Here is a 137,775-nt window from a genome sequence, read left to right as displayed (position 1 = left end):
ACCAATCGCTCTCCTGGGGCTCAGACTGGCTACGGGTGAAACAGGGTAGGAGAGAGGCAAATACTGGCAAATAGTCATTCAACAAACACTCACAATGCCTATTGCATGTTCAGGCTCAGTGCTGGGCCCCAGGGAGCCGGATCAGGATTTCCACGCACAGTTCTTCAGGTTATGTGCTGCATAAAGGTTCATCCCCGGGAGAGTGGGGCTCCATTTGTCAAACTGAGACCCCTAGTGGCAGAAGAAGATTTTTCTTTCTTTTTTTTTTTTTGCACAGTGGGCCATTAGCTTGACAAGCTATGTTCAGGGGATCATGCTTGCTTTTTTCTAATCCATACAGAATGGGCTAGTGACAGCTCTATAGAGATGAATATAATTCAGTTCCTGATCCAAGGGCTCTTGGGATAGCCGGGGAGAAAAATATACATATGGTGAGTCATTTAAAATTTACTGAGAAAAAACCCATTTATTAAGCACCTAACGTTTGCCAAGCACTGTGCTAAGTGCTGGGGGAGAGATGCACATTTCCTGCCCTCCAGGAGTCCAGTCTATTTGGAAGAGATAGATACACAAACCTGGGTCTGCCCTTCCTGATTTCTTTTCCTTCCTTCATTCCAAATAATCCTTAAGAATACCTGGGAGATGAGTCATAGCTCTGGACTCACACAGCCTGCATTCAAATCTTGGCTCTCCCTTGTCCTGGCTGTGTGACTTTGGGCAAGTTGCCTCAACTCTCTGTGCCTCAGGTTTCCTCTCTGTAAGCTGGAGATAATAATGGTAGCAGCATCTTGGGGTTATTATAGTGATTAAATGAGTTAATGCATGTAACTCATGCCTGACACACAGTAAGTGCAATAAAGGTTAGCTATGGTTATTATTTTTTGAGTCCTATTGTGTGTCCCTCGGGAACACAGAGCTGTACCAGTCCAGTTTCCTCTCCCCTTAGAACTCACAGTGTGGCACACACACAGAGAAACCCATTAACATACACAAGCTCACATACACTTGGGCTGTGCTGAAAGGAAGTTGTGATGGCAGGGTGTGGTTTTAGAATGAATGAGTCTTAGCTTAGAAGTCAGATGAGTTGAGGTTGCCTTACACCCAGGCTGGGGAAAATGGAATGATTGCCTGGTAAGGTCATGAGCTCTCCATCACTGGAGGAATGCCAATGTGTGAGGTTGCCACAGAGAAGATCCCAGCTGTGGGAGAAAGGCAGGTCAATTCCATCAGGCAGACACTGGTTCTGGGGTGTGACAGCCCCCTCCTGGGACAGTGGGATAAATTTTCCAGGACCAGGGAATTCCCTGGCGGTCCTGGACTCAGCTCTTTCACTGCTGGGGCCTGGGTTTGATCCCTGGTTGGGGAACTAAGATCCTGCCAGCTGTGTGGCATGGCCAAGTTTAAAAAAAAAAAAGAAAGAAAGAAAGAAAAGAAATACTAAAGTTTTTCAGGACCAGCTGGGCAAGCCTGGAAGCCCGACACTGGGCAATGCCCTGGGAGCCCATTCCACTAACAAAGGGATGGCCAAGCTTCCCTCCATGAATGTCCGTCCATTTCCTGGGGCAAGGCCCTGAAAGGTGGGGGGAACCACAGACAGAGGCAGAAAAGTGGCAACATTCAGCTCCTTAGGCGGCCCAAGTTGGGGTGGAAGAGAGTTGGGATGGCTCAGTCCTGAAGAGGTGACTTGGGAACCCACTCTGCTGTGTGACCACCGTCTACTTACTCCCCGTCTCAGTTTCCCCACCTATAAAATGGGAAGAGAATGGACCAGATAAATGTCAGCATCCAGCCCTTGTTTCCCTTCTCCCATTCCCAAATTACAGACAACACATGTCAAGTGCTCGCCAGCCATGCGCTGGGCTAAGCCTATTTCATGCAGCATCTCATTTAAATTGCACAACAACCCAGGAGGCAGGCACTATTATCGTTATGCCCACTTCACAGATGAAGAAACTGAGAGGTAAAGGAAGTTGTCCAGGTTCTCCCAGCATGGAAATGACAGAGTCAGTTCTCAAATTCAGGCCTGGCTGACATTGGGACCTGGGACATCAGTAACCTTGTCCTCCTGCCTGCCAGTTCTGCTAGGCTCCCCGGCATGGCCACCACCCTGTGCCACATCCTAGGAACACTCCTCCCCTCCCCGTCCCCCTGCTGGGCTCATACCATGAAAGCCCCATGCGGAGCCTTCTACTCTAGAGGGATATATGTTATCTAAATTTGATAAGACAACTTCATTTCACTCCGTGCCTGTTACCAGCGATAAAACCAGGGGACTTTTATGACCCAGCGTCCTCGGCAAGATTGTCAGGAACTTATTCTACAAGGTCTAACTGGATTTCTCTCTGCAGATGGCTGGGAGCCATAGGCTGGAACACAATTTGGCATCACATTTGGGGGAATAAATGCAAAACGCTTGTTCCAGAGGCTTAGATAAGGAAGCAGGGCTCTGAGCTCCCCAAGAATCGGATCTGCCTTTCCCAGGCCCTGAAGGGTGATTTGGGGAGGATTTACCCTGTTGGCGGAAGAGATGATGATGGGTTTTCTCTCCCCCTCATCCCTTGATCCTCTTCACCCAGGGAAGGAATGTGGAGGCGTCTGAGTCTTGGGCTTCAGAACAGAGGTTTCTGGAGAGTGAGAAGTTCAGGGCAGAGATGGGGGTAAGGGAGGGGATATGAATGGGTGATGGTGAGGTTTGTGTGTGCTGATAGAGGGTAAAGGATGAGCAACAGGACGGGGAACTGGGTGGGGCTTCACCTGCTGCCCGGGGAGCCCCCCAAGGCTCATTCCTTCCTCATGCCCTGGGATGCCTGTCTCCTTCCTCAACACACCTCGAGAGCTGGTGTGTGGACCCTCACACACAGGGCCCCTAAACAGACCGCATCCGTCAGATATGAAGTGCACATACTTGGGCTCGAAGATAGCCCAATAGTTTAAGGTTCACTCTCAGCATATCCCACATTCAGAGCTCACTTCAAAGTCTGAGATCTCCTAGGCTTGGGCTCACAGACAGACTTGGGATTCAGCTCAGTGTCAACACCAAGTGCTGAGTACAGCCTCCTAAACCTGGAACTTCACAACCAGGGCCAGCCCCAAGTTCAGAGTTAACTCCCTATACCGACCTCCCCCAAATGTGGGTTCAGCACAACCCCGGATTTAGACGTCTCCTTGAACTAGACTCTAACCCTTAGCTTGGGCATCCCCAGCCTTGGGCTGCCACCAGAATCCAAGGAATCACCCTCAGATTCATGCCTCACCCCTAAACAAGCTCACATCAAACCTTGAGGTCACCTTAGGCTCTGGCTCTCCCAGTGCCCACCAGGGGCAGAGATACTGTTTCACTGGCAATGACTTAGGAAGCAATGACCTAGGAAGTTTCAGGTCTGCCCTGGCCCTTACTACTGGCCAGGGAGGCAGCCGAGCTATTTTCGTCTGTCACCCAGCCCCTGATGCCTCATTCATCTCCCTTTCAGTGGACTCGGGACGCCATTAAAGGAAGTCTTGTCTCATCTTTCCAGCCCTCTCCTGCCTCCTCTTCCATCTAGAATCCCCATCCCAGCTGGGCCTTTCACCTCCCAGTTTTTGGAGGGAAGAGGGTAACATTTATTAAGCATCTTCTGTGTACCAGGGCCTGGCATGACTGTGGTCTCATGGAACACTCACCATAACCTTCTGAGCTAGATTTTTTTTTTTTTTAACTTTGGCTGCGTTGGGTCTTCGTTGCTGCGCACGGGCTTTCTCTAGTTGCGGCGAGTGGGGGCTACTCTCCCTTGTGGTGCGTGGGCTTCTCATTGTGGTGGCTTCTCTTGTTGCGGAGCACGGGCTCTAGGCGCGTGGGCTTCAGTAGTTGTGGCTCGCAGGCTCTTGAGCGCAGTGAACTAGATTTTTATTATGCCCATTCTGCTGATGAAGATACAGAGGCACAGAGAAGTTAAGTCACTTGTCCAAAGATACACAGCCCTGAAGGGTGGGAACTTTGTCTCTGCCAAGGTCCTGCCCCAGAACTTGTAAGAGAGCTTGGGAGTGCCCTCAGGCTTCGGGGAATTGGGGTGGGGTGCTGTTGCCTATGTAGAAGACACGGTGGGGGGGTTGCTCTTGCTGCTGAGCCTAAGTTTGTATTGTTTCCACATCGGCAAAACAAATTATTTCCAGTAGACAGGAGGATGGGGGGAACACGGAGTGGAGGACACTGCAGTGAGATCAAGGGCACCGGTTGCCAGGGCCAGTCACTGTGGGGTGGTGGTGGCAGGAGCTGGCCTTTGCCAGGAGACAGTGATGAATGGGTTGGGTACCCGCTGCGAGGTGCTGAAGGGCAGAGACCTAGTTCCTGTGTGTGTGTGTGTGTGTGTGTGTGTGTGTGTGTGTTGGGGTCCAGAAATCACTGCCCCCCTCCTGGGACTACCCCACCTTGAGTGAAGGTCAGGAAGTTCATGGCGCCTCTGGAATACTAATGACCTCTGGCAGGCCCTGCAGGATGCAGAGGACAGGCTGGAGCCCACCTGTGTCCCCTCCTCAAATCTGCTGGTTCCTAAAGCAGGATCCAGAGTGGGTCTGAGGCTTGGACCAGGATCTGGGGCTAAACAAGAGCCTGGCTGCAGTGGGGAGCACATGGCTGTTGGAACCAGGCTGTACCACTTCCCAGCTGGGTGACCTGGAGCAAATCATTTCACCTCTCTGAGCCTCAGTTAAACAGGTGCAATGATGCTGATCTGTGGGGTGGTGAGGGTTGGAATGTACACGTGCTAAGTGCTCATTCAGGAAATGGTGTTTTATATTATAAAGGGGTTACCATGCCAGCACTCTAAGAGGCTGGCCCTGAAAATTGCCTCCGATGGGGATAGAGATGGAACCCAAATCCCTCAGCTGAGAATGGCTTTTTTTAAAACAGAAACAAGTAATAAAATCCTCAAAGGATTTTCCCTCTTGGCTCTTAAAAAAAAAACAAACTAATATCTTCATTTCCATCCCCCCCTTTTAAGCTAATTTGTGGTAAATTAAAACAGGGAACTCATGGTGGCCGGCATTTTAATTAAATCTTGTCTGGCGTCCTCGCTAGGATTCCCTGATTAGCCCCCTCCATTAAATCCTCTGTACTCCTTTTAGCTGAGTTTCTGCCCTGGGCAGGGCCTGGGACAGGCAGGGCCACCCAGGGCCCAGGTGACTTCCCATGCCACGAAGAAGGCTTCGAGCTGGTGCCCTGGATGCCCCAGAGGCTTTGGGGTCAGAGTGACCCAGGTTCCAATTTTGGCTCCGCCCCCCGATGGGTGACCTGTGCAAAGGACTTGCAGGCTGCACCTGTGTCCTCATCTGGGAATGAGACTCACCTGAATGACTTTACCCCACACACAGAGACCTTTAACACATGGTGTTTCCTTCTTCAGCCCACCCCCAAGATGGGCGGCCATGGGGTGGGGGCTTTCACAGGGCCGGAAGACGGGCCACCCCACCCTGCCTCTAAGCCCCAAGGGCAGAGCTTTCTCCTGCCTCCATCAGCCCTGCAGCCGCTGGTTAAAAAGACAGTTCAGGACTTCCCTGGTGGCGCAGTGGTTAAGAATCTGCCTGCCAATGCAGGGGACACGGGTTCGAGCCCTGGCCTGGGAAGATCCCACACGCCACGGAGCAACTAAGCCCACGAGCCACAACTACTGAGCCCGCATGCCACAACTACTGAAGCCCACGTGCCTAGCGCCCGTGCTCCACAAGAGAAGCCACCACAATGAGAAGCCCAGGCACCACAACAAAGAATGGCCTCTGCTCGCCGCAACTAGAGAAAGCTGCGCACAGCAACGAAGACCCAACACAGCCAAAAATAAATTAAAAAAAAAAAAAGATCACTGCTTTTCCCACTTTCAGGGATTCGGGAAATAATAATAATAATAACGGTATGTTTCCTGAGTGCTTACTTCCTTTCAGATCTTCTTTTGTCCTTATGAAACTCAAGGAGGAAGGGACTATTATTATCTTCCCATTTTGTGGATGAAGAAACCAAGGCTCAGAGAGATTAACTTGCCACACAACTAGTTTAAGTGGCAGAGGCAGAATTAGAATTCAGGCATTTTGGGCCCCCCCGTAACTTCCTCAACCAGCCTCAGCTCCCCAGTTTGGGAGTAAAGTGTGTTTCCCCAGCCCTGGGTTTCAGGGGGCATCCCTCCAGGGCTCAGATCATAGCCCCCTGGCCTGGCGAGCGGGCGACCAGATTCCAGAGAGGAATCTCTAGCACCTCGGCGCCCTTACTCTCCCACCCCCCCGGCCCCGCCCCGGGTGGGGCCCCCTCCTCTTCCCCGCGGCCCCCCCCTCGCCCCCCGCAATCAGTGCTAATCAGACCCAGATAATGACTCAGCCCATGGGGAGGTGAGCACAGTGGTGCTAGGAGGGTTCCAGCCCTGGCTCGCTCCGTGGGTTGCTGGTACAATGCTCTCTCTTCCTTCCTGGGTCCGGGTTTCCCTGGCTACACTCAGGTGCAGGTGAAGGCAGTAGGTCTTTAACTCTGAAATACAAGACCCGCCCAGTTCAAAGATAGCTATGGTGGTTTCCTAGCTCCTGACCAGAGGTGTGGGCTCTGCCCAGCTGCCTGGTTTAAAACCTGGCCCTGCCCTGATCTGCTGGGATAACTCATTTAACCTGCTCAACTCTCACTTTTCCCATCGTTAAATGGCGATAAACTTCAAGTACTGACATATGATTTAAATGATTGTTATGAGAGAGGCCAAGTCCTAACCACCAGACCACCGGGGAAAAATGATTGTTGAGAGGATTCAATATGGTACCTGGAACAGTTCCTGAAATATTATAAGCACTCAATAAATGGCAGCTATGGTTAGAGAGCATTTTGCGTGCATTATCTCGTTGAATTCTCAGAACAACTTGGTGAGGGAGGCGTTATTACAGATGGGGAAACTGAGGCTCAGAATAAGAAACCCCTTTGCTTGGGGGAGCTGGCATCCACTCACTCTGAGCATTCGCTGGGCACTTACCATGCTCCACGCCCATGGCTGAAACAGACAGACGCTCCCACCCTCCTGGGGCTCATGTTCCAGCAATTTGAATCCCCCCACCCCGGCTTTCCCTGGGAGGGACACCTCCCCACCATCTTGCAGTAGCTGGGGAGGAAATCAGGGAGGGGGTCCCAACTAATGGATATCCTTGGGGTTTGGGTGCTTAACGATCCCCCTCCTTCTCATAACCATCTCATGTAAATTTCTTTTGTAATTACACTGAAAGCTATCAAACTATCTAATTTAATTTCTTTGCAGAAATAAATAGATAAAGTGGCCCTAGGTACTGGCATAAATATTTCAGGCAGAACAGTCTGGGGCTGCTGCTTGTGCAAGCCTGACGGGCCGCAATACACACTTCATAAGTACATATTTATTGGGCCTGGCTTCCCCGCTCCCCACAAGCAGAGGCAAAGATTCTGCTGACTCAGCCAGAAGGAGAGGAAAGTGATTGGGGCCATGGTGGTAATGTGGAGGAGGGGCGGGGGAACAGAGGGAAAATATGCTGGGTAATTAATTATCCATCTTTGTACATCCATAACTTTTTATTAAACAAATATGCAAATACTGCCTATCTGCTGCCTTTGCCTGGGTCTGCCGTGGGGATGACTGTTAATTTGCAGCTGGACCCGTGGGGAGGAGGCCCGTTTGGAAAGTGGGCCAGGGCTAGGCCAGCCTCTCTTCTCTCCCTCATTTGCCATGGCTTCCCTGGTCCACTGGACCCAGCATCATTCCTCCGATTTGCTTGCACAAGGCCAGTGGATTGCGCCTTCTTCATATCACCCCTCGGCATTTCCTCCTTTCTTCCCTGCTACCAGGGCTGGGAGTCAGGTGCAGGCTCTCTTGTTTTGGCTTCTGTCTACTTCTTCAGCCTCATTTCTTGTCCTTTTCCCTCTTGGCTAGTATGCTTCAGCCGTACTGGCCTCCAACCAAAGCCACTCCACCTCAGGACCTTTGCACTAGCTGTTTCTCTGCCTGGAATGCTGTGTTCCCATGGCCAGCTCTTTCTCGTCATTCAGGTTTAAGGTCAATGTGGCTTATGTGGTCACTTTTGCTTTTATGCTACTTTGCTTTATGATTATGATTTTTCGTAGCACCTATCACCTTAGTAATTTTCATTTTTATTTATTAGTTTTGTAAGTTATATTCTCCCAGTAGAATGTGACTTCCAAGAGAGAATAGCCTTGTGTTATTGATGGCTGTATCTCCAGTGCCTAGAACCGTATATATACTTGGCCCTTGCTAAATATTCATGACCTGAATGAATGAATAAAACAAGGAAGAACCTCCTCACTCCTCTCCTTGCCCCCAGCCACCCTCTTCCATTCTCCACACCACTCAAGATAGTCTTTTTTTTTTTTTTTTTTTGGTACACGGGCCTCTCACTGTTGTGGCCTCTCCCATTGCAGAGCACAGGCTCCGGACGCTCAGGCTTAGCGGCCATGGCTCACGGGCCCAGCTGCTCCGTGGCATGTGGGATCTTCCCGGGCCGGGGCACGAACCCGCGCCCCCTGCATCGTCAGGCGGACTCTCAACCACTGCACCACCAGGGAAGCCCCAAGGTAGTCTTTTTAAAACAAAAATCTTAGGGCTGCCCTGGTGGTGCTGTGGTTAAGAATCCGCCTGCCAGTGCAGGGGACACGGGTTCGAGCCCTGGTTCGGGAAGATCCCGCATGCTGCAGAGCAAGTAAGCCCGTGCGCCACAACTACTGAGCCCGTGTGCCATACTACTGAAGCCCATGCACCTAGAGCCTGTGCTCCACAACAAGAAGCCCGCGCACCGCAGCGAAGAGTAGCCCCCGTTCGCCGCAACTAGAGAAAAGCCCTCGCGCAGCAATGAAGACCCAACGCAGCCAAAAATAAATTAAAAAAAAAAATCAATAGTCCTGAAAAAATTAAAAAAAAAAAATCTTACCGTGGACAGCCTTCCACGACTCCCTAGTTCTTTAGAATAATATCCAAGCTCCGTTACCTGCCCCTTTACACCCTGGTCTCTGTTTACCTCTCCAGCTCCTGCTTTCCCAGCCCAGCCCTCCCCTCTTCTCCCCATACACGCATTGGCCTTCACGCAAAGCACCAGTCTTCCACGTGAGCCTTGGCGCAAATTGTTCCAGCTGCCAGATTCTTTTCCATACCCCTCTTTGCTTACCAACTCCATCTTGTCTTTTTAAAAATATTAATCAATTAATTTATGGCTGCGTTGGGTCTTCGTTGCTGCGCGTGGGCTTTCTCTAGTTGCGGTGAGCGGGGGCTGCTCTTCTTTGTGGTGCGCGGGCTTCTCATTGCGGTGGCTTCTCTTGTTGCGGAGCATGGGCTCTAAGCGTGCGGGCTTCAGTAGTTGCGGCACACAGGCTCAGTAGTTGTGGCTCGCGGTCTCTAGAGAGCAGGCTCAGTAGTCGTGGCGCGTGGGCTCAGTTGCTCCATGGCATGTGGGATCTTCCCGGACCGGGGCTCAAACCCGTGTCCCCTGCATTGGCAGGCGGATTCTTAACCACCGTGCCACCAGGGAAGCCCTCCATCTTGTCTTTTGCTTCTCAGATCAGGCACCTCCCTCAGGAAGGCTTCCTGCTTCATCTGCTCCACCCTCCTCTGCTGCTGTACCTTTCATCTCACCCTCTTACTTTTCTGCTTCTCTCTCTAGATGGAGAGCTTCAGGAGGGCAGGGATGGTGTCTCACTTCTCATCTTTCAGGCAACAATTGTGGAGCTGGGATATTAACCAGATTCTGGATTTAGAACAAGGATTCTGGACCCAGCCTTCCTAGATTCATGTCCCAGCTCCTCGCTTTACTGGCTGCACTGGATACCCACTAAGATGGCCTCCGATGGGGTGGTGGCATCTGGTATTTATGCCTTTGTGGAGTACCTTCCTCTTGAGTGTCGGCTGGACCTAGTGACTTGCTTCTAATAGATACAATATAGCAGAAGTGATGGAATGTCACCTCTGAGAGTAGGTTATGGATGATGGCTTCCATCTTGGGCACCCTATCTTGCTCATTCTCTATGAGGGAAGACAGCTACCATGTTATGAATTGCCCTATGGTCTATGGAGAGACCCACGTGGCAAGGAACTAATATCTCCCGTCAGTAGCAGTGAGGACCTGGGGCACCCGGGTAAACTGTGCCTGTGGAGTCCCGACCTACAGAAACTGTGAGATAATAAATATTTATTGTTTTAAGCTGTTGAGTTTTGGGCTAATTTGTTACACAGCGATAGATAACTAAATACTGACTAGGTGGTCATGGGCAAGACCTTTCTGTGTCTCAGTTTCTATATCTGTAAAATGGGGATAATAATCACCCTTATCTTGTAGGGTTGTTGTGGGGATTAAACGAGTGACTTAGAACAGTGACTGGCATATAGTGAGTGCTGTGTAAGTGTAGCTATTATCATATTCTCAGCACTCTGGCGGTGCTTAATAAGCACTGAACAGAGATCGACATGATAAGAATAATAGTTCTTGTTTATTGCTCCCTAGGCATGAAGTTCTAGCTTCTCAAGATGGTGTTCAAGGCCTTTTATGATCCCTTAGACTCCTGCCAGCCTCGTGGCCGTGGTGCTGTTCACTGTGTTCAGCTTCCTTCATCTAATCTCATCCTTACAACACATCTGTGAAGTAGGGACTGTCTTACCAATGTGGAGCTTGGGTTCAGAGAGGTTAAGTAACTTGCCCAAGGTCACACAGCCAGAACAAGCTTAAACTAAGTTTTGAATTCAGGAATGTCTGGCTTCGGGTTCAGCTTATCTGTATGGCCTCAGTGCCTCCCACGGGCCTGGCATAAAGTAGGAAGTGGGTACATGGTCACTGAACTGCCTGCCTGACTGCCTGCCTGGATGAATATTGCCCCTTCCTCCACCTCCCATTTGTCAGGTAAAAAAGCAACAGAAAAGCTCACCCTGGCCAAGAGACTTTGGAAGCAGTGTTTAACCCAGAGGACTGACTCACCCATGGGGCCCTGGGGCATCAGCCCAGCGACCCTGCTCAGTGGCTCCCTTTAATAAAGGAGGAGAAGGCAGCGGGAACCAGCAGGGAGAGCTGCCCATTAGCCCTAATTAGCAGTCCGTCTGGAGAAGAGCTTGGGCTGAAATTAAGATGCTGTCAGTGGGTCCCAGCTGGGTCGTAGCAGAGTGGCAGCTGCAACATTTCCAAAGGCTGAGCTTGAAACACTCAGCTGGGAAGGCCTCTCTGACTCCACCTGTACCCAGTGGCCCCTGTGAGGCAGCCAGACCCTCTCCCAGCGAGACGATGATCACTGAGAACCCCTCATGACTCAGAGCACTCGCAAAGCCCCCACTGCCTTGGTTATCTCCATGGGTCCTTCCACGGTTCGGGGAGATTGCACTTCTATACCCATTTTGCAGGAAGAAACAGAGATCTTGAGAGTTTTAATGGTGTGCCCGAGGCCACAGAGCTGGAAGCGGCAGAGTTTAGGGGGCTCCTGGGACAGTGCCCTGAGCCCAAGGCTGGGGGTAGGAAGGGGAGATCCTGACTAGGGCTTGGGTGGGGGGAATCACCAGGAGGACAGGGGACAGTGCCTGGGCTCCAAGTCATTATCTTTCACTCCATCCCCTCCTCCCATCTCAGGGCAGGGCAGAGGTCCCCGTTCCACTCCCTTTGGGGGAAGAGACAAGTTATGTAAAAGAGGTGGGCTGGGTTTGGGGGTGAAGTAGGGTGAAAAAGCAGGAAAACCAAGTGGCAGGAAGGAGCCAGCCTGCCTTCAAATCTCCACTTCCTCTTTTAAGGTGCTGAGAATAAACCAGGATTTAAAATCAAACTTAAAAAAAAAAAAATCACAAAATCCCTAAAGCTGCTTTCCAAGAAATCAATGGCAGTGATTTGTGTAGCAGATGTGCTGTGGGAAACCCTGCCCGACAGTGGGCGGGGCTGCATGATGGGAGGTGGGCCAGGAGGTACCCGGAACCGAGAGGGCCCCAACCTGGGTTGCCGACGTTGTTATTCATAATAATAACAGGCAGCATGTTGAGGGCTGGGAATGAATGCGTGTGGAGTATATGGCAGGCAGACGGAGCATTCCCCATCCTGGAATGGCCCTCTGGGCGGCCAGCTCTGCCAGAGGTCATGGCTGTTTCTACACAAAACTGGCATCTCCAGAGAGGCTGAGCTGCTCCCACAGCCTGCACACCTCGGCCTCCCTGCCCACCCGCTGCCAGGCGGGGCTGAGAGTAACTGGCTCCCCAGCCAGCAGGCAGCTACTGATGTTTTTATGGGCAGATTGCAGGTAATGAGCTCTCCCTCCAGGACGTGGGGACATTCTAGAAAATTGTATTCAGGTTGGAGAGTGGGAGGGAGAGAGGAAGGCCAGGAGGTGAGAGGTTCTTCTGCCCAGCCGCCCACCTGCATCCCTGACCCCAGCCCCATAGCAAAGGAGGGAATCAGGTGAAGCCACCACGGGGGGCCCAGAACCACTAGGGGTGGGGCAGCAGGCAGGCTTGTCTTCTCGCTCGGGATTACTTTGTGCTGAACTCTGGTCTTGGAGGCTGATTGCCTGGAATTACAGATGGCACTGACAGTGCTGCCAAGGTCATCCTTTCTTTCTTCCATGCATGCAGCCACCATCCATCCGCAACCCACCCACCCGTCCATCCATCCATCCATGCGTCCACCCACTCATCTATCCTTTCATCTACCCACCTAGCCATCCATGCAACAGATAGTTATGGAGCACTTTCCTTGGCTAGGCAGTGGGGTAAGGTCCTGAGGATAGGGTGGTAGGGGGGTGAACAGGATAAAGAAGTTCCTGTCCTTCCTAAGAACATTCACCCACTTATTCATCTCTTCAAAAGATGTTTATTGAGTTGCTACTATGTGCCAGGCACTGTGGCTAGTGGAGATATGATGATGACCAAAAAGGATACAATCCCTGTGCATCAATGAGGATGCCAACCAAAGGCTTTGGGGATGGATACGGATGGGGACTCCTGAGAATATAGGTGATGGACCTGCAAGGGCCCTGGTGATGAACATCGACGGTGCCCCAGAGTCATCACTGGTGAGCACTGATGGTATCCTCTGGGTGTTGGTGCTAAGCATTGATGTACTCCCAAGGTTACTGGTAATGGGCATTGATGGTACTCCTTTGGCATCCGGGGTGGGCACTGTTGCTGAGCACTAGTCATTCTCTCAGTGACATCAGTGATGGCATGGGGAGGAGCCAGTCTTTGCTTCTCCTGGAGATCTCATTCAGTCTCCTTTTCCCCAATCAATTAAAATTCCTGCAGGCAGACAGAGCCCAGGATGACCCTGCAGCTTGCGGTGTGATGTGATGGTGGCCCGCTCGTGGCCTCCCCCCAGCTGCGGAGCCAGCCTCCCAGCTAGTGGCCTATTGATCCCCCTGCCAGGGATCCTCTCTGTGGTGAGAATGTCATTTTCCACCAAAAACCCCTCTTTCTTGCAATTACTGAGAATTACTTATGAAGAGAGAGAGAGTGTGTGTATTGATTACCACCCCTGAGAAGCTCAGGGGTCATTTAGAGTAGATTAACTTAACTTTCCTTTGCCTTTTGGGAAGTTGGACTGCAAGTTATTTAAGGAGATTAATCAGCTCATCAGAGAAGCAGACAGTCTTCCTACTTCTTCTATCTCTTCTTGGACTAGCTGGGACCATGTCATTTTTACCGTGCCTTCAAAATACGTGTTGTCCACGACCCCGCCTGTATTTTTACCACAACTGCCCAGGTCACTTAAGCAGGGGCCTCTGCCAGCTCCCCTTTAGGGGACAGGTAGGCACATCGCTGGCTGCCATTAGTTTACTCGGATGGCCTTGTTGCCCCGATTCCAGACTGAGCAAAACCTCAGAGAGGGCTGGACCACCCCAGGCCAGTCTCCCCCATCCAACCATCCAAGTCCTGGCTCAATGTAGGAAGGACTCAAACATTCCATCCACCCAAAGGCAGTGGCTTCCAGAGGCTTTTCTGCGAGGCTTGCTCATTGATTCTGCAGATGTCAATCCCACCCATCCAGTCCTCTGAGTCTCTAGGTGCAGCTCAGACCTGCTCCTCCCTTCCAGGAAGCTGTCTCAGACTGTGCCATCATTCTGGGAACACTCATTCTGCTTAGAGAGGCAGAGAGGGGATGCAAGAGGAGAGAAAGAAAGCAGAGAGAGGAAGGGGAGGAGAAGGGAAAGAAGAGACAGAGAAAAGCAGTGGGAGGGACTGGGGAGGATTCAGCATCTGCCTGACTCCACGACACATAAGTTCACCACACGCAGGTGGGAAAAGGGCAAGTTCTGGAGCCAGACAGACCGGGGTTCAAATCTCAGCTCCAGCCTTTTCTGGCTGTGTGACCTTGGGCAAGTCACTTCACCTCTCTGAGCTTTGGGTCCATCACCATTCAAATGGGATGATGACAGTTCCTGCCTCACAAGGTTGTTACAGTTGCAAATGAGGTCACGTATGTAATGTGCTTAGAACACAGCCTGGTGCTTGGTAGGTGCTCTACTGATGACAGGGAGCGATCGCCAGGTCACACTTGATGGAGGGATTCCCGGCAGACCCTCTGTGAAGACGTGCTGATGGGCTGGAACCTCGTCTCTTCCTTGGGAACCTCCATTCCTCTTCCCCATCCCCCTGTCCCCAGGTAGATGCAGATGGGGCAGCCAGTGACCCGGGGTCTCTGGGAGGAGGGGCCGGGAGTCAGCTCCTGGGGTCTGGGCTGGAAAGCAGCTCCTTGGCGGAATACGGTAGGCCCTCGCTGCCCCGTCTCTGCCATTTCTCTCCTCTTCCAGGAAAAAAAGTTTGAAGTTGAATGGGTCCCGAGGTGGAATATTTTCCAAATGTCAGTGCAATCTGTACTACGTTACAGCTAGACGCGATCATCGCAGTGCCGGGCTTTGAATGTCAGCACACCGGTCATGATGGAGTGACAAACAGCGGGTTGACAGGTGGGGTCTTCACCCCCCCTTTCATGGGAAATCGCCCTGACAGAGGAGGGAACCGGCCATCTCTGGGTTCAGCAAACGTGGACCATGGGCCTCGGAGGGACACGCCATGGGCCAGTGAGGGTTTCGTGTGTTTTGTGTGTGTGTGCACGCATGTGTACACCTACTCCTGTGTTTCTGTGCTGTGTACCTTTTTTTTTTTTTTTGGCCTCACCGTGTGGCATGTGGGATCTTAGTTCCCCCATCAGGGACCGAACCCGTGTCCCCTGCAATGGAAGTGTGGACTCTTAACTACTGGACTGCCAGGGAAGTCCCTGTGCTGTGTACCTTCTTACTGTCACTGTGTTTCGGTGTGCATATGCTCAGACCCCAGGAGGGTGTTCACTGAGCACCCATGGAGATCTGTGCATGGCTGTGTATACATGTCCTCCAGCTCAAGGTATCACCCTATGTCTATGTGTTCACACGCATTAGTAGAACTTTTGCAACGATGTACACACATTCACACCACCGATCAAGAGACCGTGTGTCTTTGTAGATACAGACACCCTCTATCTCACCGTGGCTTAATATCTGTTGTGTAATCTATCTTCCTATGCTTCTATGTGTGGTTGTGTGTGTGTATGCAATTGTGTGTTTCTGTGTATACATGATTGTGTGTGTGGTGTATACAGTCTCAAGACTTCAGCACGCGCGTGTGTGTGTGTGTGTGTGTGCGCGCACGCCCACGCGCGTCTAGGTTAGTAAATCCCATCTCAACTACAAAGGTGGATGGGGAAACCAGAGTGGGGAGGGGACTCTCTGCCTCGCTGCCTCCATGGTGGGGCACTTTGATTGCTGCCTGCTCTGTGGAGACTGCAATTGGCTGGGCAGGTGGGGGATTAAATTGCTTCCAATTACCAGGGAGTGGATGGTGAGCTGTGAGGCCAGAGGGATGGTGTGTGCATGCCAGGCTCTGCCAACCACAGTAGGATTAAACAATCCTGTGTGTGCAGACAGCCCCTGTGTGGGTGTGTGTGCATGGGAAAGCCTTTGTCTATATGTTCTGTGTCTGTGTGTGGCTATAAGGGCCTGTGAGAATGCACAAGCAGGTCTGCATCGTGTAGGATTGGGAGGCCATAGATATGTCCCTGTGCGTCCATCGATGTGGCGGTCACTGTCCCTGTGTGGGTCTGCTAGCACGCATCTGGAAGATGTGTGTGAGTTGTGGTTTCTGTGTGTCCCCGTGGCTGTGAGCACGAGTATATACACATGTGATTCTTTGTGTGTGAGGGTTCTGCCTGAGTGTCTTTGTGTATGTGCCTTCATGTATATGGGAGGGTCTCAGGGGTTTTCTCTGAGTAGACAGTCTGTGAGGATGTGTATATATGTGTATGTTTGTGTGTGTGTGTGGTTAAATGTTAAGTTCTGAGAGAATCGACCAGTAAGAAAGAAGAAGAAGGGAGAAAACTATGCCCCATTCCAGCTTGTGGTCAGGGTCCCAAGGCCTCCTCCCTCAGACTGTACAAGCTTCCACCAAAGGACGGAAGTCCCACATGGTCCCGGTTAAACAGTCTGTGAGCCCGGTGTCTCTGGTGCTGTCTGGTGCTGAGGCTGGCATGGCGGATGCTTCATATGTTGAAGTCCTAAACCGCAGTACTTCAGAATGTGTCCTTATTTGGAAATAGGGTCATTGCAGATGTGATTAGCTAAGAGGAGGTCATCCTGGAGTCGGGTGGACCCCTAATCCAGTATGATTAGTATCCTTATAAAAAGGGGAAATTTGGACAGGGAGACAGACATGCACAGAGGGGAGAAGACAGCCATCTACCAGCCAAGGAGAGAGGCCTCTCTCTCACGGATCCTTCCCTCACATAGCCTCACATACCTGGGCCTCACCTAGGCCCACATACCCACACGCTAGGAACCAACGCTATTGGCACCTGCATTTCTGACACCCATCCTCCAGCACTGTGAGATAATACATTTCCGTTGTTTAAACCACCCAGCTTCTAGTGCTTTGGTACAGCGGTCCTAGCAAACAGATCTGGGGATATGAAGCGTTAAAAGCGCTTCTCCTGGGACTTCCCTGGTGGTCCAGTGGCTAAGACTCTGTGCTCCCAATGCAGGGGGGCCCCCGGTTCGATCCCTGGTCAGGGGACTAGATCCCACATACCACAACTAAGAGATCACATGCCACAGCTAAAGATCCCACATGCTGCAAGGAAGATCCCACACGCGGCACCAAAGATCCCGCGTGCCACAACTAAGACTCGGCGCCACCAAAGAAATAAATAAATACACCTTTTAAAAAAGCGCTTCTCCTTTAGCTCTTCTGTTTCCTGCAGACCCATTTCACAGGCGCCCGAGCTGTAATCAGCAGGCTAGCCCACATCTTCGCTCTGCCCGGTGGAATCCACTAAGCTCCCTCTAGTGCTAAGCACACTGCCCTCAAGGCCTCAGGGCATCAGTCCCTCCTCTGGGCTAGATGACCTCACCTCTGTCCCTTTCCCAATCCCTCCCTTGTTCCCAGATCTCAGCTTCATCTAAACTCTCCTGGCAAGGCTGGGCTTCATCACCTTTCCGAGAGCAAGCGTATCTTTTTCTCCCCATTTTCCCCCTCTCCCCACGTGGCTCTGTGTTCTGCATACAGCAGGTGCCACTAAAGGTCTCAGTGAGGGGTCCCAGGGTTTCAGCCTCTTTCTCGGTTTGGAGTGGGAAAGAGGACTCATCCCCACCACTCCTTCACCCAAGCCAAGCCCCCAAGGTGGCTGCTTGAGTGCTCGCCATCTCAGCTGTGTTCAGCCAGCAGAAAGGAGAAAGGAGCAGGAAAAAGAGGCTAAAAGCATGGGTCGACAGTCTTTTAAGGAGGTGTTCCCAGAAGCTGCCACTTAACAATTCTGCTTAGACTGTGTTGACTATGACTCAGTCCATGCAGTACATAGTTGTGACGGAGACGGGGAAATGCGGTCCTTGTGATAGAGGGCCATGTGCCCGGCTGAAAATTGGGGGTTTTCTGATTAAAGAAGAAGGTGAGAATGTGAGCTCCTCATCTCTTCACTGGTCTCGTTCTCTTCTCTCACCCTCTACTCTACCCTGGACAGAGCAAGCTAGGGCGATTCCTCTAAAATGCAAATCCATATACAGTGTTGACAGATTTGGCAAATAAAAAGACAGGATTCCCAGTTAAATGTGAATTTCAGATAAACAATGACACATGTTTTATTATAAGTATGGCCTGTGTAATATTTAGGACATACTGATACAAGGACAACTATTTGTTATTTATCTGAAATTCAAATACCACTGGGCACCCTGTAGTTTATCTGTCAACCCTTTCCATACACCTTTCATGGTTCTCCATTGTTCTTGGGAAAAGGCCCAAGCTCTTTGGAAGGGTTTACTGGGCCCTTTACAATCTGTCCTCCAACTGACCTGTCCAGGCCCAGTGATTCCTGGACAAGCCTGGCACTACTACCGTGTCTCCCAGCCTTCAAGTCTTTGCTTAAGTTGTTTCATCAGCCTGGAATGCCCTGCTCTATCTGAGAAGCCTCATGCAGCCAGGAGGGACCATGGCCTCTGTATCTCTGCATTCCTGGGACGTGGTAGGGGGGAGAAATTATTTGATAAATGAAACGACAAGACCAAGCCTACCTAGCAAATGAGGGGCACGTTTGCAGCAGCTGCCTGGACTCATGATTCCCTCCCAGTGCTCTCTGCACCCAGCTGGCTCATGTGGGCCCAACGCTGGGATCTCTGTCTCCGGGGCCTTCATTTTCCACAAGCCCACGTCGGAGCGCAATGTCCCCAGCATTCAGGGGGTTAAGCCAGCCTTGGAGACGGGAGCTGTAGCCCAGGGAGTCCTTTCTGACAATAAAGCTAATGAATCCCTCCTTGCCGTTTTCTCTCGCACAATAACATTTAATCATCGTTTGCACAGCAGATGAGAAGTTTGCGGCAGATGCAGTTCTGCGTGAGTGGTGATTTCTGTGAGTGGGCACCATTCCTGCTGTCCCCAGCACACCTGACAATCTGGGGCTGGGATATGCTGCTTCCCAGAGTGGGTGTGTGTGCTCCCACGTGCCAGGGCTCTGACCCCACACACGTGTGGGAGACGGGCTTCGGAGGCACGTGTCTGTCTGTGTGCATGATTGGGTGTGGAGTTAGACACACGTGGCATGGCTGTGGGTGAGCCATGGTGAGCCAGCCTGAAGGCGCATGTGAACAGAGGTGGTTAGGTACCCGAGGACAGGTGGTGTGAAAGTGGAGGTACACACACGTAGGCAGGCAGATGTGCGGGGGTATATACCATTGCATGTGTGTGTGTGTCCTTGGTGCAGATCCAAGCGCTTACTGGAGGATGCCTGTGTGTTTAGATGCTTGTGAGTGATCGTGTATATTATGTACACACAGACCTATGTGCTCACACGTGCAGACACATCTCTGGGCATCATGCAGTTAGATTGTAACCAACAGTTCCCGAGGCTATGTACACATGCTTTCCCATGCACACATACAAATGTGCATTTGCATTATGAATGCACGTGTGGAGCTATGAGCTCATGTGACCAGGCACATAGGAGGGGATATGCATATGTGTACCACGTACCTGCCTGGGAGTGTCTGGAGATACACATATGTTCATGAATGTGTATATGTGCATGCGTGAATGAGGAAATGTGTTGGCTCCTGGAAGGGTAACAGTGGACACACACGTACATGCATGTAAGAGAACACAGCTATGGAAGGCTGTGTACAAATTTTGTGTACAAGTGTCAGTGCACATGTGAGAGTGCCTCTAGTACGTGCATAGAGTGCGGGCACATGACCACATCTGCAGACCTGCAGGGGTGTGCTCTACGTGCATGGCTGCAAGCATGTGCGTGTCTGCAACGCGCACCCAGCTAGCAACATGTCTGAAGGTAGACACGTGCCTGTGTTGTGTGCTGGCGTGAGTACGTGGGCGCACTCGTACCGCCTGTGCACGCACTGAAGCGTGAACCCTCTTGCCTCCGATTGAGGGCTGACAGGGTTACATTTTCCAAAGGCTCAGCGGCCAGTGACAGAGCTGGCCTGAGAGCGCTGGCTGGCAGGAGGTAAGTGGAGCTGCTGATTCGTGACCCGGGGGTGGGCAGTCATGACGGCTGGCTGACAGATGCAGCACTTAGCCGCCCCGTGACAGCAGCCAGCTCTCTGAGCCGCCTGAAGCAGGAGGTGGGAGGTTAGTTCTTGACCTGTGTGCTCTGCGCTGCCTTCTCACTTCTCCGTGCGTGCCCACATCCACGTGCAGACACACACATGTTGGGACATACCAGAGACACAGACCCGGGCTTGGACTCCACCTTGCTGCCCAGCTCTGCCATCTGTCTCAAGTGCCTCCCCTTCTCACCACCTGCTTCTCTCCCCTCCCCACACTCTCCCAGAAACTCCACTCAGAATCCGAGCTGCCCTGGTTCCGCTCAGAATTGTGGTGGGGTGCGTGTGAAATGGTCCCAGCCCTTATACGCTCTGTATCCCAGAGCTAGTCCCTCCCCTGTTGTGAGCCCTGGGTTCCTCATCTATAAACCCAGGAGCCCTGGGTTCCTCATCTATAAATCATCTATAAAATGGGACTAATGATGTATCTGTTTAAAATTAAACAAGGTCACTTAAATAAAGCGCTAAACACAGTAAACAAAGAGTCCACCTTGCATGGGTTTTACCTGTATTAGTACTAATTACATACAGGGCTTAGAACAGTGCCTGGCACGCAGCAAGCGCCATGTATGGGCGCTGTCACCATCCTTATTACCATCATTGTCACTGTCATTAACACCCCTGCTTCTAAAACTCTTGGCCAATTATATATCGATTCTTGCTCATGACCCTGACTGCTCTTCTATCCCGTGCTGACGACAGTGATGGAGATGATGACAATAAAAGGGAAATTTTTTTCTTTTCATTTTCTCAGATGCCTTGAAAGGGGGGCAGACACGGGAAAGGGAAGGCTCTTTGTTTTCTGAGCTCCGTGATAGAGTCGGGTGTGCCCAATTAGAGCTTGGAGCTGGGGTGGCTGTGCTCTGCGTAACACAGGGAGAGGAAACGGAGCTCGTGGGGGAAAGTGGTGGCAACCAACGAGGGCGATGGTTAAAGTCTGTGTACGCCACAACCAGGCCCCTGTCTGTGACCCCAAACCATCAGAAAAGTGTACAAAGCTCACGAAATGTTTGGCATTAGTGGACACCTTGTGGAACCCAGAGAAGGGGCCGGACTCACGTATTTCACTCCTGGGTTGGCTCAGGGCCCAGTGGAGAAGGCAAATGCAGGTGCAGGAGCTGGAAGCAGAGGGGATTAAGGGAACGTGATCTATCCCTCCATCCCCACCCCAGTATTAGCAGAAATCACGGGGAGGCTTGAGGACTCCCACAGGCTGTAGACTGTGGCGGTGAGTGAAGTTCTCCCAGGGCACAGGCGGGGACATCAGATACTCCCAGGCCACATGTCCAATGCTTCCTTTGTGCCAGGCACTGTGAGTGCTGCAGACGGTGTAGGTTCTGGGGGCCAGAGCGCTCCCATTAAATCTTGGCATCTCCACTTATTAGCTGTTTGATCTTGGCAAGTTACTTAACCTCTCTGTGCCTCACTTTCTGACCTATAAAATGAGGGCTACCTCACTGGGCTGGTGAGGGATTAAAAGAGTTAATTCACGTGAAGTGCTTAGAGCAGTGCCTGGCGTGTGGGAAATGCTCGGTAAGTGTCAGTGGTTATTTCTGCATTTTATCCTCGCTGCAACCCTATGGAGTAGGTGTTCTAGTGGGTGCACTTTTTGGATAAGAAAACAGAGGCACAGAGAGGGTAAAACACTTGTCTGAAGTCACACAGCTGGAAAACGGAAGAGCCAGAGGCTCAGAAGGTGACTCTGGATGAATAATGTTTTTTTTATTTCTGTAAGCTCTTTAACCCTGTGTGACCTTGAGAAAGTCACTCCCCATGTATGGGGTTTGGACAAGATGTTCAGGGGTTTTTGTGACTCTGTACTTGTTCGTCCCTCTGGACACATAACCTGCCTGTAATCGCCTTCTCGGCAGGGTCAGAGTCTGTCAAGGCAACGGGCATATGTGGAAGGAACAGAGACTTGGAATCAGAGGTCCTGTGTTATCCCAGCTCTGTCCCCTACCAGCTGGGTGACCTTGAGCCCGTCACTTTACTCCTCTGGGTCTGGGTCTCAGTTTCCCTGTCTACAATGGAGATGGCAATAACCAACCTGAGAATAGTTGGGATTCTGTACGTGAGAGCTGGGCACACATGGGTGAGAGAGGGGATCACACATCACCCCAGTGGTCCTCGAATTACAATACCCATTCATATCATGAGCTACAGGAACCATGGGTTAAGGCTCCTATATGGATGAGGGTCCTGATGTGTCCCCACTTGGGCTAACCACACTAACCCCCTATCCCTCAGGGGACTTTAGGAGACATGGTCAAGTTGAACAAAGCAAACTTTCTTAGCCTGGCCTTAAAGGTCTTTTCACAACCCACCTCCAAGCAGCCTTCCCTGCTCACATCTCACTATTCCTCCTCCCAGTGGTCCAGCTCTGGGGACCACACACTACTCCTGAAGCTGCCACACGCTTCCTGCTGCCCCCCTGTCCCCAGCCTTTGAGGATGCTCTACTTTCTGCCTGGAATGTCTTCTTGCTTGGCCATCTCGTACATCTCATACTCATTCTTCAAGATCCAGTTAGAGTCACCTCCTCTGGAAATTATTCAATCTTTCTTTGGTGTTTCCAGGATCTTTTTCTGTTAATTCTGCTACAACTCTTACCCAATGCATTGTTATTGGCTGCTTCTGGCCCCCTGCCTCCTGCCCCAACCCAGGTTGGAAGTTACTGGAAGGCAGGAACTACTCACGCTCTGTGTAACCTTGCACGGGTTACTACTCTCTGAACCTCAGTTTCCTCACCTGTGAACTGGGGCTGACAGTATCTTAGGTGAGATAATACAGGCAAGGCACTCAGGACATAATGACTATCTCCGGATCTGTCACACTGGACCTTGGCAAATGTGGAGGGAATGAATGAATGCTCCCTGGGAGGGTAAAAGAATAAGGCAAATGAGCATTTATTTACTGAGCACTTTCAATGTGGCAGGAAGGCACTGGGATCGGAGCTTAACATTCTTTATCTCCTTTAAGCCTCTTAACATCCTTTAAGGTAGGGGCTATCATTAGCCCCATTTTACAGTTGAGGAAACTGAGGCTTCAGCAGTTGAGAACCTTGATGAAGGATGCTCACCTAGCAGGAGCTGGAATTCACAGCCAATCAATGTAGAATGAATTAATCACTTGGGTGTGGGGCAGGAGGACAAATAACCTATATTTTATAATCAGATGGTTTCAGAGCTGGAGGCTCTTAGTGGTGACTTAGCCCTGGGGTTCTTAACTTGGGTCCATGGATGGGGAAACTGCTGGGTTCCCAGAACAAACAGATAAGGTCCCCATCACACTCAGTGGCTTCTGACCCTTCCATCTCCCATCAACCCTCCCACTTCATCCAAGTCCTGGAGCTGCCCACCTTGTCATCTCTTGGCACGCCTGCCAGGTGTCCTATTCCACTGTCGCCTGAGACACCGGAAGGCTCTCCAATTTCTGGGAACGTCCCTATCCCCGACTCAGAGCAGAAGCAACACCAATAGTCAGGTTTTCTATATCCTTGGAGATGTTGGGAAAAGGGGGAGAGAGCTCAGATCCGGGAGGCAGACATGCTGGGCTTCTAATAACAACAAAGATAATAACAGTATCAAAGGCTAACATTTATTGAGCACCTACTATGTGCCAGGCACTGTCCTAACCACTTGACACATACGAAGCCTTTTTATCCTCAAGACTCTTCGAGGTAGGTTCTGCTATTTGCCTCGTTTGACACAGGAGGAAACTGAGGCCCAGAGAAGAGAGGTAACTTGCCCAAGGCCAGGTAGCCGGTAAGTGCTGTGGCTCCACGGTACACAGGCAAGGTGTCCTTGGACAGGTCCCAGCCACTTCTCTGGGTGGCTTTCTCCAACTGTTACCTGCAGGGCCCCACCTCAAGGTTTGTGTGATGACTAAGATGGTCTTTGTACAGGCCCAGCACACAGTAGGCGCTTAGTAAATGAACGGCCCTTCTTTCCTCTTAATGCTGATGGGGCATTCCTGGGCTGGCACTTCTGCAGCATCCTCCCCCCAGCTTCTCCCCTAAGCCAGGAGGGCTCCACACCACCCTCTCTCCCTGTCTAACCCCAGAGCCACGCAGTGCCCGTTCTCGCTGCAGTTTTAATGATGTTGGTCATAATTCCCGCACTTCTGGGCAAAAGCTGCCCAACCCCCCCCCCGCCCCCCCAGGGGAGGGATGCCGTCGGGGAGTCCGCTGCCCGAACAAGGTCCCCCTCCTGTCCCACCGCCCTGGGAGGGTTGGGGGAAGGGGGTGAGCAGGGGACGTGCTTTGTCATGGGGTCCAGTTGGGTCCTGGGCTGCAGGGAGGGCGGGCTAGGAGGCCGGGGCCTCGCCTTCTGGGCGGTGGCCGGCGTAGAGGGCGGCCAGGGGCCGGAAGCGGGGACCCCAGCTGCTGAGATAGGCAAAGTCCTGCTCGGAGCCCGAGGAGCCGCTGTGCAGCGAGCTGAGCGAGGCGGCTGGCGAGTCCGCGCCCTCGAAGGCGTAGGTCTGGAAGGCGTCGTAGGGCGGCACCGACAGGTCCCCGTCCGCCAGCGCCACCTTGCGGCTGATGAAGTCCCTGAACACCGAGAAGTCCGGCTCGGGGCTCGGCGGCCCCTGCGGCAGCGAGTGGTGCTCCGAAGGCAGACGGGCCTGCGGGGGGCTCCCCGGGCCCCCGCCCGGGCCCACGCCGCCGCCACCGCCGCCGCCGCCGCCGTCGCCGCCGCCCTTGAGCTCGCCGAAGTCGTAGAGGCTTCGCAGTGCCGACATGTCGTAGGCTTCGGTGTCCTGCTCGCCGCCCCCCTCGTCGTTGTATTTGATGACGTTGTCCCGCATGTCCTCGTCCTCGTCCGAGCTCAGGTGGCTCTTGTGGTGGCGCCTGAGGGTGAGTATCAGCAGCACCAGCACTGTGCGGGAGACAGAAGGGGGCGCGTGAGGGCAGCGCCCCCCCAGGGCAGTCCGGGGACCACCCTTCCCCTCCTCCCCAGAAGAGCTGGCTCAGCCTAAATGCTCATGCAAATTTCCTAGATTTCTGTGCAACAATACCTTTCTCACAGTCAGACCGTAGCTGGCTATCTGGATAGGTAGTGAGCTGCCCATCTTGGGAGGTGTGCAAATCAAGCCTATGCCACCACTGGGGGTGGGGTGGGGACAGAGAGCAGTGTTAAGAGATTTCATGGGTGTTGAGGGCTGGACCCAAACTCTGAGGTCTCCATCCTTAACTCTATGAAGAGATACATCCCCTTGAGGTCTCTGGGTGCTGGGGGGTGGCGATGGGAATGGGGCAGCTGAGGTCTGGGGGGAGTGAAATGTCCTTGACCCTGACCTCTCTTTCACCCTTGCCCTCCTCTGTCCACTCCAGAAGCCCTGAACACCCTATTCGCCCTCTGGGTCTCTGGTCCAGATATCTCCTGCAGGAGCCCTTCCCTGAGAGCTCAAGGCCGGGTTCAGGATATCACCTCCAAGCTCCCCTGATGAGGGGTTCCTCTCTATCCCCTGGTTCGGACCCTGGACCAGCATCAGCATCTCCTGGGAACTTATTAGAAATGCAAATTCTCAGGTCCTGTCCTAGATCTACTGGGTGGGGCCCAGCAGTCTGTTTCAATAAGGCCTGCAGGTAATGCCCAGGCAGCTCAGGTTTGAAAGTCACTGCTCATTCATAGCACAGACCTGCCATGTTAAGATGTCAGTCTCACTCCGCCTCAAAATACACACTGTGAACTGCCCTCGGGGACCTGGGGAACGTTCCCCGAGAGTGGTGCCTGGCATGCAGTAAGCAAGAGAACCATGCTTGTTGAATGATTGACTGAATGAAGAATTGGATGGAGACCTGGGTGATGCAAGGATGAGCAGATCTTTTTGGCTTTCTTCACTTGCCTTCCAGGACTCTGCATACTCTTCTTCCTCCCACCTCACTGATAACTCGTTCTCAACCTTATAAGCAAGCTTCTCTTCTCCTCTCCTCTCTGACTTCTTAACATCAGATGTCCCAGGACTCAGTCCTTGGTCTTTTTTCCACGCCCCCTCTCTTGTCGCTTTCCTTGCCTCGCGGCTTTAAATTCCATTTAGAGGCTGACAACTCCCATATTGCAGCCTCCAGCCTGGACTTCTCCCCTGAAATCTAGATTGTACATCCAGTTTCCTCTCTAGCAAGTCCCCGGGGTTGACCAGGAGAATCTCAAACTTAATGTGTCCAAATTTGAAAGGATAATCTTTCCCCCTTCCCACCCTCAGTCTCCCAGTCTCAGCGATGGCAACCCCAACTTTCCAGTTACTCAGGGCTTTTTGTATCTTTCTTTCACTGATGAATCCCAGTGCCTAGAATAATTTAGCACATGGGTGGGGGTACTCACTGGACGGATAAATTAGGAACCGATGAGCAAATGAGAGAATTAAATGGATAGGTGGGTGGATGGATGGACAGACATGTGTTGGGTATCCTCTCAGGCACTGGATTCTTCTTGCAGCTCCAAACAGCTCAGGCCAGGCCAGTGGGCAGAACCAGCTGCGAGGGCCATGGGGCAGGGTGCTGGCTCACGACCTAACAAGGTGGATCATGACCGGGAAGGAGGTGGGATCCAGGGGCAGGTTGGGAGGGAGGAAAGGTGTCAGGAGAGAAGTGGGAAAGATGGATGGTCGGCTTCTGAAGCTGGAGGCCGGGAGCTGCGGAGGGGGGTGCCCGTGAGAGCAGATGGTGGGAAGCGCGGGCGGCAGGAGACAGATGTGCCAGGCCTGATCAGTGATTCTGCCCGTCACCTTTAGAGCACTGATGTGCACTTTCTTCGTTTGTGGGCAATTAGGCAGAAATTTGTTTGCACTGCCTCGGAAAATGAAACCGCTGTAAAGTGCATCCTCTGGAGAAAGGGTTTCTGAGCCACGGGCTGGGGAGTGGAGAGGAGGGGGGGGCCTCCCAGCTAGGAGGGGCCTGCCCAGGACCTCCGCAGGTCCCAGGGGTGGGTGGTGAGGCGTGGGAGGCAGCTGAATCTCCCAGGGAACTGAGCAAACCTGGGACCTGCCATCTGGCCCTCCCTGGAGTTCCTCCAGCTCTGACTGTTGTCCAGTAGTCAGGACTGAGGTGAGGCCTTTCTGCTTTAACAGTGAGAAGCGGCATTGCGGCCACCTGAATCCAGTTTAGCTCCTGAAAAAATTGACCTCTTCCCTGGGGACACTCTGGGGGGTTCAGCTGGCTGCTGGTGGAACTGATACCCGAGTAGATTTTTGCCCCCTCCCCAAGTGCCTTAAGGTTTTACTCCAGCTGCCTCAAAATCTTGCCCCCAGTTTAGATTCCCAGCAGGTGGAGTAGTTAAAGGAGCAGGGAACACAGGGTGAAAAGACCTGATTTCAAGTCAGAAGATGAACTGGGTCCCCTTTTGCAAGCCACTTAACGACTCTGAGCCTCAGTTTTGTCATCTAAAAAATGGGGATGATACATCTGGCTGAGGGGTTGTGAGGTTCCCAAGACCCCTTTTTTTACTAAAAGTACTACATAAAGACTAAAATAGGACAATAGACATGAGAGAATGTTAAAAAATAGGCTTGGTTTTTCAAAATTAGAGAGACTTTGGGCCATGTAGAGGGTTGGCCAGCATGAACTTAGTCTCAGCTGGGGGCTGACACCTTCTGGAGTTGGTGGTAGGGCTGCTCCGTACTTAGGAGACTTCTCGTAGGAGCTGCAGGTTAGAACCTGGACATCAATCGAGCCAGCCCTTCCTAGGATGGGGAGGGAAAGTGAGACCCCCATGGAGGCACCTCAGGAAGGACATCCAGGGCCCAAGGATGGGGGCCAGTCGGGCGGGGGGGGGCTGGCTCTTGGTGGACTTACCGACCAGGATGAGGACACAGACCAAGAGGGCGATGAGGGCTCCAGGGCTGAGGGAGGTGGCCACGACAAAGGCCGTGGTGTTGCAGGACTGGATGGCGCCGGAGCTGTCGCAGCCACAGATGCGGATGGTGAGCGTCCCCGTGCTGCTCAGCGTGGGCGGCCCACTGTCCACCACCAGGATGGGCAGGAAGAACACGTCCTGCTCCTGCCGGTTGAAGCCCATGTGCTGCGTGTGCACCGCGGCTGTATTGTCTGCTTCGAAGAAACGGAGTGGTGTGTGACTTGGGTTCGGCCTCCCCCGTCCCAGTCACCTCCCAATTCCACCTCGGGATTTCCCTCACTCTGCCCCCAGCTACTGTCTCCCAGCTGACCCATGGGTCTATTCCCTGATCTCCTAAAATTCTGTGACCAACTCTCCCCAAATTCTGCCCCCAGCTGCCTGAAGGTCCTGTCCCCAGCCATAGAGCCCTCAGTTCTGTCCTTAGCTGTCCTAAGCTTCTATTCCCAGCTGTCTCAAAATTCTGTTTTCAGCTATTCCAAGATTTTGTCCCCAGTGGTGCCAAGGTCCTGTCCCCGGCTATATCAAGAAAATTGTTTTTGCCTTTTGTCTCAACAGCCTTTTTTTCTCTCAGATTCCACCCCAGCTGTCCAATGCATCCTGATCCTGGGGTCCTGTGGTCCTTGGGTTGTGGCTTCCTGGGCACTGACAAGCTCTGGGTCATCAGAGAAGACGGGGAACACGGGCTGGCACCTGCCTTTGGCCGAGGCATGGTTCTGTCAGGAGTCTCTTTAAGAGCTGAGCCTGGAGGGCCGGGGGCATGCCCCTTGGGGCCTGATGGGGACGCCCCAGGGTACCAAGGTCACCTCACCAGTCTCTTTCCTTTTGATGCATAATGGCCAGAGGGAACAGTGAACTCACATGAGTCATACTCATCGCACTGCTTCGGCCTCGTGCTGGGAGTGCCAGTCAGGACTCGGGGGGTGGGTGTAGAGCACGGGCTCCCCCGCCCCGGTGACTCCCCCACACCTCTCCTGCATGGGCCAGGCCATCACTGACCCTCTGTCATTCTGGTGGCTGCCAATGCGGTAGTCGAGAAGTACTCAGAGCCCAGCTCCCTGCTGCTCCCATCCTTGACAGCCAGCTCCACAAAAGGGGTCCCGCTTCCCGCTGGGGGCCCAGACCTCCCTCCTGAGTCCTTCTCTCTGCCCTCGCAGGCTTCAGGCTGGTCTCCCTGACCTCAGACTTTGACAGCCTGGGTCCCTTCCCCAGCTTTGCGGTCCCAGTTAACTCAGCCTCTTCCCCGCAGCCCCCAATTCAGTGCGCCTGCCTGGCCTTCCCCATCATGAACACAATGCAGGAAGAAGAGCCCTTGGAAGGGCCGACTCGTGACCTTGGGCACACCTGTGAAGTGGACTGGAGGTCCAGCTGAAACAAGACTGGTCATGGGTTAAAGCTCATGTGATGGGCACATAGGAGTTCATTGTGTTATTTTATCTACTTGTATACATCTTTGAAAGTTTCCATTAAAATGTTAATAACTAATGCTGAGTTGGTCATTTACCAGCTTGGGAAACTCATTTAGCTTCCCTGGATCTCAGTTTCCTCATCCGAAATGGAGGAAAATAGCATCACGTAGGTGTGAGGATTAAACAGTGTAATTAGCACATAACCCTTAGAACAGTTCCTAACACGTAGAAATGCTGCGTGAATGCTGGTTGTTAATTTTTTCATGCCCCACCCCCACGTGCTACACCCCACGCCCGCGCTCTGTCTAGGCTGCCCTGCCTTTTTTCACTAAGTTCCTGCTAGCTGGAACACCCTCTCCACTTTCTTGCCTGGGCGAATTCCTCATCCGTCATGCTCCAGCTAAATGTCACCTCTTTTCTGTGGCCTCCTTTCTACGCTTCCCTGGGAAGGAAGGATTTATGGCTTCCCCCTCCCTGCTCTGACTGTGCAGGCGCCACGCACACTTCTGTTACAGCACTTGTCATGCTGTGTTAAGGTAGCGTGTGCCTGTCTCTTCCCTGGCACTGAGCCAGCCTTGAAGAATGATGCTTGAATGAACCACATCTTTTAGGGTAACTGGTGGTCCTGGGTCAGCTCCTCAAGCTCCGGCTTGAACTCTAGCCCTCCTGCCAAAGGGTGAGTCAACCGAGCTGTGACAACATCTGCCTTCCCCTGGGAAAGAAAGGCTCAAGGGCAAGATGAGGAAAAGAAGGAACGGCGTGGGGCTCCTTTGCACTGGCCGCATACTTCTTATGTATCGAGGACTGGGTAGATACTTTAAATACCTAGAAATGTTTAATCCTCACAACCACCAAGAGTTGTAACATTATTCCCATTTTACATACATGGACGTTGAGGCTCAGAGAGAAGGGACTTGTCTGAATTTATCCCGTGAATTGGTGGCATAGCTACCGTTTCCAGCCACCCATCGAATCCTCCGTCCATCCATCCATCCATCCAATAAATCTTTATTGAGTAACTACTCCGTGCTTGGCACCATGCTAGTCATGGGGGGTGGGGAATAATGGGGAGCTAAATCAACCATAGTCCTGGATCTGGCCTTGTATTCTGATGCGAGGGACAAAGGTTAATCAAATAAGCTCACAATTTAGTGTACAATTGCAAACCATGGTGAGTGCTAAGAAGGAAAAGTATAGGAAGAGCATCTAACAGAGGATCTGACCAGTCTGGGGGATCAGGGAGAACTTTTTGGAAGAAATGATATTATTGTGAGCCCTGAACAATGAATTCTAGGGGAGGGAATAGTCCATGCAAAGGTCCTGAGGTTAGAAGAGGCATAGGAACTCAGGGAACTGAGAGCAGTCCTTTGCGGCTGGAGGGATAAGGATGATGACTAGAGCGAGTCAAGGAGAGGCTGGAGGGGGAGGCAGGGGCTCATAATAGCAAGTCTTAGAGGCCATGGTAAGGAATTGGGTGATTTTCTTAAAGGCAACAGGAGGCCATCGATTGATGGGCAAAGAAGCAACCTAGTGGCATATCATCCCTCTATTCAATAGCGAATACGAATTAAACACCCTCTACAGGTCAGGATTATTCTAGCCCCTGAGGATACAGCAGTGAACAAGACAGACATGGTCCCTGCCTTTGCTAAGCCTACCTTCTAAGCAAGGGAGCCTCTAATCTAAAATACAACAGTGGATGTGGAAGACCAGTTAGGAAGCTACTGTGTGTTCTAGATGTGAAATAAGAGTGGTAGTGGAGGCACAGAGAAGTGGACAGATTTGAAAAATGAGTGGATGGCTCTGACTCAGCCTCTAATTCCCAAGCAAGAACAGAGGAGAGGAGAGGAGAGGACATATTTGTTTCTCAGGGTTGCTGTCTTTGGTCGTGGAACCATATGTCTGGAGAGCTCTGGTTCCTGCTACTCTTTCACCCCATAAGAGGAAATCCCTGAGCACCATGTCTTTCCCTCTCAGCTGCCCTCCTGGGCAGCAGCTGGCTTCATTTGGGGAAGCCAGTGGCCACCCCAGGCCCCTACCCCACCCTTCTAGGCAGGATCTGCGCCCAGCACTGCATTCATCCATCTGGCCTGACATACATCAGTGTCAATCCTGGCTGCAAAAGCAATATTTATAAATCACGTTTCCAAACTGGCTACAAATTTGTACAAAGAAACAGATGGGTTGGGGTAGCCGTTTGTCAACTGGGATATTTATATGGTGAGGAGGAGGGGGCTTGGCGCACCGTGGGAGGGGCCGGGGGACTGGAGGAGGAGCCCTTTCCTGGCAGTGCCGGCCTCAGCACGCTGCTGCCGGCCTTGCTCCCAGGGCTTGTACGCAGCTGGTCACGCCGGATGGGAGCCCTGGTGGCCAACCCAGCCCCCAGCCCCCACCCCCCGTCAAAGAGAGGCAGCTGGGGCAGAACCTCAGGCCCCTCGGGTTGGAAAGATTGTGAACTTGGTGAGGTCAGTCCAGGGCTATTTGTGTCTCTGGCGCTCAGCTTGGGGTACCACTGCCATAGTGAGCAATCAGGGCAGCACTAGTCGTTAAAAGTTCTTAAAATACTGAACTACTTCCAAAGAGGTTTAAATAGCCATGACTCTGAGTCCTCCGAGTCCTTCCCTGCTGCCTCAGCCTCTCCCTCAAGCACACCCCCAACTTTAACACGATCAAGTCACTAAGGGGCTCAAGCCTGGCTCAGCAGAGGCTCCATGGTCCTACTCCAGATTATTCATGACCAGGGTCCTTTCTGATTGATTATCTGAGCTGCACTGGTTGTTAAATATTTTTAATATTACTCCTGGAAATACAGATGGGTCTGGCTTCAGAAGCAACTGAGGGAAGGGGTGTCAAGGTCTTGGGGGTGATACCAGACCTGGAACAGGATCAGAAGGAACCCACGTGATCTGGCCCCTAGTACCTCTCTGACTGCATCTCCTCCAGTCCTGTCACTCACTCACCCCAACTATGCAGGTCTTGAACGTCCCAAGCCTGTTCCCACCTCAGGGTCTTTGCATTTGCTGTTTCTTGCACTTGGATCATTCAGCCCCGCACTTCCTTTAGATCCCTACTCACTATTGATTCCTTCAGAGAGGCCTTCCTAGATCACCTTATTTAAAACAGCTTCTACTCTTGCCTTGCTTTATTTCCTCCTGTTTCGTCTAACACGCTTTTGTTTATATGTTTCTCTCTGGCCACGCCGCGTGGCTTGCGGGATCTTAGTTCCCCGATCAGGGATCAAACCCGTGCCCCCTGCAGTGGAAGCTTGGAGTCCTAACCAGTGGACTGCCAGGGAATTCCCTAACACATATTTTTGAATACCTACTATGTGCCAGGCACCCAGGGTCCAGCACTGAATAGAACAAAGTCCAGACTCGTGAAGATTGCATTATTCCTCCCTGCCAGCCACTTACCAACCCCATCATAATATTCATTTGTTTAATTTCTGTTTCCCCTCTCTAGAATATAAACTCCATGAAGGCAGGGATTTTGTCTTGCATGCCGCTGCATTTTCGGGACCTAGAACAGTGCCTGACATGTAGGGACTGTATTTCAATAAATGGGCAACAAATAATTGCCGAATGAAGGAAAGGCCATGTTCTAGGTACTGACAATATACCTCTGTAACCCACATCTCACTGGGACCACCTAGCTGCCTGGCCAGCATCTTCAGCCCCATTTTACAGATGATGAAACTGAGGCAGGCATTAGGGTTGCATAGAAAGCCTTCAACTGAGCCTGGGCTGGGACCCAGGTCCCTCGCTCCCAGTCCATTGACCACCCCGTCCCCCAGTCTACTCCTCAAAGGTTCAGACCTCAACTTCTCACTGAAGGGGAACTTGCAGGGGTGGGTCTCACAATGGGATCAGCTCAGGATGGGAGGGGCAGTTTGCTTTCAAGGTAGCAAGCAGGAAGTACATTGGAACTGAGATAGGTGTGGGTTTGAGTCCCAGCCTCACCACTGACTCCCTATATGACCCTGGGTAGGTCCCTTATCCTCTTAGAGTCTCATCACCTGCACAATGGGGGGAGGGGTAAGAAAACCACCTCCCAAGGTGACCGTGAGGTTGTAAAGAGAAACGCAAGTGGGATAAAGCACTTTGTAAACGGAGGGGTGGGAGTGTGTGCGTGTGGCTGATTCCAATCTTCACTTAGATCAGGGGCTCTTTCCACCCTGGATGCTGGGTCACTGCCCCACTCCTCATGGATTCCCTCTCTGTATCTTTCCATCTACCATTCTCTATCCTTGGGAAGCCCTCCTCCACTCAGCCAACCCACCTCCTGCTTGTTCTTCAGGGTCTGGCTCGCAGGCTGGGTAACATCTCCAGCTTGGCTCAGACTTTCTGTGTGATCTTGGACCCACCGCTGGCCCTCTGGGCGCCGCTGTAATATGGGAAGGGGTTGGGGAGGCTAAGCCCCTCCCCCCATGGATCCTAGGATTTGCCTGTTCTGAGATAACTCACCTTGGATGTTGAGCAGAGAGAAATGAGGGCTGCTGGGAGCTTCGGGCACCAGGCGGAAGTAGAAGCGGTGCCCGCCCTGGGGCTCGTCTCTGTCTACCACACTGATGGTCTGGATGAGCTGAAGGGTGAGGAGGGGGCAGGGAGCGGAGGTGAGGCCAAACCCACTCTGGGCTTGAGTAGAGGGTGTCCTGGCCAGTCCTGACAGCGACCCCCAGTCCCCAGCCCCTCAGTGCTACCTGGCCTGGCTCGGCATCCTCACACACGTCTGCCTCGTAGGGTGTGGCCAGCTCTGGGGGATTGTCGTTCACATCCAGGATTCGGATCCTTAGGGATGCCCGGGATAGCTGGGCATGATTGTCTGTAACAAGAGCACAGCCGTAGGGTGGGAGGCATCAAGTGTGAGATTTAGACAACCCCCCCCTCCATCTACTGCTAGGACAAGAGTAGGCAGTGAGGTCACACTGAGAGATCTGTGGGTTGATCAAGCTCATATTAGGACCAGGACCAAGGATGTCTGGCTAACTGGGTCATCACCACCACCACCATTGCTATCATCATCACCACCATTAGATCACCACTGTAACCATCGCCATTACTGTCACTATTGCCACCACCACCACTGCCATTAGCACTGGTACCACTGGCGTCATCACCACAACCTCCATCACCATAATCACCAGTACCACCCCATCACCATCACCAACACCGTCACCATCTCCACCATTACTACCTTCACCATCACCATCACCATTACTAGTACCACTACTACCATTAAACCATCACCACCATTAGCATTATTATTGCCACCTCTACCAACATAACTATCAGTACCACCATCACCATCCTCACCACTATCACCATCACCAATGCCATCACCACTCCTTTGTTACCATCACCATTAGATTATCAATACCATCACCATTAGAATTATCGCTGCCGCCACCACCACTGCATTGACTAATACCACCTTCCTCATCTCTACCATCATCACAAACACTAAGGCCATCACTCTCACCACCCTTACCACCACCATCAACCCCCTGTGGCCACCATCATCAATATTACCACCATCATCACCAATCATTCACTATCTCCACCATCTCCACCACAACTTCCATTACCAGCCCCACCAATACACCATGACCTCCGCCATCATCACCCACATCACTATCACATCACCACCCCCCACTCCCACCTCCAACAACACTACAATCAACATTGCCATCTCCATTCCATCACCGTGGAGTGCACAGATTTCTCCTGGAGTATCCGTATCCATTATTTCAGGTATCCTTGCAGAAATCCTATGGTTTGGTACAATTTCTATCCCCATACTGCATAAGGGAAACTAAAAAACATGCTAAAGTTTAAAGAATTGATCAGCTGACAACTAAAGCTGTCTCTGCTCTTTTAAGACCTGATCATGAGAGGGCAAGACAAGTCCACTGGAGGTGGGTGTTTGTCAAGGTCCTCAGCAAAGCCACAAAGTCCCCACTCCTCCAACTGCAATGTCTTTGAGGTCAAGGCCTCTGTTGTATTAACCCCTGGGTCCCCAGCATTGTGGGATGTGGCATAGAGCTGGTTCTAATAGATTTGTTGAATGAATGAATGAAGCCTGGAAACATTTAGACAGAAAGAGTCTTGAATTTCAGGCATGGCTCTGTCTCTGACACAGTGTTTGACCCGCTCTGGTATCAGTTTCCACACCTGGAAAATGAACAGCGCATAGAGATTAAGAGCAAGGACTTGGGAGCCAAGTGGTTCCAATCTCAACTCTGTCACTTAGTAGCTGTGTGATCCATGCCAGGTCACTTGAGCTCTCTGTGCCTCAGTTTTCTTACCTACAAAATGGAGCTACTAGTAACAGGTTGGTTAAGAGGACAAATTGAGTTAATAGGTGCAAAGCACTTAAAACTGTGTACATAGCACATAAGTGTTACATAAGGATTTGTTAAATCAACAGATATCCTTGAATGACACTCAGTGACCCTAGGCTGTTGGGATACCTCATCCGAGAAGCACCCTGAATGTTGGCCCTTTATAGCCCCCCACCCAGACCCCTGAGTGTTCACTGGTGCCCTGTCCTTGGCTATCTTAGCCATGAGTTCATTACTGACATGTTCTACCCGCCAGTGAAATCAAGGACATCCCCTGGGAGAGGAAACTACCCGCTTCCAAGCGGTGACCTGAAGGCTGGGTCTCTGACCCGGCTGACAGGGAGCTATTTTGGGGGCAGCCTGGAAGCTTCCAGGCAGCCAGGAATCCCATGAGTTTTGGGGGCAAGTCGGGGCTGGGCGGCTGCTTCCTTCTCTGAACTCAGGGCCCCACTGGATGCCGACTGCAGCTGCTCCTGTGCTGATAAAAAGAGAAATGGAGATTGGGAGGCAGGTGCAGCCACCTCCTGCGGGGGTCAGGGAAAGGAAGCAGGGGGAGGGGGGGAGTCCTTAATTAACTCAGACCCCGACTCCCCTCTGGAGCTCCCCTTAGGCAGGGGCGCCTTATCTTCTCAGCTCACCCAGATCTGCTGCTTCAGCGATTAGTGGGGGATTTTCTGGGGGTGGGAGATGGCAGTCGTGACTGGGAATGTCGGGTGAGCTGTTATTTTTAAGAGTGTTTTGCCAGAGAACTTAAACAGCCAGCCGGGGGGTGCTTCGGAGGGGAGGTTGAGGTCCGCTGTCAGGATCAGGCACCTCTCTCCCCACTGAGGCAGAAGGAGGGTAGGGGGTGGCCAGGGCCCCTCCCCTGCAGCGGGTGGGGTGTGCAGGGCTGGAGGGAGAGACAGGGTCCTATGGGGCCATGCAGAAGGGGGACCTCAGAGTAGGATAAGATCCTCAGTGGGCAGACACTCTGCTGGAGGGTTGGGTCCACTGCTGGTGAGACCCCCATTATTGTAGCATTCCTCTGGGTTCTGCTGGGCCTCTCCTACCTCTTTTTTCCCCCAGCTTTATTGAGATGTAATTGATATGTAACACTGTGTAAGTTTAAGGTGTAAAATAAATGTAGATATTGCAATGTTTGTCACAATAAGATTAGTTAGAACATCCTTACCTTACCGTCTTGCTGTTGTCCTATCTCCTCCTTTCAAATGTCATGGATCACCTCTTGGGAAGGCCCTGAATCCTTTTTGGCGTGAGGATTTGGCAGATCTGAGAGGCAGGGCAGCCGAGAGGTGTGCCTCTACGTCGCCAAAGTTGCCACCTACAGAGCTTATCCCACAGACCCCTGAATTGGGGGCTGGTCTGGACCCCCCAGAGCTTGTGGTCCAGCCCTAAGTCAGCATCCTGTGCTCTTGACATCGCGGCAGTCTTCAACTTGGCTATTAGAATCACCTGGGAAGCCTTTAAAATGTTCGAAGCCCAAGGCTTGGTCATTGATGCTTTTTTTTAGCGGTTCGCGGGCCTCTCACTGTTGTGGCCCCTCCCGTTGCGGAGCACAGGCTCCGGACGCGCAGAGAACCCGTGTCCCCTGCATTGGCAGGCGGACTCTCAACCACTGCGCCACCAGGGAAGCCCGTTGACGGTTTGTTTAACAGCTCCAGGTGAATCTAATACGTATCAATAGCAAGTGTTGCAAACTACTGCCTAGGGGTGATTGGCAGGTGCTGGGGGAGGTCCAACCGGGTATCTCGCCTCTGATTGGCTTCCTCCAAACCCCTCCCGATCACAGTTAGCATCATTTGTAATAATTGATAATAATGCGTAATTTTTACCAACTTAAATGTTTCTAGTATAAAATAAGAACATTCCTCTTTGTGCAGGATTTTCCAATTTATAACAAACTTTCTTATCTATGACATCATTGGACCCTCAAAACAACCCATAAAGGAGGTCTTGTTAAAACCATTTTTTTTTAAATTTAATTTTTGGCCGCGCCACACAGCTTGCAGGATCTTAATTCCCCGACCAGGGATCGAACCGGGGCCCCGGCAGTGAAAGCACAGAGTCCTAACCACTGCACTGCCAGGGAATTCCCTAAACCCATTTTGTAGATGGAGAAACTGAGGCCCAGAAAGGGGCAAGACTTTGTCTAAAGCCACAGGCAAGTCAGTGGCAGAACTGAGGTTGGGTCCTAGGTCTCCCGACTCTTAAGTCCAGTGCGTGGTCTAGATGCAATGCCAGTGGGCCCTCCTGCTGCCTTAATATTTGTCCATCCAGACGCAGCTACTGCTCGGACCGAGGCCCAGGCTGACCTCACCCAATGCCCAGTGGCAGGTGCTGTGTCCAGAGGCTGGATCCCCCATGGGTCCCACGCCCCTCCCTTGGCATTTCAGTTCAGCTGACTGACATGCAAATTAGTTTAATTATTTCTTCTTCTAAAATAAATTATATTTTGCAGTAGCTGCAATATGTTGTGTCAGGCAAAATTACATTCAATATTTTTAAACTAATTGATGCAGCCTTGAGGAAGGCTGATTGACAACCCAGAGCTGAGCAGGCCCGCAGTCTTAACCGATTCCTAAATTAAAATTAAACGTGCTTCAGCCCGGTGCTTCCTCTCTGAGCTGGCTCACCGTTAACCCGGGGAGGTGGCAGGTATAGCCCTGGGGGGCCGAGGGGCAGAGGAGGGTGGGCAATTCCTTGGGTGCCTTGGGAAGAGAGCAGGCTTGGGTGGGAGAGCTGCTGTGCTGTGTGGGCAGGCCCCTTAACCTTCTTTGGGCCTCAGCATCCCTTACGTATAACAGACGGGGGACTGAACCAGGCAATTTGAAACTGAGACTTCTGGTATTTCCTGACTATTACAGTTTGAGCGCCTCCTTTGTACAAAGAACACAACATTGAACAAGACCGACACGGCCTCTTGGTCTAGCGGCAGGGACAGATATCACTCTAGACTGTGATAAAAGTAGAGAGAAAAAAGTCCAGGACTGTGAGAGTATGAGGCAGGGGTGCCTACCCTGGTGGGGTGCAGGGATATTTGCCCTGGCGTAGGTGACCTTTAGGCTGAGATCCAACTAGGAAGTAATCAGATGAAGGGGATGGGAAGGAAAGTGTGCCCCAGGCAGTAGGAACAGCATGTGCAAAGGTCCTGGGGTGGGAGGGGAGGCTGTAGATAGTAAGATTCTGGATTCCTTCTAAGGAAGACCCCCACCTCCTAGCAGTTCCTAACCTGGGTGTCTGGACCAAACTGGACTTGGAGGGCTAGAGGCCAGTAGGAAGTGTAGGGGGGATGGGGCCTGGCCTGGTGACCCTGTTAGGGAACTCCTAGGGATATGCTCCTGCCAGGACACCAGCAAACACATATTGAGCACCTGCCATGGGCCAGGGTCTGTGCTGCCTCATTTCATCCTGTCCACCGTCGTGGGAGGTAGGGATTTGAATTATTGCCGTTTTGCTGATGAGGAAACTGGCTCAGAGAGGCTAAAGAACTTGCCCGAAGTCTCACAGGGAACCATCAATGGAACCTGGGTCTGGGTCCAAAAGGGGAGTTTTAACCATCCAATGGTACTGCCTTTCTGACCATCTTCAGCTGCCAGAATCCGACTTGCCTCAAGGCCCCAAACAAGTGTCTCTGCCTGCTCCAGGAAGCTTTCCTTGACTGCCCTAGTCCTGGGAAATCAGACTATAAGCCCAAGACCTACATGCCCGTAAGGCCCTTGTGATCTTCCTCCCTGGCCTCGTCCCTCACCTGGCTCTCCCCTTCCCTCTGCTCCAGGTTTCCTCCTTTCCCTCCTTCAGATCTTTGCCCAGATGTCTTCCCAGAGAGACCTCCCCTGATGACCTTATTTAAATTTGTTCCTTGTCATCCCACCAGCTACCCACTTCCCTGCTCTACTTTTCTCCACAGCACTTATCCAACACCCGCTATATTTTTACTCACTTAACTTGCCCATCATCTATCTCCCTCACCAGAAAGTAAGCAGAATTTTGGTCTCTTGTGTTTGCTGCTGTATCCACAGCCCCTCTGTGCATGGCACACAGTAGGTACTTAAAGATTTAGCGAATGAATGGATTTCACTGTCTGTGGCACCCCTGACTATGCTGGGATGCTGTGGAGGTGACGACAGGGAGAGACTGAGACCTCTGGATGGACTAATTCTGTGAGGGTTTCACGCTCCCCCCGCCCAGATCCCACCATCTAGGGAGCAGTCAAGCTGTGTGACCCTCTTCCTGCCTCTCTCTCTGGACCAAGCTTTTCTCATTTGTGAAACAAATGGAGCTGGACTCTGAAGTTCTCCTTGGCTGTCACAGAGAGAGAGAGAAGTGGGGTCACAAGAGCAGGAGTGGGAAGGAGAGTGAGAAGTGGGGAGAGGGGGGAGGAAGGGGGGCAGAGAGGTGGGGGGCAGCTGGAAGGTACCTCCTTGCAGTGGTGCAAGGGTGGGAGGACCAGAGCCTGGACCCTCTTCTCCACCGTCCCCTCAGCGCCTCCCTCCTCTCGAGGGAATTAAATTGCATCCAAACACCAGGCTCTGATTAGCGCTGGCCAGCTGGGCAGGAAGATTTATCATCCCAATTACGAGCTGGCCAAGACAGGCAGGACGTCGAGGGGGGCTGGGTGAGCAGGTGGGAGTGTGCCCGGCGGAGGGGGGTGTCAGGGCTGCCAGAGGCGGTCGCCTTGCACTCCCTGCCCCGTGCCCACTCACCTCCATTGGGAGCATGAGGTTAGGGTGCCCTTCTCTGTTTCTTTGATTATCTGTTTGGCGTCCAAGTGGAGATTGGAGGTTTGACCTTATTGGGGTGGGGATGTTTGGTCCTCCGTAGGGTGCTGGAGGACTTCTGGGTAAAACAGGGGCCCTGGCATTGGGGGGTGGGGTGAGAGAAAGTTTTCCTCCCTAGGGCTAGGCTGGTCCTGATACTCTGGGCTGTCTTATGAGACTCCATGGACATCACAAAAATCTTTGTTCCTGGTGGCATCTGTTAAGTACACAGGTGGCACAGGATCCCGGGAGTTACCCAATCCAAGAGGAACCCAGGCCTCATTTCCACACTTCTGGTGACGGGGAGCTCACTGCCTTACGAAGCAAGCCCTTCCGTGCAGGGCTGTGCCAGGCCTCTTCCCCAGATGGCACCACAGTCAGCCTCCCTGGTACTTCCTTCTGCCCGTCCCCACCCTGCCCTGTACCCTCAGCACATGTCCAAGCCCGAGTCTTCCCGACAGCCTCCCGTCTGTTGCCTGCTCCAGGCTGCCCCCATCCCGTCCACCCTCCCCCAGCAGCCCGAGTGACTGCTGCGGACTGCACAGCTGACCATCTTCCTCTTCTGCTCTAAAACCTGCACTGGCTCCCTGTCGTCTCCAGGAGATGCCCGGCTGCTCACAGAACATCCGGGGTCCTTCCTGTAGAGGCCCAGTGAGCTTCCGCACACTCACCTCACCCCACCTACTCCAGCCATTCTCTGGCTCCAGCCTCTGGCCACGCCCAGTCTCTCCATTCTCAGAATGGACAGGGGTCTTTCTGCCAGCCTAGCCTCCAGGCCTGAGCATGTGGGGCTCTTTCTGCTGGGAGCTCCCAAACCCCCTTTCCTTAGCCTTTGAGACCCAACTCAAATGTCCCCTCCTCTGGGGAAGTCTCTTGCCTTCTCCTGTAGGGAGGCAAGTCCCTGGCTATACCTCCTGAATGCCCACCTCCCCCTTCCTTGCACTCTGCGTTGCCACTGACAGTTGATGTGTCTCTCTGCCCACCTGTGAACTCCTGAGGTCAGTGGCCAAGACTTTTTATCACCAGATCCCAGTGCCCAGAGCAGGTGGGTGACAAGAGGCCCTCAGCAGACACTTTATATAAAGCATTCAGCACAATATCTGGTATATTGTGAGCTTCAAATAAATAGAAGCCACTGTTATTAATAGTTAACAATACAGTTATTATCCTTATAGCTATCCAATACGGTACCATTTAATAGATGAGAAAACTAAGGCAAGAAGAGGGGAAACAACTGCCCAAACTCACAGCCGGGAGCCATGCCACTAGAACCAGTTTTTCTCCATCATGTCGCCCTGCCTTCCTAACTGGGTGGGCAAGCCCATCTATCTATCCATTCGGGAAATGTTTATACACAGCTTCTAAGTGCCAGGCCCGGTGTGAATGCTACAGATACACATGGGACCCTGCCCTCATGGAAGGTACCGTTTCCTGGGGAAGAGAGATGAACAAAGCACGCACACAAATGCATATATAAATCATAAAGTGTGCTTTGCGGTATAAGGAAAAAATCAGGGGGCTGTAAAACCGTGACTTGGCCTGGGGTGACCCAGATGGGGAAGCTCTAGCTAATCTGCTTAACTCTTTGCGGTCCGGGGCGGCTAGAGACCACCCCTCCGGACCAGCTTAGGGCCTGGAAGAGGGGGCCGGATGCAGCCCCCCGGCACCGGCCACTCCAGCACTGGTTTTCCAAGTCTCCCCCTCCACCCCGCCATCTCTTTGAAGACTGTCCCTTTACAACTGCCCTTTCCACTGAAGGATTCAGACACAAATTGTACTTTAAATTCAATAACGGTCATTAATATTTCATGATTACAAAACGTTAAAGATAATGTCAGTGGAAGGAGCGTCTGCATGGGCAGAATGGATGACTCAGAAGTTTGGGGCGGGGGGAGCGGGCATACTAAGTGGTTCGGGAGTCTTTGAGGTAATCCGGTGTGACAGGTGGCGGCTCCCGGCTGAGCGCTGCATCCTCCGAGGTGCTGGCAAAGCTCAGCGGCTGTGTATAAATATTTTCCCTCTGATTCTTGTCACCTCGTGTTTGTTACACCCAGAGCAGGCGGGGCACCGTGACCCCACCACCATCCCCCGTTTCTGAGGAAGCCAAAGGGATGCTTCAGCAGGAAGACACGGGTGTTGCACTTGGGGGACCGGCTGGCTGCTGGGAGCCCTGGCCCTGCGTGGACTCGCTCTGTGACTCCGGGCCATCGCTGTTCCTTCCCGAGCCTCTATTTCCTTGGCTGTAAAGTGGGGATAATAATTTGTCCTTGTCTCACAGAGATGGCAAGAAGCCGGAGTGGGTGGATTCTTTGCAACACTCCTGGCTTCATGCCTGGTACCAAAGACATATGACTTGAGGGGCATCTGGGTGACAGCGGGCTGTGCAGTCTGACAGGCTTGCGCTGGGAATTTGGACAAATGACTTCACCTCTCTTAGTTTCCTCATCCACGCACTGGGGATAACGGCAGAATCAACACCTGATAGGTGGCAAGATTCAACGAGCACAGCATTGTAAAGTGCCTGGCACAGAGCTGGTGCTGAAGCCGAGTGCACAGAGTCGAGATCGATAGATACCATGAACTGAGAGCTAAGTACTAGGCTAAGTCCTTTCCATGTATTATCCTAGTTAATCCTCCCACCAGCACTGTGAAGTGGGAATCATTCATTTTCCCATTGATTAATATCCTCGGTGAGGGTTGGGCAGGGGTTGTGAATTGCAGCTCAGAGGGGAGTGATCTCTAGCCCAGCGACCAGTCCCTTCCTTGCAGAGACTCATCTCCTTCCCCAGCTCAGTTGCTGGGGAGGGTTGGGGGTTGGGGTGGGGTCCCGAGAGCAGAGTACCAGGGAAAGGGAGGCCACGTAGCAAAGCTGCAGAGGAAACCAGGAACACTTGGTGCAAATCCCAGTTCTGCCACCGCACGTCCTTGGACAAATCTCCTAATGATCTGAGCCTCGATTTTCCCATCGGTAAAATGGGTGCGGCTCTGTAACAGATCATGATCAATAAAGTACGTGCTAGGAAGCATGGAGCTCAGTAGCTATTAGGTAAACATTGTAAAATGTTTGTGGGGGAGAGTCCCCCGGACACGCTCTCTCCTGTGAAACGGCAGCACTGCAGACTTCGTATGTGGCTCTAGCTGCTTTCTGAAAGAGACTCATTGGGTAGAAGCACAATGCTTAACCCCAGAACGGGCTTGCTAGTGGTGGGCCTTTGGGCGGTGTGACAGCTGGTAGAGGAGATGTATCTGTGGGTAGGGAGAGGAGGCATCTCTGCCCAGCAGCTGGGCCAGTCCCCATGGTTGCCCAAGGGGCAGGTTCGGGGAGGTAAGGAGGGCGAGCTGTCTTCCTTCCAGTCCAGCCACCACTTCCTCTCCAGCCACCTTTGTTATCTCCCTTTCATGCGGTGGAGAAGTGGATTAAAAGGCTCGGGAGCAGCAGGCACTGAGGTTTGAGCCAGCATTGTATTTTCTTTTAAACCGAAGTTGAAAGAGACAAGGGAACTTCAGCCTAGGGACTTCCTTGTCTGGAATGGGCTAGTGGCGCCTGGGAAGTGGGAGGCACCAGCAGGCGGAGGAGGAGGGAGGCCACCAGGAGGCCTCGAAGTGGCAGGAGGGGCCTGGGGCTGAGGGGAGTTTGAACGGCGCCCACCCCACCCAAGGCTCAGAGACTCTGAGTATTCCTGTTGTCACCACTGCTTCCTGGAGGCTTTGCTGGCTCCTGAGACCTGGCGAGCTGACAGGGTGGGGGAGCTTGCAGAGCAGGTCCAGGCAGGGGCAGTGGCAGTGTTGCTGTGGTTGTGGAGGAGGCCTAGAACTGCCCTGTCCCCACTCCTGGGTGGCGTGACCCTCCATGCTCTTAGCTCCTCCTCCACGGCCTGACTTGTCTGGCCCCCATGTCCCAGGGCCCCCTCTTTCTCTCTCAGCTCACACTCCTCCCCAGCTGTGCCAAATTGCATGTCTCTCTCTCTCTCTCTCTCTCTCACACACACACACACACACACACACACACTTCCAGAAACTCAGGCCAAGCACCTTGGAGTCATCCTTTGACCCCTCTCTATCTCTCCTCTGTACCATCCCATCAGCAGGTCCTGCGGGCTCTGTCTTCAGTCTGTTTCCCAAAGCTGACCACGTCTCACCATTAACATGGCTAATCATCCTGGGCCAGGCCACTGTCTCATCTTCTGGGCACTGTCGCATGTAACTTCTGGCTGAGCCCCTGTTCCCCCTCCACGCCCCCGCCCCCGCCTCGGAGCTCCTGGTCTATTCGCAATGCAGCAGCCAGAGGTATCATGTCAGGCAACCTCCCTCCTCTACTCAACACCCCCCCAGTGACTCCCACCTCATTTGGAGTCAAGTCCAAAAACCTTGCAATGGCTGACCACTTTGCCCCTCACCAACCACACTGTCCTTGCTGTTCCTCCAACGCTAGGCAAACTACTACCTCAGGCCCTTTGCACTGGCTGTTCCCTTTCCTTGGAACACTCTTCCCTCTGACGGCGGCAGAGCTCAGAGGGAGCTTACTGAGCTCTCTGTTGAAATGTCTCCTTTTCAGAGAGCCCTTCCCCTAAGAGAAACAATCCCCTCCCGATCCCCTTCCTCTACTTCCTTCTTTCTCAGTTTCTTGTTAGCACTTAGCACTTAGCATCAGCTGACATGCGTACGCCCTCTCAGTTTGTTGATGGTCTAACTCTACCCCATGGAGAAAGGAGTTCTTCTATCTTGTTCAGGGCTGTATCCCCAGCCTCTAAAAAAGGGATTGGTGTGTAGTAGGTGCTCAATAAATGCTGAGGTAAGAAAGCCAGACCCAAGACTGGCCCTCATTTTTTGGCTTGGGAGCCTTCCCAGATCTTTGTTCCTGCGGGTCAGCTTTTGCTGACCACTCCCCCACCCTAGCTTTGCCCAGTTTCTTACTCTTTGCCCCGCCCCCAGCCGTTGGCCCCTCCTCCCTGGGCTTTGCCCCGCCCCAGCTCCAGCCCTCAGCCATCGCCCCTCCCTCCCATATTCGCCACGCCCCCTGGCTCACCCGCCTCCATGGCCAGCACAGTGATGTTGTGCCAGCCGGCAGTCTCTCGGTCCAGCCCCTTGCCGGTTACGATGGCGCCCGTGTCCGCATCGATATCAAAAATCTGGTCCAAATCTGAGTCACGGTCAATGGCGTACCTGAGGGAGGCAGGGCGGGGCTGATTGAAGGTGGCCTGGCGCCAGCGGAGCCTGTGCCCATGTCCCTCCACCCTACCCGCAAAGAGGAACCACCTGCCTGGGAGACACAAGAAGCAGAGGAGTGGAAATGGATCTGAGTTTGCATCTCAGCTGCACTGGGTACCTGCCATGTGTCCATGGGCAACCCTCAAGCTTTCTGAGCCTCAGTTTCCTCAGCTGGGTAATGGGGCTAATGATTTGCGTCCCACGGTCGTTGTGAGGGCTGGAAGAAGGCAAAGGGCCCAGCATAGAGTTAGCACCCGCGGGATATTTGATTCTTATCTTTCCGTAAGAGGTGACCCTAGAGTTGGGCTTGAGAAAGGGACAGGACGGCATTCCAGGCAGGGGGAACAGAAGCTGCAAAGGGCGGTGAGAATTACTTAGGGAATGGCTTATGGTGCAAAAACGGCCAGAACTGGGAAGTGGGGAGGAGGAGGCATCAGAACAGGCAGAGTGCAGAATTCAGGGGGCTGAGCGTCCTGGGGCGCCAAGGGGGGTTTTGAGCAGGAGAGAGTGGGTTGACTCTGTCGCTCTGAGGCTCTCCGGAGGCCCCAGACAGGGCACACGGGCTGAGCGGAGGCGGCGGGAAGGGATCTGGGGGGATGGCCGCCGGCCCCTCCCCGCCAGCTTAGCATGCCTGTGCTAATCTGCGGCTTTTTCGTTTCCGCGTGAAAAAGCCCTTTGTTCCGCCTTCTTCCCCGGCCTTTGTGCGGCTACTCCAGGCCTGAAAGGCCCGTGTCCAACACATGTCTCGGAAGGCGGCGGCCCAGAGAGGCCCCGCCAGCTCTCTCCGCCGCTTCCCGGCGCTGATAACGCGGGAGGGGGCGCCGCCAGGCTGCACGGCCGACGAAGGCCCCTAATGCCTAGCAAGGGCTCTTTGTGAAGCGGGGACAAAGGAGCGTGGTGGGGTGGGGCTCCGCCCCAGCGGGGCGCCCCTCCCACTTCCACCGGCAGAAGGAAAGGGGCCCTTCCCCCATCTTCCAGAGCGGGGAAACTGAGGATACCAGAAACACCCTCTGTGGGAACCCAAAGCCCTGAGATGACCCTTCAGTGGGGCCTTGGCTGCATTACCAAACCTCTCTGGGCCTCAGTTTCCTCATCTGTTGAATGGGGATAATGATGTCCAGTGGGACTGCACAGATCTGGGAGCAGCTGGAGCTGGCTTTGAATCCTCTGCTTCTTATTCCACCTGTGTGACCTTGGACAAGTCACTGGACCTCTTTGGCCTCTGTTTGGTTGTCTGGAAAATAGGGTGATTCATACTCACCTCACACTGGTGTGGGTTAGAGGAGGTAATTCATGGAACTGGGCAGAGGTGACAGCCCTTATTTTCATATTCACTGTTGTAGTGGAAGTGGAGGCTCGTGTCAAACTGAAAAGGCCTGGGCACGTGGGTGTAGTGGGCATCTCCTGAGTCCCTAGTTTATTGCCCCTTCCTGTCCCTAAGCTGCTAAGCCTATATTCTCCTTGGCCCTGATCAGCCTGGGTCCTCCTGACCTGGGTGAAAGTGTGTGGGGAGGTTCAGATCCAAGATGACAATTCCTCTCACCGGTATAGCTCCTAGCTGTTTGTAGCTTACTTTTCCTCCAGCCATCCCTCCCTTCGTTCCTTTACGCCTAAACATTAACTGAGTGCCTTCTCTGTGCTGCTATGTGCTAAGCCCTGGGGATAAAATGGCAAACAAGACAGACAATGTCCATCCCTGCCTGGCATCTTGTGAGGCTGATGTGATCTCACCCCATTTTGCAGATGGAGACACTGAGGCTCAGAGAGGAAACTTGCCAAGCTTAGGGCTGCCAAGTACGGTTGTGCAGGTTGTGCCCTGCACAGAGTTAACAGGCGGAAGAGGGGGGTGGGGGTGAAGTCCAGCCAGTGTTCTGCTTGCCCAGCCATGTGTCCTAGCCCAGGGAGCATCTTCTCAAAAGGCGACGTTTTTCTTATTTACGAAAGGTGCCATATGGGCTAGTGATAACCCCGCCCAAGGTTGCACAGGGACTGTCACAGAATTGGAATCTGTACCCCAATATGGGCCTCTACACCCAGAGTTCTTTCTAGCGCACTGAACCATCCAAAGTGGCAATGCATGGAGTCTCAGGTTGCCTTTGCCCCGAGCCTGGCCTGTCGGATGTTTGGGTCCAAAGGAGGTAGAACCAGACTCTGAGTAGCGTCAGCTCAGCTGGAAGGAACGTGGAGACCTCCTCCTGATTTTACAGGTGGGAGAAGTGAGTCCAGGAGAGAGCCAGGGGCATGACCTTGCCTTGGGCTCCTGATCACCTGGTCAGGGCTGGGCGTGAGGCCGGGCTGGTGGGAGGATGCCCACCGCCTTCTTGTTTCTCCTCCCCTCTCGGCTCAGACCTGTTTACTCTCTTCTCCCTCCTCCTCCCAGTTCTTTTTTGTTCCCTCCTGGAGGGGAAGGGGGGCTGGAATCTAAGTGGAGGCAGCTGTTCCCAAGGCCATGGGGCAGGAGCCGCGGGGAGCCTCCGTTAACCAGCTAAAGACTTGGGGCTGCAGGTCAGTGTGGCCGCTGAGCCCAGGTGGCTTTGTTCCAGCTCAGGGAGCCAGCGAGTGAATGGGAGGGAGGGGCGGAGGGCGTGGTGTGTGGCAAGGAGTGTGGCCTGGCAGATGTGGGGGGCAGCAGGGGACGCTCGTGTACCCCTCACGTGTAGGTGCAAGAGTTGTGTGTCTGTGTTGTGGGTGGAAACTGGTGTGTGACGCTGTGTTGCAGTTGGAAGGTACAAGAGGCAGCCGCTCAGCCCTGGGTCTGGATCCACGATGTCCCCGGACAAGTCACTGCATCTTTGAGCCTTAATTTTCAGCAAAATGGAACCGATTTTACTCCCACCTTGCAACTGGTTGGGAGGATTAAGTGCCTAGCTAGGGGACAGGTGCCTAGTTGGGTTCCAGGAAAATGACTCCCGGAGTGAGAACTACTGTTATTCTAATGAGCATTCCGAAATGTCTGGTAAGGGGGACACAGATGACCCTTCAACCCAGTGTGTGGTCTGTGTGCCTGGGGGTGGGAGGCACCATGTATGGACATGGCAGCATTGCCAGCGGTCTGAGAAGGACAGGAGGCATCTGTGGTCTAGGTTCTGCTCAGTTCTCACTGCCCTACTTCTCATTTGGTCAGCCAGGATCTGAAGGGCAGGAAGGGGAACAGCAGCTGGTGTGGGTGGAAGAGTACAGCGACAGAGTGTGGGTATGTGTCTGCTAGTGTGTGTGTGCGTGTGCACACATGCAAAGAAAGCCTGGGAATGACGGTCAAGAGTGCGGATCTGGTGGCCATCTGGCTAGGTTTGAAACCTAACTGTGTGACCCTAAGCAAGTCACTTAACCTCTCTGGTCTTTGGTTCCCTCTTAGAAATGGCGCTAATAATAACACCTACCTCACAGGGTGGTTGTGAGGATTAGACAAGTACTACCAATAATACACTTTTAACAGCGCTGGGCACCTAGCACATAACGTATGGATTAGCTCTTATTTTTATTTGCTCAGCAAGACTTTGTGACAGGCCTGTATAAGGGCTTCACATGCACGAGCTCCTCCAGTCCTTGCAGATAACAGTCATCACTGCCGCTGCCGTTTTACACATGAGGAAGCTGAGGCTCAGAGAAGCCAGGTGCCTCGCCCTGGGTCAAACGGGCTGGTTAGTGGCAGAGCCAAGTTCCCAAGCCACGTCTGTCTGTCCAGATTCCCAGATCTAACTAAGGGCACCCTCCTGAGGACCAGCCAGGTATACCTGCGGGTGCTCCCACACCCTGGGCACAGCACAAAACGCTGCTGCTGTCAAGGTCAGGGTGAGAGAAGTGGGGAGGGTATTCTTCCTGCCTTGAGTGCATGTGGGTTTTCTCCACATAAATATGTGTATAGATAGCTCACACAGGCACGATAGATATGAAAGTCTGCAGATTCATGTGTGTCCAGGCTGCCCGGTGCTCCTGTGTCCAGGCTCGTGTACATGCAGCAGGCTGAATGATGCGGCCCCCACCTGAGCTACTAGTGGGGGAAACTCTTCAGATGCAAAAGGGGCTGCTCCCCTGACCCAGGGATTCTTCTCTGCTCACCCCATTCTGTCTTCGACTCTTTCCCCTCCCCCTAACCCTTTTAAAGCACACACTCAAAGCCTGCACATGACACCTAGAAATTTGTGTGTGGTTAGTTCTGGTTGCAGAATGAAGGGGAGAAACAGTTGTCCAGAGCACCGAGAAAAATGGTAATGTTCATTTCCTGAGGACCTATTATGTACCAAACACTTAATCCTCCCTCTAATCCCGGTACCACCGAGCGTAGAACCTGGTCCATGATAGACATTTAGTACCTATTTTTTTGAATAAATGAATGAGGCAAGAACTACCATGACACCCATTTTAGAGATGGGAAAACTGAGGCTTGGAGTGGGTGCAGTGATTTTCCCACAATTCTACAACTGAGCTAGGATTCATGATTCTAAAGTGCATGTACTTTCTGCTGCACCCCACTGTGGACTGCTGGGAGGAAATGAAGTGTTTACTCTCTCTCTGGTCCAGTGTGGGCTTTCCTGTTTTTGGCATTCAAGCAAGACTCACGAGGGGGCTGGGGCTGGTAGGGCTGGGGCTGGGCTGATAAACAGCCGGTCTATCTGCAAGGCTGCCTAATCCAGGCATGGGCCCATCTGAGCCCTCTCCTCCTCCTCTCAAAAGCCTTCCAAGACTTCCCACTGCCTAGGGATAAAGTCCCACACCTTCATCTGACATTCAAGGCCCTTCACAGCTTGTCCCCAAGTGCCCCCCATGACCTCATCTCCAGCCCACCCCCCTCACGTGAGCTCATCCAGCTGACCTCCCTGCCCCTGAACTTAACCTCCTGGCTCCATGATTCTGTTCCTGCCATCAGGCCCTCACTATCACTCCACCCTGGAGTGCTGTCCTCCCATTCCAACCTCGTCCTCTTCATCCTTGCTCGGGGGCCATCCCTCCTTGATGCCCAGAGTCCTTGCCCCTGCTTGGAGCTCCTTAGTCCTTAGCCCCTGCCTCAGCCCACTCAGGCTTACATCTGTCACTAGATTCACTCACACGGGGCCCCAGCCTTCCCATCGCCCCCATCTGACTCTCTGGGCCTCACGCACAGGGAAGGGCACAGTGTAAGGTTGGAAATAGTTCTAACTAAAAAGAGAGTCAGAAGCAGGAGTGAAATGGCAGGAGGCTGGACTCAAGAAGCGGACAATCATGGGTTAAATCTCATTCCTTCCCCTTTCAGGCCGAGTGACACTGGGAGACTCCCTTCTCCTCTCAGACCCTCAGTTCCTTCATCTGTAGAATGAGTTAACTACATCCTGAGGGCCAAACGCCACAGTATGAGGCATCTTCCACTCTCTCCAGTGCAGCGACTCAGAAAAACCACTCTGTACATCTGTATTTCTGTATTTCCAAGGTGCCTACTATGCTAGGCAAAATCTCCCAGGATACCACTTCATTTCCAGGAATGCACTAAGCTTGTTCCTGCCTCTGGACCTTTGCACTTGCTGTTCCTTCTACCTGGACAGCGCTTCCACACATCTTTGTTTGGGTGGCTCTCTCTTGATCATTCTGATGTGAACACATTTGCCAGCTCCTTGACAACTTAAGCCAAAGTAGCCCCCTGTGGCCCCAATCCTCCTTATCCCATTACATAGTAGTTTATTTTCTTCATAGCTCTTATCAGCAATGATCCCTTTTAACCATTTGTTGATGTGTCTCAACAGCTACTTGTTGACTGTCTGCCCCCCCCAACGGCCCGCAAACTCCATGAGGGGAGGGACTGGGTCTTATCACCGTTTCCCCATTTCCTGGGTCAGTGGCTGACATGACATGACTCAATGCGTAGGTGCTGAGTCTAGGGCCTTTGGAACTGGGGGAGCTGGAATATAAGCTGGGCTCTGGGCCGCACACGCGGCCTGTGAGGACCGCTTCTCTGGCCTCCCATTTCCACGCCTGTCCCCTATGGACTGGGCGCTCCTCTCCAGCTCTGCCCGTGGCTGAGTCATCTCAGGCCTGGCTCAGGGCTGGGCATGGAGGAGGAGTTGGGTAAATGTTTGTCGTATGAAATTGGACCTGTCTCAAGCTCCTCACCGCCTCCATATCTGAGGGGCCCCAGGGAAGAGGCAGCAAAGAGAGATGAAAAGAGGTGAGAGCAGGTTTCCAAGTTGGCCCTTTCAGTGCAGATAAAAGCGGGGGGTGGGGGGAGGGAAGTCAACGGAGAGTGGGAGGGAGAGGACTGAGAGGGGGTGTGGAGAGCTGTACTGGAGAGGGGGGGGCCAGGCAGACTGAAGCAGGGACCTGGGAGGCAAGGATGAGGCTCCTACTGCAGGTTCTTAACTCCTCCCCTCCCTGGGCCTGAGTTTCCTGCCAAACATGGGTGATAATGCCCTCCTGGGAGAGGTCTGGGCTGAGCCCAAGGCTGATGGGGATGTTTAAAGACTGTACCTACCAGTAGCAGGGATGGAAGGGCGGTGGAGGAGTTCAGAGGCAGTGGAGGGCAGTTTTGGCCTTGAGAAGGGTGGAGGCAGCCCAGGAGGCATTCTGGACCTCTGGACCAGTCTGAGCCCCTTGGCCTACCTTTGAGGCCCGTCAGACCTCTCTCACTAGCTCATCTCCCTCCGCCTCCTGTAGCTATCACAGTCTACTCTTTTCCAGGCACACCTACCACTCCCCTGCCTCCATACGCCTGCACCCGGGAATGGCCTTCTCTTCATAGTTGTACCTGACCAGGCTCAGGTATCCAGCTTAGTTCAATTCCTCCCTCCTTCAAGAAGTCTTTCTAGACCCCTGAGGGTAGCTCCTAGTCTGGAAGTGCATGAGTAATTAAGCAGGATGGCATCTTTGTGTCCTCACCTCGGGTTGCCATGTAAGGTTGCACAGCCTGCACACTGTACAAATCTGAGCCGTTCACACGGATGATGGTGGGAATGTCACGCATCTGGAGTTATGTGATGCAGAGATCCTCAAAGTAACTTCCCTTCCCTCTTTCTCCAATGCTCAGCACAGAGCTAGGCACACAGTTGCCTGAGGGATCATTCACTGACTATATAACAGGGGTTTTAGGGAAAAAGCAGGAAGCTACAGGCTCTTTTTCCCATCCATCCAACAATGGCCATCCGCCCCACCCCGACCTTCTCCTCTGGATCACTTTCTATCTGACATTCTTCCAACCTGGGCCACAGTCAGGGACTCCCTAACCGCTGCAGCTCTCAAACCCTTCCTGGGACACTGATAGTGCCGCAGCATCCCCTCCCCTCCACCCACCTGCCCCGCTCACTGCTCTGCCTCTCTCTCTGTGTTTGATTCTATTTCTTCCCCTTTCTGGCTTTCTCTCCAAGTCTCCTCTCTCTGTTCCTACAGTGCCAGGTAGGTCCCTCTGTCCTTTAGTTACTCCTGCCCTCTTTCCACCGGCTCTCCTCCTTCTCTGGTCACTTCCTCTCATTGTTGGTCTCGCTACCCCTCCATGAGTCTCTCTCTTTTCTCAGTCTTTCTCTGATTTTACATGTCATTCATTCACCATGCGTCAGGGAGTGTCCACCGAGCACTAGGCAGTGGGTGAGGCGCTGAGGATACAGCCGTGAACACAGACATGCATCCCTACCCTCCTGGTGTTTATCTTTTGGGGGGGTACAAACGAAGTCATCAGGAAAAGGGATACGAAGTGTGGGGACAGGTTGGGGTGGGGTTGACATTTTAGAAAGAGTGGTTGGGGAAGGTTGCACTGAGAAGCTGATGCTTGAGGAAAGTCCTGGAGGAAGTGAAAGGACCAACCATGGGGATATTAAGGGGGAGAACATTCCAAGCAAAGCGATCAGGAGCTGCAAAGGCCCCGGGGTAGAGGCGGGCTGGGTGTATCTGCGGAGCTGGGCGGAGGCCAGTGTGGCTGAGCAGAGTGAACCAGGGAAGGAGGGTCGTGGGAGGTGATGTCTGAGAGGTTACAGTGAGGCCACACCGCATAGGGTCTGGGGGGCACTGTGAGGGTCTGGGCTTTTATCCTGAGCCCAAGAGGTGCCTTTGGAGGGCTTTGAGCAGAGGAGGGCCACGCTCTGATTTACATTTGGGTGGGATCAGTCTAGCTCCTGTGCCCATTCTAGACTGAAGAGGTGTGAGGACACAGGCAGGGAGTCCAGCGAGGAGGCGGTAATCCAGGCAGGAGAAAGAGGTGGCTTGGACCAGGGTGGCAGCAGCGGAGGAGGTGAGAAAGGGTCTGATTCTGCTGATGATTTTAAAGCAGGGATGACAGGGGCTGCTGATGGACTGGAGGGAGGTGTGAGAGAAAAACAGAGCTCGAGGATGGTTTTCAACATTTTTGACCTGAAAAGCTGAAAGGATGAAATTATCTTTTTTTTTTTTGTGGAGGACTGAGGTTGAGCCCAGGTCACTGTGTTGTGTCTGTCACACCTGGTTCTCTCCTTATCCTGGGTCCCTTGTCTCTCTGCGACTGTTCTCTAACCTGTTTCCTTTGTCTCCTTGGCTCCCGGCCTGTTTCTCTCCATCTCTGTGTCCATCTCTCTCTCTCCCCTCCCCCCACACCATCTTTTCCCCCTCCCCTCCCCGCCCTGCCCCCTCCCCCTCTGCCCGCCGTCTGTCCGAGGGCGCTGACGGGGTAGCAGGCAGCAGGCGTCGGCCCCGGGCGGGGGTCTCACCGGACGGGCCGGTTGGCGGCGTCGGGGTCCCGCGCCGTCACCACGACGACCAGGGAGCCCACCTGCGCGTCCTCCTGTACCTCCAGGAGGCCGAAGGGCTGCTGGAACTCGGGGGGCTCGTCCACGTCGGTCACGGCCACACGCACGATCGCCTGGTCGCGGAACGTGCCCAGGTCAGCGAAGCGGGGGTCCACGAACTTGTTGAGCGCCTCCAGGACCACGGTGTGCACGGGCTGGGACTCGAAGTCCAGGCGCTGGTGGGGAGGAAGCAGAGGGCCGGTGAGTGGGTTGGGGTCTGCTCAACACCTCCGGGCGGACAGATCCTAAGTCAGGGGGGATGGGCCCCGAGAGGGCGGAGCTGGCCCAAGGTGACAGCTGACTCAGCAGGGCCTCCGGAGTATCAGGCTACACCACGGAACCGGCTGTCCAAGACCCAGACCAACCCTCTCTGGTTACAAGTGGAGAAAGTAAGGCCCTGCTGGGGACAGTCTTGTCCAGGGACACAGGGTCAAGTACTGATACCCAGACTTCCCGCTACAGAGCACAGTAGGTTGGGGCATTAATTTATTAACTTACAAAGCGCTATGTGCCTGTGTTCTAAACATAGTGGCTCATCTATTTTACAACATCCCAAAGAGGCTTGTATTATTATTATCACATTTTACACACAAGGAAATCGAGGCCCAGAAGGCTCTGTAACTTGCCCAAGGTCGGATCCCAAGCCCCAGGCCCATGAGAGGAAAGGTACTGGATCCGCGGCTGACTGGCTCTGTGTCTGCCGGCAGTCTGTTTGGCCTTCTGGGCCTCAGGTGGGAGGGTTAAATGACACGTTCCTGGTATATACTGGTGGCAGCTGCTAACGTGAGTCGAGCCTGATAAGCCTGGCTGCCTTAGAGCTTTCCTCCGAGATCTGGCTAAAGCCATGCTGAGCCCTGCTTCTCATCAGAGAGTGCTGGTGGGTGACCCTCTGATGGACAAGCTCCATGGCTGTATGGGTGCTGGCCTCCTAAGGACAATGCCTTAGAGCAAAGAGAAATGGCACTGGTGGAACCACAGGCACCTCCGTTACACGGTGGGGGAGCTATCTGAGCAGCAGGGGCCACCTTCCTGGAGATCTGCCCTGTGTGTAGGGACCGTCCTTTCCTCTCAGAACCTCCCATCCCCCGCCCCCTTCTCCAGCAGCGAAAAAAAAAAAAAAAAAAAAAAAGAAGGGCTACCTCCTGCCTCCTTCCTCCATCCTGTTGCCTGGGAAATCAGGATGCAGGGAGGCAGGCGCGGGCCTGGTCTGGGAGTGAGCGATGGGCTCTGGAGCTAGGTCATCCATCAGGCGGGGGCTCTGCTCCCTGAGCCAGCACTGACTCCACAGAGGCACCTCGGGCGCCACTGCTGGAGCAGGCGGGAGGGGAGCCCAAGAGCCAGGGAGGACAGGGGGGCAGGATAGAGGCAGCACTGTGGATGAGAGCAAATGCTGTGCTGGGGTCCCCAGGCTGGGCTTGGGGCCTGATTCTGTTGCTGTGTGATGCTGGGCTTCTCTGGGCCTCCAGTTCCCCATCTGTGAAATGGGCTCATCTTACAGTGAGGACAAATGGAGGTCAGAAGACTGAAAACCACTTAATGCTTAAAAGGGTGGATCCTGGAGCCAGACTGCCTGGACCCATAGCCCTACAACTGCTCTGTAAGATGCATGACCTTGGATGCAAATGTCTGAAGTTCTCAGGGCCTCAGTTTCTCATCTATAAAATGGGCAATAATAGTACTTCAGAGGGTCATTGTAGGGATCAATTGAGTTAATACATGGAAAGCAGTGGAAGGATTCCTGGCACAATGTAAACACTCATTATAAGTATTAGTATTATATTATTATCCTTGTTGAAGAAACTGGGAGTTTTCTCTATCCTCAAGCCCTCAAGCCCAGGTAGAGAGTTTGCTTATTGAGTGAATGAAGGGCCGTCGGGGGGCAGATGTTTCTGTGGGTCCCAGAGGGCAGAACCTGGGCTGATAGGAGCAGATTGAAGGAGACGGATTCTGGCTGAATGGGAGGAGGAAGAGCTGGACGATGGTAGGGAGTGAGCATCCCATCCCCGGGCACGTACAAAGGCCTATGACCATTTGTGGGCCAGGGCAGGGGATTTAGACCTCCCATGGGACAGCAGGGTTGGAGCGGACAGGCTCAAAGGCCTGCGCGGCCCTGAGTTGCCAAGCCTGTGACCAAGTCCTGGAAGATGGATTTTTGCTTTTTTATTTGACCTCCGTCCGCTTTCCATAGGGGTTGCTGACTTTGCTGTTTTAGCTTCTGGTTCCGAGGCTGGCCAGTGGGTGAGGAGGCTGTTAGACTCAGGAAGGAGAGGTGTGCTCTTGGGCGAGCCCTCTTACCTCTCTGAGCCTCTGTTTACTCACTTGTAAAAATGGGCATAATATATTTCCTTCAGAGGGGAACATGAGGATTAAAGGAAACAATGAGTGTGAAGGGCCTGGTATGAACTTGAAGTAGCTCAGCATAGTGTTGAAGAGCACAGATTCAAATCTGGATTGAATCCTGGCTCTTGACAACTAGCTGTGCAACCTTGGACAAGTCACTTAACCTCTCTGTGCTTCATTTTCCCATTTGTAAAATGGGAATGACACCAGGTTGGTCCAGAGTTTCCGGAGAGACTTAATCCCTGGAGTGGAGTGGGGTGGGGATATTTGGCCACTCAACAGACCCCCTGACCCTGCTGCCCTGGGGCCTGCCTCCCCCACCCCTCCTGGGGCAGCCCCGCACCTTCTGCACTACGATGATGGCCTCCTGAGTGTCGCTGTCTGTGGTGACCTTGAACACATGGCCGCCGCTGCCGCTCTCCTCCCTGAGGTGGTAAGTCATGTCTGTGTTTTCGCCCACGTCTGAGTCCTCGGCCTTCACGCGTCCCACAGCTGTGCCGATGGGGGCCGACTCCTGAATGCTGAACTGGTACATCTCTGTAGGGAATACAGCTGTGAGCAGGGATGGAGTGACAGCCCCTCCCCCAGCTCCCACCAGCGCTAGGGGAGAGGAGGGGGGTGTCTCAGATGGGCTCCTTGGGGGGCAGTGTCTTAAAGGCGCTCCCTGCTTGGCCAGGACTGATGCTGGGAGAGGTGCGTCCCCTGCAGAAATGTGGGATGCAGTGCAAAGAGGAGGGTTTTAATTCTCACCCTGGCTTTATTCTCTGATTGACTTGGGAAAGTGCCTGCAGTTCTTTGGGACTCAGTGTCCCCATCTGCCCAGTGAAGGGACAGAGGAGCACAGTGATCAAGGCTAAGGCTCTAGAGTCAGTCCCAGCTGCGTAATCCCAAGCTTTGGTTTTCCTCATCTGTAGAATGGGAATAATAACAGTGCCTTCCTAACAGCACTGTTCATCCTGCAATTAACTCAGATGATGATGCCTGTCAATTGCTTAGCATAGGGCCCAACACCTGGTAGCTACCCAATAAATGGAACAAATTGCCTTAGAATAGTGGGGCTTCATGCTGATTTTTTGTTGCTGTTGATGTTAATGATATTGGTTCCTTCATTTCCACATATTTATTTAGTATCTATGATGTCCCAGATGCAGCTCTATGCACTGGGGTTCCAGCAACAAGCAAAACAGACCCAAATCCCAGGGCTCACAGTGCTTTCCTCTTAATGGAAGGAGAAAGACACTAAACAGTCACATCAGTAAAACAGCAGGTCAAATGGTACTTTGGAGAAAAATAAAGCTGGGAAGGGAAATGGGAGTGATGATGATGGTGTGTGTGGAGTTTTAAATAAGGCAATTGAGGAAAAGACGACATTTCTGCAAAAGTCTGAGGGAGGTGAGGGAGTGAGTCAAGCAGATATTTCAGAAGGAGCATTCTAGACAGAGGAAACAGCAGGTGCAAAGGCCCTGAGGTGGGTGCAATGCCTGGCGTGTTTGAAGAATGGCAAGATGACCATTGTGGCCAGAGGAGGTGGGGAAGCAGGGGGAAACCAGAAGGAATGAGGGTCAGGTGGGACGCAAACAGCTCCCTGCTCTCCTCCCAGAGCCGAGATGAAGGTGAGGGTGATTTGCTAAATGATGGGCCAGCAGGAGTTGTGGAGATGGGGATGTGTCTCTTGGGACCCCCTCTGGTCTGGATACCCTTGTGTGGAGTGGCTGCCTCTGATTCACTGTCACATAAACAGCCGGGCTGGGGGGCGCTTTAACACAAGCTGACCTCGCCGCTCCCCTGCGTTCACCTTGCCATAGCTCACCGCTGCCCTTGGGATGGAGTTGTATAAGCCCCTTGGCCTGCCCTGCAAGATGCCTGCTGCCTGGCCCCTGCTGACTTCTGCAGCCTCATGCCCCCAACCGCCTACCCTAACTTGAGCTTCAGTCGGGCTGAAGTTCTTGTAATTCCTTCAGGATGACTTGCTCTGTCCCACCTCTAGACATTCCCTCTCTTTATTCTCCTCTCTGCCCTCATCTCCCCTGTTCCTACTCTTTTTTAGTCTCACTGAATATTACCTCCAACAGGGAAGCTTCCCAGACCTCCAGGCTCTGTTCCTGTGTGTCTAGGGCCCCCAAGCTCATCCCATTGTAAGGATTACTGCATTTCCCTATCATTTTCTGTTTATTCTCTCTCCCTCTCTCTCTCCCCCTCCCTCCCTCAGGGGTGTGAGCTCCGGCAAGGCAGGGACCACATCCCTTATTCATCAGGCATTCCCGGTGCCTGGCAGAACACCAGGCTGTCACATAAGTGAAATGTGTGAGTGACTAGTGAGTGAATGAATGAAAAGCAGCATGAGATACTAGTATACACTCACCAGATTAACACAAATGAAAGAATCTGACAGTACTAACTGTCGGTAAGGATATGGTATAATGGACACATGCATTTCTTCGTGGGGGAAAACAATTTGGCTTTGTTTAGTAAAATTGAAGATGAGTTTATTCTGCTCCTCTGTACACTACAGAAATGTATGCAAAATGGCACTAGGACACATGCAACAATGTTCAAAGCAGTTGAACATTATATATATATATAGAGAGAGCAATTATATCCTCTATAATAGCCTCAAACTGGAAACAACCCAAATGTCCACTGACAGGAGAATAGATAAATCATGGAATACTATACAGCAGTGAAAATGAATAAATTATAGCTACAAGCAACAACATGTGATTTCACAAACATAATTTTGAGAGAAAAAAAGCAAGACACAAATCATTTGTATTGTGTGGCTCCATTTAGATAAGGTTAAAAAACATGAAATTAAACTAAATGTTAGGCGATGCCTACATGGGTGAATCAACCCTAAAGGAATGGATAAAGAAGATGTGGTATATATATAAACAATGAAGTACTACTCAGCCATAAAAAAGAATGAAATTTTGCCATTTGCAGCAACATGGATGGACTTACAGTGCATGATGCTAAGTGAACTAAGTCAGACAGAAAAAGAAAAATACTGTATGATATCGCTTATATGGGGAATCTAAAAAATATAACAGGGCTTCCCTGGTGGCGCAGTGGTTGAGAATCTGCCTGCCAATGCAGGGGACACGGGTTCGAGCCCTAGTCTGGGAAGATCCCACATGCCGCGGAGCAACTAGGCCCGTGAGCCACAACTACTGAGCCTGCGCGTCTGGAACTTGTGGTCCGCAACAAGAGAGGCCGCGACAGTGAGAGGCCCGCGCACCGCGATGAAGAGAGGCCCCCGTTCGCCGCAACTAGAGAAAGCCCTCGCACAGAAACGAAGACCCAACACAGCAAAAATAAATAAATAAATAAAAATTTAAAAAATATAACAAACTAGTGAATATAATAAAAAAGAAGCAGACTCACAGATATAGAGAACAAACCAGTGGTTACCAAGGGGGAGAGGGAAAGAGGAAGGGTCAAGATAGGAGGAGGGGATTAAGAGGTACAAATTATTAGGTTTAAAATAAGCTACACGGATATATTGTACAACACAGGGAATATAGCAAATAATTTGTAATAACTATAAATGGAGTATAACCTTTAAAACTTGCAAATCACCATACTGTGCACCTATGATTTATATAATATTATACATCAACTATACTTCAAGCAAAAAGAAAAGCAAGGAGATGATCACAAAAGCAGATGGAAGTTAACTCCGGAGGAGGGTTTGGGGGGAGAAGTTATGATCAGGAAAGGGCTTGAGAGTGGCATGGACATATACAGACTACCAAATGTAAAATAGATAGCTAGTGGGAAGCAGCCGCATAGCACAGGGAGATCAGCTCGGTGCTTTGCCACCACCTAGAGGGGTGGGTTAGGGAAGGTGAGAGGGAAACACAAGAGGGAGGGGATATGGGGATACATGTATACGTATAGCTGATTCACTTTGTGATACAGCAGAAACTAACACATCATTGTAAAGCAATTATACTCCAATAAAGATGTTAAAAAAATTAAAAAATAAAATAAAGGAATAGCTGGATGGGAAAAAAAAGAGAAGGGGCTTTTGGGGGCTTCTGGGGTCCTGGCTGGTGGTTACAGGAGTGTTTGCTTTGTAATTATTTGTCGAACTGGACGTTTCTATTTTACGTACTTCTGTTTGTGTGTGTATTTCACAATAAAGAAAGAATGAAGAAGTACATGAATGAATAAACAGGAGTCTTCTGGGGGACCCTGGCCCCTCTGCTCTGCCCTACCCCTTCTGGCTCAGGGCTGGCACAGAGCATCACACAACTGGGCAGAAGACTGGGTGGTCCCCGCCCCTCCACACGGTGCTTTGAAGCTTCCCATCAGTGAGTGGGGCTGGGCTGGAGGAGTGGCTGGGGGTGGCTGCCATACCAGGCTCCCTGGCAACGATGTGGAGCTGGCTGGCCGGCTCTGCCCACCCCGCTGTGCGTCTGGACTGAGGCGCTTAGGCTGCGATGTGCTCTCAGCTAAGGGATTGGATTCCCTTATCTCTCGGGGGTCAGTCCCCTGTGGCGGGGCCTAATGTGAGAGCAGCAGACCTCAAGTAATGACTTGCCCGATAGGAATCAGCCCAGCTCCCCGCGGCATTTAGTCTCTGCCAGCTTCGGCGGCTTCTCACTCGGCTCAGCCTGAACCTGGGACAGAGGGGCTGGCTGGGCTGATGGGGAGGTGGGGGCTGAGTCAGAGAAGCCGCCTCCATCCTGTTGTGCCTGGGGAGGCAGAGAGTGGAAAGGCCTCCTAGTTCAGGAGCACGGAATCCTGCCCTCCAGGCTCAGAGGAAAAGGGTAAGACCTGTCACTCCAGACCTTGGCATCTCCATGCACAATTATAGGTGTCACTCAGCTTGGGCATGGCTGCAGCCTCTGTCTACATCCCTAAGATATCCTTGTATCTGTCCTCCCACCTCCAATGTCCCTTTGCAAGCTTGGGTCAGTAGCAGATCACACACACAATAAGCAGGACAGGGGTGTGTGCAAGGGCCAGTCGGGGTGGGTGGACAGACGGGGCCCACTCTTGGCAGGAAGCAAGGTGAGGGGTGGCAAGGTAACCGCGTTACTTGGATGTATGGAAAATCAGACAACTTTGAGGCCATCCCCTGCAAGAAGAGTGGCTGGAGGGGCAGGGGTAAGTGGGTGACCCGGATGGATGGACACAGACAGATGGGGGAGCTCCCCTATGGCGGGAAGCCTACAAGGCAGCTCGGGGTCAGTGGGCGGCTTGGAGGGATGACCAGACAGACACACGGATCTGCCTCCTCCCTCTGGGAAGGCCTCACTCACTCTGCGGGAACCGGGGAGGGTTGTCGTTGACGTCGGTGACCACGATGGTGACAGTTGTGGAGCCGGAGAGGCCGCCCAGCTGGCCTGCCATGTCTGTGGCCTGGATCACCACCTCGTAGCGCTCCTGGCTCTCGCGGTCAAGGTCAGGCACGGCCGTCCGGATCACGCCTGTGGATGAGGGAGGGTGAGGCCAGGGATGGCCCCCTGCCAGCTGCCAGCTGATACGGAGACCCCTCCCTAGGCAGAGGCCGGGCTCGTTCAAGTTCAGGAGGGGAACGGCTGATGCAGAAGACACGGATATGGCCGCTGTGCAGGAGTGGGGCCCAGCAGCCACCACACACACACACACACACACACACACATGTGCGCGCACACACACACGTGCTTCTATAGATATGCTCACGGATAACTCACACAGATTCTATGCTACACACACACTCACACACACACTACTCTTTCACACATACACATACACACAACTATCAGATTCACGCATACACACTTTAAAACACACCTTCCCACACACTCGTACACATACACACACATTTATATACACACATACTAACACACACTCTCAAACACACACACGCAACACAAAAGCAATAGAATATAGACTATTTGGTTTACTAAAAAGAGGCATAGGGTCTAGACCCAGGCACTGTGTGACCCCCTGGGCTACTGATCCCACTTTGGGGGCTTCGGTTTCCCCATGTGAGGGGGAACCTGCAATAATTCTCTGCATGAGCCTGGCCTGTGTCTGATTTGTCTCTGGGTCAGTGGCGCTCAGCCCAGAGCCAGGCCCGGAGTGGCAGCTCGGTGAGTGTTTAACAAAATGAACTGGACTCACACCCACCCTCAAACACACTCACCTTGCAGTCACACTTACGTGCACACAAACACTGATACGTCTCACACACTTACGTACTACATACGTAACACACATGAGGTCACACGCACACGCATAGCTACTGCACACACTTATTCCCCCCCGCACACCCCTCCACGATTAAATCATCCCCCTGCCCTGGGGGTCCCAGCCCCTTCCTCTCAGGCCTGGCCCTAGATTCTCTGTCCAGGCACCAGCTAATCGCTAATCAGACAATCCTTCAAGCTGTTAACGGAAGCAGGGGGAGAGGCGGCAGGAGTCGGAGTGGCCACAAGATTGATCCTGTGCAGGGGAAGGCTGGGCTTCTTGTCTCCCTGCCAGTGGGAGACCAGGGGGGAGGGGGAAGTGGATGAGCCATTCAGAGCCTCCCCCTCCCACCCCCCACCCCCCCGACCCACTCCAACCTGCGAGCACCAGTGGTGACAGGTGGTGCCCAGGGCCTGAGCGCCAGGTGGAGTCACGCACCAGCAGCCCCATGATGTGCCCCATAATACCCAACCTCTCCTGATGTCCCCAGACAGCCTCTAGATGCCAATAAAGGCAACGGAATGGGAGGAGAGGCTGGAGTGTGTGTGAGAGAGAGAGAGAGAGAGAGAGAGAGAGAGAGAGAGAGAGAGTGTGTGTGTGTGTGTGTGTGTGTGTGTGTAGCTGGGGGAGCCAGGGGTGGGCACCTAGGGGGTGACCCTGCTTTTGAGGGATCCCATGGAGATATGGAAAGTGTAGTCTGTCTAACCAGGGGTCATACAGACTCTCTATCAGAAGCCTTCAAGACTCCTCAGTAAGCTCTCTCTTGACCCCTCCTCAGCCGGGACTGGTCTTTCCAAGGGCAGGGGAGACTTGGAAGCAGACGAACTTGGGATAAATCCCAGATCTGCCGTTTGTTGACCATGTGATCTTGAGCAGATCCCTTCACCTCTCTGAACCTCAGTTTCCTTATCTGTAAAATGGGACAATCACAATACCTCCCTAAAGAACAAGATTCTCCAACTTGGTACCATGGACACTTTGGGCAGGATAATTCCATCCACTAGACGCTGGCAGCAGCACCCTCCCTGCCCAACCCTAGTTCCAGACGCTGTCAAATGGTCCCTGGGGACAAGATCGGTTGAGAACCACTGGCTCAGAGTTTCATCTCACGAGGATTGCATGTGACAATAACAACAATAACTGACCCTGATGTGCATCTGAGTGAACTGCCTCATTTGATCTTCTCAACACCCCTGGGAGGAAGGTGCTTTGATTATACCCAGTTTACAGGTAAGGAGATGGAGGCACAGAGAGGTTAAGTACTGGCCCAAGGTCACACATGTAGAAAGCGCACAGTCAGGATTCCAGCAGGCACTCTGGGGCCAGAATCCATGCTGTGGACTGCTCTGCTGGACCACTGTAAGGACGGAGGGTCCCTGCCCAGCCTGCCTGGTATCGCCCCTCCCCTCCACCACCAGGTACAAGGGGAGAGCCCAGGCCTCTGACAGAGCAATGCTGTTTATGTGGTCCTGTCTCAGCTCATGAGACAGCCCCCGTGCTCATCTCAGTCCTAATCAGGCAAGACATGCTTCCAATCACGCAGCAGGCCCCTTGTCCCTTCCCCCTGGTGCCGCACCTCAACACTGGGATTGTCAGAGGGATGCCCTTCTAGGGATGAGGATGGGGCCCAAGGCCTTGGCTGGTCTCTTAGCTGAGTGTTTGCAGTCCTGGACAGCGGGGGCTGTACTGGGAATGTGGGCCTGTCATGTCCTCTCCCCTGGAGGGCTGGAAGGAGAGAAAGAGCAGAAAGGGAAAAGAGAGGAGAGGAAGAAGGATGAAGGTGGCAGAGAGGGAAGGAGAGAGAGAGAAGAGACAGACAGACAGAGGGTAATCTAGTGAGCGTTAGAGGGGAAAGAGACAGAGAGGCACGCACTCAGAGGCAAAGAGGAAGGGAAAGGAGGGGAGGAGAGGGAAAGGGAGACCCACAGAGACAGAAAAAGAGAGAAAGAAAGAGGGGAGCAGTAAAGCCAGAGAGAAATACACACACGCAGGTGGAGGCAGTAAGACAGAGATCCACAGAGAGACAGAGACCTGGAGAGAAACAGAAAGAGAGAAAGAGGGGGAGAAAGCAAGACGAAGAACAGCAAGGGCAGCGTGAACAGAGCTTCTCAGGGACACCAGAGAGGCAGACGGACAGCAAGGGGTGGAGAAAGAGGGTGGGAGGGAGGAAGGAGAGGGTAGACAGATGGACTGACGGGGGAGTGATCACTGGGCCAGAGACGTGGTAGAGGGCTCCTGGTGTGAGCCAGGCAGAAAGGCAGGAGGGGTGCGGGCCAGTCGAACACTTACTACGTGCTAAGCTTTGTGCATGTCATTTACACCTAGGATCTCACTGATGCGGAGGCTGGTGATGGGATCGGGGCCGCTGTACATCTGTGAGCCTGTGGACCAGAAGCTCAGCGACCCTCACTCTGAGTGGGGCTCGGAGCAGGGGTCTGGCTGAGGTGCACCCCTGTGGGTGAGGAGCCATGCTTATGTGGCCGGCCTCCTTGCTGCCTGTCACTTCCAGCTCCAGGGGAACTGGGGACACTGAAGTCTTCTTACCTGGAAACAGGCAAACAGTGTGTGATTAGATGCCATCTCTGGGCAACTAGGAGGTTGGTACCCTGAGGCCATGCTGCCTCTGGACCCTGTTCCTGGGGTCACACCCAGTGATAGGTTGCTATGGTGATAGCTCCTGACGAAGGCTGCCTGCTGGGATCCACATCCTTGGGTCATCCCCTCCCACACTGACTCTGGCCTTGGCCGTGCGTGCGACTTGCTTTGGCTAATGGGACGTTAGCAAGTGTGACAAAAGCAGAGGCTTGATCAGCCCTTGTGCACTGGGGCTCGTCCTCTTGGAACCCTGAGACCACTGTGCTGTGAAGAAGGCCAGGATGAAAGGCCATGTGGCAGGCCCAGCCATGCCAGCTGTCCTAGCTGACCTGCCAGCTGACTGTTGCCATGGGAGTGACCCCAGCAAAAGAATTGCCCATCCAACCCACAGAATTGTGACACATAATAAATCGGTGCTGTTTACGCCGCTGTGTTTGGGGACGGTTTGTCATATAGCGGTAGATAGGTTAACAGAGAAATCGAGCTCCCTAGGCCGTCCCTCTTTGGGGCTCACTCACACAGCTGCGTTTCACTGCAGGGTCATCTGGCTGGAAGGTCCAAGATAGCCTCATGCACCTGCCGGGCGGCTGACCCTGGCTATTGGCCAGACCTCTCTCATCTTCCATTGAGCTGGGCTGGCTTCCTTATATGGTAGTCTCAGGCCCATGTTCCAGGAGAGAAGAGTGAAAACTGCAAGGTCTCTTAAGGCCTAATCTGAGAATTTGCAGAACATCACTTCTGCTACATTCTATTGGCCCAAAGCAAGTCATAAGGCAGCCCAGACTCAAAGGGCAGGGAAATAGGCCCCTCCTCTCTCCAGCACAGTCACTTTACCAAGAGGCAGTTCCGGGATGGCAGGGACTGATGGCATAGTTTGCTATCTACTCTGTTCCACCTCCCGCTCCTGATGTGGGGAGAAGCATATTGGAGGCTGGTGCCCTCCTGGGGGGCCTGGGGGAAAATTCCCAAATCAGCTGATGAAGTTGTTCTTAAACCATCTGGCTCTGAAAATTCACTCACTGACCTATTTATTAGACCCTTACTGACGGCCTACTATGTGCCAGGGCTACACAGAGTCAGATAAGAGGCACTTCGGGATTTTGAAGGACTTTGGGGTCAGACAGGTATGGATTCAAGCCTTCCTTCCACCATTTATACGTTATCTGACCTCGGGTAAGTTCTTAACTCTCTCTCAGCCTCAGTTTCCTATTCTGTCAAATGGGGATACCCAGTTGGAAGGGCTGTTAAGAGGGTTTAATGAGACAAAGCTTCCAGCAGCAGGTCCCACATTTTGGAGATGCCTTGATGATTCCCCCTCCTCAAGTCCTGGGTTGAGGACCTCATAAATCAGTTCCACAAGGGCTGAGATTCATGCTGGTCTTGTCCATCCATCATCTTATCTATAGGGTCCGGCATATAGTAGGTGTTCGATAAACATTTTGACTTATTGACCTACAACCATAGACCCTCTGCCCGCCTCTCGCAGCCTGGGTGTAGTTGTCTCTTTGTATTTGGCTTCTCTGTTGGAACAAAAGCACCATGAAGGCAAAAACCAGATCTAGTACATCACCCTGATCAGGATCTGGTACTTACAAAGGTTAGTTTCATTCCCTCCCAGGAAAAGCAAACATCTCTGGCTCAATTGAGAATTGTCAGCAGATATCTTGGAGTCTCTGAGAGAGAGAGGCTTTCTCTTCTTGCTGGGGTGGTGGTGAGCGGGGGCTGGTAATGAGAACCTGGCCCCGGCAACCCACAGCCTTGTCCTCAGCAGTCGCCCCAGTTCCAGCTGTTGTTCTCCCCACCCCCGGGGAGAACAGCAAATGCTGCAGAAGGGGCCCTGGAGCCCAAGTGACGCCTCATTAGCCCGCAAATGCCATCCCTGTTTTCCCTGTTGGGGGTCTATGGGCAGGCCTGGCCTTTAAAACACACAAGTTAATTCTTCCTCTGGCACGAGCCTCGTGGCGCCCCGCCTTCTCCCCTCCCTCACACCTTCCTCACAGGCCCTGTTCCGGCTCTGCTCCCTGCTATCTGCACAGCGAGAACAGACTGTACCTCGCAGCAGCTGCTAAATATAGACCCGCATGAGCGGAATATTCCTGGCTGGGGAAATGGAGCTGGGGCTGCAAATGGCAGCAGGGTGGCTCCTACCATGGGGCCGAAGGAAAGGGGAGGAAAAATCGGGTCCTTCCTGGGCAATGTCTACAAAGACCCTTCCAAACAGAGAAAGTTGAAGGACCCTAGAAACAAGGACCCTGTTTGTGTTTCTTCACTTACCTTGCCTGGTGCCCACTTTCTGGCTTCTTGAGAACTGTTTCTGCCCTCCCAGGCTCCACGGCCTCCCATCTGCCACCCTCCTCCCGACTCTCTGCAGTGGGGGATGTTCTTTCTTAGAACCTGGCCATCCTTCTCACTCTGGAGTCTGATGCTTCATCTGCCCACCCCTGCCACCTCCCAGACTCAGTCCTGGCCCTTCCCTTATTTCTGTGTTCTGTCTTTTCCTCCCCACCTTAAAGCTGATCAACTCTAAGGACTTCACCTCCTCAGGTTGAATGGACGAAGGCTTCATCATCATCATCATCATCATCACCATCATCATCATCCCCATCATCCCCCTGGTTTACGTTTATGTACCACGTATTGCACTGAGCATGTCAGTATCTCTCCTAGATACGAAGTGGCTCACACCCTCACTTCATTCAGGACTCAGTCCCAACATCACCTCCCCGGAAAGGCCTGTCCTGATTTCTTTGTCTAAGTCCACTCTCTTACCCTGTTTATGTGTTTTCCTAGCACTCATTGCTACTCCACATTATGTTGTATGTTTATGTGCTTATTTTCTGTATTTCCTACTTAAATAAAAGCTCCATGAGGGTAGGGTGTTGGGTTTCCCTGCTGCTGCCTTCCTAGAGCCTAGAGCAGAGCTGGGCATGTACAGGACTCAAGAAAGAGTTGCTGAACGAATGAATGAACTCTCCCACTGGATCCTCACGACAATCATGTGACATGAGTATTGTTACCTCTGTTGTGTACATGGGGAAACCAAAGCTTAAAGAGTCTCAACCATTCTTGGAGCTTTGGGCCCATATTTCAGATGGCCCATCCTAGATGTTTCTTTCCTCCTCTTCTCTCATCTTAAAGCTAATATAGTTAAAATTGAATTACTTAGCTCTATATCAGATCCTGGAACACATTCAGTAACTCCTCTGTCCCTAGACAGTTTTCTTAATCCACGTTCCTCCTTCTGTTTCTGTAGGTGGTGCCCCTTCCCATCCTAGGTTCCAAAGTTAGGAACCCCCAGATTCCTCCCTGAATATAGTCCCGTACATGCATCCGGGCCTCCAAGGTTTGCCCTTTGCAGAATCTCACTGTCATCCCTCACTCTCCCTCCTCAGTATCTCAACTAACCCTCTCTACCAATCCCGTATCATTTCTGGCTCCCTAACTAGATGCAGCAGGTTAAGGAGTCTGGGTGGGTGCTGAGAAAGGGCGCAGGCTTTGGCTTCTGTCTTTCGGGGCTCTCTGCTGGGCACTCCAGGCTCCTGGGTCTCCCTGAATTCAGTTCCTGCCTCTGAGCCATGCTATACAGAGGCAGCCCGAGGGATCTTGTTAAAATGAAAACCTGAGCATGTCACTTCCCTGCTTAAAAGTCATCAATGAATCCACAGTGTTGGTGAGGGGGAAGGGAAACAGGCTCTCTCGTAATCGGGTCTTCAGGAGTGTAATCTGGTACATTTCCTCATCATCTATCCAGATTCCAAACGCACTATGCTCTTTGACCCAGCTTTTCCACTTCCTGAAAATTATCCTGCAGATACATTCACACAAGCACAAAATGATCTATGTATGAGGTTATGCACTGTAACACTGTTCGTCATAGAAAAAGATTGGAAACAGCGTAAGTGTCCATCAATAGGGGACTGGCGAAATAAATTTTAGTGTATCCACAACAGCTGTTAAATAAAAGAATGATGAAGCTCTTTATGTACCGATATGGAATAATCTGCAAGATGTATTGTTAAGCGAAAAAGGCAAGCAGTGTGTATAGTGTGTGTTTATAGCTACCATTTGTGTAAAAAAAAAAAAAACCCAAATACATGTACCTATTTTCTTGTACATGCATAGAATAGCTCTGGAAAGATACACAAGAAAATTACATTGGTTGCCTTGGGGATACAGACTGGGTGGCTGGGGGATTAGAGGGGGTGAAGAATTTCCACTAAATACAAATTTGGACTTTTTGAATTTTGAACCTTGAAATGTATTATCTATTTTTTTTTTAAAAAAAAACCTCAATACTTTTCAAGTGAATGAGTTCAAGGTCTCATAGGATATATATACCAAGGGGCTACCTTTGGGGTTGCAATTACTGGGGATGAGGGTGGGAAGCCCTTTCTTCCTTCCTTCCTTTGTCTCTTTTAAAAAACATTTCTTTAATGTTTGAATGTTTTCTAAAACGTATTAGTTTCACAAGGAGAAAAAAATAATGCGGATATTATGTGTAAGAGAATGCAATTATAGACTGGAATCCTCAACCTCTCCGCCTAAACAAAACAAACACACACACAAAAACCTCAAACCCAAATCCATCAAACACCCTCCCACCCCACCACCCTTAGAATAAAATCCAAGTGCTTCAGCCCGCCTTACACGGGGCAGTCAGGCCCCTGCCAGCCTCTCTACATTACCCCTCAACAAGCCTCTTCTCCAGTCCTGAGTTGCTTAAAATTCCCCTCATGCCTCAGGCTGTTCTCCTCCTCCCAGTTTTGCGAACACCATGCCCTCTGCCTGGAATGCCCTTCTCTGAATCTCGGTCTGGCCAACACTTTCTTATCCTTTGGAGATTGCTGCTCCCACCTCCAAGAAACTTGCCTCCTGATTGCCCACACGGATGCCTGTCCCCCTGCCCCCACTGAACTGTGAGCCCCATGAAGGCATTTGATGAACATTGTGTGGTGTCTGATGTCTCATCCCCTGCCTTCTCCAGTCCCTGGGACAGTGAGAGCACTGCCCTTGTCACCGGCAGCCGCTCCCAGCTGTGGGACCTTGAGTGAACCACTTCACCTCTCTGAGCCTCAGCCTCCTGCCTCTGTTCTCCCTGCCACTCTCACGAGGCCCCTCAGAGATGTACTCAGGTTCTAGCCCCAGAGTGAGTGACGTGGGGGACGGTGCGTGGGAGTGCTGCACCATTGCTTGGTGATGGCGGGGAGGGCAAGGAAGTCAAGAAGCCATCCTTTCCTAACCGTCTCGGCCTCGGTCTTCCCATCAGATCCGTAACAACTGGCACCTGAACAGCTTTCACAACTGCCGAAAAGGTGCCTTTCACCGGCCGACGGCCGTCCCCCCTTACCCCCGGCCCCCAGCGACACTTATGACCATGACCGACCCCGTCTGGGCTGCGGACACGCCTGCCTCAGTTTAGCTCCAACGGCAAGAGGGGCCACTGAGTTCAGACCTCCGAAGTCCTTTCAGGGGGCCCATAGTGATAGCCTCCTGCCTTTTGGTTTCCTCACCAGTCTTGCAGGCGCCCCCCACTCTATTTTTTTTTCTGCTCCTCGGTCCTTCTCTCTTCCTGCCTGGTCGCCCTCCCTCTCCGCGACCCTGGGGTCTCCTGGAGCCAGAAAGATGCCTCGGTATCCTCTGTCCTCACCTCAGCACTGTTGGCTGGAACGCTGAGAGACTTCCGCCCGCCCCCTCCGGCACCGCCCCTTTCGCCACGCCTCTGGTTTCGCCCCGGCTCCGCCCCTTTGGCCTGGCCCCGCCCCTCACCGGTCTTGGGGTCCACGGTGAAGTGGCGCTCGCCATCCAGCACGCTGTACACCAGTCGAGCGCTGCTGCCGTACGTGGGGTCATCCGCATCCGAGGCCATCACCTGCATCACCGACGTGCCTGGGCCCGGGGGACCAAGCGAGACAAGGGTCAGCTGGGGCCGCTGTGCTCGTCCTCCCCATGGCTCCCCACTCCCAGAGAAACTGGGAAAGGAGACCTAGGCCGGAGGTCACTGAAGCCAATCCCCTCACAGTCCTCATCCCCACATGAAGCCCCAACCCGCTTCCAGATCTGGGGCCTTCCCAGTGGCACAAGCATGACCATGGAGTCAGATCTGGATTCAAATCTCCCTTCGGTGGTTCCCAGCTGTAAAACTCTGGCAAGTGAAGACAGCCTCCCTGCATCTCAGTTCCCTCACCAGCAAAATGGGGACAGTCCTAGTCCTTGGTTCATGAGGGAACACCTTTTAATCTCCCAGTGCAGAACTCAGAGCAGTATCTCAGTGGGTGGTGGAAATGGTTATTTTCACCAATTAAGGTCATCACAGAGTTAGAGCTAACACTGGAAACCAGGCACTTTACTCCCAAAGCAGGGGTCCTTCTACCCATCCCAGCCCCTCCTGATTTCTCAAGGGAATTCTGCCTCCTTCCTCCCACATCCTAATCCCCCCACCCCCCCATCCCGCCATGGGGATGTGTGGGCATCCCAGAAGGACAGCCAAGTTCATTGGGGCTCAGGGGCCAGTGTCTCTTGGGCCCCAGGCAGAAGAGCAGCGGCCAGCTTTCCCTTTGGAAGTAGCTGGCTGTGGGTCCTGGTGCCCTCCTCGCCCCTCCTCCCGGGTGCCCAGACAGTTCCCGCCCCCGACACACACACTTCTCCTCATGCTCTGCACGTAGGCTGCTGGGGAGAGTATAAATTGGATAAAAGTCCATCAAACAGCGGCAATTAAGTTATTGATTTTCGACGCTGCCTCATTAAACTGGGAGCTCCTCTCGGCCTGTCCCAGAGATGGCTCTAATTTGACATCATGTTCAATTTGACAAAAGCAGGGCTTGGGATGTGAGGCTGGACAGGGTGGGGGTGATGGAAGGGGTGGGGGCGGGGGTGAATGGAAGGATGGGCAAAGCTGTGTGGTCCATCCAAACCTTTCCAGATAGGAGGGTGTGAGATGCAAGACCCAAGAGGGAGTCTTGGGGGCTCAGGATAGGATCCAAGGGGGATGAGACTCAGACCTCACCTCAAGGAGATGCCCTCTTCTGGGTGCCCTGATGGTGAGGGGACGGGGCCCAGGCCTCCTGAGGTTCTGGGTAGGGCCCTCCTGGTGGGTTGGGCTCTCTGGGCCAGCGGGGTGGCACGCTGGGGGGTGACGCCAGTCCACTGCCTGGCTAATGAGTGGGGCTCTGCAAGTGCTACTGCAGCAATTCTGCTAAGCCCAGCCGGCCACCCACCTCTCCCGCCTCCAGCCCTCGATCACTCCAGACAGACACATGTATTTATTTTTCACTCTTTTGCATTTCTCATTTCCCTCTCCGTGTCCCCCCCGCCCCAGCCTCCTAAACCGGCCCTGCAATGCGCCTCTCTCTTTGGAGGCTCCGGCCCCCTATCAACCATGTCAGAGTTGCCTGCAGAAGCTGGGGAAGAGGCTTGGGCAAGCCCCCTCCTTCCTGATGCTTGGTACTCAGGGGTCTCCTATTCAGGGCAAGGGCATGATCCTAGGCGCCTCCTCTTAAACAGAGAGAGGAGAAAGAAATAAACCCTATTGAGCACTCCCTACATGCTTAGCTTCACCAGCCACTTAAATCCATCACCTCTAATTCTCACAGCATCTCTGAGAGGCAGAGTGGGCCCCTCTAAATTACAGGTGAGGAAAGGGGTCAAACAGGGGAAAAGACTCGACTGAGGGCACAGACTGAGGAAGTGGTGGGATTTGAACCCAGGACTCTCTAAGGCCAAAGTCCTCTGGGAGCCAGAGTCAGCACACACACACACAGTGACTCTGGATGGTGGCCTGGTGTACTGAATCACAATCAGTGACTCTGCCGCTTATTAGAAGTGTGGCCTTGGGCCTGTCACGAACCCCATTTTTGCCTCAATTTCCTCATTTGTGAAATGAGGGTGAGAGTACCACCAAACTCCTGGGATTGGTTTCAGAATTCAAATAGGTTTCTGTATGCAGCACCGAGGACAGTGCCCATCCCACACTAAGAACTCGATAAACGCAGGTTGCTGTCCTCTCAGCAGACGCTGCATGCCCGTATACAACGGCACAATCAAGCCTCCCTCACGGACAAACTGAAATGAGAGACGATACATAAAGCATCGGGCTCACGGTGGGTGCTCAATAACTAGTAGCTGCTGTAACAGTTATGAGAGAGGGTCTCCCTGTCACTCTCCTCTGCATGTTCCCCTCTCCCCCTGGGCAAGGCACAGTGCTAGGCTGAGTGACTCCCCAGGGACAAGGATGAGCTCTCTCTCTCTATCCCTGGCTGCATCCCTGGGACACCCGCGGGGATGATGGAATCATTTCCCCGATCTGGGTTTCTTTATTGCAGCCGTTACAGTTAATGCCGACACGTGGGGATGGCAAAGGGTCAGTGATTCACCACTGATTCCCCAAGGCCCCACACGCCCTCCCACCTTCTTCACAAGTCAGGAGCTCCCCAGAATCCGCAGACAAAAGGGTGCCAGGCTTGTGGCCGCTGTAGGACCACCTTGTGCTGCGCCCCTATGTTCAGCAGTTTGCATTTTGCAACGCGCCATCACGGCCATTCTCTTCTTCAGTCCTCACACCAAGTCTCTGATGTAGATGCAGGGGACATGCTGGCACGTGTTTAACCATTGGCTCTGGGGGATGGAGGGGTAGGGAGGAATTCCCTGCTTTGTAGTGTTTGCTGATTTCTACGGTGTAAATACTCTCACCATGGCCAATTTCAAGCTATGAATGTGGTATCAAGTGGTTCATAAAACTCCTGAAAATCAATACTTGGCTCTCATGAGCTGATACGAGCCGACTCCAGAGCAATCCTGCATCAATTCCATTTTACAGATGAGGAAGCTGCTACACACAGTGAAGGGTGACGATGTAAATTAATAATGAAACCCATTATTATATACCCTTATTCAATGATAATGATCGATTAGGTTTATTAAAAACTTCTTTGTGATACATGCTATAACAAGCCCTTTATGTATAGTATCTCATGGAATTCATATAATAGAGCCTTGAAGTAAGCTCTATTAAGATTTCCACTTTGCAGACGAGGAGACGGAGACTGACTGATGTTTAGTAATGAACCCCTTTTGCCTCAATTTCATCATTTGTGACACGGGGGTAATATTACTAACAAGCTCTCAGGATCGCTGTGAGAACTCAAATAGATTTCCTTGTTCAGCAGCAAGGACAGCCCCTGGCTAAATTCATCCGGCAAGGAAATAGCAGAGGCGGGATTCAAACCCAGGTCGATCTGATGTCAAAACACACATGTACCTTGCCTTATAAGGCTGTAGGAGAGGGGATCCGTAGGAGAAGTAGATAGGCAAATGAGAGAAGAGTCAAAGAAAGGAGAGCGAGGGAAGAGCAGAGGAACAGCAAGGAACTGGGCTCAGGATTCTCGCTCTCTGGCAGCTGGTTCAAGCCCAGGCTTCCAGAAGCAGGGGTGGGATTGGCTAGAATGAGCCATTTGCTGTCCATGGTGCTGCCACCCAGTCCTGCTACGCGGGATCAAGGGCCTAATTCCAGGCTGGCATAGGAAGGGTTGCCCAAAGGATTCTCGGGTGAACAGTATCTCAGAGCCCAGGGCTCCATGTGGAATGTTGGCTATGAAAAGGCTGGTCCTTGGAGAGCACAGAAACCAGTGGTTCTCAACCTGGCTGCACATTAGAATCTCTTAGGAGCTTTAAAGTAAAACTGCTGCTGGGCCCCCATCCCAGACCAATTTAATAGAGCTCTCTTGGGGTGGAGCACAGGCAAGGGGATTTTAAAAGCTCCTGCAGTGATTCTAAAGTGCATTCCAGACTGAGAACTGATGCCCCAGCCTTTGATTGAACTGATGAGCAAACTGAGTCACAGAGAGGCTCAATGACTTTCCCAAGATTAGGTTATTAGTAAGTGGTAGGAAAAGATTCAAACCCACAACACTGTAGCCAGCATGTCACCCTCCTGGACTCACTGTGCCTGTACTGAGACCGGCACCCAGAAGGAAGCAGCAAGGATGACACAAGCCACCAAATCAGCATGAGAAGTTGGACACTCCTACAAAGAGATGCCCCTCACAACTTCATGGAGACTGGGTGGACTTTGGCATCAGAGAGTCCTGGGTTCAAATCCCACCACTCCCTCACTCTGTGCCCTCAATCAAGTCTTTCCCCCTGTTTGACCTGTTTCCTCACTGGTACTTTAGAGGGGCCCACTCTGCCTCTCAGAGGTGCTATGGGAATTAGAGATGATGGATTTAAGTGCCTGGTGAAGCCAGGCACGTAGTAGGTGCTCAATAAGAGTTTATTCCTTTCTCCTCTCTCTGTATGGTCAGAAGATCTCTAGGTCTGTGTCCTTGGCCCTGCGCAGGAGACCCGTGGGTACCAGTATCAGGAAGGAGGGGCCTTGCCCACTCCTCATTTCTAGTTTATCTGTTTTCTGACATGGTTTGTCACGGGGCAAGAACTGGAATCCATGCTCTGGCTCCCAGGCCAGAATTCTTTCCCTTCTTGTTCCTTTAACCCTTGCTGTCTGTGAAATCCAACGGAAGCCCAAAATTGGGCCCCAGGACCTCCAGCTGCTCAGGGAGAAGGTGATGTCATGTGGAGTGGATGTCAGGGATTGAAGACAAATTCTCATTCCAGCCCTCTCCTTGGCTCTCTGTGTGGCGGTGGGAAAACTACTTGGCCTGACTGGGCCTCAGTTCCCCTTCCGTAAAATGGAAACAACACTTTACCCTTCCTGTCTCCTGGGTGAGGGATATCCCTTAATAAGATGAAAGAGATGAAACGCTCTGGAAAAGAACAGAGTCCTCAACTAAGGTGACCAAGTGTCATGATTATGAAGATGTTTGTAATTATTATCATCCTGCCTCTTCCCTACCTCCCCTTGCCTCCCTGCTGGGCCTGGGGAAACCCTTGGCTCCCATTACCTTCTCAAACATTTATGAAACATGAGTCCCACCCCCTGCTGCTGCCGGAACTGTATGGAATGCTTTCTATTAAAAATTAAAAACCACTTGTCAAGTCCCTGGGAACATTCAGATTACACAGGAAACAAGCCCCTTCTCAAACTCCCCCCCTCACCATGCCCCTCCCAACTCCCTCTTTGCTCATCACTTACAATGCCAGCTTACTGGACTGGCCTCCACCGCACTTCCGGCTGCCCACCCACGGCAGCCTAATGTAGATGAATGATACACAGGAGATTCAGGAAAGTGGCTGCATGGGAAGGGGAGGTCGGAGGATAGAGGGGGAGGAGGCAGGTCCACAGACAAGTGACAGAGAAGGAGGCATAGAGAGATGGAGCAAGAAAATGGGTCAGAGACAGAGAAACAAGGGACAGAGAGACAGAGATGCAGAGAGATGGACAGAGAGAAAGTGAGAAAAACAGAGGTACCCAGACACATAGGGAGAAATTAGAATAGCGACAGAGAGATGAGGGTAAGAGAGGCAGAGATATAGAGAGAGACAAAGAGAGAGAGAGAGTGGGACAGAAAGAGGTAGCCACGGACTCACCCAGGCGGGCAACACTTGAGTGTGTGTGTGGATCTCATCTGTTCCCCTGAGAGAAGGGACTCCCCTACTATCCCTAACTGAGTCCCATAGGCTCTTCTATCCTCTCCACATTTAAACGGGACCCTCTGTGGAGTAGTCCGGTCACCTTGTTTGTTTGGGACAGCAACATTCTAAGTTTCTGCAGTAGCGTCCCTCTGCCAGTTGCAGAAAGCAAACAGTTTTGGCTTCTAATTCAGTTCCGTTCAGTCACCCAATATCTACGGAGCACCTACCATGTGCTAGGCCCTTGAGGGCAGGACGGTAGATTTGTCACCTTTGTACCCACTGCCACGCGGGCACAGGGCCTAGCATAGCGAGGGTGCTCGTGTTCGCTGAGTGATTTGTTGATGGAAAAGACAAAGAAAGCTATGGGGCCGACTCCTGAGGGCCAGGGCCTCTGTTCTTCTCTGACACCTCTCTCCACCAGAAACCTCCTGTCCCACTTCTCCCCATCCTGGGTGGTGAGAGCCAGTGCCGTTGCTAGGCAAGGAGATATTGCACATATAGATCTTCCTGGACTTTAATTAAAAACATCTTTAGAAGTTGTCTCTGCAGAGGCCAGCGATTGATTCCTGGCTTGGGCCTGAGGGCTGTCGAGCCACACTCTCTCCAGCTGCAGATGGGACAATTGGAGGCTCCCAGCCAGCCACTGCCCTCCCCGAATGAGACCCCTGGGGAGCACACTGCCTCCTGCCTTCCTCCTTTCCTCTCTGCCGCCCTCCTCCCAAGCATGGGACCTGGGAATCAGATAGTGTGCCCTCCCGATATTATTTCCCCTCCTCTCTTGAGCCTCAGTTTCCTCATCTGTAAAATGGGGGTATCAGCACTTAACCCAAGAGAGTTCCTGGGAGGATGAAATGAGATTAGGGATGTGAAGGTGTTTTGCAAGCTGTAAAGTCCTGTGCACACTAAAGAGGTGGTTGTGACTGTTTCCCATGTACACAGAGCCAAGTAGTTTAGGTTCTGATTCCAGGTTCTGGGTCTGGTTCCGGCTCCAGCTCTTAGTATGGAACCTCAGGCAAGTTACTTTATCTCTCTCTGCATTTTTCTCCTCATTGGTAAAATGAGGATAGAAATACCTGCCCTGCTTATTCCCCAGGACAGTGAGAATAAACGGAAATAGCTTTGTGAAAGCAGTGTTGGCCGATAGCTATTATTTAGTGAATGTCCCAAGAAGTGCAGACTGTACTACGAAAGTCTTTTTTCCATCTATTAAAGATGCTGCTCACAGAAGGGATTGGAATCCATGGGAAAGCAGCTGTGGCAGGGCCCCTGCCCGTTTCGACAGTCTGTTGAGCCCCAATCCCACGGTCCAGTAATGCCCATCCTACGGTATATGTACCACCACATACACGTTCTCCTTCACCACATTCTCCTTCCTTTGCTCCCAGCAGACATCACTAATCGACTGTGGCATTCTTTTCTGCTGAGCCCAAATGAGACCTCAGACTCCTCAACACAGCCCTACAGTCACTACCAGTCGATCAGAATTGGCACCACAGATGAAACTGATCTGCTACCCCTTTGAGGTCAGTGGCAGTATCTTGCTTATCTTTGTATCCCCACATACCTAGCAGTGACACGTACAGGAAAAAAAAGAAAAAGTGACATGTACACAGTAGGAACTATTATGTATTTACTGAATTAAACCAACTGCTTATTTTTCTATCCACTTGGGGCTATATATATATATAAAGTAGGTGCTAATAAGTGTTTGCTTAGTTGGGTGACTCATCTTTGCAACCCCTCCAGAGCCAAGTACATTGGAGGCCTTGTAATATAATGGGTGCTAATAAACATTTGTGGATTTAATTCAATTACTTATCTTTATATCCCCTGCAGTGCCCAGAGTAAAGCAGTGGCTAACAGATGTGTGCTGGATTGAACTTGTCATTTTTGTATCCTCAACAGTGCCAAGTGTTTTGTCTTATACATAGTTGGCATTAATAAGTAGGTGGAGTTGAACCGGGCACAGGAGCTCTGTGAAATTCTCTTGTGGTCCACTGGTCGGGTTGTGACAGCCTAGGGAAGGGGTCTAGCCCCCCAACATCAAGAGATTATCTAGTCTAACTCTTCTCTACCAAAACTCACTCCCTTGTTGATTTCACCCAGTCTCAAACTTTAAATTCTCTCTCTCTCTGCTGATGACTTCCAGAGTTGTAACTCCAGCCCTGAACTTGCTCCTGACCTCCAGACTCAGAGATCCAACTGTCCCCTTGAGAACTCCACGTGGATTTCCAGTAGACATCTCAATCTTAACGTGTCCAATAACGAATTCTTAATTTTGTGCTGCAAACTTGCTCTTCCTGGATCATTCCCCATCTCAGCAATAGCATCTCCATCCATCTAGTTGCTCAGGTCAAAAATTTCAGCATCATCCTTGTCTTCTCTCTCTCTCACTTCCCACATCCAATCCCTCACAAACCCTGTCGGTTCTACCTTCAGCATACATCCAGGATCCAAGTCACCATCATCTCTTGCCCCCAAGACTGCAGTTGTCTCCTCGTTGATCTCCCTCTTCTATCCTTGACCCCTACAGTCTATTTTCAACATGGCGGCCAGCAAATCATCTTTTAAAAATCTACGTTGGATCATATAATTCCTCTGCTCCCTATCTCACTCACAGTACAACCAAGGCTTTCAATGGCTACAAAGTCCTATGTGGTCCAGCTTCCGGTACCTCTTCTGACCTCCTTGGATCCTCTCCCCCTCATTTACTCTTCTCTTCAGCCACACTGACTTCCTTGCTATTCCTCAGACATGACCAAACATTATTCCTCAGGACCTTTGCACTCGCTGTTCCCTCCGCCTGGAACATTCTTCCTCTAGCTTAGTGGTTCTCCAAGTGTGGTCCCTGAACCAGTAGCATCAGCATCACCTTTGACAGCATCTTTGTTAAAAATGCAAACATTTCTAGGGCTTCCCTGGTGGCGCAGTGGTTGAGAGTCCGCCTGCCGATGCAGGGGACGCAGGTTCCTGCCCCGGTCCGGGAAGATCCCACATGCCGCGGAGTGGCTGGGCCCGTGAGCCATGGCCGCTGAGCCTGCACGTCCAGAGCCTGTGCTCCGCAACAGGAGAGGCCACAAGAGTGAGAGGCCCACGTACCGCAAAAAAAAAAAAAAAGCAAACATTTCTAATAGCCCAGACCTACTGAATCAGAAACCCTGGGGAGGAGAGGGGAGCCATCTGTGTTTTAACAAGTCCTCCAAGTAACTTGGACACACAATAAACTGTGAAAACTACTGTTTCACATAGCTCCTTTGTCCATTCCCTTGGTTTCTCAGATCTTTGTTCAAGTGTTCTCTTATAAAAAAGAAAGGCTTTCCCTGACCCCTCTAAACTAGCACTCCCCCAGTATAGCTCCCAATTCCCTTATTCTTCACAGCACTTACACCACAGGGTGCATTTATATGTTGACTTGCTTATTTCTTTCCTGTCTCTCTCCTTGCTCTAGATGTAGGCTTTCTAAGAAACCCCAATGCCTGGAACAGTGCCTGGCACAGAGTAGGCACTCAGTAAACATCTAGGCATGAATGAGCCCCCTCCGTGCTCAAAAGGGAATTTGGGGCCCAGAGAGGGGCAGGGACTTTCCCAAGGTCACGCGGGGGAGCCGGGCCTCCTGGTGGTCAGATGCAGGACCCGCTTCACCGCATTAGGCTCAGCATGGCTGGCGTGCCCCTCCTCAGAAGCATGGCTCATTGGACGCCCCCGGCACACCTCCCTTCCCTTTTAAGCTGTGAGTGGTTTAAATGGTGAGCGCTGCTGCCTTTCATGTTCCAGGCTGTGTCCCTTCTCCTTCTGATCTCGGAAGCCGCCCAGACCCTGGTGCTGCTTGTCGGCCCCGCCCCGCTTAGCCCAGATCAGGAGGCTCAGTAATTGTGACTGATTTTCAAAGCCGCCTGGAGTCTCTGTAAGCATCCGGTGTCGGATTTGCCTCCCCTTCAAAAAGTTGCTCAAATGAAACAAACTAATTTAATTTCTGCTTCCTCTTTCCCCCTCCTGGGTTCCCCTGGCTTGTCCTAGTTAAGTCCCCACTTTTTCCTGAGCAGAATGTCAGAGTCAGTGGACCGGGAGAGGAAGGTGAGGCAGGGCTGGAGTTCCTTGGGGCCGTGCTCATGAAGCTGGGGGCTGGCGCTGCCTCCCACTCTCTGGGTTACCGTGAATGAGTCCTTGCCCTTTTCTCGGTCTCACTTTCCCCATGAGTGACACAGGAACCTTGCTGCTCCAACAGCCTGGGAGCCAAGCCCAACTTGCTCAGTCATTGACTTGCTATGTGACTGTGGGTACATCTCCTCTCTCTGAGCCTTGGTGTTCCCATCTGTTCAATGGGGATGTTGACATCAGTCCTGCCACCACTCGGAGTTGAAGTGAGTGAAGTGGTGATGGGCAAGCCAACATGGCGCATATGGGGCTGCACCTCCTTCTGGATCCCTCATCCCCATCCACTCTCCACCCCACAGCAGAGGGGAATTTCTAAAATGCAAGTTTGCCCATGTTACTTCCTTGCTTAAGCCTTTCCCAGGCTATGTGCTTCCCTCAAGTCCTTCACATATGATTCCAGCTTCCTTCTCCAGCCTTATCTCTCTCGTCATCTTTCTAGCCTTTTCCATGCAGAAACATGCAGTTCAGTTTTGGGTGAAGAGAGACAGGGCCATGTCTCCTTCGGCCAGAGTTTGAGTCCAGGAGTGAGGGCTGCTGGACCTGGGAAGTCAGGGCTTTAAGCTACTTCTCACTTGCTGTGTGACCTTGGACTCCTGCTCTGAGCCTCAGTTTCCCCACTTGCAAAATTGAGTTCTAAGTGCTCCCTGGGTCTTTGCCATGGACAATCTCCAAATTTATCTCTCTAGCTCAGACCTTGCTGCTGAACCTGTATACTGAACTGCCTTTTCCAAGATCTCTCCTTGGCTTTCTAATAAATACTTCCAACTTAGCAAGTCTGAAACCAAACTCCTGATTTCCCTCCATCCCCCCAAAATCTGTTCCTCCCGCTGTTCCTCCCATCTCAGTAAATGGAGATCCCATCTCTATAATTGCCCAGGTCAAAATCTCGATAGTCATCCTTGAATTTTCTTTCTCTCACGCCCCACATCCAATCTATTAGCAAATGCTTTCAGCTCTACTTTTGAAATATATCCAGAAGTTGACCTCTTTTCAATACCCTTACTGGTACCACCTTGTTCCAAGCCACCATCATTTCCTGCCTAGGTAACTGCAATATCCTTCTCAATGGGCAATCTGCTTCTGCCCTTACCCCACCTTCCCATCTAATCTTCATGGAACAGCCACAGGATCCTGTTAAAATTAAGTCACATCATGTCACTCTTCTGAACAAGCCCCTCCACTGACTTCCCAGCTTGCTGAGCCTAAAAGGCAAAACCCTGACTATGACCACGTGGCTGCGTGATCTGGTCGCTTTTCTGCTTCCCCTCAGAGGGAATTCAACCTTGGGACCTTTGCATGTACTGTTCCCACTGCCTGGAATGCTGTTCCCTAGGGCCCATGCCATCACTTCTTTCAAGTCTTTGCTTCAGTGTCATCTTCCCAGACCCATGATGTGTTAACTTGTTTCCTGCCTGTCTTCCTCGGCCAGAATGTCTGCTCTGTCAGAGAGCAGGGAGGCTGGTCTACCTTCTCCTCGCTGTGTCCCCAGTGCCTATGCATATCTGTTCAATGAATGAATGAATCCGTTCAACAGACACATAGCCTGTCACATACACAGGCTATGGCCGTGCAGGGGCACACCTGTGCACGTGTGAGATGCGTATGCACAGCAGGCACATGTGCACCGTGAGTGTGTGAATGCCAGCCCACACCCACATTCACACCCTCGCCATTCCCTGTTCTCCCACCATTCCTTCATGCTCACCATTTTCTCCGGTCCACTCCCTTCTCTTCTGTCACCGGCTGCCCACTCACTACCCACCAACCTGCCAGATCTGGTCCAATCCGGGGAAGCCAGGGCTGACTGCACTCTTCCCCCAAAACCCAAATTCCCCCGGCCTCTGCCATGTAGCTGCAGAGCTGGAAGGCCAAGTGAGAGGCAGTGCCAAGCCCTTGGCCACAGTATGTCAGCGACAGCACGTGTTCTAGGACCTAGGGCCACTGCTCCCTGTCCGGTCTGGCTTGCAGGTGACTTAGCCTAACGCGGTGGGGAAGGTGGCAGCTACTGGCTTGCCCCTCATGCCACGACTCCAGCTTCTACCAGGAGCCCTCGGCTAGGTGGGACCTTGATGGTCATTCCACTACCTGTGGGCCCTACGGTGGGGGAAGGCAGATTCATCCAACCTTTCCTTTCAGTGTCCCGCTGCTGTGTTTCTGAGGATGTCTGGGTCTGAAGGCTTCCTGCAGATGTGTGTTTCGGTGTGCGTCCTGCCTTTTCTATTACAACTGTGTGTGTGCGGCACCCCTGGTGTTTGCAGCCACACCTGGGAGGGGGTGGCTGAATCTGTGCCCGGGGGCTCGGCCACCTCTGTGAGCCTGTGTCCCCAGGTGGCTGGGTCTTGGTGTACTGGGGCTTCCTGTGGGCCGTGGAGGAAGCTGTCTGGAGGTTGTCGCGTCTGGCTGTGCCCATGCCTGTCTGCGGCTACGCTCTGGTGAAGCCCGACCCCAGGCTGGTAAAGATGTCTGGCTGTGGCTTTCGCCTGTGTCTAGGTAGGTGTCTGTGCATAAGCTGCGTCCACGTGAGGGGCTGTTTCCTGGGTGACGTTGCACGTAGCTGTGTCTAGTGTGAGGGCGTGTCTGGTTGTGTGGTGGGGTCTTGTTTCAGCTATGCCCACTCTGGTTGATTTAGGTTGTAGGTGTGCCCATGTTCGGTTGTGCCTGCATTTGTGTGGGAGTTGCGGCCAAGGGCTGTGCTGTGTCTGGGTGAGTTGAAGTCTGGGGAAGGGCCGTGTCCAGGTGGACAGCCATGCCTGTGTGTGTGACTGTCCCGATGCTGTCCACGCATGGGGCCGTGCCTGAGCCGGGCCGTGGACAGCCGAGCTTGTAAGTGGGTCTTGGCCTGTGCGATTCTGTGTGGGTGTATAAGCATGTCCAAGTACATCTCTGTGTTTGCACGTAGGTCCATGTCCACATAGGGACTGTGCCCGTGTATGTGCCTGAGATCACGTGTGTGTCTCTGTCCAGAAGTGCAGCTGCGACTGCCCGGGACTGTGCCTGAGTCCGTGTGGGCACCTGGGCTCACACCTATACCCTGTCTCCCCTGCCCCTCCCCGCAGCAGGCTCCTTCTCACAACCTGGCAGCTCCCCTTCCCCCGTTCCCCAGCTCCCCGCGCCCCTCAGAGCCGGCAACCCACCTGTGGGTGAGAGCTCGGCCACGCTGCCGATGTAGGGGCCGTGCAGGAAGCGGGGCTCGCTGTCGTTGATGTCCTGCACCTTGATGATGAACTCCGACTCAGGCTCCAGCAGGCGGTTGGTGGCGCGGTCCCGAGCTTGAGCCCGCAGCGTGTAGAAGGTTTTCTGTTCCCGGTCCAGGCGCTCCATGGCGTGGATGTCGCCCGTCAGCTCATCGATCAGGAAGATGGTACCAGCGCCCTCGCCTGAGATGGTGTACTTGATGGCCCCGTCACCCTCGTCTGAGTCCGAGTGGATCTGGGGAGGCAGGGTGGAGGCTGGGGTGGGGGCTCCTCCTGGCACTCCCCCTGGCCAAGTCCCACAGGGGGCCTGTGCCTAAGCACATCTCTTCTCTGACATACCCATTCTTCAGTGAAGACACTGAGGCTGGGGAAGTCACGTGTCATCCCGGTCCCAGGCCTCACTGTCTGGGCTGGAGTGCTTCACTAGCCCGCCATGGCTTTTCCCGCTCCAGCCCCGCCCCTGCAATCTACCCTCCCCTCTGCAGCCCGAGCTGTCAGCCTCAGGGGCAGACCTGAACACGTCCTCCCCCGCCTGCAACTCTCCCATGGCTCCCTATCGCCCTTACAAAGAAATCAGAACCACCTCCACAGCTCTCTGCTGCTTCCTCGAGCGCCCTGTCCTTATTTCTCTGTCTACTGAAAGTCTACTCATCCTGCGAGGCTCAGTTCAGACGCCACCTCTTCCCAAAAGCGTTTATGGATTCCCTCTCTGCCCCTACCTCCAACCCCACCATTCCCCTCCAAGATCTTTGCAATACAGAAAGTCATCATTATCACGTTCAGCCTGTAGGACTGCTGCAGCCACGCTTCTCAAATCTCAATGTGCATGCAAATCACCCGAAGATCCTGGTAAAAAGCAGATTCTGACCCAGGAGGTCTGGGGTGGGGCCTCAGAATCTGCATTCCTAACAAATTTCCAAGCTGCTGGCCATGACCTCACTCTGAGTTGTAGGTCCAGGATCCCTAGTCTCTGAGCCTCCGGAGGTATTTTCTTACTCATCTGGTACCTGGAGAGCCAGCCTCAGGGCTTGGCACATGCCGGGGACAGGGAGTTAAGGGACAGAGGGGGAAGGGGTTGCAAATTGGAGGAGCACCTGTTATGTGCCAGGCAGTGTACTAAGCAATTTACATACTTATCTGGTTCAGAGTTCTTTAAAAAAAAAAAAATCCCTACTAGGGGACTTCTCTGGTGGTCCAGTGGTAAAGAATTCGCCTTCCAATGCGAGGGATGCGGGTTGGATCCCTGGTGGGGGAACTAGGTTCCCACATGTCGCGGGGCAGTTAAGCCCGTGCGCCACAACTACTGAGCTTGCGCGCCTCAACGAGAAAGCCCGCGGGCCGCTAACTACAGAGCCCACGTACTCTGGAACCCGCGTGCCACAGCTAGAGAGAAGCCCGCGCGCTGCAACGAAGAGCCCACGTGCCGCAACGAAAGATCCCGCATGCTGCAACTAAGACCCGACACAGCCTAAAAAATTAAATAAATAAAAACAAATAAAATAAATATTAAAAAAAATCCCTACTAGAGTAGGTTTTGCTATCGCCACTTTGCAGATCTTTTTTTTTTCACTTTCCCACTGAGGATTAGAGAAATAGGATGATTTGCTCAAGGTCAGACTGCTGGAGGAACCGGCCTGGTCCACAGCCTGGGCTTTCTCACTCCATCCTCAGGCCTCCTGGGAGGAGCCCATGGCGGCAGAACAGGCAGTCCAGCCTGGTCCAGCCTCGGCTCCAGCATCACCTCCCTGTGAGTCCTCGCACAAGTCACTGTACCTCTCTGGGCCTCAGCTGCCTCCTCTCTAACATGTGGGTCATAATAGCACCTCCTTCCAGAGGTACCGGAGGGGCTAATTGAGCATAAAGTCCACATAAAGCCCTTAGCACCTTCCCGGCACCAGGTGACACAATATGTAACGGCCAGCCCGGCAGAGGCACTGCCCATGGAGTGGTGCTGCAGCAAAGCCCCTGCTGGTTCAGATGGGAACCCCTTGGATGCTGGATCACAGACAGGTCGGAGGGGCTGAGGAGGCTGAGGCAAGGGAGAGGAAACAGACTATGTACCACAGGTGGGGAGCTTTTTCACTATTTTAACAACCGGCACAACTATACCAGTTTGTACTAGCTGAAAATCAGCCCTGCCTGTGACATAATAAGTGTCCCATAAATGGTAGCTATCGTTATTATTATATTATTACTAAATGTTAGCTATATATAACTAGGATTTAATCCAGGCACTGTTAAGCTCCAGAACCCAGGCTGTTTTCACTGCACTGAGATCTCCTGGGCAAGGAACCAGCAGAGGGACTGTTCTCCCAAATAGAAACGCCCAAGTCCTTATCCTTCAACGTCCAAATCTCTGAGGCAGCTCTGAGCAGAGGAAAACGCATCCAATGAAGCTGGTGACCTTGGGCAGGTCCCTGCTCCTCTCTAAGCTTCCGCAAAGATGGGACGTGAACAAGAAAATCCCTAAGGCTCCTTTCGGGCCAGGACAGCATGTACCCCAGCCCACTCAGCAGGATAACAGGTGCCAATGAAATCACCATGAAGAGGGATGAAAGCCCACCCCCCGCCATGCAGGAGGAGTCTGAGTATAAATTCTGCTGGTGGAACTTTGTGTCTGAAGGGTGGATTATAGAAGTGCTATTTGGAAGATTGAATGGCCCATAAACATTTTCATATTTCATTAGCCGATTAATGGGCATCTCTCTCTTTTTGGCGAGTCTGCTGATTCTCAGCAGAAATTGCAAGGAGTAAATGGAGGCGTTGGGTGGAAACTTTCCGGGTCCCTGTCCTGTTATGGATTGCCCCAATTAATGCCCATCCTGGGCTCCACTGTGAAGCCTTCTTCCTGTCCAGTTACTGTTAATAGATTTCTCATAAGTGGCTGGATTGTAAAAACCTCATAACTCAGTTTAATACCCCCAATAAAATTATCTCAAGACATCAGCCCTGAATCACCGGCAGTGCTGGGGATGAGGAGACCTGTCTCTCCTGTTTGCTGTTTATGCTCTTCCTCCACCTTTGCCCAGGGGAGCTGGGGACAGGAGCGGGCAAACGTGTTCCCTTTTAGGGTGCCTCCACCCACTTCCCAATCAGACCTGTTGCGAGCTTTTATTTAATCAGTAAACATTCCCAAAGAGTGTGGGAGAATAGACACCATTTGGGGGAATGCTTAACACCTGTAATCTTATTAGTCTTCGTCACCGCCCTATGAAACATTATTATTATTCCCATTTCTCAGATGAGGAAACTGAGGCACAGGGAGGGGAGGTCATTTGCTTTGTCACCCAGCTAAGTGCAGGAAGCCAATCTCCTGATCCCACGGCTCACTAACGTTGTGATCAACCTGCACGGCTTGTTAATTGTACCCCTCTGGGTCTGTTTTTCCATCTGAGAAATCAGATCAAGTCCTCCCTCGCACAGGTGTGGTGAAGATGAAACGTGAGCATGTTGGTAATGACCTACACACTCTGTAAGTGGCTGTCTCCTTCCCTTTCTGTCTCCATCATGTCCCTGCTGCCCTTGACGTTTTATCTCAGACCCTGGCCAGGGATCACCTACCATTGAGGATGGGGGAGGAGGGAGCGGAACCCAGTAGTGATGTCACTGATGCTCTTCCGTGAAGCACGACACAGAGCTCACAGTGGGGTGCAGTGGCTACTCTCTGGGGACTGCAGAGTCCGAACAGGGATGGTCGGCCTGCGGAGAAGCTAAGAGCTCAGAGCGGCAGAGTTGGGCTGGGTTGGGGCTGCTCGCCCCACCTGCCTGGGTCCTGGCTCTGGAGTGGAGGAGACGTGCCTGTGGTTCTACTCCAGGAGGGTATTTCTCAAGAATCTCAGCTGTGAGGCTGGAGGACGGTGCTCTTATTTACCGAGCGCCTACTATGTGCCGGATTGCAGGCCTCTGCAGAAATCTAATTTAATTTTGTGGCATATGTAAATATCTCCCCATTTTCCAGGTGAACAGACTGAGATAGGCTTAGTTCTGTTTGATTCCAAAGCGCAGGTTAGTCCCTCTGCAGCCTTTGGAACCTGGTTAGTCCACTTACAACGTCTCTGGCTAAAGAAGCGGGAGAAAGGAAGATGGAGTAGGCTACAGGGCATTCACTGGGCTTCACGGCTGGGGGAGAGGCCTGTACCACCCTGTACCCGCACGCCATGGTTATCGGCGGCCTTTTCAATCTGAGCCTCTATTTTATGAATTTTATCATTTGGAAAAGGACTTCACGACACAGATCAGGAGAGGTGATGGGCCTTGTATTCAGGAATGGCCGGGTGCCAGCGTCAGCTTTGTCACCCACTTGTTGCCTGGCCCTGAGCAAGAGGCTACCCTCCTCTGAGCCTCAGTTTTCTCATCTATAAATGAAATGGATAATGCTTCCCCATAGAGTCCAAAGATTCATCAGATAATATGTGGGAGCTCCTGGCACACAGTGAGTGCTCAGTGAAGATGAGTTTTCTCTCCTTTCCTGGCACCTGGTCTCAGAAGAGATTGAGGGTCATCTAGTTCATTCCCCCATCTCCTGACACAAGAACCACAGGCTCAAATCCTGACCCACTGGAGACACAGGGGCCATCATGCAATATCTTCTTGTCTTTTAAACTCAGCTTGTTTCCTCCTTCAGGCAGCCCTCCCAGATGCCTTCCCATTTGCCCTCCCGCTGCTCTGTACCCCTGTCCCATGCACACTCCCCTCTGCTCCACACTCCCCTGTAACACCTTCGTGTTGCAATCTGTCTCCTCAGTTGTCATGGGGCTCAGGGGCAGGGACTAACTTTGATTTGTCTTTGTCTGAACTCCCCACGCCTGGCACACGCTAGCTGTCCTGACAATGCATGCAGAGAAAATACAGGGGGAGTGGGACAGATGAGTGTGAGTGTGTGTGTGTGTGTATGTGTGTGTGAGATGGTGAGCTCCCTGAGGATCAAGCATATGGCTGTTCACTGCTCCCTGGTCCCCAGGATAGGCCACAGCACCAAACATTGAATACATGAATAATGAAATATACAGCTGTCATTAGAATTCTCCAACTGTCTGCTGGGATTTCTGGAGGATCCAGTCACTCTGTTAAATCCCAGGTGCACCTGAGCTAGACTAGGAAGGTCAGTCACTGGGCACACTTCTAGACCCCCTACTGTTACCTCCTTGATAGCTCATAATGATCTTGGGACTCAGAGATTATCCTCTCCCCATTGTACAGTTTGGCAAGCTGAGGCTCAGAGAGGGCCCATATCGTACTTAAAGCCACACAGCCAACAAGAGGCAGCCCGAGGCCTGTCTGGCTCCACATCCTCGGTTCTTTGCATCGAGTGTAGACGGCCCCTGAGGGAATTCCCCCTCCCTAAGCCCCAGCCCTGGATCATAAACAACATGAAAAACACCAGAGTGATGGCTTCTCATCCTGGGGGGCTGAAAAATGGGATTTACGAGGCCATTAATTACTTCCTCCTAATTAAATCAAAATTAAATGCGAGCAGAGGTACGTTTTCCTTATTAAAGACAATTAAACGGACAGTGAGGCTACACAAATGAAAGGAGTCCAGGATTTAAACGGAAAGCAAATCAAATAAAAAGCCTCCCCTGGAACGAGGGGTTTGTTCATGTCTGTGCTACTGGTAAACCAGGAGTTCATCAATTTTCTTTAAATATTAGCAACTTAATTAAATCTGCTCTCCTCCTCACCTTAATCCTGTCGTATATCTAAAATAGATCTCACTGCCCACAGGAGTTGGTCATAAGTGCTGACCCCATAATTCTCTCTTTAAAAAAAAAAAAAGAAATTAAAAATCCTACAAAATCCACATCCAGCTGACAGAAGCCTCGGGGGAAATTACGGCTCGGAAAAGGGATTAGTCCAAGTACCCAGATTACATGGAAATGTTGGTAGGTTGCTTTGAGGGTGGGTGTTGTGAGAAGGTGAGGGGAAGAGGTGAGCCAGGCTGCCGGGGGTGGGGAGTAGGGGGGGGGGCAGGACAGCAGAGGGAGCTGTTGGTGTGGGGCCCTGGTGACAACGACCGGGGCCAGTGGTTCCTGCAGGTGCTGACAGGAGCCTGGCGGTGAGTGATGGAGGAGGCAGTTGTAAAATAGGTTACCGTTGGGTGCCCAGGGTTCACTCGGCTGATGGTGCTGTTGCTAAGCTACCTTTGGAATTCGGCAAGGACAGATGCTCCCTATGGCTCCCTGGGGCGGGGGACCGGGAAGCAGTGAATTAACTGAAACCGTGGAGAAGTCCTTTTTCCCTGAAGAGCGAGAGAGCATGGTATGAGTGTGTGTGTGCATGCATGCACACGACCACTTGAACAAATGTGGGACTTGGCTGGAAAGGGGACAGGTGGTTTTTTTAAAAGGCTGAGCTCATATTCCTAGAGCGAGGGGTGGGCTGGCAACCACGTCCCCCTACTTTGTGGTGAGAAACTAGGACATCAGGTTGCCCAGAAGGCTTTCGGAATTGGGGGCAGGGGTTCATAATATCTATGCATACTCTAGGTGGTGGAAATAACAGGTGAGACCCATCATAATAAAAGCTAATACTTACTGGGCACATACCAGGTGCTCTCCAGGTTCCTGACATATGCTAACCCATTGAATCCTCACCGCAACTCTTTGAGGAGGTGCCAGGTATAGCCTCACTCAGCAGATAAAGAAACTAAGGCACAGAGAGGTTAAATAATGTGCCAAGGTCAGAGAGGGAATCAGCAGCAGAGCTGGGATTTGAGCCCTGGCAGTCTGGCTCTGGTTGGCCTCCCTGAACCACACACTATACCATCTTTCACAAGAAAGGGTGCTTTGGGCACATGTTTGCAAAGAGATGGAAACTTCTCTCTCTTCCTGCATGGCGTGCTTTTCTGTAGGTGGCCTTGAGAGTAAGCAAGGAGGGGCTCTGGGTGAAGATGATGGAGGGGGAAGATAACGTAGTCATGACAGCAGTGGGGATGCTGCGAGAGGCTGCTGTGAAGACAAGACCCCCAGGGCTGGGCACAGTGCTTGGCTCATAGAAGATGCTTAATATAGGACGGTACCGTACAGCACAGGTAACTCTACTCAATAATCGGTAATGATCTATATGGGAAAAGAATCTAAAAAAGAGTGGATATATGTATATGTATAACTGACTCACTTTGCTGTATAGCTGTACAACATTGTGAATCAACTATACTCCAATAAAAATTTTAAAAAAAATTGCACTGGGCCCAGACCCGGTGTCAGGAGAGCCTCGTCTCTTGGGGTTGGTTCTACCACCGTGCTGGTCTCACCCCATCTCTGTTAATCCAAACTCTCTGGAAAGCTAACTGGCCTTGGCATGATGTTCTCTGCCTCTAGCCTCAGCTTCCCCATCTTCTAAGGCAGGGACTTACTAGGGTCCCCCCATTGCCGACAGACTGTGGTTCAAGGCAATAGGGGCGGCGTTTGACTCATGACGATAATGGCTAGGTGGATGCAGGTTGCAAGTGGTGAATCAGCGGCTGGTTTCTCTCATCTTTTCAGGAGGTGAGCGGCTGAGGAAGCCTTCTCAGAGCCCCAGCTTCCGGGTAGACAAGCGGGCTGAGGCGCCTGAGACCACGACAGCTGACATTCAGGGAGATGTGTCACAGTCCTTCCCTGACTTTCTGGGGCTTCCTGGACCAAAATCTCTCTCCCAGGCCTGGAGGTCTTGGAGATGTTTGGAGAATCAGAACACAGGTTCCAATCCTGGCTAAGCCACTTGCCCACTGTCTGCCTGCCCTCTCTGCGCCTCCAGTTCCTTGCCCACAAAAGGGAACGATTTCTACCTTGCAGTTTAAGGGTTAAGCGCTTCACGTGGGAATAATGAGAAAACAACAATAAGCAAACAACCAGGCCACAGGCCGAACACTTTCTGTGCTCAGTTTTCTTCTGTAATCCTTTCAACAACCCTCGGAAGTGAGCTCCCCTAGCCCCACTTTTACAGACGAAGAGACTGAGGTCCAGAGAGGTGAAGTAACTTGTTTCAGGTAATACGGTTAATGGGTTGGTTGGCAGAACCGGGCCTCGAGCTCAGGCGTGTCTGGCTCCAAAGTCTGCATCCCTAGCTACCTCACCATTAGCTATTGCCCAGCTGGCACTGGCTCCTCCTTCCCCCTCCCCTCACCCCATTCTACCAGCCCCACCATCTCACCGCCCTGGCTGGGAGTCAGGAGTCCTAGGCTCTGCCACTAGTTTGCTGGGTGACCTTGAGCAGAGACATGAACCTCTCTGTGCTCTGTCAAATCTTCACTTTGCTCTGTTGTGGGGATCAACTTCAGCCACATGTATGGAGGGGAGAGTAGCCAAGGACCAGGGATGACTGTATCTAGACCAGTGAGAATCTGGGTTTCCTGCAAGACAAACCCACAAGGTTTACATCAAACTTTCCTCTCCTCCTTGTCGAGGGTCCTGAGCCATGAGCCTTGAACTGAGCAGCCTGGTCAGCCTCCCAATTCTCAGACTCATTTAAGCACACAGGAAATTCCACAGTTGGTCCCCCCTCACCTCTGCTGACCAAAACTTCCTGGAAAGCTGACTGGCCTCGGCAGAAGCCAGAGAACTGTCCCTGGGCACTGCGCTGCTCTTCCTGCCCTATAAGCACCCTCTACCTCAACATCTCAACTGCGGACAAGTCTCTGAAAAAGCCAGGTTCCGTCAGGCCTCCATGTCTTTTGATAGGCTATGCCCTCTTCCCCATCAGCCTAAACTCCTACTCATACATCAAAACCCAGCTCAGGCATTTAGAAAACACTTCCATGAAGCCAGCCAACACATACCACTTATTAAATGCCTACTCAGTGCCAGGTGCTGACCTGTGAAGCTTTTTATGTACCAGGATGTCTCCAGCATCGCACCCATGGGGGCTCAGGGATTAAATGGATGAAAAGTCCTTCTCAGCTCCTTATACTCTTAGGGCACAGATCTTCTGCCACGTTAAGCAACATTTACTCAGGGAGTTTGAGAAAGCAGCTTTCATTCCTTCATTCATTCATTCAATGAACAATTTGTGAGCAATGTCTGTGCTAGGCATTAGGGATTTTATGGTGAGCAAAACACACGATCTAATAGGAAAGACATGCATTAATTGCATAATCAAACAAACACACGCATAGTTAAGTGTTATGAAGGAAAGATACCAGGACCTAGGAGGGCACATAACAGGGAGGGATGGCCACATGCAGAGGGGTCTGTCCCAGCCTGGTGTGGTCAGGGGCAGCTTCTTTCAGGAAGTGGCATTTGAGCAGAGGCCTGAGTGTGAGATAAAGTAAGCAGCAGAAGTAGTAGAACGGAGCAGGAGAGAGCAGTTGAGGGAGGCAAACAACCTAGATAAGGGGGGACGGGGCTGGCAGGAGCCTGTGGGAGCATCGGAGGGACCATCAGAAGGGCATCAGAAGGGTGTGTGGTCGGAAACTCAGAGCGAGCGTGGCAGCAGATGAGGCTGGAGGAGGAGCCGGTCTTGGCAAGCGGCGGGAGGGAATCTGGATTTGACCTCAAGTGCATGGGAAGCTACTGAAGAATTTTAAACACAGTGGGGACAGTTTGTGAGTGACATGATCAGATGTGCAAACTCGTTTCTCCATTCTAGATGCATCTAGCGACAAGATGGACTGGGTTTCCCTCCCTACTAGTACTCTTTGCTCTAAGATGCAGAAGGAAGAGGGACTAGAGAAGGATGCGTAGTAGTAATGGGAGCAGAGTGATGACCCTATTGTCTGCTCCTGACCAGGGGCAGCAGGGAGGAGGCAGCAGGGACTGGGATTTAGTGGGGGAGGGAACTGGGGTCCCTTGCGTCTACCAGCGGGCATCTGCGGGGTCCCGGGCGCGGGACAGCGGGTGCGGGGTCCCACTTTACCTTGCCCACGTACAGGGGCTCGGTGCCCGTGTACTCCTCCACCACGAAGAACTGGTTCCACACCCAGCCGCGCTTCACGCGGCCCGCGCCCGGCGCGCCGTTCTGCGCAGCCCCGTACGCCGAGGGCGCAGGCGTGCCCGCCGCCCACAGGGGTCCTGGCGGCGGCGGCGGCATCATCAGCAGCAGCAGCAGCATCGCGGGCGACAGCGCCGCTCCTACCCGGAGACCCCGACCGTCGGGCCGCGGCCTCATGCTTGGCCTGCGAGGGGCCCGGGCCCAGGAGCATGGACGGGAGGTAGCAGGGCGTCGCCGCTTGGTGGCAGGACGGAGCGGCGCCGCGTCACATGGTGGCCTTAGCGCGGCCGCCGGGGCGCCGCCCCCGACGGGGCACCCGGACAGGCCCGCGGCCCTGAACGCCGCCCAGACGTGGAGGCGCCCGGCTGGAGGGGGAGGGGGCGCGGCCGCACCCGGGGCATGGACGGCCCCCCGGGGTCCCCGCCCGCGCCCCCCTGGCGCCGCCGCGGCCGGATCACCAGGCAGCTCCTTGGCAGCTCCGGAGTCTGGGGTGCGCCATGGTCCCTGAGCACAGGGGTCCTTCGGGGACGAGAGGCCGTCCGGGCCAGGAGCCTGCGAGAAAAACAAGAAAACATCAGAGGAGGCTCTCTGCGGGGACAGGGCAGGTTGGGTCCACCTTTTTGTCCTCTAGGTACTAATTAGACATCTACCATGTGCCTGGCACTGTGCAGCGTGGGGCAAACAAGACAGAGTGGTTCCCGCCTCCTCGGCCCACGGCTTAGTAGCCCTGCCCCTCCCCCCCCCCCCGCCCCGGCTGCCCCCTTTCCACTCCCGTCGCACACCTCTCCTCTCCCCCGCTCTCCCAGCACGCCCCCTTTCCTCACAACCCCCGCATCCAGCCCTTTCTTGGTGGTTCTGGGCCAGCCCGGGTGCCCACAGGGGCAGGGACCTTATGAGCTGCTTTCCCTGCCCCCTGGCTGACAATCTCTCCAGCCCGGCCGACCCCATAGGAAACCCCCATCCTAGAGAGGAAGCTGCCCCTTCCAGAAGGGGTCTTCAAGAGCTCCCAGGACCCAGGCCTCCTGGGGACACAGAGTCCAGCACGCAGCCCACCACCCACCACGCCTGCCTCCCCACAGCAGCACAGAGAGGTCATTCCATCCAAACCAGGGACCCAGAGAAGCCCCACTGACCTCATGTGAGTCCCTGCACACTCCCTTTCACGGGTGGGGCACCTGAGTCCCAGAGGGCCTTGCTTGGAGGCTCCCTGTGTGGCTTTGGGCAGGGTCACATCCCCTCTGAGCTTGCTTTTGGTGTCTCCACACTCCCCAGAAAAACCTTCCTTTCCCAAAGTCTGGAAGACACTTCCCCTTCCTGGACCAGCACTGCCTCCCCAGATCAATCCATCTCTCATTCCCTCCCTCCATCAGATTCTGCTTTCAGCAAGAAAGGATCTGAGGGACTAACTCCTACTCAAGCCATAATGATGAATAATGGCTTAATGTGGGTGTTTACAGGGGACAGCAATGCTGCTTTCATGGAGGAGTTTCAGGCACGGAGAAGCATTAGCGGAGGTGAGGGGCTCAGTCCCCACTTTTCCTCTCCCCAAGCTCAGTTCAGTTCAACAACTCCATTCCGCTGAGCTTCGACTCTGTGCCAGGTTTGGGCTGGATGCTAAGATAAAGATTCAATAAGCTCACAGTTTAGTGGGGTGAGAGACAAAACCCCCAGTAACGAACGACCTAAATGCCAGGTTGTTTGTGACCAGAGCTGTAAAAGGGTGTGCAGCCTGACACCTGTGGGCCTCAGGGAAGGGAGTGGGCACAGCTGTCTGGAAGTGGCAGGTGGGTGGGAGGGCATCAGGGCTGCTTTTCTTGGAGGAGGGGGCATCTGATCGGTGAGAAGAAAGGGATGGGCATTTTGACAGAGGAGTATGCAGCCAGGCTAAGGGGGATCTGGCTAGTTTGGGGAACCAGGTTGGAAACATGAGGTGTGTAGCTAAGCAGAGAATCTGTGAGGGTCTGACCTGGCTCCAGCCAGGTCCTCCTGTGGACAAAGGAAGTGGCTGGACTCTTTGGGGCAGAAGACATGTTGATCACTTCCTGTGACCCAGGACCACAGCAGGTGATTCTCCTACCTTTAACTCAGTAACTCACATGAGTCACAACAACTGTGAAAGTTGGTGTCTTATACCCATTTTGCAGATGCTCGACTCCCCAGTGCTCTTTCCCACTGTCAGCTCCAGAATTTCTTTATGGAAGGGGTTCCAGGGTAGGGAATCATCTGTTGAGAGGTGCGGGTGACGGTGAGGGCGTTAAAACTGCATTTCAGGGCAATGAGAATAAGAAAATATCAACGGTTCATAGGGAAGAGCAGAGGGGAGGAGTCCTGAGCCAGCCCTTTCCCTGTAGGACCCACCCTGAATTAACGGACATCAGGAAGGCCCACGACCCTGCTGTGAGCATCCGCAGCTCCCCTGTCCCACCCCCTCCTTGCCCACTCCATGGGGTCTAGGGATGAAGGTGCCGCCCAGGGATGTGGGTGGACCTTCCCCCACCCAAGCGGCCCCCTCTCCGCAATCCCTGAGCTGTGCTGCCGCCTCTGGGGATCCAGCGTTGATTCCCCACGTTATGGCCTGGGCTGGTTGTAACGAGGCTGGAGTCATGGGTGAGAAGGAGGTGCCGCTCCGAAGCCTTCATTTCCTGGAGCTTATGACTTCCATGCGCGCTGCAGGAACTGGTCCCCAGGCTCCATCAGGCAGTTTCAGGGCCCATCACAGCCTTGCAGGGACGCAGAGGGGAGGGGCGGGTGGGAGGGAGGATTTGGGGGAGGCTGGGGCCATTTCTGGGGAGGCCTGGCGCAGGAAGTGGGAACAAGGGGAGATTCCCCCAATGTTTGCAGGCACCCTCTTGTGGCTCTTTCTCCCTCCCTCTCTCCCTCCTTTCCTTGATTTCTTTCTTTATAACACCTTTTACAAGAGGGGGACATACTAAGATTCAGTCATTCATTCGTTCATCATACATTATCATCTACTGCAACTAGGGAGACAGAAATGCACTTCATTTATTCATTCAACACCCTTGAAAAACAGTTTCTCTGTGTGAGACGGCAAGATGCAATCAGCTGCTCAGCTATACGACAGGGGAGAGATGCATTTCTCCTGGTTATTCATTTACTCTTTCTACAAATATTTACCCGTGCCTCCCTGATGCCAGCCCCTGTGCACTGGAGACAAAGCAATAAAAAGTCCCGGCTCTCATGGAGCTGACCTTCTGGTAACAAAGGAATGAAATCTACAATATAGTTTTGGAGATTGATAAGAGGGAATATAAAGCAGGAAAGAGGGAGGAAGAGGATGATGGAAGGACCGGGGTGTGTGTTATTATAGACAGGGCATCAGGGAGGATCTCTCAGAGGAAGGGACATTGGCTGATCTGGAAGAATGAGAAGCAGCAGGGTACAGCAAGGTTCGATGCAGAGGGAACAACATGTACAAAGGTCCAGAGGCTGGAACAAGCTGACGAACAGTAAGGAGGCCACTGAAGCTGGTACAGAGCAAGGGGGTGGTTGAAGGTGCATCAGGAGAGGGCGGGTACAAGGCAGACTGGAGGAAGGAAGGCAGTGTCCATTTTATTCTGAGCGTGCGGAGAAATATTAGGAGGGACTTTATACAATAAAAACCATGGGAGACTGAAATGGCACATGGCCGTAATCACGAATTTCATGATGTGAGTCCTTTAACTTTGGAGGGCTAGGCATAGTGGGTTGCAGAGTAGGGACAGCATCACAGAGGAGGTGGCACTTGGAGTTAAAGCACAGGAGGGATTTGGATATGTGGAATTTGGGGTGTTGGGGAGGAGAGGGAGTGCCCTGTGGAAGCGCTACAAAGGTCTGAGGTCAAATCCCACTTTAGAAAGGGGCAGAGTCCAAGAGTGTTGTCCAAATTTGCATAGGATACTTGGTGGTGGAGCAGGGCCTCAGACCCAGGACGTGGATTCCCCATGGGGGAGGGCACCTTTGAGGGGATGGGAAAAGACGCCCCCCTGAGTGGATGCAGCCCAGTGCCAGGAGGCACGCTTGGCAAGACAAGGGTGGCTGCATCTCAGTCCCCACCTACCCCCTTGTACGAGGCACATCCTGTGCTGTCGTTTGAGGGACGAGGCCCTCACTGCCCCATCCCTCCCTCCCTTCCTTTCTCTCCTGCTCCAGCTGCTTTTCCCGAGTGGGTGTCAACTACAGGACCCTGTCTTGGCATTCCAAGTGCTTCAGGGGAGACAGCTGTGGCGCCTTTGAGCTGCGTTTGGCTCTGCTGGGCCTCTCTGTGAGGTCTTGGGCATGTGGGTGGCCTTCTCTGGGCCACACGTCTCAGCCTACTGCCCAGTTGTTTAATCCCAAATGGGATGAAAAGCCGAGCCCCAACCTTGCTCAGTAAATGTTGGCTTTGCCCTGTCTGCTCTTCAGCCTCACCTCCTATAACCCATGTGCCCTCGGGCCCACGTAAGTGCGTGTGGTTCCTACGTGCGTGCGGGCACAGGTCTGCAATCGTGGATGCCAGCGCATGTGTGTATCTGGTGCCCATTCCTTCATTCCACAGATATTTGTGAGTTTCCACTCTGTTCTGTTCTCAGCACAATGAAAAGAAACAGAGTCCTTGCCCTTGCACGTCTAGTGGGTTCAGACGATAAACAAACAAATAACATGTCAGATGATGGTAACTGCTATGGAGAAAAACAAAGCAGGGTAAGGGGCACAGGAAGTGCTGGATGGGGATTTTCTTTCTCCCTCTTTCTCTCTCAATCATGTATTATAAATGATAATTTATACAAGGTGGTCAGGGAACGCCCAGCAGTGAAAATGACATTTGAACAGAGATCTGAAGTGAGGGAAGGAGAGAGCTGTGCACGTAGTTGGAAGAAGAGCATTCTAGGCTGAGGGAACAGCAAGGGCAAAGGTCCTGAGGTCAGTGCATATTTGGTGTGCAGGAGGAAAGCAAGGAGCCCAGTGTTGCTGAAACGGAGTGAGTGCAGGGGGGCAGCAGGAGATGAAGCCAGAGAGATGTGGAGCTGGGCATCAGACTCTGCAGGGTCTCCTTTGGGTTTTTCTGAGTGAGATGGGACCCAGTAGGAGGGTTTGAGCAGAGGAATGGCATGATCTGATTTGTGTTTTAAAAGATCACTCTGGTTGTTTGGCTTCTGTATTCAAAATAGAAGCTGGGGCTGGGAGGGGGCAAGGGAGCTATTTCAGTAATCCAGACGAGGAGTAAAGGCGGCTTGGACCAAGTGGGAGCGGTGGGGGTGCTGAGAATTAAGGCTGTATCACAAGATATGCTGATGGGTCAGAAATGGGGTGTGAGGGAAAGAGAGGAACCGAGCATGACCACATCTGCAGCCTAGGCGACGGAAATGATGGGGTGTCCTTTCACGGAGCTGCAGACAAGCATGGGCAGAGCAGATTTGGAAGACAATCAGGGACTCATTTGGACATATTACAATCAAGTCTTGGACGTGCTACATCCAATGCCTATTAGACATCCAGCAGAGACGTTGAGCAGGCAACAGTACTTACAGTCAGGAGCTCAGGGGCGAGGTCCTGGCTGCGGATACAAATGAGGGAATTTGGATATTTAGAGCTGAGACTGAGTGAGCTTATGAAGGAGTGAGCGTAGATGGGGGAGAGGTCCTGCACCTCAGCACATAGAGATCAGGTAGATGAGGAGGAAATAGCGAAGGAGGCTGAGAGAGAGGGGAGAGACGGGGAGGGGAGGGGAGGAGAGAGGAGGTACCTTGGAAGCCCACAGAAGAAAGGAAGAAGGAGGCATTAACTGGTGACTGTCTGTCCACCTTTGCTTGTGTCAGTTCCACTTTACATCTGTTGTCCTGGCGTAACTATGAATAGCGTCGTACCCTCTTTTGCTCTCAGATTGGATGATAATCTATACGGTCATCCTACTGATGGGTCAAATCAGATGCGGGCTTTGAATTGACCATTGGATTTAGCAACACGGAGGTCATTAGTAGCCTTGAATAAAGCTATTTTGGTTGAGTGGCGGGTGTGCAGGCACGACTGGAGTGGATTCAGGAGAGACTGGGAAGAGAATAGGTGGAGACACATGTGTGAGTGGGCCGCAGCCCCTCTAGGGATCTTTGAAGGTTCGTTTTGCCTGCTCTCCCAGCTCCCCCCTACCTCAGCAGTCTGGCTGGGTTTTATGGTGTGAAAAGAGAACGATGGGAAATATAAACGATGGGCTGGCTGCCAAAGGCTAATTCATCCCCCCATCCTTCTTTCTTGTTTCAGTTTTCTTTTGATAGCCACTTTCCCACAGCTTGGCCATGTGTACAGCCCCTCCCCTCTGAACAGTGATTAGTCTAAGCCAATAAGAGCCGTTCCCCCATCCCCACCAGTGATTGGTCTAGAAAGTATCATGTGACATAATTCTGGCCAGTGAAATATAACTCCCGAAGAGCGTCTGGATATATATTTTTTACTCTTTAAAAAGAGATGCCTTGAGGAGAAATGTTTTATTTTCTGCATGTGTGAGAAGGTGATGGCCAGAGCAATAGCAGCCATTTTGGGACGATGAGGGGAGCCACTCCAAGAGGCCAAAGGCACCTACTAAGAAATGAGGGCACAATCTGTATCGTTGATGATATTGTTGAACCACCAAAGTTATCCATTCTGGGTCTGGATGATCCAGTTCCAGCCCCACTTCCTCCAGACTCTCATTCTCTCTCTCCCCTGAACCCCCTCAGACCCCTATGGCTGGGTCTTCCTCTGGGGCTTGGTGTCAGCAGTGATGGCAAGCTTCTGGAGGACAGAGATCATGCCTATTCCTTCCTCCATCCCTCCCTGCTCCTTCCCACACACACCTGGCAGAGCCGAACAGGGAGCTGGGGTCTGGGAGGGACTAAGGAGAACTTTGCCTCGGATAGCTTTGAGGAGCTGCTTGGGCAACTTGCCTTTCCTTCTCACTGAGGAGCTGCTAGACTTGCTAATTTGCTGTGGGCATCACTGCCACTGCCTACATTGTATACTTTCAGAATCTGGGCTGGGTGACCAGCATGTCCTTTCTTGATTTCTCAGTGCCCTAGTACCACTGCTGCCAAGGCTGTATCACTGCAAGCTCAGTAGCGCCAGGCCTTCCTTTGTCATCTGGCTGTCTCCCCGGGGACAGAGGAAGGAATTCTTATCCTACCCATCCCACATTTGTTTCCCAGACTCTCACTCTGCCAAGACCAAGAAGAGGGGCTGGGCTCAGTGACTCCACAGGCAGGACAAAGCAGGGGAGACTTCACGGTGCAGCCTGGGGCTCCTCACCCCTGCCTCCTCCCCCAGATTCCTGATAACCTTCCCGGCCCCTATCTCTGGGGCAGAATTTAATGTTCAGGGGACCTAAAGCCACGAGGTCCAAAGTCAGACCAGGGTTTGAGTCCCAATTCCATTGTTTTACTTTACGTATGATCTTGGTAATTTTCTCCATTTCTCTGAGTCTCAGTTTTCTTATCGGAAAAATGGGGATAACAGTGCTTACCTTCTAGGCCTAGTGTGAGGAATAAATGAGATGATGCATGTGAAGGGACCCACAGTGTTCGGCAATAAATGTTAGCTAGTGTACCGATAATGGCTACTGTTATTATTATTATTTCTGGTCACTTGAAAAATACTACTGGACCCCTATTACGTACAAAGTATCCTGACCAGGTAAAAGGGGTTTGTAATTACCTGTCCACTCAGTCATTCATTTATTCACTCATGCATTTATTTAACAACTGTGGATTTCCCTGGTGGTCCAGTGGTTAAGATTCCGCGCTTCCAATACAGGGGGCTCGGGTTTGATCCCTGGTCAGGGACCTAAGATCCCACGTGCCACACGGTGTGGCCAAAAAATAAACAAAATAAATATTTAACAACTGCTATGAGCCCATGAGTGCACCTTGTTCCAAGAAGAATGAAGACTTGTACCGGGTCAGGGTAGTTCCTCTGGCTCCAGGGCTAGGCTGGTGCCTGGGGGATGCAGGAAGAGGCAGCTCATTCATTTGCTCATTCATTCATTCACTCCCTCCATTCTGTACGCTGGCTTGGCGTGTATATGTCCTTTCTCCGTGCCCGCCTGGCTCCCCGGTCTGCCAGTGGGAACTGTGTCTGGCAGCCTGGCTCCTGTTTGCCCTGCCCGCATCCCAAGGGCACCATGCCGGCTGGATCCTGAGCCCAGATCTCTGTGCTTGGCTGCTGCCTTCTCCCTGGGGGGAAATGATCTCTACCAGCTCAGTACTCTCCCTCCAGGCCAGAATGGATCCCAGAGTAATGCGGGAGCTGTTGAGGTGTGGAGGGGTGCTGGGCAGGGTCACCTGTCTCTGCTCACCTCTCATTGCTCCCCCGCCCCCTGCTCCAAGGAAAGCACGGTGAAACCATAAACAAGAGAGCAGACCAGTTACGGCCTTGGGCTGCCTTGACATCCATGAGCATGTGTGTGCCTAAGCACGTGTGTGCATTTGCATCAGTAATGATGTGTGCAGGGGAAGCATGCGTGTGCACCGTATCCCAGCACCTAGAACAACTTCCTGCATGTGGTAGGCGCTCAGTAAGTGTGGAGCGAGTGACTGGATGGAGGCCTGTTCTGTGTGGGCCGAGTCCGTGGGCTGTCCCTGGGGTCTTGGGGGTGATGCACGTGTCCTATAAGCTCAGCGTTATATTGCTAGGTGGGGTAGCGACCGCCTCTCTGGGTGTTTTAGTGGGAGGTCAGGACATGCCGAAGCTTCTGGGCTTGGTAGCTGGACCCAGGATGGCAAAGGTGGGAGGTCAGGGGACAGGGATGAGCAGAGCTGGGGCAGTATGTACCCCATATACAGGGTCACCCCATCTGCAAAGGCTGGTCCAAGGGCCCCCAGTCTTGCCCCCAGTCTATGCTGGGCATGCTGCCAGACGCATCTTCATGAAGCCCAGCTCAGTCTGGAAGTTTCTTTTCAAAATTTTCCCCAGCTCCCTTTCACCTTCAAGATAAAGTCCAGACTTGGGCCTGGCACTCGTTAGTTACCATTCAGAGTAACAAAGAGTTTTTCCTGTTCAATGACTCCACACAGACAGAGTCCTTTGAGGTGGGGACTGTTATTTGTCCTCATTTTTCAGATGAGGAAACTGAGGCACAAAGAGTTCATGAAACTTGCCCAAGATACAACCGGGAGGATGCGGCCACTCAAGACCCCGTGAGAGCTGGACGCCCCCCTCTACGTTATTGTCACTGCATCTTTTCATGTACTCATCTCTCTGGGCAGGTGGCACCAACCACTGTTTACTACTTTTGTGCCTCTAGGCCTTTGTTCCTGCTGTTCCCTCTGCCAGGAATACCCTTCTCCCATGTTGCCCCACATCCAACACTGACCCACCTCTCGGGGCCCATGCCCTCTTCTCCAGGCAGCCTCTCTGCCTCCCCCAATTCACCCACCCCCGACCCCAGTGAGCTCCCTTGTCTGAGTGGTGGCTCAGAACCACACTCTCTCTTGTCTCGGTCTCAGCATCCTGCCAGCTGGCCGTGGGCACCTCCCTCACTGCTCTCTGCCCTTCAGCTCACACCTCTGTGCCGTGCTCAGAGTGGGTGCTACTGAATGTGTGAATGAACAGATGAAAGAATGCATGGCTGGATGGCTGGATGGATGGGTGGAAGGCCAGGTGGTGGGGTTGCCTGGTTACGGCCACACCATCTCCCCTGAGACTGCCCTTCTATGGCATCGTTTCCTTCTGTTTGTTCCATTCATTGATTCATTATATATTTATTGAGGACCTACTCTATGCCGGACACTGTGCTGGAGGCTGAGGATGTAGCAGTGGACAAATCGAAGTCCCTGCCCCCATGGCCTTCTGTTCCGTGTGTGTGTGTGTGTGTAAGGAGGAGATATTCATCAATCCAATCGTCTCACAAGTAAATGTACAATTACCAACGGGATCAGGCTCCACAGAGGGAAAGTACAGGGGACGCCCACATTTAACAGGGGCACAACCTCATTAGGGATGGGCGGGGCCGGGGAGGGGCAGTTCCTTGAGAAAGGGGTTTTTGAGCTGAAATGTAAAGGATGAGAGCGACACACTGGGGCCCAGGTGACAGAATGTGCAAAGCCACATTTGAGGGCCTGAAAATTCAGGGACCAGAGCACAGCGTGTGCTCATTAGGGATGGGTGGGGCCGGGGAGAGGCAACATTCGAATGGGCTTAAGAAGTTTGGATTTTTAGCTCAGAGCAATGGGAAGGCATTGAAGGGTTTTTAGCAGAGGAGATGTGATCAAACTTGTGTTTTGAAGGAGGTCACGGGTTTGAGGCTTAAAGGACAAACTGCGCATGTGCAGGACCAGAAGCAGGGGCCCCAAGAGGAGATGGTGGCGGTGTCTGGGGAAGAGATGCTGGTGGTGGCTCAGACCAGGGAGGCCGTTGTGGGATGGAGAGAAGGTGACGGATATGAAATATTTAGGAAGTGGACCAGTCTTGCTGATGGGTCTGACGTAGGGGATGAGGGAGAGCGACATCGGCATGACCCCTGGTTTTTGTTTTAAGTGACATTTATTGATCACCTACTAAAACCCAGGCACTGTTCTGACACTTTATGGGTATCACCTTGCTTATTCCTCACCATAGCCCCCTTCACAGTCTCATTTCACTCTGATAAGAATGCAGGGGCTGATGGGACCCAGTGGGGTTTGTCCCAAGCTTTGTTCCTTTGGGGCAACATCCTTGGCAGATCAAAGGGATAGAGAAGGAAGAAATGGAGGCAGGCTGCATATTCTGAGCTGATTCTGAGTCAGTGAGAATGATGACAGATAACATTTTTAGAACTTTTACTGTGTGCCGGGCCCAGTGCCATCCAATTAGCTAATAATAAGAGGTGACACTAAACTCCATGCAGGACACTTTATATCAAGGATCTGATTGAAATCTTGCAACAGCTCTCTTCAAAATTTCTATTACAGAAGAAAGGACAGTGGCTCAGAGAGGTTGAGGGACTTGCCCAAGATCACACAGCTAGCTAGTTGGTAGATGTGGAATTCATATGGGTTGTGGCAGAGGGAGGGGCATGAGGATGGGCAAAGAGGTGTTTAGTGGTTGCTGGGAAGGAAGGAAAGGCCTGCATCTAGCTCTAAGCATGGACTATGTCCCTCCCCTCAAACACCTCTTGACACTGCTTACCTGAGGCCTGACTGTCTACTTAAAGCATGACCTCCCATGAAAGTTATGAACACACTCGTGTATGCATGTTCACAACTACACACGCATGCACACACACACCTTAGCTGCCACTGCTCACCTGCCCTGGGGTGGCCACCTGGACCCTCCAGCCCAGGTTCCCCGGGGCCTGCACCTGTCTCCCCGCCCTGCCCCCGCCCTGCCCGCCTGCTGGTGCCCCAGGCAGAGTCTGCTGTACATCATGTTGACAGTAGAAATTACATCCGAGCTGCTGCTTTACACCTCGCCCTGTCAGAACTCACTGCAGCCCAGTGATCAGGACAAATTGAATACCATCCTGGCCGTGTCAATATTTATTCCATTTTACAAATGCAGCCGGATGGGGGGCAGGGCCCTGCTGTGGTACCAGCCAAGCAGAGCCCTGGGAGGTCCTTCTCCCTCTCACGCCTGAGCTGCTCCCTCCTCTCTCTCCTCCTCCTCTTTCTCAACTTTTGTAATCAGTTAAAATTGTGAAATTCGACATTCATACCTAAAAGTGCACAAAACATAAATGCAGAGTTTAACAAATAATTATAAAATGAACCCATGGATCACCCTTTGATCAAAACACTGAAAATTGTCCCCCCTTCAGAAGCCCCCCAACTGTGTCCCTTTTTTGACCATAACCTACTGCTTCCCTTCTCCCTGGCTTTTCCGGTAACCAGCCCCTTGCCTTTTTATATGCTGTATCATCTAATTATGCCTTCCTAAAGTCTTAGTTTAGTTTTCTTTTGTTTTTAAACTTGAGATAGATGGAATCATGCTGTATACACTCTTTTGCATCTTGTTTGCATTGTTTTGGAGATTCATCTTTGTTCTTTCGTGTTTCCTTTTCACTGCTGTATAGTACTCCATTGCATGAGTATACCATGATTTATATCTCCATTCTAGTCATTCTCCTTTTTCCTCTGCTTTCTTCCTTTCTCCTGCTCTTCTTTCTTTCTCTTCCTTCCCTTCTATCTTCTTCTCCCCCTGTATTGCCTCCTTGTTTGTCTGTCTCCCATTGTTCTGTCTGCTATATCTGTTCATATCACACACACACATACCTGATCCCAGCTCCTCCATCCTACCAGGGGACTGGATGTTCCCTCTGGGTCTCTCCCTCCCCCACGCAGTTCCTGGAATACATGGCTCCAGCCACAGGGAGGTTTCCCCAGACCTGAGTCTATTAAAGTTTATCTGTAGCAGAGGATCGCTAGGGACAGAGACTGGGGGTCCACAGCAGGGTCTTTTGCCCCTGGGCATCAACTTCTATTCTAGCATCCGCAGGGGAGAAGTCCTCACCCATCACCCTCACTCAGACAGTAAAACACTACCATCTGGGCTGGGGTGAGAACCGAGGTGGTCCCGGTCAGGATGCACCTGTAAGATGTACAGGTGAGTTGGGAGGGGGGACTGGAACCGGGCCGGCCAAGGGTGAAGCCCCACCCTCAGCTCTGCTCACTCAAGGCTTATTGGGGCACCCATCCCAGACCTAGCAATGGGTCTCACCCAGGGCAGAGCAGAGGAGACCAGCTGGCTTGTCCTCACAGAGGAGTGGAGGGCCCTCCAGGGAGTCATTAAAGAGACTACTTGGATACCCCAGGAGCATGTGTGACACATCTCATTTCCATCCCTTATCTGTCTTGGAGCTGCATATATTCAGGGTAGTTAATTTTTATTGCAACCCAGGCAGATGACATTAGGGATCTGTCCCTTTGCAGCACAGAAGGAAGCTCTCCAGGCTGGAAAGCAAGCTGACTAGGTTGGAGCTTGGCTGTGATCCCACCGTGCTGGGTGACCGTGGGCAAGTCCCCGCCCCCTCTGGGCTTCTGTACAATGGAAGGTCAAACTGTGGTTCCCAGAGCTCATCAGAGGACCTGCTGGGAGCAGGGTCATGTTGGAAGCATAACAAGAGGGATTCTTAAAACACATATCCCCAGGTCCCCGGGGCATCTGATTCAGTAATAGTGATAATAATATTAATAGGCAACATTTATAGGGTTCCTTCTACGTGCCAGGACTTGTGTATTTCATGAAATAAAAATAAGAAGCTGTGCTTGTTAACCGCTGTGCTAAGCACTTTACATGAGTTCCCTGGTTTAAGCTGTGCCACAGTCTGTTTTATTATTATTATTTTACAGATGAAGACATTGGGGCACAGAGAGGTGAAGTCACTTGCCCAAAGTCATAGCCAAGAAGTGGGGATCCAGGACTTGAACTAGGAAAGTCTGGCCCCAGAGCCTGTTCTAGGTCTGGGACGGCTCCCTAGCAGGTTCTGATGCTGACCCGGGAGCCCCTGGACCAGGTGGTCAGAAAGTTGTATAACAAAGGTCAAGCATCAGGTACCTACTATGAGCAACATGTTTTCTCAGTGATTCATCAAGATGTGTGTGAAGGGCTCACCCAATAAACAACCAGTGCGAGCTCTTAGTATTTTAAGCGAGCCTCACCCTATCCTCCCAAGATGGGCTTTAGTCTCTCCAATTACTGATGAAAAATAGAAGTACTTAAGAAGAGGTGGCTTTGCTCGAGACACCATGTGGCTAGGATCAAGCTCCAAAGCTGTGAGCTTTCACCCTAGCATACTGCCTCCATGACCCCACTCTCCCCTGTTCCTTGTAATAGATGCTGAATTGCATCCCCCAACTCTCTGGTCCTCAGTCTGCCCATCTGCAAAATGGAGGAGTTGGGCTACTGGGCTGGGAGTCCGGCATCCCAGTTTTTGCCCCTAACACCAAGTGTTCTTGGGTAAGTTTCTTGCTTCTCTGGGCCTCAGTGTCCCCATCTGGAAAAGAAGGTTCTGTGATCCTCTTACAACACTGTGCACAAAAGCTGTTTTACAACAAGCCTCCTGGTGATGGAAAGCCTTAGGTCCGCTTCCCTGGAAACAGGCTCCAGGGTAGAGATGTGCTTCCGGGAGGTTTATTGAGGAGAGTTGAAGGGAACACTGTGGCGGGGTGAGAGAGGCAAGGCTGCACAGAGGGGGAACTTGCGCTGTGAGGCTGTCACAGCAGAGGCCCCAGCTGCTTCCGTGGGGCGCTCTGGAGCTGGGATGCTCCATGTTGAGGCAAGGGGCCTGGCCTTTGAATCCATGCATCTACCAGATATTGGACGTGAGCGGTCCACCTCTCCAGGGGGTGTGACCTTGAGCTAGACACCTCCCTTTAGCTGAGGGCAATCCTGGTCAAGGGGCTCAGCTGAGGGCTGTCAGCAGCCACTGTCACAGCTGTCTTGGGTGGTACGTTCCACTACATAAAATTGGCTGAAAAATCGGGGCCTGACCTTGGCTCTGGAGATGACAGCAGACAAGACGTGGCCTGAGCCCTGGGCTTAGCCAGCTGGGCCGGCCCCACTCGGAGCCCTGTGCCCCCAGTCTGCTGCCCGCTGTGATCACAGCGGGATCAGCGCCCCAGATCTCGCTTAAACCCTGGCTGCCACCACCTGCCTCATGGCTTGTCTCCCGCAGCTTCCCGAAGTCCCAGTGATTATGCCACTGAAAATTCCGCTTTCATCTTGTCAACCTCGCAGTAAATTACAGGCCCAGGGAGGTGTGAGCCTCCTCCTTAAACAAGATTCAATTCCACTTAGCTGCCCCCCCTTCCCACCCCGCACACGGGTTCCTTCCCTCCTACCACCCCAGGCTCAGGATTTATGGCCTCTCCTTGCAGGCAGCTGGTAGCCATGGCAAGCTCCTTAGGGAGGCCTCAGGCTGGAGACTTGTCAGCCCCAATCTCCAGTGTGGCCGCTTCCTCCTAGAATGGGAGAGAGGAGAGGCCAAGACAGCAGAATAGGCTTCTGGAGGCCAAGGCGGAGAAGCAACAGTAACCCCAGCAATAAAGGAGCACATCGATGCTATTCCATCTAATCCTCACACTAACCGTGATGCAAGACACTACCATCACCCCATTTTAGAGATGGGCAAACTGGGGCCAGGGAGCGTGGGGTCAACTGCCAGGGTCACATACCAAAGAAGCAGTTGACTCCAGGGCTGTGGCACTTAATACTATGGCCACCGCCTCTTCCCCCAACCACTGTTCCTGGAGGGCTGTAGTCTCTTGAGGGTTTCAGGCCCTCTTAGACCTTGACCCATCCATCTGACGTCTGATGTCTCTTAGATCTCAGCCTCTGCTCGCATTCCTCTGGGGATGGGGAGATGCTTGCCTCTCTGAAGGACCCATGTCTAATGATTAGACACGCTCTCCAAATCATTGATCAAGACCTGTCACCTCTCAGAAGCACTGTTTTGGCATTCAAGGTTCTCTGTGATCCAGGTGCCAGCTCCCTTCTGGAAACTTACCTTTTGTGGTTCACCAACACGGTAGGCTTCCTGCGGTACGGGGGTGGGGGTGGGGGTTGGTCTCCGCCCTGCTTAGGGCCCAGCTCTGTCCCTGGGTCTTTCTATTCCCCCAACCCCTCACAGTTACTACCCCCCTTCATTCCTATCCCAGAATATCAGAGCTGGAAATCCACTACTTTCCTCATTTCCCTGTTGGAGAGAGGCTCAGAGAGAGGATGACCTAGTGCACAGGGGGAGCTGATAATGGGCCCAAATCTTCTGCCAGTGAAAATAATAAATAGTAATAAAATAGCTCACACCCACTGAGCGCTTGATACCACCATCCTAAGCACCTCATGTGTAATCCACTTAATTCTCGAACAACCCTACAAGGCAGGCCCTATTTCTATTGCCATTTTGTGGATGGGATGAGGCCCAGAGAGGTCAGGTGACTTCTCCAAGGTCGCACAGGTGGTCTGACATCAGAGCCAAGCTCCTCACCAGGTGCTCCCACTGCTGCCCTCCGCCTGGCTTTTTTGTGAACAGTTGAGCAGACAGAAGATGCCAAGAGGAGCCAACATACCAAGGAGAAGTACAGGCGGCTGCTCTGTCAGGGAAACTGACCTGTCACTTGCATTACCGGGCCTGGGCCCTGAGGTCAGCACTCCCCCAGCCCCGAGTCTGCCCATTCGGGGGTGTCACTTCCCACCTTCTCTGCAGCTTCCCGTCCAAATCCCCAGGGACTTCCAGCCTTGCCACTTCTTCCTACTGGACTGCAATCCTGGACCCCTGGAGGCTAGGCCAGGATCTGACGCATCTCTGAGCCTCACCCAGGGACTAGAACATAGTAGGTGCTCAATAAAGGCTCGTTTTCCTTCTCTAAGGAAGTCACATGGCACTCCCTGTAGCAGGTGACGTTTGAATTGCTCCTTGAAGGTTAAGTAGCAGTTCACCATGTTGAACAAAAAGGAAAGGGATAACCAGGCAGAGGGAACTACTTGGGTGATGTCTTGGAGGAAGGGATATCCAGAGTGTGGGGCGGGGGTGGGACTGGGAGGTGGGGAAGAGGGTAGGAAGGTAAGGTGTGGCCAGGCTGAGCACCTTGGCAAGGGGCTGGGTGTTAACTTAGAGGTGGAAATACTCATTATGACCTAGCTTTGCCTGGAACAGATGGGAGAAGGGAACAGGGAGAGAATATTTCTCACGGGTCCTACATCCCCATGCTGGGACTGCTGGAGCTGAAAGCTGCAAGCCAGTTTGGCCAAATCACTCCCCAGACTCCGAGCAGGGCCTCATCTGGGGTGACAGATAGGCAGCGCCGATGCCAGGCCCGAAGGAGGCTTCACTTTCCTCTCTCTCCTGACAAGCGATGGAGCTGGCAGATTGGGTATTTTCTTCCCTAATCTCCTGTCTCGGGCTGGAATAAGAAAGCAAGCCGAGCTCGGCACCTTGTTCAAACTTTAATCCTCTCCTTCCTGAGTTTAAAGCTATAGATTTGAGTCATGAATTCCTCAGCCCTTCCTCCAGGGGACACTGACACTGCAACTGTTGAAGAAAACAGAGCTCACACACAGGGCTATACTGTAGGGGCTGCATGTGGGGAGTGGTGAGACCCTAGATACGCGTTCTTCTTTGTGGAGAAGGCAGGAACTGGCGTGGCGGCAGTAGGCTTGGGAGGTGGACCTGGACTGGACTCCCAACTCTGCTGCCAGCTGTGGGACCTCATTCGGGCAAGTGACTTCACCTCTCTGAGCCGCAGCACTCTCTTCTGGAGAACAGGGGAAATAAATCCTCCCAGGTCTGTTGAGGCTCACATAGATGAATATCAAAGTAATCCTCTGGAAAGAGTTAAGTGCTATAACCAGCTGAGGTCTGGTGATTATTACCCACAAGCGAGAGTGGATCAGAGCTTTGAGAGTGAAAGATAATAATAGTGGCTGCTATCTGTAGAGCTTTAACCACCCGCCATTACTACCCCAGGCTGAGCCCATTATAAGCGTCCATTCGTGGAATCCCCACCCCACCCGTCCCAGAGATAGGCACTATTATCATCCCCATTTGATAGATGAAAGAACACATCTCCTCTTTCCTCTTTCTTCCTCTTTTCAACAGAGAAAATGTCTCTTGTCTGAGGACAGGCACCTCATCTGGGTTCGGAAGCCCACTCACACATTCCCGGCATCTGAGAAACCTTACATTACAAATTCTCCCTTCTCCTGCCTTATCTCCACCTGTCTCTGATGGGCTCCTGGCATTTACATGTGCTCAGGAAGATTCCATCTTAAAGCAAACAAAAATAGGCACACACCTCTTGACACCTCTCAGCCCCTTCCCTTAACAGCAGAACTTCTCTGCAGACTGGGTGTTCTCACGAACTCCTTTACTCACCTCCCACTCTCTTCTCAACCCACTGCCATCTGGCTTTCATCCCCAGCACTACATCAAGACGGCTCACAGAGGTCACCAATGACCTCCATCTTGCTAAATCCAATGGATGTTCTCCACTCTTCATTTTACTTAACCTCTCAGCAGCATCTGAAACATGAAACTAAACAACTGGGTTCCTTCCCACCTCTCTAACAATACTTTCCGCATCTCCTTTGCAGGCATATCTGCCTCTATCCCATGTTCAAACTCCTCAATCTCTTCCTGGGCAATCTCAGCCATGCCAATGGCTCCAATTACCATCAATACTATGATGACCCCCAAGCTTAGTCTCAACCTCCCTTCTGAAGTCCAGAGATAAAAAATACAATTGCTTCTCAATACTTCCACTTAGATGCCTCTGAGAGACCTCAAACCTAACATGTGTAAAAACAAACATACGTTCTTCTTCTTCCATGCTGGTCCTTCTCCTGGGTGCCCCACCTCAGTGAATGGCATCCTTATATGTCAAGTGGTCCAAGCCAGAAGGCTGGAAGTCATGCTTGACAGCTCTCACCCCTGCAGCCCCCGTGGGCGATCTATTATTAAGTCTGGTTCACTTTACTTCCTAAATAACTCTCTAAGTTGACCACTTTGCATCATCTTTATTACCACCCTAATTCAAACCAGGGATTCAAGATGATTCTTAGATTCCTGGCTTAACACCGGATGGTGTGACACTTACCGTGATGGAGCAAATGAGGGAAGGAAGGGTTGGGAGAGGAAGCAAGAGTTCCTATTTAGGTATCTTATGTTGGAGACATTGACGAGATCTGCAAGAGGAGATAAGTAGCAGGCAGTTGGGTGGAACAGTCTGGACTCCAAGGAGAAGGGGTATAAATCTGAGATTCATGAGCATGTAGGTGGTATCTAATGCTGAGGAAATGAATGAGATCACTTGGGGAGGGACAGAGAGCAGACCCAGAAGTGATCCCTGAGGCACTCCAACATCAGAGATGAAACAGAGGAGGAGAAGGAAACAGAAAGACTGAGAAGAAGCTTCCAGTGAGGTTGGAGGCCATCCAAGAGACTGTGGTGTCATGGAAACTAAGAGCATTAACTAGAGGTCAGCGTGTTGAAAGCTGCTGAGAGGCAAAGTAAACGGAGGATGAAGAAGTGACTCCACTAGGCAATGCAGAGGTTGTTAGTGGCCTTGATAAGAGCGTTGATACCTGTCTTCCTTGCTGGACTGTAAGCCCTATGAGGCAAGGGGTGTCATTTGTTTGCTCACACTGTACCGCTACTGCTTACCTAGCTCATTAGCATTGCTTTCTGGCTTGTCTGGTTATTTTTGACTCTGTGCTGGCCATTGTAATTTGGTTGGCCAAAATACAACGGCCAACTAACATTTTGGTTGGCCAAAAAGTTCGTTCGGGTTTCTGTATGCTGTTACAGAAAACCCGAACGAAATTTTGGCCAGCCTAATACCTGGACTTTTATTGTTTTTTTAGGAAGAATTTCAGGCCTAGAATAAAGGTATTTGCTTCTAAAAAGGATTTGCATTTGGCTGTGGTGCGACCATACTGGGATTGCTTTAAATAAAATTCAAGGTTCAAAGTTCCCTGGAATGCCCAAGTAGTGTGGATGAAGCTGCCAATCTATGATTCAAAGCTGGGTTACATTTGGTTCACCCTTACTGCAAGGGTGAAGCCCTCCAGAGTCCCAGCTTATTTCGGTGAGGGTCTCCTTCTTGATCACCCACTTTGTCTGGGCTATGGACTTTGATTTCAATTCCCTTTACGCTGGGAGATCATCAAAAACAAATTCAAAATTTCCGAGATCAGCAAACGCCCTCAGGACAAAAACAGATCCTGTGCTCTCAAACTTCTCTGGGTTTCTCTTTTCCCTTCAGTTTTGACCTAATAATTCCTGGTAATTCCTTACAAAGAGCTTACTTGTCAGCTCTTTGATGCTTTAATAAGATGCCTTTCCTATTTTATCCAGTATTCTTAGCTCTTTTCAGCTGAAGGGTTGTTCCAAAAAACCTAGCCTCCTGTTTCTAAACACAGAAATTGCTAATCCCTGGAGCTTGGCAACATGCACGGCACGTTGTAATGACTCGATGAATATGTGTTGATTGAATGGATGCAGTGAACCCAGGTCTCCAACATCCCATTCTTTCTAATGTGTTGGACATCACACTCCCAGGCCAAGATACTAACAGAGGGCTGTGGTCAGAGCAGTGAGCTGCGCAGAAAGGTAGAGCTGTGAGCTCAGAGCGAGGAAGATCCCTGTGGGATGCGGAGGGACAATAGCAGTGGGTTGAGGATAGAGCCAGAGGGAGCACAAGGATGGAAGTTCATCTTGGCACATGAGCCATTGGGTTGGGAAAGGAGGACTCACGGGAAGTGACATTGTAAGTAAAGGCCTGGAGTGAAGTCTGGAATGTGTGAGGGAGCCAGGAGCTAAGAGTGGGCAGTGGACAGAGAAGCAAGGACCAGCCAGGGAAAAGTTTTGAAGGCCAAGGGAGACTTCTGGGCTCAGTGTGAATATGGAACCAGAGTGCCGGCAGAGACAGCTCCCTGCAGCCAGCAGGAGGAGGGAGGAGAAACAGCTTTTGTTGAAATGCACACATGGTAATTGCTAAGAAGAGTATTTCCCCTAGTTTAAAAAGCTTTCTCCTCTGAATTTTCCTTGGTCTCAGTTTCAAAGGAATTTTAATTGCAAAGAAAATGTTGTCATCTCCCTGGGGGGAGAGGGCTCCAGAGCTTCGAACAGTCATGCCTGATGCCTATCCGATCCTTTTCCATACAGGGGATTTTCACGCTTTGGCTGCATGAAAGTCGTCTGGGGATTGGGTAGTGTGGAGGGAGGGGTGGGCGTGAGACAGGCCTCTCTGTACCTTTCTGGAGCTGGGAAGGCTGGGTTTGCAGCCCGGGGTCTCCTGGCCTGGGTCCTCCATGAGGGTCTCTGGTGCCAATCGGATGACTGTCCTAATTCCTTTCTCCTCAGATCCAGTGGGTTTATTTAATAAATTATGCTCATTAAACAACTGGTCTCTCAGCTTCCACCCTTGATCCACTGTAGACTATTCTCCACATAGCAGCCCATTTGGGAAACAGTTTGGGAGTTTCTTAAAAAGTTAAACATAAATTTACCGTATGATCCAGCAATTGCACTCTTAGGTATCTCCCCAAGAGAAGTGAAAACATAGGTCCACATGAAGATCGTAAGCAAATGCTCAGAGCAGCATGATTCAGAATAGCCCCAAACTGGAAACAATACAAAAGTCTATCAAGGGACTTCCCTGGTGGTCCAGACTCCACGCTTTCACTGCAGGCGGGGTGGGTTTGACGCCTGGTGGGGGAACTAAGGTTCCACATGCAGTGCAGTGTGGCCAAAACAAACAAAAACAAACACAAAATCTATCAACTGGTGAATGGAGAAACAAAGTATGGTATAGCAGCACAAAGGAATACTATTAAGCAATAAAAAGGAACACACCGCCGATAAGTGCTATCATGTGGAACGCATCTCAAAAATATTACGCTCAATGAAAGAAGCCAGACCCCCCCCCAAAAAAAAGACCCACATACTGTTTGGTTTTGATGATGTGAAATGTCCAGAAAAGGCAAATCTACGGAGACAGAAAACAGATTAGTGGTTGCCTGGGGCTGCTGGTGAGAATGGGGATTGACTGTAGGATCTTTCTGGGATAAAACAAGTGTTCTAAAACTTGATAGTGACAGTGGTTGCACAAGTCTGTAATTTACTAAAAATTATCCAATTGTATGCTGACAATGAATGAATATTATAGTATGTAAATTATACCTCAATAAAGCTGTCAAAAAAAAAAGGCTCTCATTTCTCTCAGCGTAAAAGTCAGAGCTTCTACAAGGTCTGCGATCATGGCCTCTTTGATTGCATCCCCCCTCCCACCCTGTCCCTCCCTCCCTCTGCTCCAGCCCCCTTGGGTTTCTGGGTTTTCCTTGAACACGCAGACGTGTTCCCACCTGACGGCATTTGCACTGTCTGTTCCATCTGCCTGTAATATTCTTCCCCTAAATATCGGCAGGGCTCCCTCCCTTATCAATTTTAATATCTTTGCTCAAATATCATCTTTTCAGTGGAAAGCAACCCAATCACTCCATCTGAAATTACAGCCCCTCTCCAACCCCCTTTTCCTCCTCCTGATTTTTCACAGTGTTTATCACCTTTTCATATATGATTTACTTATTTATTGTGCTTATTGCTTGTTTCTCTCTCATCCCTGGTATATCTGCTTCGCTGGGATAGGAATTCCTGTCGGTTTGATTCCCTGATGTACCCTTAGGCCATTGAACAATACCTGACACAAAAAGGAGTTCAACAAGTATTTGTTAAGTGGAAGAATTAATAAGTGATTCAACAAACGTTTTCTAAACACCCTCTCTGTGTCAGGAGCTGAGCGTACAGCAGTGAATGGGTAAAAAAAATCTCTCACCCCTAAATGGCTTGCGTTTCAGTGGTAGAGAGACCATAGGTAAGAACAAATTTTAAATCAGTAATGGAAGGCAACCCCGAGTCCCATCACCAAGAAACCACCGAGTGTGATAAACTTTACAAAAGGCTGTTACGGGAGCGGGATGAGGGAGGGGCTTCCTGGAGAGTGACCCGTTGGGTAAGTAGGAATTGGCCATGTGGGGAGGAGGGAAGAGGGTTTCAGGCCCAGGGAACAGCATGTGAGAAGGCCCAGAGGTCAGAGAGGAAGTGTGTCCTGTTTGGAGACATGTCAGATGTTTATTCCAGTTGAAACCTGAACTGAAAGGGGAGTGGTGGCAGAGAGGGGGCTGGCAAGGTTGGCAGGGGCTGGACCGCACAGGACCTGGGGCACATGGAAATATGTAACGGTCAGTTCAGCAGGGCACCAACCAGTCAGAATAGACACTGGTCATACACAGCTGGGACCTGCCGGCTGAATCTCTGCTGTGCCCTAAGCCACGGGAGAACCGTGGAGTTTACACGTGTTGGTGATCACTGAAGGGTTCAAATAGGGGAGTGGCTGTAATCAGGGTTACAGAAGGGTCACTTAAGAGCAGAACAGATTGGAGGGGCCCACGATGATTGCGGGGGAGCTAGACAAGGGCCTTTAAGCCAGTCTGGCTGGGAGAATGGACAATCGCAGGTGATGGATTGGATGTGGGTGATTGGAAAAGGGAGGGAACGTGGATAATATCCATAACCACAACCAGCATTTCTTGGGCAGGTACTGTGTGCCAGGGGAGCCTCTGAGCACCTGGCAGGTCCTATCTCTTAATCCACAGGACACACCAGGAACCTGAAACACACGGTGTTTCCACAACCGAAGTGGTGCGTCCAGGATTCAGACACAGACCAGAGATGACGTTAGGCTTTCAGGGGTGACCCCAGGCTGCTGGCTTGGAGGAGTGGTAGAGCCATTTGGAGAGACGGGGGTGGCAGGGCTGGGGGTGGGGGAGGAAGATGCCAAACCCACAAAAAGTGTGAGGTGCCACGCAAGTGGAGATGCCAACTGTACAGTTGAATGTGTGGGTCTGGAAGCCAGAGAAGAAATGAAAGCCGGCCACAAGTGATTTGGGCATCACACCCCCCAAAACACCACCCTGGCTCAAGCCAGGGGAGTGAGAAAAGGCCCAGGTCAGCTCCAAGATATAAAGGGGAGCCGAAGCACAGAATGAGGTGTCAGGATGACCCCTTTGGGGTAAATAAAAATAATATAAAGACATATGTGCTGGAGTATGAACAAGACATTTTTCTAGAAGGAATTATGAGACGGGGGATCAGGGTTTGCCTCTGGAGAGCGGCTGCAGGGCAGGGGAGGGGCCCTCTGGACACAGCATATTCCTGGACACGTGCTTCACGGGCCACATCTACTTCAAAAAAACATCAACGAGGAATAACTGGTGAGATTTCAAGTCATTTTGGTTCATTTTTCTCTGTATACTTTTTTGTATTTTTAAACAAACGGAGGAGCAGGGGGAAGAGGAGATAGCAAAGGTGATGGAGAAGGAGCTCTCAGAGAGGCAGTTAGAAACCAGCAGAGAGAGGGGTCTCGGAGGTCAGAGGAAGGAGATTTCGGAGGATGCCGGGGCCACAGGCGTCCAATGTCGATAAAGGACCAAGGTGATGACGGTGATGGCGCAGGGATCGGAGGTGAGGAACCGAAGCATCGCGGTATAGGAGGCCGCGGGGACCCTGGGAGAGTTGTAACGGGGAGGGGGGCCGACGCCAGGTTGGAGTGGCTTGAGGAGTGGGAGGGAGTGAAACGGAGGCAACTCGATCAGTGGGGCTGGGAAGGGAAGGAGGGAGCGGGCAGTAGCTGGAGAGGAATGTGGCGGGGGAGGGAGGGACTTTTAAAAGAGAGAGAGCTGAGTGTGCCCGCGTGCTGACACGCTGAAGACGGAGGGCAGAAGCGGGAGAGCCGGGCCTGGAGCACAGGCAGAGAGAGGCTGGCTCCTCCGACAGAACCGGAGGGGAAAAGGCGGAGCTGGGAGCAGGGGTGGGGCCTCTGCTCCCTGGGGCCACCCCTCCTGCTCTTTCCCATGTGGTTGTGGCCTTCTGGGGACAGTAACGGCTTTGCATCTCAAGTACCGTTAATCCAGGCCCAGGCTTCCAGGCCCCTCGACTCAGTTGCTTGGTCCATTGGACGGGGCACGGCAGCCTCCCGATCCAGCTCGACCCCTGGCTGCCTGTGTGGTCGTCAGCAAGTCCTCCCTACCCCTGCCCTGGGCCTCAGTTTCTCCTCAAAGGCCCAGCTCCAGGATCCTACAATTTCACGGTTCAATGTCCCTGCCAGTCCCCGCCTCTGCTGCCTCAGCCTCTGATGTCCCCGTTAAGGAAAACTCAGGAAGGGGGAGGGTGGTCCTCCCAGCTGACAAGTTGAGCCTCCTGTCCCAGAAATGACCTGGACACCTTTCTTATCACCAGAGGACACCTGCCACTTGGAATTTTGTGGATTCTGGGCTCTGACTGCAGACTAGCCCGGTTGGTTTTTCCAAATATTCTTGCCCTAAACCCCCATGAGCAGAGGGGGACACCACTGCTGGGGCAGGGTGTGTGCTGGGCTGAGGAAAACCAGGGCCTGGTGGAGACTCTGCCCCAACCCAGCTGTGTGACCATGAATAAATTCTGCATGTCTCTGCGCCTCAGTCTTCTCATCTGAAAACCGGACAAGATCTTCACTCACGCGAGGTTTTAGGTGAGGGTTAAATGAGATAATGCATGTGACACTTCTAGAACACAGCAAAAGCTCAGTATAGGACAACTATCATCATTATCAATAAGCCCCGCCATGATCTATTACATCTGGGCTAGACAAACACCAGCATATGCTCCAGGAGATGCGTACGTAGTTACAGAAGCACTGACGGTAATAAGGGAAAAAGAGAAAACATTCTACATGCCTCTTGGTAAAAGAGGGGACACATAAAATAGGCTATTTTCATACCATGGAACACAGCCACTTAAATGGAATGGACCAGATCCATCAACGTTGATAGCTTTCAAACACATCGTAGGAGAGAAAAAAGCAAGTCGCCGAGCGATGATAGATCTAGTAGGAATCCATTAACACTAAAATAATACAAAATAACGCTCCTTATTTTCTGTAGGTACATGTCATGTATGCTCAAGTATAAAAATGGTATGCAATGATACAAATCAAACTCATCCCAGGAGTGGTTTCTAGGGACGTGGGGAAGAGACCAGACTGGAAGTGGCGATAAAGGGGACTTTAGTTTCATCAACAGTGTCCTGGTTTCTAAGAGAATGGATTCATGTATTTCTTATAAAATTAAGTTTTTAAAAGAAATTAACTGAAAAAAATTTCTGCCCTGCCTATTTCACAAAATTGTTTGGAGGACCAAATTATATGTGCACAGGGCTTCCCTGGTGGCGCAGTGGTTGAGAGTCCACCTGCCGATGCAGGGGACACGGGTTCGTGCCCCGGTCCGGGAAGATCCCACATGCCGCGGAGCGGCTGGGTCCGTGAGCCATGGCCGCTGAGCCTGCGCATCCGGAGCCTGTGCTCCGCAACGGGAGAGGCCACAACAGTGAGAGGCCCGCGTACCACAAAAAAAAAAAAAAAAAAAAAAAAAAATTATATGTGCACAGAGAATGTATAATTTATTTTCTAGCTGAGAGAGCATGTTTTTACCCACGTGACCTTACTCCATCCTCTCAATAAGACTTTGAGGGATGGATTATAATTTGTGTTCTAGTGAGGGGGAAACCAGGGCATGGAGAAGTGAAGTGATTTTTCCCAGGTCATATGTGTGTCATGTGGGGACAAAACTGGGATTTCAGACTGCGGCTGTCTGGCTCCATAGCCTGGGCCCAGCTTTTTTTTTTTTTTTTTTTCCAGCCAGGCCGCACAGCATGCGGGATCTTAGTTCCCTGACCAGGGATGGAAACCGTGCTCCCTGCAGTGGAAGCGCCGAGTCTAACCACAGGACCACCAGGAAAGTGCCACAGCCCCTCCTGAGCTGGCCCCAACCTCGGCCTCATGGTCTGGGGGCTGCCCTCTATCTTGAGACCCTCACCCACTAGTTTCTGGGAGGTAGTGTTAACACAGACCTTGAATATCAGACTCAGAGAGACCTGGATTTGAATCCCAGGTCTGTCACTTACCAGCCTGCAATCTTGAACAAGCCACTTCCTTGCTCTGCAAGATGTTACCTAGTTTGCAGGCTGCAGTGGGCAACATGTACATAGGAAGTGCTCCGGGAATGTTGGTTCCTGCGCTTTCCCTCTTCCCACAGCTTTCCTGGCTCTAAGCAGGGGCCTGACTCACCCCCGAACCCTGTGCCAGGCACAGTACATGACATAAAGTAGGCACGCAGGGAAGCTGTGGCTTGGCTTCTCATAGGATTAAATTATCGATGACAAAAGGAAAAGTCTCCACCATCTAACTGGGGTGGCAGACCCCACTCACAATCAAGGGCCAACTTCAACTCTACTTTGAGGGCCGCGGGAACCACTGAAGGTTTAATCAAGAGAGTGATGGGGTTGGCTGGGTCTCAGAAAGAACGCTCAGTGTGGGGTATGGCTTTAGAAGGGACAAGCCCGGAGGCAGGGAACCCGTGATGAGGCTCTGAACAGTTCAGGTGACAGATAGGGCCCTGAGGTCCCGTCTAATCCTGTGAGATACCTGGCGGACTGGGGAAAGCCAGGGGAGAGTGGGGTGGCTGGATGGATTTTGAAAGACGCTAGAATTTTATAGAAGATTGAGATGAAACACATGATGTATATGAGAATACGTTTCATAAACTTTTTAAAAAATCGCATATCCCCACTCTAATGCTCTGTTGTCAAAATCACAGGCTTTCTTGGGCATACAGCCTCCCAGGCCCTTTGTATTCAGAGAGCAACCACAAGGTCTCAAGTAAATTCCCAGCTCACCTGAATCACTTGGCAGAAACAAGTTTTTATGTCAACTCACAAACCGACTGGTGTAAGCCCTCCGACAAACACAGAACGTTATTGCGGAAGCAGGTAGCCAGCAAAAAAGGAATGGCCCGCTTTTCTTTTTCTTGTTTGTCACAGACACATCTGTCGACCTACACCCGGCATTCAGGATAATATTACAAACGCCCGAAACTCAGCCTTAAGGGACAAGCAGGAAGGGCGGGTGGGAATATGGGCAGCGTTGACAGAGAGAGAGAGAGAGACTGAAGATTATAATAAAAATTAGCAGCTCCCAGTTTTTGAATGCTTCCTATGTGCTGGGCGCAGGCACTAATTCTTGTATCAATCTCTGACATGGGTGCTATTTTAATGTATGCCTTTTACAGATGGGGGGACTGCAGACCTAGGGAACTGAAGTATTTTACCCACTTTCACACAGAGGGTAAGTGGCAGGGCTGGGGTTTTGAGCTTGTCTAGTCCACAGTGACAGCTTATTCTCATCACCAGACTTGATGACTACCAATACTTTCCTTTTTGTCTCCAAACACACTGATAATGATGTTGCTTCATTTATTCATTCAAAAAAATAATTATTAGAGGGCTTCCTCTGTGCTTGGTAACAAAGAAGGAGGATGGTAGGGAAGGGCATGGGCTGAGGTCCGGAGACAGAGGTGTGTGTGTATGTGTGTGACATGCCCAGACACCCTGGACTTGGCAGGTGAGACCCACAGTAGGACAGCCTGGGTGGGTGGGGAGAAGATGGGGGAGAGAGGGGTTCATAAACAGTGGGTGTAGACAGGGGTGGGGCAGGAGTGCAGGGAGAGAGCAGAGACAGAGTCCCACTTCCTTATTTATTACCTCTGGGCTCTCAAATGCATGACTACTAGGCAGAAGTGACAAAATAAAAAGGGAAAGGAAGAAACGTCAGCTACAGCCAGAATCAAATCAGGGCAAATAGAATAAAACCTGACAGCCAAGTATAAATAAATATTCGTAAAAGAGTTAAGGACAGATTAAAATAAAAACACCAAATGCAATTCTTACCCCTTGACAAATGCAGTGCGAATTGGGTTCTTTTAATCAAATGTTTGGCAGGTGTATGAATTATTTATAATTCAATATCAGGTGGTTAAATGGAAAATGGAAGATGTTCCCATCATCTTCTCAGAGCTTATCCGCCTCCCCCAATGAGTTTTCCCCGGAAGGGTGACGGCCCCTCTCCCATACCAGGTACCAGGCTGGACGCTGAGCCCATAATCCCTGCCTCGCTCTGGGCGTCACCATTTGTCAGTCTGCCTTCCTGCCGCTCACAGCCTTGTTCCAAAAGGAGGCTCCTCAACACTGGGGACAGGAGAGGCAGCAGCTGAGCAGGTGTAGGGGAGCTGGGAGTGCAGACACCTGGGCTCTTGTCCCCAGCTTCCATAGACTCCGAGGATGCCTATGAGCAAGTCTCTGCCTCTCCCTGTGTCCTCCGCCCTCAGATGAGCTTTGCTGCTGCCATCCTTCACTCGGCCACCTCATGTTTCAGTTCCAACATGTGGGCCTCGCCACAGCCTTCTATGGTGGGAAGCATGACAACCATCCCCATTTCACAGAGGAGAAAACCGAGGCTCAGAGAGATGCCTGGAGGTGTCTCTGGTCCCACCACTGGTATGAGCTCCATTTGGGGTTGGAGCCCAGGTCTTCAGACTCTGTGTTCTCTGGGAGTGCTATTCTGGGAGCAGATGGAGGTCTGGAGTCCAGGTAGAGTGGACAGGGCCTGAGCTCCAGAATCAGACAGACCCAGGTTCCACCTGCAGTTCTGAACTGGCTGTCTGCGTGACCTGGGGCATGTTCCCTAACGTCTCTGATCGTCCACTCTCTCCTCTGTACACTGAGCTAATGACAGTGGATGCCCTTGGGGCTACAGCCAGGATTAACAGGGTCACCTGTGCAGGGCCTGGTCTCCATGAAAGCCCGACAGTGCTGTTACTGTAGCTATGGGAAATCACCCTCATTTTACTTTCTTTGTTTTCTTTTGGCCATACCATGCAGCCTGTGGGATCTTAATTCCCCGTGCAGGGATCGAACCCGGGCCCTCTGCTGTGAAAGCTCGGAGTCCTAACCAAGGGACTACTAGGGAATTCCCTACTCTCGTTTTACCGATGAGAAGATGGGCCCAAAGACACAAAGCGACTTCCCAAAGCCATCCAGTGAGTAGTGGTGGGGAATCGAGGTCCCTGGGGAGGAGCTTGCGTGGCAGGACCCTGCCTCCACCACCCCCAGGTACCCAGCCACCCCTGACCCTGAACAGGACCCCACTCTCCCCCCACCCCCAGACCTGCCCATGGGACATTCTGCTCTTGTCTGTGCCCAGTTCCCATTTGTCGCTCTCTCTTTCACACACACACACACACACACACACACGCACGCACACACACGCGCACGCACGCACCCTGTGAGTAAAAGCAGGAGCGGAGAATCCCATCGCAGCCAAATGTTGACGGCCCTCCCTGAGCAGCAGATGAATGAGACCTTGCCACTAACAAACGGCTGTCGGAAAGGTGGGAGAATGAAGGTAATTAGTCCCCTTAATGCCGATTTCAGACTAATCTTTCACACTTAAGGAAATTGTTCCAATGATTTTCTTATTTTCAGGGGAGCTCGTTAAGTAAGAATTAGAAAAATAGATATGGTAAGGAAAAAGAAAATGGATTTCATGATGACAAGCTGCCTCAACACACCGAGAGGGGGGCTGGCTGCGCCAGGATGGAGTGACAGATCCGGGTCAGGTGACGGTTGGTGTTCCAGGGCCCCTGGGCAGGATGGAGACCCCTGGGGGTAAGGGTTCAGGGCCCACAGCCTCAGCGCGCTGGTTGTAGTTGATGTATTTGGACCCCATGCGTCTCTCCAGCCTCTGTGCTCCTGAGCCCTGGAGGGTTGGGGCAGTGGGGGAGGCGGGGCGGAATCATTAGAAAGCTTCCTCAACATCTGGAAAGAGAGAAGTCTTTGCTGGCATCCAGGGTCCGCTGCAGGGACCTCAGCACCTTCTGGATCCTCTGGGGAAGCTAAGGCATATTTATTGATTGCCTGCTGTATGCAAGTTGCTGTGCTGGGCACTTTTCCTCTATTTCATCCCATAGCCCCACAGTGCAGATGTGTCACCATTCTGTGGAGGTGGAGTAGCGGTGCAGAGGCAGGTTTGATGGTGTTCAGCCAGCACTACCGTTTGTTTGTGTTTTCCAGGTGTCATCTGCTCTGACTGGTCAGTGCCTGTGCTGTGCCAGTTGTTAAATATTTTGACTGTCAGTCGTCCTGCGTCATACGATTGCGCCAAGGCCACAGGGCTGTAAGTTCCCATCTGTGTTTGAAATTGAAACCCTCGGTGTCCCACATCAAAGCATCCACCTTTCCTGCCCCTCCAGGCCACCTCTGTGTAATGAGTCCCAGTGGGAAGGAGGCTTGGAGGGAATGACTTAGAGCTAGGAGGAACTGTGTACCCGGGGGAAAAGGGGTGGCTTCCTCAGGTGGGAAAGTGAGAGGCAGGGCCCGTTGGAGAAGGAAGGATGTCCTCGTGTCTATCCTTCTGGAATGGGTACAGGCCATTTTTTCCCTCGCTCCCTACCACTGCTCACTCCAGCCTCCTCATCTTTGCTGAAGCTGTACCTACCCCCTGACCTGCCTATGGCTTTCTCTTGTCTCCAGATCCTCCCGAGCCTCCCTGGAGACCAGCCCAGGTCATTCCTAGGCTTCATCCCCAACAGCCTCAGATCTCTTCTTCACCTCTGACCCTAATAGGGACCTAGCAGTCCCCGGTTTTAGCTGCAATGCATTCTGGGAAATTCACCTTACACAAAAGGAAGTGACCTTTTGTGTAAGGCGGGGGGGGGGGGCAGGAAAAGGACCCCACCTCTGGCTCTCCTCCACAACTTCCGTGTGTGGACCAGGTTAGCATCATCAGCAGAAACTACCAGGCGATTGGCTCTGACAAAGAGAAGAATTGCCCTCTAACAGGCCAAGTGGGAAAATGTGACTCTGTGGAAATATCAATATGATATGTCCTCTCGGGTCATGGCTGGGTCATGAGTTCAAGTATCGTCTCCCCGCCAGACCTCCACGACATAACCCTCTGCTGTGCAGAGGTTGTGTGATGTTTGGAGAAAGCTCTTAGAACAGTGGGTCCCAACCAGGGGCGATTTTGACCCCCAGGGACATTTGCAATGTCTGGAGACACTTTTGCTTGTCATAGCTGGAGGGGTGCTACTGGCATCTAGTGGGTGGAAGGCCAGGGACACTGTGAAACATCTGTAGTGCACAGGACAGGTCCCTCCCCCAACACACAACAGAGAATTATCCAACCCAAGATGTCAATAGTGCCGAGGCTGAGAACCCCCTCCCTAGAGTCATTTGATGCGATGTCCCCATTACGTAACTTACCCAGGAGATGGGGGGTGGCACCCAGCTCTTCTGACTGTGTCTACTCCTGGGATTCAACATGGAAAGGGCAGTAGGCCTCCAAGTCAAAGATTCAGGGTTCTGACACTTTTTGTTTGCAACTCAACAATCATTGTACTTGTATTCTGTGCCATGCATTGTGCAAAGTGCTGGGTACTCAGTAGTGGACAAAATAGATCCAATCTCTGCCCATTTGGAACTCACATTGTAGTGGACTTTGAGTTGGGTCACCTTAGTCTTGTCTCTTCCTCCTCTGAGCCTCAGCTTTCCCATCTCTAAAATGGGCACGACACTATGTTTCTCCTTGTTGTTGTGAGGCCTTCAGAAATTCATATCAAATTGTAACCGTAGGTCCTTGATAAACATTGAAGTGGATTGACTGCTTCTCCTTCCTGGAGAGGACTGGGCAGGTGGTGGGGAAGTTTTCCATTGAAAAAAAGAGATGGGGGAAAAAACGAAGACGTTATTGAGCCCTTACTGTATGCTTCTCACGGATGCTCCTAACAACTCTGCCATTTGGGTGTTGTTTTACTCAAAGTGCACACGAGGAAGCTGAGGCTGGGGTGGGGGGTTGCGTTGGGAAGAGACAGCTTAAGTCGGTCAAGTGTAGCGGCTGGGATTTGAAGCCAGCTCTCCTGGTTCTTTCAGCTCTTCCCTTTTTGTAATCTCCAGGGCCTTTTAAGATGGTGCTGGGTAGGGAGTTGAGGTTTGAGGCTGACCAGGCCTGGCCTTCAAGCCTTATTCCCCAGCATCCCCCGGGGTCTCGGCCTCACCCCATTAGCGCTGCTTTAAAAAGTGCGGACTGACCAGGGCGCATTATTGCCCACATAAATCAGGCAGTTCCAAGTACGGAACACCTTTAAACAAACAGCTGATGGGAGTGAAGTTCCAGGATCATAATTAATAGCTTTTCATTTCGGTGGCCGCTGTGCTGTGACACGCCTTCCCAGCCGAGGCACCGCGCAGCCAGCCCCCGATTGGCTGATTCCCGGAGTCCGCCAGTCAGAATGAATGACTGTACCTCCGCCAGTCAGAACGAATGACTGTACCTTTGTGTTAATTGTGGAGCCCAAGCCACACGCGGAATGCTAAAAGGGCCAAGTGGGAGGGGGCAGGTGCCAGTCTCGCCCGGCTACTGGGCAGGAAAGGACCCCACCTCTGGCTCTCCTCCACAACTGCCAGCAGCGGGATCTCTCTAACATACTTATCTGAGCTCCACCCTCCTCTGCTCCAGAAAGCTCCATGGTTCCCATGAACCACAGCCAAGTCTGGACTCCTTTGGCTGCCATACAGGCCCTTGCATGTCCCGTCCCGTCCATCACTCCAGCCTCCTTGCTTGCATTCCCACACCATGAACCTTGTAGTGCTTAGACTTCTATTCATTCATTCATTCAACATTTACTGCACCCTCTGAAGGATGCGGGGGGACAAAGCTGTGAGCAAGATAGACATGGTCCCTCATCTCATGGGGTTTAACATCAAGCAGAAAAGACAGACGTTTGCGGGCTCTGGAGCCAGGCTGCCTGGTCCATATGCCAGTTTGGCTGTTCACTATCTGTGTGATTTTTTTTTTTTTTTAAATTTTTACTGGAGTCTAGTTGCTTTACAATGTTGTGTTAGTTTCTGCTGTACAGCAACGTGAATCAGTTATACATGTACATATATCCACTCTTTTTAAAGATATCTCTGTGATCTTACAGCCCAAATAACCCCTTCTGGGCCTCAGTTTCTTCGTCTGTAGAACGGGAATAAGAATAGTAGCTACCTCATTGGGTTGTTTGAGCAATTAAATGACTAAAAATATGGGAAAACATGTAATATACTATCATTTATTATTGAGCACGAAGTACTCAATAATTGTTAGCTAGTACTATCATTATTAACCCAGGACTGCATTAAAACAAATGATGATGGGACTTCCCTGGTGGTCCAGTGGTTGAGACTCTGCGCTTCCACTTCAGGGGGCACAGGTTTGATCCCTGGTCGCGGCCAAAAAAACCAAACAAAAACGATGATGATGACTAAATAAAGTTATGGGGGAGCAAGTAGGGCATCAAACAGGGGGGCTGGTCCAGTCTGGAGCTCTGGGAAGGGTTCCCTGAGGATGTCCGATTTTCTCAGACTGGAGGGATGAGTGGGTGTTAACTGAAGTGGTGGGGTCGGGGAGGGAGAGAGCGGACAAGTGGAGGGAACAGCACAGGTAAAGGCCCTGAGGCTGGATGGATTGCGGAGTTGAGAAACCTGAAAGGCAGCAGGAGGTTGACGCATCAGGAGTGATGGGGAAGGAGAATGAAATGAGGCTAGAAAAGCAGGCAGGGGGCCACACCACGAAGGGCCTCGCGGGCCTTGTTAAATTTTAAACTTTGTCCTGATAGTGATGGAAAACTGTTGAAAGCTTGTGAAGCAGAGGATCGCCATCAACCTTATCCCATTTTTAAACACCCAGGCTGTTGTGCGTGTAAAGCAGATGGGCGCCCCTTACCCTGCGGGGACCCTCACGGGGTGGCTGAGAAAGAAACGGGGCGATGGAAGAAGCAGCTGTTGTCCACGTGATTGAAACGGTGAGCCGGTCCCGGGTGGGGGCAGGGAGGGTGGAGAGGAGAGGGCTGTTTCTAGAGATCTGCAGGAGGCAGAATCCCCAGGACACAGCAGGAGTGCTCTGGGGAGGTAAGGGAGAGGGGAGGATTCCAAGGAGGGCACAGTGGTGATGTGGGGAACAGAGGCGGAGTGAGTCATATAGGTTTGGAGGGTCAGGAACCATGAGCTCGGTTTGTGTACCCTGGTGGTCGTAGGCCTCTGAACCTTTGCATGTGCTGTTCCTTCTCCCTGCAATGCTTTTCCCCCAATCTTGTCTGATGGGGGATTTTTGTTTTTGTTGGTACGCGGGCCTCTCACTGTTGGGGCCCCTCCCATTGCAGAGCACGGGCTCCGGACGCGCAGGCTCAGTGGCCATGGCTCACGGGCCCAGCCGCTCCGCGGCATGTGGGATCTTCCCAGACCGGGGCACGAATCCGTGTCCCCTGCATCGGCAGGCGGACTCTCAACCTCTGCGCCACCAGGGAAGCCCTGATGGGGGATTTTTTATTAATTGCTCAAAGCCAGGCTCCAGTGTGACCTCCGACACATGAAGCTTTCCCTGGCTGCTCTAGGTTTGCTGTCTCTCTTCTCTTTTCCCTTTGCCCAGCATCAACTCCCTTCTCTGTTAGCAACTTTTCTGTGTTCACTCACGATTTCATTAAAAGGTAGGATAACCACTGCAAAAGAAAGGGACCAGGAGCAAAGACAGCATCACGCGCCCCTCCCAGCACCCTGTACCTCACTACCTTGTCCATTTCACTGTCCCTTTTGCTGTTTCTACCTCATCTCCCCCATATGCTGGCGGGGCCCAGAGCTTAGTCCTTGGGCTGCTCGTCTTTTCTGTCTACACCTACTCCCTAGGTCACCACATGCAATCCCACAACTTGAAACCCCATCGATATATTGATGATGCCCAAGTGTCTGCGTCCAACTCAGATTTCTCCCATAACCCCGACTCCTAAATCCACTTGCCTGTTCAACATCTCCACTTGGATGTCTAAAATGCACTTCAAACTCATCATGTCTAAAGCAGAGCTCCTGACTTCTATCTCCACCCCTCACCAGATAATAGTAAAAGAAAATCAATTTCAAGCTGCTCCTCTTCCGGCTTTCCCACTTCAGTAACTGGCAACTCCACGATCCCAGCTGCTTCCGCCAAAAGCCTTGGAGCCCTTCTTGACTTCACTGTATCTCACACCCTCCATCCAACCCATCGGCAAATCCCGTCAGCGCTACCTCAGAATAGATCCAGAATCTGAGTATTCTCACCACCTTCTTTGTTCACAGCCTGGTCCAAGCCACCCTCATCTCTCACCTGGGTCACTGCCTCCTCGCTGGTCCCCCTGCTTCTGCCTTTGCCCCCTACAGACTGTTCTCAGTGATGGTGTCAAAACGCAAATCAGATCATAACACTCCTCCTCTCCAAATTCCTTGGGTTTCTCGTCTCACCCTGGATAAAATGTTTCATAAGACCCAGCATGATCTGGCCGCTTGTTGCTTCCCGACCTCCTCTTACCATCCCCGCTCCCTCCCCATTCCAGCCACACGGACCTTCTAGCTGCTCTCTGAATGTAACAGGCATGTTCCCACCTCAGGGCCTTTGCATTTGCTGCTCCTCTGGCCTGGAACACCCTTGCCCCTGATATCTGCATGGTTTACTCTTTCCCTTCCTTTGGATGTCTGCTTAAATGTGAGACTTCCCCTGAGATAGAACAGCTCCTCCATCCTCAGGACCCCCCTATCCCCTTGTCCTGCCCTCTCCCTGCCCTGCCCCCATAGAACTCAGCACTGTCTGATACAGCACACATTTACTGATTTATTATCTGCCTCCTTGCCCTTTAATGGAAGCTCGCGTAGGAGCTTTGTCTTTTGTGCTCAGGGCTGTATCACCAGCACTTAGAATGGTGCTTGGCATATAATAGGCGCTTGGTGGTCATTTCTCGAATGACTCTGGAATCATTGTTTTGAACTCTCTGTCTACTTGTTTGTCTATTTCTTTCTCTTCCCCAGTAGACAGTAGGCAGCAATGGATCCAATTCTCTGCTGTTTTTCTAGTATCCAACGCAAAGCCCGGAGAGTGGGTGCTCATTAAATGTTTGAATAAGCAAATGAATAAATAATAGAATTTCCAGATGGGATGCCTGGGGTAGTGTGAGGGAGGGGTTATGAGACAGAGTTGCCTCCTGGAGCTTCTTACTCTCTGGCCCTTCCTGCCTCTCCCTGGGGACCTGGGGCTACCTTGGAGGGGAGGAGGCTAGAAGCTCGAACAAAGAATCTCCAGAGGCCAGAAGGGACAGGGACCGGGATTAGGAGCTAGTGCCGGAAGGATCTGGAAATGTAGGTTTCCTATTGGGCTAAACTGTGGATTGATTGATGGATTGATTTCTCTTTCTTTTTTTCTTTTATTTATTTATTTTTTTGCGTTACGAGGGCCTCTCGCTGTTGTGGCCTCTCCCGTTGCAGAGCACAGGCTCTGGACGCGCAGGCTCAGTGGCCATGGCTCACGGGCCCAGCTGCTCCGCGGCATACGGGATCTTCCCGGACCAGGGCACGAATCCGTGTCCCCTGCATCGGCAGGCGGACTCTCAACCACTGCACCACCAGGGAAGCCCTCTCTTTCTTTTCAAATCAAAGTATAGTTGATTTACAATGTTGTGTTAGTTTCTGGTGTACAGCAAAGTGATTCAGTTTTATATATATTTATGTATTTATATATAAATATATATATATATTATACATATACATATATGCATTTAACCTGTGGATTTCGAATTCTGTTTGAGGTTAAGAAATCTGAGGTTTTAGAACAGGTTGAGGGTTTAGGATTAGAATTTGAATTAAGGTGTGGGATTTGGGTAATAGGTTGAAGTTCTGGATTTAAGGTTAAGATTCCAGGTTTGGAGTCATGGCCTAGAGTTTGGGAGTTGGGCCTGATGCTTGTGGCCAATTGGTTTTGACAGTGGGTCAAAGGATTAGAATTTTGGTTGTAAAATGGGATACAGTTGAGGGTGGCATCAGGGGCCCAATCTGAGGACATTCATTAGGTTTTGAAAGCATCTCTGCCAGGATACTACAAGACAGAAACTCACATTTGATCACAAAGTTCTAGAACAGTGACTCTCCACCGAAGATGATTGTGCCACCCAGGGGACATTTGGCAATGTCTGCGCTCATTTTTGGTTGTTGCATCTGGAGGTGGGGAGCTATTGGTTTCTACTTAGTAGAGACCAGGGATGCTTTAAACATCCTACAATGCACAGAGAAGCCCTCCTCAGCAAAGAATTATCCAGCCCCAAAGGTCAGCAGTGCTGAGGTTGTGAAACCCTGTGCTAAAGAATTTATCCATCCTCTGAAGGGTTAGTCAAGGGCTAGTCCAGAGCAGTCAGGATATGAGTGTTCAGGGCTGCGAGCTGGTGTAATGGGGCCTGAGTTATAGAGTGAGGGACAGGTGCCCATGTCTCCCTCCCCATGGATTCAGCTTCTCACAGCCATCTCTGGCTCTGGTGGACTCAACAGGAAAGGAGGAGGGTAAGGGTGGAGATGGGATTCATGAAGCTATAGACAAGCAGGGTGGGAGCTGTTGAGAGGGAGACCAGCAGCCTTGGCAGGGTCGCAGAGGCCCTAAGCTGGGTCCATGGGAGGCTTGGGTAGTGGGGGAGGGACAGGCAGAAAGCTGTAAAGAGATGGCATCTAGAGAAGCTAGTGTCTGAGGCACCTTCTGCAACCTGTGTGAGTGCCTTGTTCCAGATAGAATCCATATAACAATAATAATAACAACAACAACAACGACATAACAACAATAGTAGCTAACATTTGCATAGCACTTACTGTGTGCCATTCTAAGTGCTTTACGTCTGTTAACTCATTTTTAACCTTCCCACCAAACCTATATGGTAGGTACTACTGTCTTCCCCATTTTACAGATGAGAAATTGAGGCACAGAGTGGTTAAGTTGCCCGAGATCCCTTAGTCTGCATGGCAGAGCTGGCTCGGCAGTTTGAGCTTAAAGGCTCAGCATTTGCGTCTGCAGTAGAGGGGTTCAGGGTGCAGGCCCCCTCAACTTCCCGTGTTGCCGTTTTCCTCTGCCACCTGCATACGTGATCTCATCACAGCCTCTCAACAGTCTCCTGAGACAGGTGCTGTTATTACTGCCTCTGTTTCACTGATGAAGCAACGAAGGCTCAGAGAGGTTAAATACGTCTCAACACTGCCAGGTCTGACCAACATCAAGGTCACTTCTGCTTCTCTACATTACAGCTTGGGGTGCACCTCTGCACAGCCCTCGGTGCCCACCCTCGTGGCCTCATGTGATTTTCACCAAGGCTCGGACTGCAGGGCCTCTCCACCTTGGCACTGTTGACATCCTGGACTGGATAATTCTCTGTGGCAGGGGCTGTCCTGCACACTGTAGGCTGTTCAGCAGCATCCCTGGCCTCTACCCACTAGATGCCAGTAGCACCCTTGTCAACCAAGCTGTTTCCAGACACTGCCAAACGTCCGCTAGGGGTCCAAGTCATGCCCCCTTCCTCCTCGCCATTAAGAACGACTGCCCCGGAGAGAAGGCGAGGAGGATACTCCTATGATATAGATGACTGTGGAAAGTAAGACCTGGAGAGAGGTAATGTCTTGCCCAAGGTCACTCAGAGAGTCGGGACAGGACTGCAAGTAGGACCAGGCTCACTCCAGCCAAGAGGAAGGCCTGCTGCTGAGTTTTCCTGCTGGAGTCGTGCTCTTCCTGTGCAAGTGCTGAGTGCCAACAATGGGACCGGAGCTGGCCCAGGCTGCCCATCCCACCCCAGGGAAAGGTCCCGCGGGGGCAGCCTGACCTTGCCCGAGCCCTCTCCACTGAGCTGCGGTGGCACTCACCCTGCTCCCAGCTTTTGTTCTGTGAACACAGTTCAGGCTTTAATATCAAACAGACCAGATTTCAAATCCCAGCTCTGCTACATCCTTACTGTGCGATCCCAAGCACAATACTGAACATCCCTGACCCTCTATTTTCCCATCTGAAAAATGGGCGGTTTGGACTAGAGTCTTTCAAAGACCCAACTAGCTCTGAAGTTCTGGTTCTCTGACAAAGTAAGGTATCATGTTTTAGCCCTAGCTGTGCCCCAACTCAAGGTGGCACTTTGGACAGTCACTGTCCTTCTCCAGAACCAATACTTGAGCCAAAACTTGAGCCACACAGAACTTCTCAATGCTCTCTAAACTATGAATACTTCCCTTTCTTTTCTTATGCTGCCCCTCTGAAATGCTATTTGCTCCATTAACTACCTGGAGAACTCCTATTCATCCTTCAACACTGAGCCCAAGTCACTTCCCTCACAAAGGGTGTGTGTGTGTGTGTGTGTGTCTTCCCCAAAAGACTGAAAGAGCCCTTGAAGATGGAGACTGGGTGTCCCTAGTTCTCATATCCTCATGGCCCACACAGTGCCTGGTACAGAGTAGGTGCTCAATAAATGTTGAATAAGTAAGAATGAATGAACGGAGGGAGTAGATGGTTGCCAAGACCCTGAGCGGTTCCAGCACTCTGGAATCCAGGGAAGGAAGCCAGCCTCTTGCTGTTACCCAGTCTCACATTCAGAGAACTGTCCCCACCCCCAGTCCCAGCAAGTTCCTGCTGCCCCAGCCATCCACAGTCTGCGGACCCAGCGAGTACCTTGGACAGCGACCAGACACTTTCCCCCCCCCCCCCGCCCCCTTTTTTTTTAAATGCTTTTATCCTCAGTGAAGCTGCCAACATAGGGAGCTGTCTGTGCAGACCTGCATTCCCACATGTGCATGGAGACATTTACTAATAGAAGAGGCCTTGCTTCTTCCAGTTTTCAATCCATCCCAGGTTGAGGATTGGGCAAAATGATCTGCGTTGCTCACGTTTATGCTTCTGAATACGCAGCCTCTGACTAGGGGTGGATGGTGGGCGGGGAGGCGGGGCGCGGTTCGGTACTGTGGAATTCCCTCCTCCTGTTATCTCCTCCAGGAATCCATCCTCCTCTTCCTCTAAACCACACGTCTCCACATCGCTCTCAACCCCCTTTTCCAAGAAGTCCTCTGACTGAAGAAGCCAGCTCTTAGTTTCTTGTTGGTGGGGAGGGGAGTGAAGAGAGAGAGAAGTGGTCTGTGCTCTTTGAGATCCACCCATTCAATAGGTATTTTCTGAAAAGTTATAAAAATCACGTGTATGAAGCTTAACTTCTCAGGTTCTCAGTTATTCACTTGTAAAATGGGGGTAGGAGTAGGTAAGGATTCATACAAGCTCAAGTCCTTAGAGAGGGCAGTTCTGTGGACTTCTATCAACTCCTCAATGCAACATATCAACTCCAACCTCCACTGACGAACAGACATGCATGTCTCCTTCCTGCGTGACCCTGGTTAAGCCCCTTCCTTTTCTGTGCCTCTGGTTGCAAAAGATGGGGGGGGGGGGGGATTCTGGTTTCTAAGTTCTGGTTCAACTCCGGGGGCCTGAGTTTCTAGGATTTTATAATAAATTTACCTCTTTTTCCCTCCAACCCAAGGAAGGGGCTGGAGCCTCAGAGAGGAGAGGGAGAGGGACCAGAGCTTCCTGGGGTGGGCAGGAGGGTGTAAGGTTCCTGGGGTGGGCAGGAGGGTGTAAGGAAAGGAGGCTCTGTCCCAGCCCGAGTGTGAGAGACGAGTTAACAGCTCAATTGTTATTTCAATTACACGGATTATTTGAAAACAATGTTATGAGTTTCATCACTGACAACCCCAGGAAATGGCTGCTATGGCAACCAGGGAAAAGAATGGCCCTGACCAGCCAATCAGAAGTTCCAGTCATGCCTCCAGTTTGTACAAACTCTCTCTCCTCCCTGGGGGCCCCTCCCATCCTCTGCTTGGGGAGGAGCCTTAGGAGGAGGATAAAAAGAGAGGGGCAGGTGGAAGGACCACTCTGTAAAAAGGAAGAGAACAAACGAGGAAACTGAGGCCCAAGGAGAAGAGGGACTCCAGGAATTATCTGTTTCTCCCAAATTCCCTCAAGGGCAAGGACCATGCCTGGTCCACTGTACTTTCCCAGTGCTGCGGTGAGCAGCGGATCCCAGGACACAGCCTCCACTCCCTGCTCAGCCAGCCTGTGGGAGGGAATTCTCTGAGACCCCCTGACAAAGCATCTTGGTCCCCCTCCATCATAGGAACCAGCAATTGGTCTCACCTGTCACAGGCAGGAAGAGAATAGTCATGCCAGGAGGGAACCTCCACTGCGCCACAGAAAGGGCAGGCGAGACCCTCGGGGCTCAGAGGTGCTACTGTGAACCCTGGATCCCTTTCCCTGCTGCCCTCTGCAGAGGCAACCTCTGTGTGCCACGTGCCTGGGCCCATCCTTCTCCAAATGAAGCTCTCCAGTGATCTCCAGAAAAAGCCCTTTTACTTAGAGAACATCCCGTGCTCTCCTTATTTAGAAAGAGGCCAATTTGACGGGCAACTGGCTGGACTCTAGCTCTGCAAAAACCCGATTCTGAAAGCCCATTTCCTATGCTTCAGCTTCCCGGCTGTCCACTCCTATGTCCCTGAATCCTTCATCAATTTTATTTGACAAACCCTTTTCTAGAGTTTAATAGGTATCAGACACCGTTCTAAGCACTTTACAAATATTAGCTCTTTTAGTCCTCACCACACCCTATGAAGCAGGTACTGTGATTATCATTCTTATTTTACAGATGGGGAAACTGAAGTGGTTAAGTCACTTGTTCAAGGTCAGGCAGCTAGGAAAGTGCAGACGCAAACCCAGGCAGTCTGGCTCCAGAACCCAAGATCTAGGCTACTGTCCCAATTCCTCCTGACAGAGGGTGGTCTGGCTTGAGGGTGAGTCTTGCCTGATGGCCAGAAGACTCATAAAATTCAACATCTATTGCCTCATCTTCTCATATCAGGAACCCCCAAGTGCTTGTCCTGAAGCTCATGTGTCCTCTTTCTGTATCTTCTCCGTAGGGGAATGATGGACAGACAGGTACAAAGAAGGCAGCTGGGGATGTTGCTGATAAGTGCATATTCATAGATAAGTGCAGCCTCCCATGGCCACTGTTCTGATCTGGCTATAAGATGCACAGGGTCATCTTCATTAATCTGATACCTATAGTGAGCAGGGCACTGTGTGCCCCTTACCTCATTCATTCCCAGTAACAACTCAGCAAGGGAGGCCTTACTCGTCCCTCTTTACAGATGAGGAAACTGAGCCTGAGAAAGTCAAAGAGACTTGCCCAAGGCCACCCAGCCAATATGTATCAGATGAGGACGGGTGCCCAGATCCATCTGCCTGCCTGCGAGTAGTACAAGACGTGGTTCCTGGCCTTGAGGGACTGTCAAAGAGTCAAGACAGCTAACAATGGTTTGTGAAGGACCGGAAGGAAGCGCTCACGCTAAATGGGTGGAAGAGCTCAGCCCAGGTGAGCAAAGTTCCGCAGGTGAGAATGGACCTTGGAGCAATGGCTTAGCTGGACCAGGTGGGTGTCAGCACTCGGCCGGTGACCGTGCTTGGGGCCTCGAACGCCAAGCAGATGGTCTGGAGCCGATGGGCGAGGCCACGGGAAGCCATTGCTGGCTTAGGGCCTCTTTCCCTCCCTCCCAAGGCGACCTCCTCTCAGGCAGCAGAGCAATTTCCCAAAGCATTTTCTCTGATTCGTGATTGTTTTCCTAACCCAGAAGCAGCAGTAGTCTCCAGCTTCTCCCAGCCCACGAATCGAGCTGAGCTGCCAGAGCTGCTGGTCTCTGCCCCGAGTCCAGCCCACTTGGGCACCTATGAGTCCCTCCATCCCCAGTGCCCCCCAGGGTACTGCACAGGCTGTGGGGAGGGTCTTGTGGGCTGATTGGGTTGATGCAGAGCCCCAGGGATGGCTGTAGAGTTGAAGCCACTGCCTGCCAGTTGACACAGGCTGGAGAGCAAGGTCTGGTCCCTGAGATGCGGGCCGGCAGGAGGGCTCCATGAGGGAATGCGGCCTCAGAGAGGAGAGGAAGGTTCAGAACAGGGACAGATATTCTGTTAGAGAACAAGGGAAGTACATGCAGAAAGTGGCCAGGAGCTAAGAGAAGTGGTAGGTACTCTGCGAGGGACCTGGGTTGTCCAGGAGGGGATGGGGCCCTGTGAGAGGATCTGGGGCTCCAGGAGGGGGTGCGTGGGTGCTCTGCAGTGGGCTAGGGCTCTTGCAGAGGGGAGTGAGAGCTCTGCTGGGGCATCTGCCATGAGAGGAGAGGGCTTCCACAAAGAGACGAGGGCTCAGAGAAGAGGTGAGGGCTCTGAGAAGAGGCGAGGGCTCAGAGAAGAGGTGAGGGCTCAGAGAAGAGGTGAGGGCTCAGGGAAGAGGTGAGGGCTCAGGGAAGAGG

The 137,775-nt window shown here is 52.0% G+C and overlaps 1 protein-coding gene across 1 annotated transcript; it reads right to left on the bottom strand.

Moving 5' to 3' along the window:
* Window positions 1–24,232: 24,232 nt before the first annotated feature.
* CDH22 (cadherin 22) lies at window positions 24,233–94,581 on the bottom strand. Its single transcript, XM_027078162.1, has 11 exons — window positions 94,167–94,581; window positions 84,273–84,567; window positions 71,227–71,346; window positions 61,953–62,120; window positions 57,026–57,219; window positions 54,265–54,518; window positions 45,447–45,583; window positions 34,023–34,144; window positions 33,787–33,904; window positions 27,857–28,108; window positions 24,233–24,941 (listed from the first exon to the last, which is right to left on the bottom strand). The coding sequence occupies exons 1-11, from the start codon at window positions 94,416–94,418 to the stop codon at window positions 24,370–24,372; spliced, it is 2,484 nt and encodes an 827-aa protein (XP_026933963.1). The 5' UTR covers window positions 94,419–94,581; the 3' UTR covers window positions 24,233–24,369.
* Window positions 94,582–137,775: the final 43,194 nt, after the last annotated feature.

This window comes from Aethalodelphis obliquidens, unplaced genomic scaffold (assembly GCF_003676395.1).
Source record: "Aethalodelphis obliquidens isolate GAN/ISIS:26980383/991018 unplaced genomic scaffold, ASM367639v1 scaffold42, whole genome shotgun sequence".
Taxonomy (NCBI): Eukaryota; Metazoa; Chordata; class Mammalia; order Artiodactyla; family Delphinidae; genus Aethalodelphis; species Aethalodelphis obliquidens.
This window is presented reverse-complemented; position numbering and strand designations above follow the sequence as displayed.

Excerpts from the sequence above, each read along its gene's own strand:
- CDH22 (XM_027078162.1), bottom strand. The coding sequence starts at position 94,418 with ATGAGGCCGCGGCCCGACGGTCGGGGTCTCCGGGTAGGAGCGGCGCTG. Across the intron at positions 71,347-84,272 it reads GGCCGAGCTCTCACCCACAG|GCACGTCGGTGATGCAGGTG; the intron begins GTGGGTTGCCGG and ends CCCCGGGCCCAG. Across the intron at positions 24,942-27,856 it reads CTGTGTCCTCATCCTGGTCG|TGCTGGTGCTGCTGATACTC; the intron begins GTAAGTCCACCA and ends TCTCCCGCACAG.